This window comes from Myotis daubentonii, chromosome 1 (genome assembly GCF_963259705.1).
Source record: "Myotis daubentonii chromosome 1, mMyoDau2.1, whole genome shotgun sequence".
NCBI lineage: Eukaryota > Metazoa > Chordata > Mammalia > Chiroptera > Vespertilionidae > Myotis > Myotis daubentonii.
The window spans coordinates 193,909,554-194,053,732 of NC_081840.1; the positions used below are offsets into that span (position 1 = coordinate 193,909,554).

A 144,179-nucleotide genomic window follows, 5' to 3' on the forward strand; every position below is an offset into this window, starting at 1 on the left:
ACCACCTAAGTACAAGCACTTTGAACATGTTGGTGTACTTTCTAGTCCATCGCCTTAACCAGTCGGCCACGACTACACATTGTTGGTGTACTTTCTTCCAAGGTTTTTTCACAACAATTTATTAAGTAGTTGTAATTGTAGGGTATACACATTTCTATATTCTTTTATCTTTATTTAACACTGTATCAAACATTTCCCATGTTGCTACATGCTATTTAAAATTGTAATTTTTAAAATTTATTTTTATTTAAGTATAGTTGGTATACAGTTTTATATTGGTTACTAGGGGCCCGGTGCACGAAATTCGTGCACTGGGTGTGTGTGGGGGGGGAGTGTCCCTCAGCCCAGCCTGCCCCCTCTCACATACTGGGAGCCCTCAGGCGTAGACCCCCATCACCCTCCGATCGCCTGATCGGCCCCTTGCCCAGGCCTGACGCCTCCGCCAGAGGTGTCAGGCTTGGACAGGGGACCCCCATCTCCCCCCGATCACTGGCTCTGACCCCCGCCCCGGCCTGAGGCCTCTGGCCCAGGAATCATGCCTGGGCAGGGGACCCCCATCTCCCTCTGATCGCTTGCTCCACTCCCCGCCCAAGCCTGACGCCTCTGACCCAGGCTTCAGGCCTGGGCAAGGGGACCATCATATCCCCCCAATCCCCGGCTCCGCCCCCCACCCAGGCCTGATGCCTCGGCCAGAGGAGTTGACCCTCATCACCCTCTGATCACCAATCACCGGATCGGCCCCTTGACCAGGCCTGAGGCCTCTGGCAGAGGTGTCAGGCCTGGGTAGGGGACCCCCAGCTCCCCGCCTTGCAGGCTCCACCCCTGCCTAGGCCTAACGCCTCTGGCCTAGGCGTCCGGCCTGGGCAGCGGGGACTCGCAGCGGCAGCAGCCCCATGACCGTGGGCTCCGCTTTAGGCCCAGGCAAGGGACCCCTAGCTCCCGGGACTGCCAGCTTCAACCGTGCCCAGCTCCCATCGCTGGCTCCACCCCTACTTCCTGCTATCACTGGCCAGGGCGGAAAAGGCGCCTGATTCTCCGATCATGGCTGGGGGGCAGGGCAAAGGCGGCCCCAGGGCCGCCTTTGTCCTGCCCCCCAGCTCTTAGCTCCCCCCTGGGTTTCCGATCACTGTCAGTGGCAGGGGGCTTCTTCCTGCTTTCCCTTTCGCCTCCCTACATTGTGCCTACATATGCAAATTAACCGCCATCTTGTTGGCAGTTAACTGCCAATCTTAGTTGGCAGTTAATTTGCATATAGCCCTGATTAGCCAATGAAAAGGGTATCGTCGTACGCCAATTACCATTTTTCTCTTTTATTAGATAGGATATTAGTTTCAAGTATACAGTATAATGATTTAACTTTACACTTTACAGTGTGACCGCCCCGCAGATAATTCTAGTGATTATCTATCATCTTGCAAACATCACAATATTATTGGCTATACTTCCGTCCCCTTTTCACACAACCCCCCAACCTGGTTCTTTCTGGTAACCATCCCTTTGGTCTCTTTCTATGAGTCTGTATTTGTCTTGTTTGATTGTTCTGTTGGTTGGTTGATTTAGATTCCACATATTAGTGGAACCATATGAAATTATTTATGTTTCCTTTCCCATGCTTTATTTAATGAAGAAGAGGCCAAGATATTCAAAGACTATGGTGGACCATTCAAATAAGAACCTCAGATCCCTAGTGACTATGTGAAAGGTTTCTGAGCTTTTACTTATGTCTTTTGGACTACGATGTAAAAAATAAATGTTACTTGTCTTAAGCTAGAGATCTTATTGGGTGTAGATAAATTAGCCTGAAATATATAAAATAGCCTTTTACTTCTTTCTATATTAACTTCCACTACCTTAGTCCAAGACAGCACTACATCTTACCTCACCTACAACAAGCTTCCTAGTAGTTCCTCTTGCTTCTACACTTATCATTTAAAATTATTTCTTCTTAGCCAAAAATACTAATTTTCAAATGTAAGTTTTATTATATTTTACCTTTGATTAAAAATATAAAATGGTTTCTCATTTCACAGCGAATATAATCCAAATTCTTTTTAAAAAAATATATTTTATTGATTTTTTCACAGAGAGGAAAGGAGAGGGGTAGAGAGTTAGAAACATCGATGAGAAAGAAACATCCATCAGCTGCCTCCTGCACACCTCTTACTGGGGATGTGCCTGCAACCAAAGTACATGCCCTTGGCCAGAATCGAACCTGGGACCTTTCAGTCCGCAGGCCGACGCTCTATCCACTGAGCCAAACCAGTTAGGGCCAAATTCTTAAACCTTCCTTAAAGAAGCACTCATTAAACAAGAACCTTTCTGACAAGGGACTGTGGGCAAAGAAGTTCCCATAATTACAGGATTTTAAGATTCTAGCTCTTATAGTTTAAGAAAGAATGTAAAAAAATAAAATAAAAAAATAGTACGCCCTAACCGGTTTGGCTCAGAGGATAGAGCGTCAGCCTGTGGACTCAAGGGTCCCAGGTTTGATTGTGGTCAAGGGTATGTACCTTGGTTGTGGGCACATCCCCAGTAGGGGGTGTGCAGGAGGCAGCTGATCAATGTTTCTCTCTCATTGATGTTTCTAACTCTCTATTCCTCTCCCTTCCTCTCTGTAAAAAATCAATAAATTGTATTTTTTAAAAATTTTAAAAATAGTACTGTAATAGCAATGTAAAAAAAAGTAGCAATGTACACACACACACACCAAAATAGATTACAGTTCAATAAAAGCAAAGTTATACTTCTTTTTTTAAAAAAATATATTTTATTGAATTTTTACAGAGAGGAAGGGAGAGGGATAGAGAGTCAGAAACTTCGATGAGAGAGAAACATCGATCAGCTGCCTCCTGCAGTCCCCCACTGGGGATGTGCCCGCAACCAAGGTACTTGCCCTTGACCGGAATCGAACCCGGGACCCTTGATTCAGCATGATGATGCTCTATCCACTGAGCCAAACTGGTCAGGGGCAAAATTATACTTCTTTTAATCAATACTATTTAGCATTATAATAAATATATATATAATAAATATTGAACAAATACACAACACTAATAGCTAATATTTATTGTACAAAAAAGAAATCCTATTGATTTCCTACATGTACTGGGTCTTTTTATTTAATCATGAGTTATCTTAAGGCATTTATTTTTGTGATTGCATATATTTATTTCTTCATATACATATATTTTGCATATACACTAGATTGTGAGTGCTCAATGATAAGTTGCTCAATTCAGATTTACACATGCTTATATGTATGAATAATTTCAAAATAAACTGGAATTCCTTAACCTTAATATGAGAATAATATGTAACAAGTTAGAACAGATGGACAATAATGCATTAGCTCAACAGGACATTATTTATTGCCAGGCATTACAGGAATTGAGAAATGTGTGTTCATGCTGCAGTCATTGATATTTAAAGTGTGTTACTAAATGCAGGCAGAGTAGAGTGAAGAGAGGTTTATGTGACAACATTATGAAAAGTATTAGCAAATTTGGTGCTGGCAGAAATCAATTTGTCAGATTTCAGTTGCAGAGCAAATATTAGCTTCACTAAAAATTCCGCTATGAATCTTTAAAATGGCACCAACACATGGATTGCTATTTCAAATGAAAGTAATTTTTTCCTCCAAATCAGTGCCCCTAATGTATATTTCTCTCTCTTGGATCATTTGAAAGTTGTTCAATCTTTAATCTATAATTACTTGATTCAGTGAACATCCATTGGACTATGTATTACTAGTAAACATTAGGCAAAGTAATGTATAAAATAATTCTATACTTTTAAAAAGCTATAAAATTAATAAATTAATAAATAGTTTATAATGGGGGATGGGAAGAGGGGAGTAAGTGAAGTAGTTGAGTTGAGGGGGAGTGAGAGAGAGGGAGGGTGGGCGAGAGAGAGAAAAAAAGAGAAGGAGAAGAAGAAGGAGAAGAAGAAAAAGAAGAGAAGGAGAAGGAGAAGGAGAAGGAGAAGGAGAAGGAGAAGGAGAAGGAGAAGGAGAAGGAGGAGAAGAAGGAGAGAGAGTTACTAGAAAGAATATAAGGTGAAAACGTCCTCTATAGCATCATTTCTCAACCTCAGCACTGTTGATATTTTGGGCCAATAATTATTTGTTGAGGAAGCGGGGGTTGTCCTTGCAATGTAGGATGTTTAGTATCATCTCTCATATCTACCCACTAGGTGCCAATAGCACAAACAAAACTGTGTTAAGACATGGGCAGATGTGCCCTAGGGAAAGGGGAACAAAATCACCATCAGCTATCACCACTGTTCTAAAATTGAATGCTTAAAGAATCATCTGATCATTGCTAAAGAAATAATGAGGAAGGTACTTCTGGAAAGAGCAAACATAATTTCTGACCACCCATTTTTTAACCTAATCATAATTAAGACTGGATTTGGTATCTAGAATTGAAATAGTATGGAAAAGCAGGACTAAACATGAAGTATTATCTTATTGGCCATAATTGATGAACAATCAAATTATATGCTAGAAATTGATGATTTTTTAATATTTTAATATAAAAATTACTTAAACTCTCCCCTTTTTGTTTTGAACACTGGCCAATGTTTTATATATCGGTGGAATTATTTAGAGATAATTTAGAGTTTCAGATTCTGTAGGCTGATTCCAGCCACTTTTAGCAAAATCTTGCAAGAGAAATGAACTCATGCAATAGTCAGGAGATGGGAGAGAGAGAGAGAGAGAGAGAGAGAGAGAGAGAATGATCAGGCAGGTGGTTAGACTATGACTTTAACTTAATGTTTCTAGTGGTAGCCAGAGTTGGTACACTGTTAGACTGATATATCAGCAGCTTTCTTATCCCAACTTAATACTGGCATGAGGGTAGCACTGAAGTAGCAGTTCTCTCTCTCTCTCTCTCTCTCTCTCTTCTCTCTCTCTCTCTCTCTCTCTCTCTCTCTCTCTCTCTCTCTCTCTCTCTCTCTCTCTGTTAATTCTGGCATGAGGTTATTTTTCCCATTGCTTTTCAGAGAGAGAGAGGAACATTGGTGTGAGAGACACACATTGGCTGGTTGCCTCCATCACATACCCCCACTGGGGATGGGGATTGAACCCACAGTCCAGGTACGTGCCCTGGGAATTTAACCCATAACCCTTAGTGTGTGGGCCCATGCTCTAACCACTTAGCAACACCAGCCTTGGCAGAAGCAGTTTTCTCTTAAAGTGCTCTGTCAAATAATGAGAGTAGCTTAGTGGCAAAGATTAAAATGAATATATTGTATTACCTGCCCAATTCAAGTATCTTGTTTCACATAGTACAAAGAAATTTAGCATCAGTTTGAAGGAGAGAATATAAGTGGGGCACAGTGGTTAAAAAGTAAAATGTCAAAATCATCAGGCCTTAAAGTGATTAAATTAAACATTGTTGTTTACTTGCGCATGAACTGACAAGGAGTAAATTGACCATAACTCACTAAGTGTTTTTGAATGAGTAGTACTGACAAAGGAACCACAATCCTGACCTATAAAATCTGTAATTCTTTCATCTCTAAAGCAGTTTTCTAGGCCTTCACACTTATGCCAGCAGCAAGTGGGTTATCCTATCTAATAAAAGAGAAAAATGGTAATTGGCGTACGACGATACCCTTTTCATTGGCTAATCAGGGCTATATGCAAATTAACTGGCAACTATGATTGGCAGTTAACTGCCAACTAAGATTGGCAGTTAACTGCCAACAAGATGGCGGTTAATTTGCATATGTAGGCACAATGCAGGGAGGCAAAAGGGAAAGCAGGAAGAAGCCCCCTGCCACTGACAGTGATCAGAAACCCAGGGGGGAGCTAAGAGCTGGGGGGCAGGGCAAAGGCGGCCCTGGGGCCGCCTTTGCCCTGCCCCCCAGCCATGATCGGAGAATCAGGCGCCTTTTCCGCCCTGGCTAGTGATAGCAGGAAGTAGAGGTGGAGCCAGCGATGGGAGCTGGGCACGGTCGAAGCTGGCAGTCCCGGGAGCTAGGAGTCCCTTGCCTGGGCCTAAAGCGGAGCCCACGATCGTGGGGCCGCTGCAGCTGGGGGTCCCCTGCCCAGGCCTGACACCTCTGCCAGAGGCCTCAGGCCTGGTCAAGGGGCCGATCCGGTGATTGGTGATCGGAGGGTGATGAGGGTCAACTCCTCTGGCCGAGGCATCAGGCCTGGGTGGGGGGCGGAGCCGGGGATTGGGGGGATATGATGGTCCCCTTGCCCAGGCCTGAAGCCTGGGTCAGAGGCGTCAGGCTTGGGCGGGGGGTGGAGCAAGCGATCAGAGGGAGATGGGGGTCCCCTGCCCAGGCATGATTCCTGGTCCAGAGGCCTCAGGCCTGGGTGGGGTCAGAGCCAGTGATCAGGGGGAAATGGGGGTCCCCTGTCCAAGCCTGACACCTCTGGCGGAGGCGTCAGGCCTGGGCAAGGAGCCGATCAGGCGATTGGAGGGTGATGGGGGTCAACGCCTGAGGGCTCCCAGTATGTGAGAGGGGGCAGGCTGGGCTGAGGGACACTCCCCTCCCCACACACACACCCAGTGCACGAATTTCGTGCACCGGGCCCCTAGTAAAAGTATACAGAGCCTTGATGATGGGAAGTTTCCCAATGAAGTTCTCTGATGTGGCCAAGGAAGATGAGAGACAATTGACAAGTGAGTATCTCCCTGAGATAATAGCTAAATATGTCAGCCAAATTTTTTTCTAGAAAACATAATAATCACAATCATTTCACAGAGGACTACTTTGTTTTTTTATCTTCCCTTTTGCAAATGAGCTTTATTTGTTGTGATTCTGTTTTCTATTGCAGCATTCACTATTGAATGTGTTGGGAGCAGATAAATTGTTTTGCACTTTTTATGGGACACTAGAACATAAGGGAACATATCTAGGCCTAGTAGAGAGGACTAGGCAGCTTTCCAATGTCCCAGAATGTGATCCAGTGACAATTTCTAGGTGGGACACTGAGAATGAGGGAGGTATAGGAAGAGGTGTGCGTGCAGAGGTTGGAGCGACCGAGTGGCTATCTGACACACTGTGTTAGAGTTGTCCAATGTTACCTGGGCTCAGCCCTTCTTCAAATAAATATTAAATTCCCCAGAATCCTTGCTAGTTGGCAGAATAACACAATAAAAAAGATTAGGTCCCTAAGACTGTGGAGCTTTATATCAGTCCAGAGAGCCTATCTGGATGTTCATATAAAAGATTTTTATATAAAAGATGTTTACATAAAAGAAACATAAGGCTCTATCTTCTGAAACTACTCTTATTTTGGGCCTTATTTTCATTATTGTTTTTATGCTTATATTCTAATCTAATTAATATGTTAAATAATTACAAAAAGAGTTTAAAGTTCTTTACTAGTATGCATTAAACAACATATACTTGAAATTTAGAAGAAAGAAAATTTTTAAAATGTCAGAAAACATAAATCCAGAAATATTCTTCAAAAAATTTTAGACTACTTAGTTTTCCTGTCTTTTGAGACTGGAACTATATTCCAATATTTATGACAATCTACTCTACAATTATGATTTTATATTTTTATTGAATTTGCTTTATTGTTGAGACATAATGGAGTGTTTGTCTAACATTAGGAAACACTTAAAAACAAGGTCATAGAATTAAATGGAAAACTTGGTCAATGCAAGCATTCTTAATATCCACAGTACCAAGACAAACTCTTTTTTCCAAAAAAGTAACACTTTTCTTTGTATTCAACCCAAACAAATTTTTTTTCCTTGATGCTTATAAAGATAACCTAATATACATAAAAGTATTTTAAAATAACACCCTAATAAGCCAATTACCTTAATAGGAGATTTTCTTATATAGTAAATACTATAGATATAGGATTTAATTTTGATTAAACATACACAATTAAGTATAGTCAAAATTAAATAACAATAATTCTGTGGACTATAAGAAGTCTCAACCATGTTGGTGAACATTTTTCATATCATAGTCTTTATTCAATACTCAAGATCCTATAAACTGAATTTAATACTAGTATTGTGTTCTTCTGAAAAATCATATGCCATTAAGAATCCAGAAATAGAAAAGCATCAATTAGACCATCAAACCTCAGAGGGAAGGTAGGGGAGGGTGGGTGTATGGGAGAGAGATCAACTAAAGGACTTGTATGGATGCATATAAGCCTAACCAATGGACACAGACACCAGAGGGGTGAGGGCATGAGTGGGGTGTTGGGGGGAAATGTTGAGATAAGGACACATTTGTAATACCTTAATCAATAAAGAAAAAACAAACAAAAAGAATGAATAAAGAAGTAAACCCGGAGATGCCGTCATATCTTGCTATTTTTAATTCTCAACTTCTAAGAAAGGTATAACTGTAGATGTTGTAGAATTACAAAAATCAAAACTAGTATTCATTTTAAATATAGTTCGGAGTAAAAATATATACTGAATGTAAAAGAGATGAAGAACTTCTATTTTATTAATATAGATAAGAAAAAATGATGCAGATAAGAAATATCCCCATAAGCAAGTTCTTGTTGGCAAAGGATTGACACAACTATAATATAGTGTAGTTCATTTCTAGTTAACTTGGGGCACTTTGTTCTCCAGTCAGGCACTGTTTCATGTTTAGAAATCTTTGGATTTAAATGTGTGTGTTTTTTTTTCACTATTTACATGTCCTATCATTAAATATCAATTCAGTATTTTTTTCTGAGTAATAATGTATATTCTGAATTGCAATAAAAGTTTCCTTTAAAGCTATTGAAAAAAATATTATATAACGTGAATTTCTCATGGTGCTTTTCTTAAATCACTGAGCTAGAAAATCTGGTTTTGTGGCTCTTTAGCATAAAATCTCATGACAGGAAAAACTTTGTCTTGCTCACTGGGGTATCCAAAACAGCTAGAATCAATGCTGAAGGCTGTTTTAACTAGGTGATGTCTGAGAGCTACCGATCTAAAAAGTCAGAGGTGGAAAATAAGGGGAAGTGAATACTGATTTAAAAAATGGAGTTTACATGTTGCTGTTCTATTACGTTCTAACTCATTTACTTTGAATCTTCATGTTTAAATATTTGGCAAGAGGCTCTTTGGGCAGATTAAAGCTAAATGGTTAACGGTAACCTGTTTCTAAAAGATCACTTTCTAAGTCCCTGTAGGAAAGTAAAAACACGTACATACACACATACAAAAATATCAAATATTGAATGAGGGGAAACTTCCTAGTATTTTAAAAATCTATTAATGCAGTATAGGAGTACAGGGAAAAAAAGATAATTATATAAAATGTTTCTCTTCTGCAATCTTGTTTATATATGTTAGTATAGTTGTGTTAATTAAATAGTATTGTAAAATCTCATAAAATATAGTTTTTATTCATTTTTACCAGAGACAAATAGTGCGCTTGACAAATGTTGCTCCAAATCCTAATGATTTCATTCAAGAAGAGAGATACAATACAGGTAGCATGACAAAATGACTACCCTCGGGTGCCTTAAAAGACCTTGAAAATAATGTGAAACTAGTCTTTTTTTTTAATTAGAACTAATTCTTTTTTTAATTTCTTTATTGGTTAAGGTGTTACAAATGTGTCCTCCTTATCTTTTCTCCTTTTTTACTATGTACCTCAGCTCCCTCTGTAGCGGGTGGCTTTTTAGCTGAATGTTAGTGGGTGTCTACTTGACCTGTTCTTAGGCTAAGAAGTCTTCTGATGCATAGGAGACAATGCTGAGTTCAGTTAGCATATGGGATACTTGAAATAGATAAGGCAGAAGCCTTGGAGAACAGCAGATGGCATGGGCAGGCATTGTGCCAGCTCATAATTACAACCGGGTAGGCCTCGGGGAACAAGTGTGTGCACCTTAGAACTGGAACTAAATGGATCTATATTTTTCTCTCTTCTCTTCTTTCCCATTGATGTGATTGCAGATACGGCCATAAGAGAACAATAGTGTGTGTGTGTGTGTGTGTGTGTGTGTGTGTGTGTGTGTGTACATGTGTATGTGTTTTAAGCCTTGAGTTGGGTTTGGCCATTTATATGTAACAAAGGATCATTTTATGCCTATAGATTCTGAACTTGTGCTTGATGATATCTCTCCATATTCAGACATATGTTCCATTTTTCCTTGTTGACTACCATCTCTATGTTTGTGAGAGTGATACCCATGATGTTTATCATTTTTATAATTTTTCACACATGAACATTGATAAGCACCTCCAAGGAAGCACAGTTGGCCTCTGGTAGGACTCAGTGAGAGCAATGCAATCTCTATTCAGAGATCAGCTCAGGTTGCTGCTGACAGTCTGTAAATAGGTATGAAGGCAATTGGAAAACAATAGTTACACTTACACTTGTAGTGGAATCTACCTCCAGGGCCATATTATCCTATGAATTCCACAGCATAAAGGTGAGATAAATAGCAGCCTTAGGTGTTGTGAATATATTGAGCTTTCCCTTAATTTCCTAAGCAACAACAAGACATTTTTCAGAGATTGCAAGGAAGGAATGTTAGGAGACATTTTCTTTCTACCCATTGTGTATTTGAATTCTGTCTTTATCTCTTAATGATATTGTGGCAGATTATAGCAGGATTGGGTCCCAATTATCCAATGCTTCCCTGTATCCATACCTTTCTGAATCCCCTCCCACAATGAATCCTGGCGTGACCAGTGGAATAATACCATATATGATGTAAGTGGAGTCTTGAATATCAGCTTTTGCGTATTGAGGCTTGCCTTGTCCTGCTGCATTTGGGAACAGCGTAACAATCACCATGTGAAGAAGCCTGGGTAGTATGCTGGTGGATGAGAGACTGTACAGAGAAAGCCTAGTTTTCCTGACTAGATAAACAAAGTCATCTTAATTTGCATCTCTCAGATGATTAGTTACTTTGAGCATTGCCTCATATGTCTCTTGGCCTTCTGTATGTCCACTTTGGAGAAGAGTCTATTTAGGACCTTTGCCTATTTTTAAAATTAGATTATTTATCTTCCTTTTCTTAAGTTGTATGAGTTCCTTATATTCTTCCCAGTTGGTGTTTTGGATTCCTTAGGATATATTCCTAGAAGTGGGATCACTGGGCCAAATGGGAGTTCCATATTTAACTTTTTTGAAAATGTAAAACTGTGATGACTTTAGAGGCTTTTAAGGGGGAAGCAAGTCACAGGTTACTCTTGGCTGTTATCTAGTATGAAGGTGTGGAACACTGGGTTGCTGAGAAATTCCTAGAAAAATGGATTCTCCCCATAGCTCTAGACATTGCGCCTTAAGAATAAAGCCCAGCATAGTGCCAACTTGGAAGAAAAACAAATAAAAGTGCAATGTTTTCTGGTCAAATAGTTCTGGCTCTTTAGCTTTTCAGTTTTAGACATCAGAGATTAGGTTTTCTTTCTTTATGCCTCAGTTTTGTTCTTGTTTTTTTTTTTTAATTATAGTAAACATACAATGTTATAGCCATTGTACATTGGTTAGTAAATTATATTAGGCGTTTATATACCTTACAAAGTAATCATCATGATAAGTCTAGTACCTTTCTGGCACTGTATATAGTTATTACAATATTATTGATTATATTCCTTATGCTATTCTTTAAACCCATGTGACCAGTTTTATAATTGACAATTTGTAACTCTTCTTTTTAACTTCTTGACCCATCTTCCCAGCCCCCTTGCAATTGGCAACCATCAAGTTTGTTCTCTGAGTTTGTTTGTTCATGTATTTTGTTTTTAGATTCCACAGGAATAAAATCACATAGTATTTGTCTTTCATATTTCAGTCTGACTTATTTCACTTAGCATAATACCCTCTAGTGAAAGAGTGTTATGCTAAGTGAAATAAGGTCTAGCCCAGTGCCTTCCTCTTTAATATACAGATGTCAACTACAATGTTACAAGATTGTTTTGAGAATTAAATAAGATGGCCACACAGTGGCAAATAGTATACTCAGAAACCATATTGGATATTGAAGCTACATTAATAATAACAAATGCTCTAACCCTGACTTTGAGAGGCTTACAGTGTGCATTTCATGTACATATCTCAGCACTTGCATATGAAACACATTGGTTTATTGAGTTAACTCTTCCTCTTCCTAAGGAATTATATTTTTAAAAAGTAATTTTTATTTCCCTTTTATTTTTCCCTCTTTTCCAGCTCAAAATCAAGTAATTTCTCACCAATTTCAAGATATTATTTTCTTTCCTATTTTTTTGTTCCGTTTCTTCCAACTTTTACCTAATTCAGCAGTAAAATATGAGTGACCCTGAGCATAACTAATAAAGTGTGCATTAGCATGAGAAATAAATAAGAAGCAATCCTAAATCTAAATAAGTAATAAGAATATAAATATACAAATAATTCAGTTTAACTCATTTGATTACCTTTAAACATTTTTATATTATATTATATGTATTTGATTGAATGACATTTTAATAAACTTATTGATTATAAAATCTGGTTCATTAAAGTCTAAGTATTTGGCTGAATTATAAACCTGTTTCAACTCCTCAAGGATTAACAACATTAAAAAAGAAATGTGACAGATGGAAGAGATTAAATCTACAACAGCTGAATTACAAATGTTAGATGGAATATTTTAAAATATTCACACCACATGTGAAAACATAATGTCCTAAAGTTTTGTACATAATTAAATTTAATATATCCAAAATAAGAAAGTTCTTTGTAAACACAAAATAGGGTTCTTCATATGAATTGATCCTGCTTTTCCAGAAGAAAAAAAATAAAGAATGAAAGGTGTTATAAATAGCTACAAATAAAGTAACAAAGAAACTAGAAACATCCTACATAATTAATTCTCAAAGAACAAAGAGAATCTTTGAAGAAAAAGAAGTCCATGTAGTTTACTTTGTCAGGTACTTTTTTTTCCTCCTGTGAATATGGCTATTAGAATAATAAACATTTTTTGTATATTTGTTAAGTAATATATGATCTTAAAAGTACCAGGAGATGGAAACATGCATAAAACACACTACCTTAAATTCCAATTCTGATTAAGCTTACATGAACATTCAAGTGGATTTTGTTTCCATGACTTTATTGTTAGAAGAAGTAGTAAATCATCTTCCAGTTACCCATTCTTATTTTTAGATCTGTATTTACCATATCCGATATTTTCACCATTTCACCAAGCAAACTCAAATCTGCTTCCTTAAGTTTTAAAGTGCAATAGCAGTTTACACCAACACTGAAGCAATATTACCTGCCAATCATATTTTTCTATGGATTCCCAATGACTTCAGGGAGAAAGAAGCACAGTGCCACACATGCGGTACCACATACAACTCAATTTACAAGAATTTCCACAAATACATCACTTTTTATCTCTTCTGCCTCATTTCTTTCCACCTTCCCCATTACCATGTCACATACCATGCCCTAACCATATTGAGCCCTATGAAGTTCTTGCAGGCCTAGATAATTAAAATAATAAAATGTCCACCATTAAATTCATTTCAGAGTGTCCATATGGTGTCCAGTGTGTAAGAGTAACCTAAAAGCTTAGTTAATTTTTTTCTCACCCTAGAAGAATAATGAGCCTTAAAGAAGACTAGTGAAACTGACGTAGTAAAACAATAAAATTTTATCTGTACACTTAGAAATCTTCAAATCATATTATTTGTGCTTCAATAGAGTTCTAAATAATTACATATTGTCAAGTCAGATCTTACTTTGAAGTAAGTGGCATTTATATTATAAGTAAATTATTATGCTTTAAAGCTATTAAATGTAGCATAAATAACTACAAGGGAAATATGCATAATTTTATTGTGGACAAAGCCTAAACATATGAATATGCACTGAAATTAATTTTGTTATAGTATTTGATTTTATATTCTTAAGTAAGTCATGACATTTCAACATGACTATTACTTTAACATATAAAATTGAAAATATTTTTCTCAAAGAAATGAATTTCAAGATAAAATATGAAAAATTTAACAAACTACTTATTATATGATATAAATGTAAACCTCATTTTAAGTATTTATCCAATGTAGGCAAAATGTAGACAAATAAGCAAGTTACATGGAGTCACCAAATATTACCAAAAGTTATTATTAAGGGAGCATGCTCATATTAAATTCTGTAATAAAAGACTGGCACAGGATAATGTCAACCATCCCTTCAGCAACTAGCCTCAATAAGCAGAAATGACTCTTATTTGTGTTGGAATTTGGGTTAGTTTTCTGTTGTTAGTAAGTTCAACTTGCAAATGAACTTGATTTTTTAAAATGTTTTGTATATATCTAAATTAAATGTTTAGAGAATATTTCTGTTTCTCTGGTTTTGTACATGTTACTTGTTGTTTTTAGCTGTGGGGGACAAAAACAAAACAAAAACAAACCCACAACAGTAAAAGGGACCACAACCACTTCATCATGCACAGCTTCATTGAGACAGTTACATGTTTATTCTATGTAGTCATTAAACATTGTGACCTTTGATTTTGCTACAGAAATATGGGAACAAATCATATTGATCCACATAAACTGAAGTTGAACAGTGTCGGAAAGACGGTAAATATAGTGAAAACATGCTAATGACTAATAGTAACATGAAGTACACAAACCTTAACATATGAATGCTAAATATGAATATATTTATTTGTGGCTTCCTCACCTATATCTTTTACCATGAGGTTAAGCTTTGTTTGCAAACTATCCAATCAAAGTGGTAAATAAATGGGCTTTTCAGAAATGGCCAGCAAACACTTTTGTTTAGTAAAAAATACTACAGGTGCTAGAAATGACATCATTTGGTTCAATGTCATTTTGGTATACTGATGAGAAAAAAAAATAAAATCCTGGCCAGATCCACTGTCTGTGTGGAGTTTGCATGTACTCTTCATGTATGTGTGGGATTTCTCTGGGGATTAAGGTTTTCTCCTACATCCCAAAGATGTGCACATTATATGAATTGGTGTGCCTAAATTGTCACAGTCTGAGAGAGAGAGAGAGAGAGAGAGAGAGAGAGAGAGAGAGAGAGAGTGTGTGTGTGTGTGTGTGTGTGTGTGTGTGTGTGTGTGTATGTAAGGGCATCCTGTGAAGTGTGGGGTCCCACCTTGTGCCCTGAGCTGCCCAGATAGACGCCCACCATCTAGGACCCTGAACTGAAATAAGTGGGTTGGAAAAAATAATCTTACTTATTTTTATTTCTCTTTCTTAAGCATGTAAACCTTGCATTTATTTCAATGCTTAAAATTAGAAGTGTTTTGGGTCTTTATTTAGTAGTTTGGTGATGCTTTTGTGAGCAGAAATATGCTGTAGGAACATAACCCTTGTTTATATCCATTATCCTATTATAAAATTGGATTTTATTACATGTTGTTTCACTTAAAGCTGAAGTTTCCAAGAACTTACCCATTATGCTCAGTGAATATTTACTGTACCTCAGCACCCTCAACTCCTTAGCTTTATCAGTTCTCAGATTAGGGAGATAATGAGTCATATAATTGCATGGGGCGATTTTTCTGGAAATATTTATTTGGACATTTATTTTAAGATACTTCTTACTAATGCACTGTGTGCACAACTGTGAAAGTTTGATGACATTAACCTGGCAAGAAGTCCACCCTGGCCAGGCTTTAAGGTACATACTGAGCCTTGGTTAATAAGTATTCTGATCATCATTATTACATTTGAGGTAACCAAGGTTTAGTTACAACTTAATTAAATATCTCAAAAGTTAAAATGAGTAGGTAATAACCTGAACACTGAGTATAGTCTTATTCCAGACCAGTTGCTCATAAGTGCTACAGTATACTGGCCTTATTTGTATAATATAATGCATCTTAAAGATTAACCAATTAATGTGCCTCTTCTTTTAAGGTGCCACACCTTCTTAAGGCGTTTTTTAGATATATTTGATTAAAGAAAAATGGCAATTTTAAGTGGGGACCCACAGGAAGAAATTTTTGGATTAATGGTTATGGCTGAGGAAGATGGGAGTTGCACCACAACAACCATAACCGCAAAGCAACTTAGTTGATATATTTCAACAAGTGGAGAGAAGAATCTTAATTATTAGTCAGAAATGTTAGTTTTTAAAATTGAGTTACATTTATGTGGCAACTATAGAATAAGAGGGACCTTTAAAGACAGTAAATATGTTTTATTTAAATAACATTTTTTTCTAAAGACATCAAGGTCATTAAGATAATTTTATGAATTCTCAAAAACATCCTTATATATCTGGGAAACAATCACTGTACATTGGCTAAAATTAATCACAAGTACATGAAAATAAAGATGAACAGAAGAGGTCTACCGAGTTGTATACCAAAATCTCAATTAGTTTCAATGTGACACTTAAGGGAAGTATAAAAGCTAAAATAGCTTTTACAGAAGTGCACAATAATCTGTATTTCAGATTATTGTAATCGGTATTGCAATATTTAAGATATTGCAAATGTAGTTAGAAAAATAAATTGCATTTTTGAATTGAAGAATTTCACATTATTTTTGTACTAAATAAAATTTTAAAGTATGTACTACTCTTAAATATTAACAGACAGTATGTGGGGAGCAGCTATAGGGTTAAGCCTCGGACTGAGCTGTTGGTAAAGTCACAAACAAGTCCCAGCTTAGAGGGCACAGTCCTCTTAGTATAATTAGGCTTGACCTTATAAGGCTCCCTAGATCTTATCTGGGAAGCTAATGGACTGAGGGAGGTGCAGGAAGTGGCCAAAACAAGTGAAACTCACAAGAACAGTGTAACTATGGTAACCACTACCTTGTTTACCTCTGACTATAAAATAAAGGCTCAGCTTGCCTCTGATCTTTCTCTGTGGCCTCAGCCAGGCACAGGAAGATCCACGGAGACTAAAGAGAGCTATGCTGGTCATCTGGACACTGTCTCCGTGTCCTTTATTCTTTGCCGACTCCGTCCACACCTTTGGGAACCCCTGGACCGCTGGGGCTAGACCCCAGCAACAGTAAAAGAAAATAGCAGAAGCAAAGAGAAAACAAAGGATAATATTACCCGTTTGTTTCCTTTGGGGTTCAATAAGAGGGTTTGTTTTCAAAGCCCTCAATTAATTACATGAGGTTCACTCATATTATCCAAGTTAATCTTCATTATCTTAAAGTCCACTGATTGCACATGTTAACCACATCTACAAAATACCTTCCCTGCAATCAGTAGATTTGTGTTTGAAAATACAACTGAGTACGATATCAAAGTCAAATTGACAAATAAAACCTAGCCATCACACTTCCTTAAAGATATTTTAAGAATGTTACAGTGCTTTGATCAGTGAGTGTAAACTTATTATCTTCTATAATCGATGATTTTATAAAGTTATGAGTAGATAAATCCTTACACAGCAATATTGTTTTCTAAATAAAGGAAAATAAAATACTTAATTTAAAATAACCCATTTTCTATATATACTGGCTTAATATTTTATTTAATCATATAGTACTGTTAGTGTTTTGAATAAAATGTTAAATGCCAAAAATAAATACTAGTAAATAAATAAATAATTTTTAAAAATGGGGCAGAAAGACTTACACATTTTATACATCGAGTCCTCACATTTGCTTAATGAACACCTCTGGATTCTAGAAGCACTATGTGCAACAATAAGGTATTTTGATTTTATGCTTTTCTGAGTGATTCCAAATCCTGGTAGGCTCTAAATAGGAACCAGGGCAAGGATTATTTCTATTGTCCTTTGGCCCCATCAAGATTTTTTTAAAACATTTGTAACATTAAGTATTGGCAAAGCAACTTAGTCACATTATAACGTATGTGAGAACTCTGGAGTGACATGGAAATGCCACAGTGAGTGTCCAGGACTCAGTGTTAGGAAGGGCCCATTCAATAGTCACATCAACAGCTGCAATATTCTAACCAAACCATTTCTGCACCAAGATTTTGGCTGTTAATTTTATTCTCTGTTTCTTGTCCACTTGGACTCCTTAAGTTTATTTTACTTATGATTTCCAAAAATTCCTTTTTGAGAGTCCTGATCTGCTATTTTTAGAGCCTTTTATGGAAATGTAAATATTAATCTCCACTTCTTTCAAGGCTATTTGCAAAGACATACCTGCAAATGTTGTATTAGCACTCTCTAGGTGAGAAAAATGTACAAAGTCCTCACCTGCCCATAAAATGACAAGCGGGAAAGATCTCAAAGACAAAGAGTATATAAAGGAATTTTATAGTCCTGTGTGTAATGCTCTGTTCTCCAAGGAATCCATATTCTTTAAAAATCTTCCAGTCAGTGAGAAAGTGGGAAATGTTCTGTATACTTAATAGCTAAGACAGTCAATACACTTTTGGAACTACTATCAAAAAATAAAAAAGGTAATGATTGCTATTTGGCAGAAAGTAAAGCTGATGAATAATCCAATTTCAAAACCTCTCAGGCTAGTGGTAAATCTCCTGATCTAAATTAAATGGTATAAGCTCCACACTGCCACACGGATGAATATTATACCTCCTATTTCTTTTTAGAGTACGTTTCACTTAAATTTTTACAGGAAGGTATTATTAAAAACAATTTTTAATATGTAAATAATTTTACTGATTTATGGACTTCACATATTTTTAATAAAAATGCAAGATTCTCACTCTAAGTTACATTGCAAGTGATATTTCTTTTTCTAAATATGAATATTGATGTCTATATTTTTAAGAATAAGTAAACTGATAACATCTTAATGATAATCATTTGCAGCACAGGGTATTTCTTAGCAATCATGGTTGTGATAATAAAGAAATAATAATTTTAAAATAAACAGTTGAATAAAACTTTACTAGAGGAAATTCAAACGTACATTACTAACTTCTTATAAAGCACTTATAAATGCCTCATATGAAAAAGGAAATAAAATGAAAACTGGAGATATATAAGACAGTATTTCTACTCCCCCTTTGATATAAACATATGATGTTTATATATAAAATTTTTCAAAAAAAAGTTTTAATATTTTTGGTGATAATCCATTGTCTTAGTCAGGGTTCTCCAGACAAAAATGAACCAATAGATTTATTACTAGAAACTGGAAAAGCTGGTGATATTGTTATAGTCTGAGTCCAAAGGCCTGAGAACTAGGAGAACCAATGATGTAAGTCCAGTTTGGGGACAGGAGACCGATGTCCAGCTTAAGCAGTCAGGCAGAGAGAATGAATTCTCCCTTTCTCCACCTATTTTGTTATACTTAGATCCTCACAGATTGGATGATGCCCACCCACAATGGGAAACATATCCTGCTTTACTAAGTCTACCTGCTGGAAGCTATCCATTGTCAACACTATCATGAAAGTGCAACAGGGAACTTGGAAGGCTGATGGACCTTGAGCTTTAGCAAAGGCTAAAGCTATGCACTGATTGTTCTGTCGAGATAATGGTGGCTCAAGCAATTTCCTGACCTAATAGTCTCAAAGTAAATCTTTACTAATATTTGCTGACCTTTAAGATAGTCTGTCTGCTACCGGACTGCCTGCCTAACTAAGGGTAAGATGTGTATTCTAAAATTGAATAAAAGCTAACAGGGCCAGGGCTTCAGGGAGCCTCTCCACTAGAGAAAGGTTTTCTGCCTGGATCCCCATGCCTTTTAAATTCATATTTCTTATCTAGTGTTTTCATTTGTGTGTGGTCCCTTTTCCAGACCCTGCACCCTAGCCACAAATGGATGCGGCATTCACATCTACCAATCTCATCCAGAAACACCATCACAAACACACCCAGAAATAATGTTTACTAGTATCTAAATGCTGACACCTCACGACCCAGTCAAGTTGACATAAAATTAACCACTACAACCTCACCCCTTGTCAATTTAATGTCCATATGCATCCTCTTGAACAAAACTTAATTTCCAAATAAATACAATAAAAAGATCATAATTCTGCCTAAAATTATACAATTATTCTGTGTACAATAGAAAATCACTAACCTCTTCTATAGAAGAGGAAGTAAAGTCCTTGACTAATGTTACTTTTCTCCTTAATATGCCATAACTAAAAATTATGCTGTAAAATTGACATTATTTAAATACTATGATATGAAGCCAATACAACCAATGTTACAAGGAAAGAAAAACAAACAAATATATATTTGTAACGAAGTATTCACTTCTGTTACTGGTCATCTGAATGTAGTTGATATTTGTAATTACCTTCATTTTCCATCCATTCTGGATTCTCTTTGCACTCAGCAAGCACCTCAGCTGATTGTGGTTCTTTATTTGGCCATGTGACCCAAACATTTATTCCTGAAGGGTCTGGGTTATTAGTAGTCCTGTCTGGACTGGGTTGTTAAGTTTCCCATTGACCCTAATTAGAGAGTATGATAATACTAAGAGACACTCTAAGGTATCTCCTATATTCCAGACGTACTCATCCTTACCTCTATTTTGGGATAGTAGTCCAATTTTCCCTTGGTAGTCAGGATCAATCATTCCATGGCATATCTCTGAATATCCCATGGTTGAGAGATATGAAGAGCTCAAAGTGGCAGTCTTTATTTCCAGTTCAATGGAATCCCTATAAGCCTCCTAATGGATGCATTCTCTCTCTACAACTAAGACCATTGCATCAACAGAATGTAAAGTTGCCAAAACAGGAAGCAAAAATTTTGCTAGTGGGACATTTTGGGGTAATAGTGACTGGTACCTCTCTCTTTTCCACACCTTAATTTCTGAACTCATGAATCTTGGCTATTGGGGAGACAGTACCTTTTCTTGGATGCTGAGATAGTGTTTGCCAAGTTACTCCACAATTAATTTATTCCATTTTCCCCCGTCCATACCGACACTTAGGAAGGAAGTCACTCTGCACAGTTCACACAGCTGTACTCCCCCCTTCTCAAGGGGGGGAGAGCTGCATAAATTATTTGTAAATCTTCTGCATGGAATTTTTATCTTCTCTCCCATTTACTGATGTATTCAATAATCTATACCTATAGGTCCATTCTGCCACCCTTCCCACCCCACCCAGAGGCCCACTGGCACCCAAGAAGAATAGGTGCAGCAGCCAGGTTTCAAGCTTCCCTGCGGTGGGGGAGAGGACAGATGGTGCTGCTGGACTCCCGTTCTTCCCAAACCCCGGCTGACTGTGCAGAGCTCAGTGGAGGGGTGGGAGCCAGTCACAGAGGGACAGAGAGGGCCGGGTCAGAGAAGACATCATGGTGAGGGGCAGGCGAAGGACGAGGATGTGCACGCACGCATACTTGGAGGAGGCACGGGGCAGGCACAGGTTCTGGCAGCGCTGCAGCTTGTTCGGTTTCTGTCCCTCAGTAGTGGGTGGCACGCTGATGTTCACCTCGTGGTTACCAGGGGACTCATCAGGGCTGCGCGGTCTGCAATTTGCTTCCGTGACACGATGCGGTAGATCTCTATGAGAACGTTCTTGAAAGCTTCCCCTACATTGATGGAGTCCCAGGCTGAGATCTCCATGAAGGCCAGGTTCTTCTTCTCCGAGGAGGCTCAGAGATGTCATACGCCAGCAGTGCACCCCCTGCGCCTCGGTAGTAGGCGGAGGTGATGGCGGGGTAGCGTTCCTGGCCAGCGGCGTCCCAGACCTGCGCCTTGCTGGCCTTGCCGTCCACCTGGATGCTGCGGGCGGCAAACTCCACACCAGTGGTGCTCTTGCTCTGCAGGTTGAATTCTTTTCGGGTGAAGCCGGACGGCAGGTTGCTCTACCCCACACCTTGCGTCCCTGATGAGCACCACTTTGAATAGGTAGGTAGTCATACTCTTCGTCCGGGGTCCCCATTGTCCTGGCGCTCCGCAGGCCCCGCCCGAAGTTGCTAGGGTTTCATTGCGTTTAATGTACCGATCAGGTTGGGAAGAACTGTTATCTTCATAACATGGAGTTTTTATTCCATGAATCCATAGTTTTAGATTTTCTTAGATTTCTTGGATCAGAGTACTATATTTTTGTGAATTTATATATATATATATATATATATATATATATATATATATATATAATATTTTGTAATATTTATATTTAATTTTTTATTTTGTTGTACTATTGTAAATAGTACTATGTGTTTAATTTAAAATTTGAATTTTTAATTGCTGTTATGTAAAAAAAAAGTTAATTGATAATAGAAAAATATAACCCAGAATTATGGGCTGTTAGGAATTAAAGAAAAAAAATTGAAAGGTTGGATATTGATAGGTTACAGAATTATCATTTTGTTATATTTAAAAGCAGATGAGAATGTGCATGCTATTTTTAATAACATTTGGAAATATCACATCCCCCCAAAGGAAGAAGTGTATGATATATCTATAGAAAGCATAAGAAGAATAGAGATTTTCACTCATTCTAACATGGCATTGGAATAGCAGAATGCTTTCTCATGTGAATAAGAGTGTCCTGAAAATCAGGAAGAAAATGCTTGTCATAAGAGTAGCCTTTGCAGTAACGAGGAGGCCATGAGCTGATGCCAAAAAAAATGATAGACAAATGTTGAAAATCACCTCTGATTTGTCAGTGCATCAGCCCCTAGAAATTTTGTACAACCCCAGAGAAAATGAAGATAAGAAAATTGTGGATTGGAAGTCTTCATCTCTTTAGAATATGCATTAAATATGTTTCCTATTGCATTTTACTATTGTGTCTAGAAAAGACCCTGTTCTCACAAAACCCTTCAGCATAAATAATTTCAATGTTTCTTTGCTGTTCAGAACACAAGTATAATGAACTAATTTTAAACCACAATCTATCCCGAAGCAAAATTGAAACTATGGCAAGTTTCTCAAAAGTCAACCCACTTTCTAAGATGTTTGTTATTTTAACAAGTCAGTAAAAACAATATTAATGTGGTTTGCAAGTACACAAATGGATCTACAAATAGAAATTCTTACTGAAGTGCTATTTTAGGATGTTGGTAACAGCTAATGTCCTTGCACATTTAACACAGTCTGAGTCAGAAATATTTGTTATATTTATGCCACCAAGATACCTAGTATTTATTTTTATTCAAAACTATATACACTAAGAAAATTGTATTCAAAATAAAATATAAATTTCATTTTGCAAATGTCTTTTAATGTACCCTTGAGTATGTGAGCCACACTATATTGCCACATTTGTCAAGGCTCACAGAACACAAATTATTTAAATAAGCCATGGTTTCAAAATATGCAGCAAAGATAAATGAGTAATCTTACCACAGGCAACTACTTCATATTCTCTCACTATCTGACAGCTGGACCTCTTTAATATCCCAAACCATAACTGATTGGCTAATGCCACCTGTTCAGCACAAAATTCAAAAGTCATTCATTTGTGTAAAATAAACAAGCACATAAAGTAAGCATACTCTCTGCAGAAAATATAAAAATATTCTATAATGAGAAGTAGGGGCAGAAAATAAAAAAAAATGTACAAGAGGTGGAAGCAATGTAATTTTCTAAGCATCCACTATAGTATATTCACTGTAACATGAATCTGTTACAATGACTTACTTTTCTGAATAGACTGTAGTTTGAAAACTAAAGGTTTTTAAGATTAGTTAGATCTGCCACTTGCTAGGTGTGCTGATTTTGAAAAGGCATTTATCCTCTAAAATGTCTATTTCTACATCAGTAAAATAACATAATTTATGTTTCATGCAAATATGAAATAAGAAAATTAATGAACTGGGGTTAATTAAGTATGGGGTAATAGAATGCTTAATTAAATGTTAGCTGTTAAAAATAATCTATACTAATAAAAGGGTAATATGCTAATTAAATCAGATGGACCGGACGTCTTCCGGATGTCCTTCCAGAAAAAGCAATGGTGGCTGGGCCGAGGCAGAGGAGGTTAGAGGGGATCAGGCCGGCAGGGATGAGCAGTTAGGGGCTATCAGGCCAGCAGGGGAGAGCGGTTAAGAGTGATTAGGCAGGCAGAGGCGGTTAAAGGCTATCAGGTAGGCAGGAAGACATGGTAAGGGGAGATCAGACAGGCAAGCAGAGGGGCTAGGGCAATCAGACAGGCAGGCAGAGTGGTTAGGGGTCATCAGGCAGGCAGGCAGGTGAGCAGTTAGGAGCCAGCGGTCCCGGATTGCGAGAGGGATGTCTGACTGCTGGTTTAGGCAAGAGAGATCCTGGATTGGAGAGGGTGTAGGCTGGGCTGAGGGACTGCCCCTCATGCACAAATTTCATACACTTGGCCTCTAGTCTATAATAATAAAAGTGTAATAATCTAATGAAGACCTTCCAGACTTCATTCCAGGCATTTTTCTGAACAAAGCCGCAGCAGCAGGGGCCAAGGCAGAGGTGGTTAGGGGCGATGAGGCAGGCAGGAGAGCGGTTAGGGGTGATGAGGCAGGCAGGCAGAGTGGTTAGGAGCAATCAGGCAGGCAGGCAGGTTAGCGGTTAGGAGTCAGTGGTCCCAGATTGCAAGACGGATGTCGGTTTAGGCCTGATTCTGGATGCAGGATCGGGCCTAAACTGGCAGTCAGACATCCCCGAAGGGTCCCAGATTGTGAGAGGGTACAGGCCAGGCTGAGGTCCCCCCCCCCCTCCCGCACCAGTGCACAAATGTCTTTACCCGGCCTCTAGTAAGTTATAAAATGAATTACACTGAAGGCTTTGATATATAAAAGTAAAAATTGCTGGCCACACCACACACACGTATATTCATCATCATGCATATATATATGATTTTCCTTGAAAGAAAGAGCTTAATGATTCTTATTAACAAATAGTATCATTATAAATACTATTAGTATTAACATATTTTTTTCCAAATTGCTATATGGCAGTGCCATCCCATCCCAACTTAGTGGTATAAAGCAAGTGAGTATGCTGTTATTCTCTTGGACATTGTGACTCAGGAATTTGGGCAGGGTGCTCCTGGGGCAGCTCTCACTTGGAATGCCTCATACTGTTCACTTAGCTCTCATCTGGGGCTGCAATAATCTGAAAGATTGAGTAGGTTGGGCATTCGTAATGGCTTTCTCACATGGTTGGCTGATGCCACATTCTGCTGGCAGGAAATACAGCAGTGCTGCTGCCTGGAGCACTAATCCCTGGCTTTGCCAGCCTGGGAGAGTCCAGGCATGTGGATTTTCCCAGATTGAATGTCCAAAGCTACCTAGTAGTCCTGAAAGCCAGAAAGCATAATTTGATCATATATCTACAAGTATACCCAGATTCAAGGGGAAATGAAACAAATGGTCACTTCTTGATGAATAAATTTACTTTCAAGGTAAAATAATTGTGGGGGGAAAAATCATGTAGGACAAGAAATGAAGAGTGGCAAGTTCTGTCTTAGGAAAAATTATGTGCTCAGTTCCGTTCTCTGCAATGCTTGGGTCAGGTGGAAGATTCCTGATGAGGCCTGTTTACTTTGTCACCTTTGTCTGTGACTAGATGACTACATACAATTGAAAAGTCATGTTACTGATTTTATGAGACCATAGATTTTTAAGTTATAGAAAAAATGTCCAAAGAGTTTTATCAGTATTATTATATTAATAAAGAAAATATAAGAAGAATACTATTGAGAACATGTATGTGTAGAAACAACTTTCATTTTTTTAAAGAAAGTAAAAGATAAAAACAAAAAATAATGTTTAAAACAATTAAATAAAGTAACAAAAGGAACACTAAAGTAATAACATGGAACATGAAAATATTTTTAAATGCCTATACAAATTAATGTAAAATGGAAAATTAATAAATTGTTTAGTAAATTGTCTCTTTGATTGTATCTTCATATTTTTGAGACCTCATTAACTATTATGAGTATCTACCATAATTTTTCACATGAAAAAAATTCAAGGCATTCAGTTTTTATAAGGGTATTTTATTCTAAGAGATTTACAAACTATCAACATTGTTTTAAACTTCAACATGATCCTCCTACTTACTAAAGTAATGTCATGAATGATCATAAGAAAAATTTAGTACTCTCAGTGAAATCTCTCTTCTTTAAAAGGAAATTCAATAAACATAGCTTTATATATGTGCATATAATAATATATACATGAGCCTACAATGCTCAACCCTAAAATGTTATGTATAGGAGTAATTTTAATTTAGAAAATATATATGCACCCCTATGTTCATAGAAACACAATTTACAATAGCTAAGATCTGGAAACAGCCAAGTGCCCATTAGTAGATGAGTGGCTGAGATCATACTTACTCTACTTTCTGGATAGTATCGGACATATAAATGTGTTCTGAGCAAGGTATTCATTAATATTTGAATAAACATTAAAAAAAGGTAATTCACATTTCAGGTGGTAAAAATAAAAAAATAAAACATATGGTAGGTAGGTTTCTGCCCCTTGGTATACTGGTACACTCCTTATATAACCCCATCTTCTTGAGGTAAAATCCCCATGAATAAATGGCCTTAAATAGCAAAGGTGAACAAATTTTCAACCAGAGATTTGAGCTAATCATGTCTCTTTTCAATCACATGGGTGGGCTTGACATAATCAGTTGGACCCTTAAAGGGTAGATACTCATGATAGCATTGAAAAAACAAAGTGTCATAGTGTTAGAGGAGGAAGCCATGTGGTGAGAACATAAGGGTTCTCACCATAAGGGTTGCTAGCAATTGAGAAGGGGTCTTTAGCTGACAGCAAGAATATGGTGACTTCTTTCATACAGCCTCAAGGAAATGAATTCCTGCAAAATCCTGAATGAGCCTTAGAACAGAATATTTCTTAGTGAAGCTCCAGATGTAACAATTGCCTTGTAGACAACTTGATTTCCGCTTGGGAGACACTAAACTTTCCCCACACTTATGATCTACTAAAACTGAGATAATAAATGGATGTTATTTTTTTGCTGTAAATTTGGATAATTTTAAAAGCAGCAATCAGTAATTAATAAGTCATATGTCAAATATCTTGCAAATACATTCAGTTCATTATTAAACAATAATTCAAAAATAGTTCATCATTGTCATCCTTTTTAAATGAATCTGGTATGAAAGTCAGAAAAATCTGGTAATTTAATTTCTACATCTATTGTGTGGAAGCCGTAAGAATGGTTCCCACAGTATAATACTTCACAACTTTGTAAAAGATATAGATATTAGACATAGATATGGAAATTAAACATGTATCACAAGAAAGCTCACCAGGAGACTGCTCTGAAAATAATAAATGCTAGCTCTTGTTTGAGGAGTACACTTACTAGGATTGAATATCAATGAGACATAATTGCTAGTTGCTTTTATATTGCAGCTTAGCAAAATAAAACTGTCTAATTTTTGAAATGTTGAAAATGTCAATGTATGCAAATTTGAGGAAGGGCTGGAAATCATAGGGTGACAGAAGGGAATAAAGAAAGAAGATGAAATCCTAGATTTAAATTTTCCTGATATGAATATGAAATGTAAAATACACAAAAAAAGACTAGTAGTAATTCCTCAATTGTCAATGTCACCGTGTTTTATAAAATAATACATGAAGAGTCTAGGTTAAGAAAGTTGAGTGATCTCAAACTTTACAGCCTGTAAAGTAAGATTTTGAAGTTAATAAATGGGCTGTTGCCCTCAACATTGTTACAGTGCAACAAATATAAAGTAATTATCCAGAAAATTTTAGAAGTCTTTTGTTAACTTATTGCTAGTATGAATATTCTTAATGACATAGCAAGGTGTCTGCATTCTCAATATACAGGAATTCATAACTCATTAAGTATAGATATTATGTATCACTTCCCTTTTTTCTCTGCTCTAAAGATTGTTAAATCTATTTTAACAGCTACTATCCTCCAGGGATAATTAAAACATATTTGATTACAGTTTGGTAGAATAGATTTTTAAAATTGTGTTTTCTTTATATTTTAATGGGCAATACAGTCATAAAAAAATCAAAAGGAAATAAAATAGCATGCAGTGAAAAATAAGCATTCTACTTACCCACTCCCTCAGTGCTTCTCTTTTTCCAGATCCAGTGGAGGTTGCAAATCGTCCATCTCTTGTGTATTCTTACAAAAATATTATATGTGTATATAATCAAGTGTGTGTTTAAGTGTGTGTACATAAGTAATTTGTGTGTATGTGTATTTAAAGAAACTTCCCTTATAAAGTGCTAGTCCTACTTTCAAGAGGCAAATTCTTTTAACTCTTAAGATGCTGTTTCTAATTGCTAATTCTATTTATATAAATACTAGAGGCCTGGTGCACAAAAATTTTTGCACTTGGGGGCGTCCCTCAGCCTAGCCTGTGTCCTCTCACAGTCTGGGACCCCTCAGAGGATGACCACCTGCTGCCTTAGGCCCACTTCCCAGGGGATTGGCCCTAAGCTGGCAGTCAGACATCCCTCTGGCAGCCCAGAAGCCCTCAGGTGATGTCCACTTGCCAGCGGGGAGCAGGCCTAAGCTGCAGTCGGACATCCTTAGCTCTGCTGAGGAGGCAGGAGAGGCTCCCACCACCACTGCTGTACTGGCAGCCATCAGCCTGGCTTGTGGCTGAGCAGAGCTCCCCCGTGGGAGCACACTGACCACCAGGGGGCAGCTCCTGCATTGAGCATCTGCCCCCTGGTGGTCAGTGTATGTCATAGTGACCAGCCATTCCCAGTATTCTGCTGTTAGGGTCAATTTGCATATTACCCTTTTATTATATAGGATCATATTAACACTTTCACATATTGTATTAATTTAAGAGGATATCTATTAACTTTTTGAAATAGTAAATAAAAATGAGGTTGACTTTACCACCACTATTCTCCTTTTGACCTTAAAATTATATGTATTGTAATGTTAGAAAATCTTATTTTTATTTCAAGCATTGAAACCTAGTGATTAAGAGATAAAGGTCCTAAAGACAATTGGTAGATCAGGGAATTTTGTGACATTATAAACACATGAAATGTCACTCAATCAAACCAGAAATGAAAGAAATAAAGTTTCAATGAGATACAATGCTAATTATGTAATCTAGGAGAGCTCTTCGACATGAACATTTATACAACTAAGATGGAGAATAAGTTGAATATGACTATATCTGACAAAGTTTAAGATGCATATACTCAGCAATTTCATGTAATTTTTACATGATAATCTCACAATATGTATGAGGAAATATGAAAAATATGTTCATTGCAACAGTGAGTAAAAAGATCCACAGACCAAAAATATTTCCACTGATAAAAAAGAATGAACCAATAAATCATGGTATATTAGTACAAATGGAATACTATACTGCAATAAAAATAAATGCACTGACATTCCAACAATTACATTGATAAATGTCACAAATACATTCAAAGAAGGACTCCATCTGTTTAAAGTTCAAACTACAAAATATATCCTATATATTGTTGGGAATATCTATACCAATAATAGAGGAATATGCAGATTGGCTGGGACACCATCACATAACAGAGAGCTCTCAGCAACGCCTGTCCCGGGGGTCCAAAGGGCACAGTGAGGAAGGGAGAGCAGATAGGCAGTTAGGGTGATCATGCCAGAAGGGGAGAGCAGTTAGGGGATCAGGCCAAAGGGAAGAGCAGTTAGGGCCATCAGGCTGGCAGGGGAGCAGTTAGGGGCATCAGGCAGGCAGGCAGGTGAGTGGTTAGGAGCCAGTGGTTCCAGATTGTGAGAGGGATCCCAGATTGGAGAGGGTTCAGGTTGAGCTGAAGGCCCCACCTATGCTTGAATTTTGTGCACCGGGCCTCTAGTATACAGATATGGTTTCAAAATAAAGTGGTACTTTTTTACATGTTGGCATACCATACTTAATGTTCAGTGTTTTTGCCTGTTTCATTTAACACTGTTTTTAAGAAACCCACATCACAATTTAGAACAGTCTTACTTGTCTTAGCAGCTCTATTATTTTCCATTGTTTTGGTATAATATAATATCTTAATATACACATACTCTCTCCCTTTATCTCTTTTCCTTCCGAAACTTGACTCATATTAGCACTGCTGTCTCTAAAATTGCATATTCAGGATGGCAGAACTACATGATTAAATAAATCTTTGTCCTTGAATCAATGGTTAGAGGACCCACCTGAGAGCAGGAGAAACCATTTTAAATTTTCTAAGAAAATGCAATATATGGTGTCACTTGTAGAAAGTAAATTAGCCACTAATCTAACATATTTTTGTAATCACATGTGTATATACATACATACACACACATATAAACACATATACATATATACACATATATACATATATATGTAATAAAAGTATCAATTCATGCATAGAAATGATAAATATCCAATTCAAACTAGTGGTGACTTCTGAGTGTGAAGGAGTGTGGAGAGATAGAGGAATATAATCCTAAGTGCCAAGTAACGGGTGGACTTAATGAGCCTGTGTTACTCCTTATATTGCACAGGTATTTTAGTATATGTTTTTTTAAATATATTTTATTTATTTATTTTTTTTTACAGAGAAGAAGGGAGAGAGATGGAGAGTGAGGGAAACATTGATGAGAGAAAAGCATCGATCAGCTGCCTCCTGCAAACCCCCTCCTGGGGATGTGCCTGCAACCAAAGTACATGCCCTTGACTGGAATCAAACCTGGGACCCTTCAGTCCGCAGGCCAATGCTCCATCCACTGAACTAAACCGGCTACAGTTTTTATTTTATTTTTTTATTTATTTCTTTTAATATATTTTTTATTGATTAAGATATTACATATGTGTCCTTATCCCCACGTTACCCCCTATCCCCTCCACCCCCCGCTCATGCCCTCACCCCCCCCGTTGTCCATGTCCATTGGTTAGGCCTATATGCTTGCATATAAGTCCTTTGGTTGATCTTTCCCCCTTACCCCCACCCTCCCCTACCTTCCCTCCAAGGCCCAACAGTCCAATCAATGCCTCTCTGTCTCTGGATCAGTCCTTGTTCATCAGTTTATGTTGTTCATTATATTCCACAAATGAGTGAGATCATGTGGTATTTATCCGCTCTCTAGTTCCATCCATGCTGTGGCAAATGGTAAGAGTTCCTTTTTCTTCTTCCTCTTCTTAAAGAATACCTTTCAGCATTTCATATAATGCTGGTTTGGTGGTGATGAACTCCTTCAGCTCCCTCCCATCCGTGAAGCTCTTTATCTGACCTTCCATTCCGAATGATAGCTTTGCTGGATAAAGTAATCTTGGTTATAGGTTCTTGCTATTCATCACCCCGGACATTTCTTGCCACTCCCTTCTGGCCTGCAGGGCCTCTGCCTAGAAATCAGCTGACAGTCGTATGGGTACTCCCTTGTAGGTAACTGACTTTCTTTCTCTTGTTGCTTTTAAGATTCTCTCTTTGTCTTTTGCTCTTGGCATCTTAATTATGATGTGTCTTGGTGTGGTCCTCTTTGGGTTCCCCTTGTTTGGGGTTCTCTGTGCCTCGTGGACCTGCAAGTCTACCTCTTTAACCAGGTAGGGGAAGTTTTCTGTCATTATTTCTTCAAATAGATCTTCAATATCTTGCCCTCTCTCTTCCTCTGGCACCCCTATAATTCTGATGTTGGTACGCTTGAAGTTGTCCCAGAGGCTCCTTACACTATCTTCATATTTTTGGAATCTTTTTTCTTTTTTCTTTTTCGGTTGGGTATTTTTTGTTTCTTTGTATTTCAAATCTTTGACTTGATTCTTGGGATCCTCCTGTCTGCTGTTGGATCTCTGTATATTATTCTTTATTTCAGTCAGTGTATGCTCAATTTCTAGTTGGTCTTTTTTCATATCCTCCAGGGTCTTACTAAATTTATCGGCGGTTTCCATAAAATTCTTGAAAAACCTTATAAACGTGGCCTTGAACTCTATATCCAGTCGTTTGCTTTCCTCCATGTCTGTCATTTGTGACCTGTTTCTTTGTCTCCGCATTTTTTATGCTTCCGTGTTGGTAGAGTGGTTTTATGTGCTAGGTGTCCTGTAGGGCCCAGTGGCTCAGTCTCCCCAGTTACCTGAGGTGGACACTCTTGGTGCACCCCCTTGTGGGCGCTTTGTGCACAGTCTTGTTGTAGTTATGCCTTGATTGTTGTAGGATCACTGGGAGGAATTGACCTCCAGGCCAACTGGCAGTGAGAATCAGCTGTGTCTGCAGTGGGAGAACTTCTGTGCTGAAGACACCCTTCTGGGACAAGACTTGCTTCAGTGGGGCTTTGGTGCTCACTGAGTCTGCCCCCTGAATGTGTCTCTTATGGATCTGAGGAGTTGTAATCCAGATGGTCCCCCTCTGACAACTGGGTACACTGGCTCTTGGATCTAAGGAGGTGCTAATTTAGCCTCTGCCTGAGGTTACCCGGCAGGAGCTACGAAGAGAACTGCAGATTCCCCTTCCTTTTTTGGAGTTTGGAGGTGCCCTGATGAGGCCCAGCTGTGAAGCAATGCAAGCTGCTGTGGGGGCTAGGGCCTTCTCTTGGAAGTTGTGGGTCTGTCTGGCCCAGCTGCACTTTGTTAGGTAATTTTCAGGTTGCAAAGGGCCGGGGCATTCATATGCAAAAGCCTCTGCTGGGAATCAAAGGGCGGAGCAAGCAGCTATGAGGGATCCTCAGCCCTGCCCTAAGGGGCCTCAGGTCTCAGTGTCCCAATAATTGCTGCAAGCACCTCTGAGGGAAAGCCGCCCTCAAGTTCAGAGTTCTGCCTGCTGCCAGACAGTCCAGTTTCTCCCCATATGAGTCCTGGGTCCCCAGAGACTTCCCAGAACCAGAGTTCTCAGCAGTTGGGAGCTTGTGACTCCCTCCCGATTCAAAAAGACAGCCGCGTCCTCAGGTGCCAGCCCCTTTCCTCTGCACTTTACTTCCGAAGCTCCTCTGGCTCTCAGTGTGCTTTTCTTTCCTTCTAGTTGCAGAATTTCCACTCAGCCAGCCTTCCTGTAGTTCTGGATGATGTCCGTTTTGTCTTTTCGTTGTATTTTTGAAGTTGTTGTGGGAGGCAGCAATTTCCCGGTGTTCACCTATGCCGCCATCTTAGTTTCTCTCTTTATTCTATTTTTATATAATATTTTTATGTTTGATATATTTTGGAGTTTGAATTTAGTTCCTTATTCATTTATCTCATCACATTGGGGACATCTGAGTGAGTTAAAATAAAACAAAAATATTTGCTTACTCTGACACACTTTTCTGTGAAAGAGAGTCTAAGGGACTGCTTGGCAATAGCAATCAGGCAGCCCCTTTTGCCTGCCTCCTTTGGCTTTTATTGTAACAGCAGCTTGAACTAGAATTAACTATTAGATACTATTAGCAGGGTAAGCATCCTTGAGAAAGCACATGCTTCTACAAGGTCGTGTCTGAAGACTAAAGATAGAGATTCTAGTAAAACACCCCAGGACTGGGACTTGTTTGGAAAAGTCAAGGCAGGGGCTGCCATCTTCGGCAAGGTCCCTCTAGAGGCCCCCAACCTTTTGGAGAATCCTTTTTACAGACTTTCCAACCAAGTACCGTGCTTCCCCACAATTTGCATATTTTTAAGTACAGGGTAACTATCAAGTCACACTTAAAGAAGAAAGGAAATATGGAGAAAAGAATGGCAAGGCATAAAAGATAAAATGATAAAGGAGGAGATTTTCTTATATGCCTTAAAGTCTACATACTGATTTAATAAAATAAATGGGACTCAATAATTTACACAGCAACAACCATTTCCAGACTTTAATCTCATATTAATGAAAAAATATACTTTTTGCTTGGAAGCTCATTTGAATTAATTATATTATGTGCTCAGAAGCTGTGAAAACTAAGCAACACAGATTGAGAGTGATTTAAGAAGTAAGGTTAAGTGAATTGTTTAAGAAGCTTTTAATTCAAGAGAAGCAATTACTCCAATAAAAACAAACAACATTGGCTATTTTTCCACATAAGCTAACAGATTCTAACAACTGAAGGAGAGTGGAATTGATTCTTTCAATAATTTAATAAACTATAAAGTTTATTAATGTTTACTTTGCTGGCATCATTATTTGCCTGCCTTCCTTCTTAAAACTTTGCCCTCAAATTTCACACAAATAGTGAGGCTAAATTTCTTCAAATAATAAACCCAAATATACTAGTAATAGACTTTAAAACAAAGTGTAAAAGGAGAGCAAAACGATTTTTATCTATAATTTGTATGGGTAGTCCACCTTTGGTAGGCATAGCTCCAAATGAGTTTCACCTGTTTTTTAATTGATATACTTTGTGTTAATAATAGTTTTCCTCCAAGCAAAGTACATTTGAAGATATAAAGATATTTCCAAACACAATTATTATTAAAAGTGGCCCAGTGTATGAAATTTGAACACAGGGGGGGTTCCCTCAGCCTAGCCTGCACCCTCTCCAATCAGGGACCCCTTGAGGGATGTCCAACCACTGGTTTAGGCCCAATTCCACAGGGAATGGACCTAAACCGGCGGTCGGACATCCCTTTCACAATCTGGCACCGCTGGCTCCTAACCACTCACCTGCCTGCCTGCCTGATCACCCCTAACTGCCTCTGCCTGCCTGCCTGATCTCCCCCAACTGCCCTCTCCTGCTGGCCTAGTTGCCCCAACTGCCCAGCCCTGCTGGCCTGATCTCATCCCCAACTGCCCTACCCTGCCAGCCTGGTTGCCCCCAACTGCCCTCTCCTTCTGGCCTGATTGCCCCTACAACCTCTGCCTTGGCCCCCACCACCATGGCTTTGTCCGGAAGGAAGTCAGATGTCCGGAAGATGGCCAGTCAACCCGGTCTAATTATCATATTACCCTTTTAGAAGTATAGATAGATTATATAGGATAGGATTGCTTAAATCGGGGAGAAAAGCCTTTTTCAGCAGGAGGAGATGCTCTTGGCAGACAAAAACACATAACCCCTATATCTGGACTTATATCCAGCCATATGCACTATACTGCCAAACTGGTCATTAAAAAATTGAACCGCTTTCTTACACCTTACACCAAACAGCTGTTGCCCTTAAAACCCCTCCTCAACCCCCACCTTAGGTTCTGCCTTCACTGTTCACCCAGATTAGGTTCTGATTGGTTGGTTTCTAAGCCAGTCAGCATCAAAAGCTCTGCCTCCTAGGCAGCCATTGGCTCCTCGCAGTTCACCCAGATTTGGTTCTGATTGGTTGGTTTCTATGCCAGTCAGCGTCTCCAGGCCTATCAACAGGCCTGATCTGAGAAGTGGGGCTGATCAGCAGCCTCTATGGAGGTCCTAGAGAAAGAGAAGTGTGGCTGCTGGCCAGTCCCAAAGCAAAAGAGAGAGGCAAGTGCTGATCAACAGCTGCCTCGGAGGCTATGGCTCAGACCCTGCTCTTCTCTAGAGGTCTTTCTTCAGGCCTGATATGCAGCCCCCTCGGCAGTCACTGCTGGATCACCATGGCAGCCCAGTATTGACTTCTAGTCAGTTGAGCCTTTGCTCATTTTGGATGTTATGGACCCTGGGTGTTTATATATTAGGATGGTAAACAAGTAGTTTTTCTTTATCCTCATTCCATCCTTTTCAGCTGTTTTTGACTTCCCATTACATTCCCTATAGTAGGTGGTTACAAACATTTTCATGTCTCTTGTGGTAACCCCTCAGGGGAGGAATGTACCCTTCCCCCCACACACATATCTCAAATTTGGCTTGTTGTTACTGATAACACCATGAGGATATTAAAATCTCCTGCTAACATCCTGAGGCTTTCTGGGGAGAGCAGGGCAAGTATCAATCCAGTACAAGGTAGGCTTACACAAAACTTATTTTTTTTTAAAAAAAAAAAAGAAGCTTCATATTTGTTTCATTCCTTTGATCAAGATCCAGCGCTCATCAAAAGAAACCAAAAACTTGACAACCACTGAATTCTAAAGAATCATTGGGATATGTGAGAAAGTCTAATATAACTTTTAGAAAGATAGGAAATATAAAGAAAATTAAAGGAAAATACCACATTATCCCTGGCTAGTTTTTCTCAGTGATTAGAGTGTAGGCCTCCAGACTAAACGGTAGTGAGTTTGATTTCCACTCAAGGGCATGTACCTCTTTCCTCAGTTGCACGTTTCCCAGCTCATTTTAGAGCACCTGCTGGAGGCAACTAATCGATGTGTCTCTCTCATGGAGATGTGTTTCTCTCTCTCTTTCTTTCTCTTACTCTCTCTCTTCTCTCCCTTTAACTCTCTCTAGAAATCAGTGGACAAAATATCCTCAGGTGAGGACTAAAGCACACACACACACACACACACACACACACACACACACTAAAGAGCTGTACATTAAATTAAAATTTTCAATAAAGAAAATACAAGAAATATTTCATATTCTAGAAATGAAAATTTGTTTAATCAGCAATTATGTGGAGATTATGTATTTTGTAATTTATATTATGAAAGTTCTGAACTTATAAATAAAATTGAATAATCTTTAAATTCTTCAATCATTCTCTCTTTTATTAAAACTTGAGGTTCCTAACTTGCCAAGGACATTGTATTAACTCCTGAAATAAGTTTTATGGACAAAATCCTTGGGCTTTGAAAGTTTATGAACTAAAATGCTAGTACATTATGGTTGCAGAAGCAGAACACACATTTATTATAAAACTAGTATTAAATGTACTTTAGCCCTTCAATCACTCTAAAAGAGATACTTTAAATCTGCTTTCAAATAGAGAATGTGCATTGCAGAATGATGCAAAAATATGATGCCAAAGTGTTCCCCTCTACCCGTTCCTGGAAATGAGGGGTGCATCTGAGAGAAGAGCAACAGTACCATGTGGGAGTTTAGAACCAGACAGTTCTATGAGGGATAGTTTGACTCTTCAAAATTATGTGACCATAAGGATGTTAAAAGATCACACTACACTTCTCTATTTTAATCTGTGAATAGGGATGGTTTTATCTCACAATGATTATTCCAGGATAAGTCAGCAAACTTTAATATTAATAAGTGATACATACCTAGATCTTTATTTTTCCTTAGTTACAATTAAATAAATAGTAAATATTCCTGATTACAACACATTATAAGAAGCTTTTCATCCAAGGGAATTATGTTATTCTTTAATTTACAATTTTATTCACAGTCCTGACAAAGTTCCCTTATTAGTAAGATAAATTCCAAATCTGCTCTTTTTATAAATGCTAGTTTTCTCTGAGAGCAGTTTCCATTGGAGATTTGCATATGGTTACCTGTACTCATCACTGAAATTGCAGTTCTGAGGTAATCTCCACGGAGTTGGGAGACAAATCTAGTTGTCCTAGAATTTAACAAATGATGTCCTGATTTTCAGCAAGGTGTACAGACTATATATATATATATATATATATATATATATATATATATATATAGAGGGAGAGAGAGAGAGAGAGAGAGAGAGAGCACATCCTATATAATAAAAGGCCAGGGACCATAACCATAATGACCGGAAAGACCGCTTGACCAGTCATCATGAGGTGGGTGGTGGCGGGGTGGGACTGGGGACTGGTGAGCAGGTGGAATGGCTGGCTTCTTGGTCCCTTCCCCCAGCCCACAGGCTCTGATGGATCTGCGATGGTGAATGGGGGAACTGGGGTGGGTGGTGGCAGGACGTGGCTGGCTGTCAGGCTATTGGGATCCCCAGCTCACCCCTGGCTGCTCGGGGGCTCAGGCCAGTGGGAAAGCAGGCGCCGGCCACTTCACCTTCATGTGCGTGCACTCAGCCGGCGGCTGATGTAACGTGCATCTGCTCAGGGTCACTCATGCGGGCACCACCAATGCTGCTGCTGCTGCCACTGCTGGTGTCACTGCTGCTGCCGGGGCTTGCAGTGCTGACAGAAGCTGCGGGGTGCACCAGCGACCTACCCGCCCCAGCGGAGGAGGCGGAGTTCAGCCTGGGGACTGGCAATCGGGCAGAAGATTGCCCTGATTGCAGGCTAGGCTTAGGGGCCCTACCTGCACGATTCCGCACACTGGGCCTCTAGTCTATATATATGAAAGGCTAATATGCAAAGTGTCCCCTCAGGAGTTTGACCAGGAGAATGGGAGTTGGATCACTTGCTATGACGTGCGCTGACCACCAAGGGGCGTTATGGAACATGGTGGGTGACCAGTGGCAGTGGCAGGGCGCTGAGGGAGTTAGGGAAGGAGGAGGCAGGGAGGCAGGGAACCTGATCGGCCCTGATTGCAGGCCAGACCTAGGGACCCCACTTGTGCAAGAATTTCATGCACCGGGCCTCTAGTATATAATAAATACTACAAGTTTAAAGAGACTACCAAAAATGCTATTTTGTGGAAGACTTTATTCTTTATCATCTGGAAAATATTTCCTTTAGAGAGATATTAACAATTTGGTCACTGATAAAGAGTTGGAGGAAGAAAATACTTTATTTTGTCCATGTTAAAATGGAGGTAGGGCATCTATGCATGAGTGACTTCTAAAGAGATGGACATAAAAGACTGAAGCTGAGATGACAAAGATTTGACATGTGAAATTATGAATTCTGAAAGTCTAGGTATTTGATTTCGTTTCATCCTCTTTCATTGCATTTCCAATTTACACTACATCAAAACTGTAGACATTTTATTTTACACAAGCACAACCTCCCAAAATTGCCCTGAGATTAGAAAAAATCTCTGACAGTCATTTTACATGTTAAATAAATTGCATCTATTCTTACTTTGGATTGTTTGTTCTTCCACAAGTGGGGGATGGGCTGTACTGCCCAAAGTTCTGTCCTGCTTGGAGATTTTCCCTCCACTGTTACTTTTCAGAGCCATCTCTACAACTGCAATTTTTTTCTCCCAATTCTTTTTTTTAAATATATTTTATTGATTTTTTAAAGAGAGTAAGGGAGAGAGATAGAGAGTTAGAAACATCGATGAGAGAGAAACATCAATCAGCTGCCTCCTGCACATCTCCCAATGGGGATGTGCCCACAACCCAGGCACATGCCCTTGACCGGAATCGAACCTGGGACCTTTCACTCCACAGGCTGACGCTCTATCCACTGAGCCAAACCGGTTTCGGCTCTCCCCATTCTTAGTAAATCTACCTGCTTAAAAAGCTTACATGTCTCCTTTTCTATATGCTGGTCACCATAGACACCTATGTCATTATAGTTCTGAGCTGGCTGAGAGGCAGGTGCCAGGGCACCTATGGTTAAAATTGGATGGGACGCAAGGCCACCTTGCAGCTTACATTTTCCCCGCCAGCATTTTGTGTCATCTGGTACTTGGGCCAAAATTATATCCCTAACTGTGGCACATGCTGCCTCCAGTGCCCAAAGAACCCCCATAGACATTGTGATTATTTCTTAGTGGTGGAAGGAATCAGATGCAATCATTCACCTTTAGTATTTTTGGTAATGTCTATAAACCCAGGCCGTTGGACCCCTGAAACTTTATAATTATTTTCCACTTCTCCAAAGGCATTTGCATTACCAAGGCCACAATTGTATTGTCACTTTTTGGTTATCTAATGTGATTAACATGAAGATCCTGATATAATGCAACAAGGTGATGTTGCAGAAGGCTCTCATCCTTTGTGATGGGGAGCTACAGAGACTGAATCGCCCTTCAGCCTCCTCTGCTGGGGTGACGGGCCAGGCCATTTATGTCCACATCAACAAAGCATTAGACTTTTCTAGAAGAGGACATAAACTCAGGGGAAGGTGGCCTCTTCAACCAAAGGAGATTCCTTTCCAGGGACTCAGTGGAGAGATATCAATCACCAATATCTCTAGCAGCTGGGGAATTTAGTGTCTCCATCCTGGAGGAGTGGGATCTGGGTGCATCACCTACTAGACACTTAACAGTGTGTGTAATCCTCACTTTCTATTGTTGTAGGACTTTTAGGCAATTTCTATGGAAATTAAAGATTTATTGAGGCAGGAGATACACAGGGCTTCACTATATTTAATCCAACAGATGCACCATTCATATATTTTGAAAAGTGGTGAAGTTCGATGGTGAGTATATAAGAAATGGAAGGATAATTGGTCTTAAAGGATTTTGATAGCAAGTTAAGACATAACACAGAGGTCTGTGTTTAATTATATAATTTCCTGCACTGTTTTTATAGTAGTAATCTATAACATGGTTAATTGAGAAATATATATATATAGTATATGTTTACCTAATCATTAGCATCACAACATTTTACAGTTCTTTGCTTCCCCTTCTAAATGACATTATTCAACATTTTCATCACTCTCTTGAAAATACTTTCAACTATGTTCTAATTTCATCCACTTTTCTTTCCAGTCACATGCATAAATTCAACTAATTTTATTTTGCATGCCCTTGGGCAATTGAAGATTATCAATAAAAGCCAAACAATAAAAAACACTGGCTTTATTGACATTTTGTGATTTTTAAAACTCAATAGTCACTATCATTGCCATCACATTCTCCTACTTAGCTATTTTTTCCCTCTCAGGAATAAATATTGTTATTCAGATTTTTCTTCATCTCCCCCACCTGTTAAGAAAATAAAAGCCATGAGATGCAAAATCTCTAATATTTATGCCACTACATCTGTAACCTTTTGTACACATCTGTTTCTTCACTTTTCCTAAAGTATCAAGTGTCTATCTTTCTGTAACAGGGCATTTTGTAGATTTTTTCTTTCTATTCCTCCACCTCTCAGCTTCTCAAAGATAGGTACCCTTGTTTTACAAACCTTGAGTTTTATATATCATGCATCTCACCTTTCTTCTAGTACATATTTCATCTTAGAATAAAAATATGGAATGTTACACTCTTTACTAAAAGGTGGGGAGAAAGAGAGTAAGAAGAGTACAAAAATAATAGGAGGAGCAATGTCACTTCAATGTCACAGAAATACATATTTATTTGTGAAAGATTTCCCCATGCTTGTTTTCATTTCTTCACCTACTTTTCATATGCCAACCAGCCTGAGCTGGTTTCTGCCTCTAGGCCTCCACTGAAATCGCTCCTGCTAATTCAACAACCACTTCCACATTAGCAAACTGACACTTTTCTCTCCTTCAAAGTCTTGACAGCATTTGTCAGAATTGACTACACACTAGTTCTTGAAACAATCTCTTTCTTACCCAATAGCTAATGAAAAATTCATGCTTTATGCTATTTTTGCAGAAGCCTATATGGAAACATCAAGAGGCTGTTGATTCTAGTGTGAAGAATACTTGCTGATATTTAGAAGAAATCTGAGGAGCCATGAGATACAGCAATGTAAATTTATTTTTGGATTAAATTCAACCAAGCAGTTATGAAGCAAATGCTTTGTACTGGGTACCACATGTAGTTGTTAGGTGCGGAGAGATAACCAACCTCCTATGGCTGTGCTTAGAGAGTTTGCAGACTAAAAGTGTGTGTATTATCCTGGGTCCAGTCTGGAGACTGATCGTACACAATAATTTGGATAGGAGATATTTGCTATAAAAATTCCTAATCATAACAAAAGAGTGATAATACAAAACATAACTCCTTAGAGTAAGAGAGAGTGCCTAAGAAAGGGCCAACTTGAAAACAGATCCTCCTTCTCAAGGCTCCAGTTCATTGTAGAAGGTGGGGCAAAAGTCATTTGCATGGCATATAAGTTTTTGAGGTTACATCGTCAGAGCAAGTCCATGGTTGTCAGCCAAGCAGAAACACGCATCTGGGGTGCGTGAAGGCCAAGGCTGTTGGGCAGGAGTGCACTGGGAGCTGAGGAGTGCATCTGTTCACCAGCCGGGCAGTAAAAGTCTGGGGTATGTGGTGTCCATGTCTTTAGGGCCAGGACAACAATCTTGCAGATGACAGTTGGGCTGAGTCTGGGGGGAAAGTACTCAGAGGGATTTGGAACCCATTTAACAATAGGGCAGTGAGAGGTCCAGGACATGAAGTGACTGCGAGAGGACAATTGTCAGGTGATCACTGGACCAGGACAAGAGCAGAGAACGTGACAAATGATTACATAATCATGGCTGGTACAGTGTTATTGAACGTTTGTTTTTAATTTAAATTCTTTATTGTTTAAAGTATTACATGAGTTCCCTTCATCCCCCATTGACCTCTCCCGGCCGCTCCCACCTCCTAGCACATGCCCTCACCTCCCTGGTGTCTGTGTTCATTGGTTATGCTCATATGCCTGCATACAAGTCCTTTGGATGATCTCTTACCCCATCACCCTGCACCTTTCCTCATAGGTTTGACAGTCTGTTCTATGCTTCTATGTCTCTGGTTCTATTTTTGTTCATCTGGAATAAAAAAAAAAGACCCTGAATAGCTACAGAAATCTGGAGAAAGAACAAAGTTGAAGGTATCACAATACCAGATAGCAAGCTATATTACAAAACCACTGTCCTCAAAACTGCCTGGTACTGGCACAAGAACAGTCATATAGACCAATGGAACAGAACAAGAGAACCCAGAAATCGACCCAAGACATTATGTTCAATTAATATTTGACAAAGGAGGCAAGAGTATACAATGGAGGCAAGACAGTCTCTGCAATAAATGGTGTTGGGAAAATTGAACAGATACATCCAAAAAAAATGAAACTAGACCACCAACTTATACCATACATAAAAATAAACTCAAAATGGATAAAGGACTTAAATGTAAGATGGGAAACCATAAAAATCTTAGAAGAATCCATAGGTAGCAAAATAGCAGACATGTGGTAGCAATATCTTTACGGGTACAGCTCCTAGGACAATGGAAACTAAGGAGAAAATAAACAAATGGGAGTACATTGAAATAGAAAGCTTGAGCACAGCAAAAGAAACCATCAACAAAACAACAAGAAAGCCCACGGCATGGGAGAACATATTTGCCAATGTTTTCTCCACTAAGTGTTTAATCTCCCAAATTATAGGGAACACATACAACTTAACAAAAGGAAAATAAACAATCCAATCAAAAAATGGGCAAAGGACCTAAATAGACACTTTTTGAAAGAGGAAATACAGAAGGCCAAGAGACATATGAAAACATGCTCAAAGTCACTAATCATCTGGGAGATGCAAATCAAAACAATGAGGTATCATCTCACACCTGTCAGAATGGCTATTGTCAACAAATCAACAAACAAGTGCTGGAGAGGATGTGGAGAAAAAGGAACCCTCATGCACTGCTGGTGGGAATGCAGACTGGTGCAGTCATTGTGGAAAACAGTATGGAGTTTCCTCAAAAAATTAAAAATAGAACTTCCATTTGACCCAGTAATCCCACTTCTAGTAATTCATCCCAAGAAATCAGAAACAGCAATCAGAAAGGATATATGCACCCCTATATTCCTAGCAACACAATTTACAACAGCTAAGATTCGATAACAGCCTAAGTGCCCATCAGAAGATGAGTGGATTAAAAACCTATGGTACATCTACACAATGGAATATTATGCTGCTGTAAAAAGAAAAAAAAAAGGAATTCTTACCATTACAACATGGATGGACCTGGAGAGCATATGCTGAGCAAAATAAGCCAGTCAGAGAAAAACAAATATGATCTCACTCATTTGTGGAATATAATGGATGTTTTTACATATATGCTACTGAAAGCTGTGCAGCAGGATTGAGAATAAATAAAAAGCAGCACACAGCAGCCATAAAGGGATCCCCCTGTGTACTCTAAACAAAGTGTAATCTTCTCTAATCTAATCCTGATAACAATGGAGAAATGCTTACATGTCCACCATTGCAGAGCAGATAAGGAAGAAAGGATCCGATCCGTAACATTGTGACAATAACTGACACATACAGAAAAGAGTTAACTACATTGAACAGAGGCATTATGAGTAGCAGTTAATAAAACAGCCTTTATCCCAAATTTTATTTCATTTTCACTATTTTTTTAAAATTTGGCTATTTCATGTATGGCTTTCCCATCAGTAATATAACTGGAACCAAAAACGTAGTAGTGTTTTAAAAAACTAATATTTTCATGGTCTAGGGATTTCCATTGCTTGGTAAATAAGCATGACTGCTAAAAGGATAAACTTGATAGCTTACATTTTTAAATGCATTAAAGGGAATATTTTGCTCTATTGCCTTGTGTATTTGTGGAATTGCAGGTTTATCATGGTTTTCCTTCTGAATTTTGAATTCTGATTTGTATGTTTCTTTTTTGGCTCATGTTCTTCATCCACATAATCATGTGGATAAATTTATTTTATTTATTTATTTTTTATTTTTAAATATATTTTATTGATTTCAGAGAGGAAGGGAGAGTGAGAGAAAGATAGAGACATCAATAATGAGTGAAAATCTTTGATCAGATGCTTCCTGCAAGCCTCACACTGGGGATTGAGCCCACAACCTGGGCATAGCCCTGACCGGAAATCAAATCATGACCTGGTTCATAGGTCGACAGTCAACCACTGAACAATGCAGGCCGGGCTGAATTAATTTTGTAATTATTAAAGGTGCTATATTATCTAATTTTTAGAATTGTTAAGGAGACATGACAGTGCATGAAAAAGATCGGCTTGTAAATCTCTATATATGAAAACCTCATATGCAAAGTGTCCCCTTGGGAGTTCAACCAACCTGTAGTTCAATTGCTTGCTATGATGTGTGCTGACCACCAAGGGACAGTGGGTAATGAAGGAAGGCCCCAACTGGCAGCTGGCAGCTGGAGAAGTGGGGCCTCAGCCAGCGGCCAGCATCTGAGGAAGGGAGGCCCTGGCCGGCAGCAGGCAGCCGCTAGGGATCCTACCTGTGCACGAATTTCATGCACTGGGCCTCTAGTATTATAATGTTAGTTTATATTTTTCCCTCAGTACTTTGAATACATTTTTTTCTTTGCTGTCTGGTATTGATTATTGCTGTAGAGAATAAACAAGTCCTAGTTCATGACTTACTTTTTCTCTCTAGAAAACCTTACACTTTTTTGTTTATTCTTTAGGTTTAGAATATGTGTTAATTATTACATACATTTTCTTTCAGGAAAGAAATCACCCTAATTTCTGAATTTAATAGCCTTTATCTTATAACTACAAATTTAAACAGTTATATGTTAAGGTCCATGCACTTTGCTTTCTAGAATCTCTTCATTGTTTTTACTTATATTCAATAATTTCTTTAAGGGACAAATTTATTGGGTAAATAACATTTCCTGAGACCATGCAAAGATGGACTTATTTCTATTTGTTTACACTAAATTAAAAGACAATAAATTCTAATAAGTGCTATTTATAAAGGAAGCACTGATGCCCTGCCGGTTTCATTCACTGGGGAGAGCATTGATCCTCAGATGGAAGGGTCTAGGGTTCACTTCCCAGTCAAGGGCATGTACATGGGTTATAGGCTCCATCCTAGTCAGGTGCATTGGGAGGCAACCAGCAGACATATCTCTCTCACCTCTCTGTTCTTCCTTCTCTCTTTCCCTCTCCTCCCTCGCCTCCACTCTCTCTTTAAAAAAAAATCAATGGAAAAAATATCCTGGGTGAGGATTAAAAAAATAAAATAAATAAAAAGTAAGCATTGATAATAAATTCTTTATATACTATTGACTGTTAGTGTGGTGCAATGGCCATTTCAGTTGTGGTGAGGTAATACCATATCTGCAATAACTATAAAAATAGGTCCATGGGGGAGGTGGTAAAAGATCAACCGAAGGACTTGTATGCATGCATATAAGCATAACCAATGGACACAAGACACTGGGGGGCAGGGTTAGGGGAGGCCGGGGAAAGGTCAAGGGGGGGAAAAAAGGAGACATATGCAATACTCTTTGTAACACTTTAAGCAATAAAACAAAATTTTTTAAAAAAATAGGTCCATGTAGTATTTTTATTGGCCACATATTTTCATATTTTTCGTATGCCTGTCTCTTTTTCATTGTTAATTTTTATATCTTCTCTTCTACTGGAGGAATCAATTTCTTTAGCAACCTTGATATGGGTTGTCTTTAAAATGTACTTTGTCTAATTAAATGCAGCAGAAAAGACATTGTGTAAATTTCAGAACTTCTTTTTATACCTTTCTTTATCAAAGCTGTCCTTAAACTGCCAATCTGCTTTTGAAGTTCTGTTTTGTTTTCTATAATCCATTTTGTTCCTCCATTTTCAAATTTAACACCACATTCTATTAACTTGTCTTTGAACTAATTGACCCTTATTATCTCTATCTCCAATCTTCTATAATGCTCATTCAGTACATTTTTCACTTTAGTGTATTTTAATTGCCTTTCTTGAAGGCTCTTTTGGTTGCCCCATTACAATTACACTTTCAATTTCTCTGCAGAAGTTCTTTATCTGGTTACTCATTAAAATAATGCTTTCTTTATTTTGAAACATATTTGCCAGAATTTTTTTAAAAATTATACTATTTGTTTTAAAGCATTAGCTTGCTCTTACCAATCTATATGCCACCTAGAATGAGTTCCCAATAAATGTTTTCCTTTCTGCATATGGGTCCATTTTCTTGCTATATTCTTATGACTAATACATTTTAAATTTATTCCAAATATTATAAACAATGTATTCTTGAGGCTTTGAATTCTATTATCTTTCTTTGATGATTATAAATTATTACTGAAATAGGCAGTTTAATTACTGACTGATTACTTCAGTACTAGGGTATGTTTGGTGGTTTTTGCTTTCTAAGCAAAGATTTTTGGACAGCTGATAATGGAAATAATTAGGTTTAAAAAAAAGGAAGGAAAAGACAAAAATAGTGGGGCAAAAACATGAGGTCCCTATTCTCCCATGGATTTACCTTTATCCTCTTTGAGACTCCTGGAAGAAAATGACCTTATCGGCTGTTGTCACAGTAGCCTGGAAAGTTACTGCATAAATGGAAAATTGACTGTCATGTTGAGTTTTTCTACGTAGGTCTTGATTCCCATGTAGTAAGAACAAAATCAAGAATTCCCTTAGGATCCAAATAGTGCCAGAAAATGCTTTGTCTGAAAAAGAGTAGATGTTACATGGGTTTGGGGTGATAAAGGCTAAGATGTACAAGATCAGAAGATAGATGAAGGGCATGATCAAAAATTATTACCCTAGCAAAAGTAACACACAAGCTGAGGGCTTGATATTCAAGAATCATCGCAATGGCCCAAACACATCTAAGCCACCAAGGCAGTTAAAATATCTAGTTTTTAGTTTTTCTGACCTTGACAAAGTTTTGGTAACTTAGTCTTATAAAATAAGTTAATTAGATGATTTACCCAACATTTTTTGACTTTTGAATGTAAGTATTGTTTTAAAAAGATATTCTGCAGTTCCATCCATGCTGTTGCAAATGGTAAGAACTCCTTTTTTGCCCAGCATAGTATTCCATTGTGTAGATGTACCACAGTTCTTTAATTCACTCATCTGCTGATGGGCACTTAGGCTATTTCCAAATCTTAGCTATGGTAAGTTGGAACTGGAGAGCATTATGCTAAGTGAAATAAGCCAGTCAGAGAAAGTTAAATATCACATGATCTCACTCATTTGTGGAATATAATGAACAACATAAACTGATGAACAAAAACAGATCCAGAGACAGAGAAGCATCAATCAGACCATCAAACCTCAGAGGGAAGGTAAGGGAGGGTGAGGGTAAGGGGGAGAGATCAACCAAAGGACTTGTATGCATGCATATAAGCTTAACCAATGGACACAGACACCAGGGGGGTAAGGGTGTAAGTAGAGGGGTGGGGGGCAATTGGGGGACAAGGACACATATGTAATACCTTAATCAATAAAGAAAAAAAAAGATACTCTGTTCCTTCTTTAAGATTTTTTTAAAATGTATATTTATTGTTGAAAGTATTACAGATGTCTCCTTTTTTTCCTTCATTGACACCCGCCCTCTGTACCTGGCTCCATCCTCCACCCCAAGCCTTCACTGCCACTCTAAAACTTCTTATTCTAATCTCTTAATAACTATTAATCCTAAATTTTGGCCTGTATGTTTTGTTGGCAGTAATATTTGAACTTTGTTTATGGTGCTGTCTTATATTAAGATTTTTAAAATTTAATGTTTTCAAATTCACCAGTCATTAACTTTACATTTTATTGATACAATTTTTATTGGTACATTTGCCCTTAGGTAATAAATACATACTTCTATATCTTTTTATTATATTAATATTAGGATTTTTATATCTTTTAAACAATCTAAGGCTTTTTTAATGTATATGTATGTGAGACAGGTCTGGATTAATAAGAATAAACCATCTTAATATTCAAAGAGTTCACCATTTCTAATCCATAAATTATTCTGCAGTTACAATATTTTGCAAGGTAAGGCTACATAGTTTATTGTTTGATTCATTACTTCATTATAGCTACTTTTGCTACTGTAAATTTAATTAATATAATTAAAGTATATTGGCTCTTTTTTCTATATGTGATTAACTTGGGAGAAGACTTCTAAGCCAAACTTTAATTGGCAAGCTATTATGTAAAATATGGTTATGAAAGCATTTCACAAATTGCATCTACATTTAATACTGTTTCATTGACAAGACCCAGGTTAGATGAAATCCTCAGAGGCTTTTATAATATTGCCCTCATATATTTGTATTTTATAAAAAATAAATAAACACATAATGATTGAACAATTTTTCCATATATCTTAGTATTTGATCCAAGAAATGGTCAGAGAATGAATTATTAAAAAGTGATTTATTGGCATATATATTGACACATAGAATAAGTAATTTATCATAATGTTTAGACTTTAAACAATTGTAGGAGCTTATGGAGAAATCTACGTAAGAATGTTTCATCTGCAGCTAGTGTTGGACCAATGCCTCTATAGATCAGCCTAGCTGGCAATCAGAAAGGAAAGCCAAACCTGAAGTGGGAGAGAGCTATGACAAACTAGCTTATGTATTTGAAGATTACAAGAGCATAAACTGACTTTTTCCGGGAGTTGAGATAGAGTCTATTGTTCGCTTATTGATTTCACTGTTGGTCTAGTATTCTTGGTAGTCTACATTATTTTAAATTAAGAATCTCAAGTCTTTATTATCCAATAAGAAAAAAAAAACATAATATATTTAACTGTAGGTAATTCATATCTAGATTTGGTTATTTAATGATATTCTGCAACAGTAAACATAAAAATAATGCAAATTAAAATTAACATACATTTTATCTTAAGTCATATAATATTGGTTGTTTTGTAAATGGAATGTATTAGTTAAAATAAAAAAATGGATTGAAAAATTATTCAAAATAAGCAATAATGAAAACTGTCTTTTAATTTGCCTAATTTGATGGTAGCATTCAAACAAAGGAAAAGCATAATTGTGATTATTTTGCAAATAGCTGAAGGGAAAATATGACCCATTTCAGGAAACAAATTACTAGAAACAAAGCAAAAACACAGCATAACACACTTATCTTCTTAGCACTAATAATTTTTTCATCAATAATGCAATCCTTGATCTCACTATCTAATGGCTTTTTTCCTCCCTCTTTTAACTTTGGTGATAAAATAAGACAAAATTTTTGTACAAAACATTGTAAACTGGGAAATAATAAGATATGCTTACTAGATTATAATTAAGATGTGTTATAGAGCATATCATAGAATATTTGACTTTGATTAATTCCTTGTTGCATCATTACAGAAAGATTTATAAATTATATTTAAGCTAATATGTCTTGATTCATTTTCACTTTCAAGTGAAATACCTGGAATTTGATAAAGTTGCAGAAGATAGTTAACACTAGATTACTAGAGAGATATGAAATATGTGAACATATCCTGTTATTCAGGGAGTCACTACCAGAAGAAAATAACTGATATGAAGTTGAAGTAATGGCACAGAATATATGACAACAATGAACACCATACTTTAGGTTTAAAAATGTATATTTAATAAGAATAATTTGAAATACTACTGTAGACCATGTGTTTGAAAGACATAGTTCATAATTTTAAGAAAACTATGGTCTTCAAGAGACTAAAAAAGCAAACAAAATTATATTACCTACTAGAGGCCCTGTGCATGAAATTCATGCATGGGGGCGGGGAGGGCTGGTGGGGAGGTCCCTCAGCCTGGCCTGCACCCTCTCCAATCCGGGAGCTCTCATAGGATGTGCTACTGCCGACTTGGGCCCACTCCCAGTGGTTCTCTGCTCTCTGCGGGGCCTGCCTGCTCCACACCATGGGGTTGGGCAAGCAGGCCCTGCTGGGTGCTGCCTGCGGCCCCCCTTGCCTGCTGGGCTCACGTTGCCCGGGTGACGCCACCAGTGTCCTGCCCAGCCACTTTGTCACAGGGTGAGGGTTAATTTGCATATTACTCTTTTATTAGATAGGATTATTAAATTCTATGAAAGACTAATGGCAGTGTGCTTTGAATGTAAATATTGAAGGACTATAATCATGTTTTGTGTATATGTATAACATGGGCTTTAGAAGGTCCTGGGAGGAGGTGGCATCTAAACGGAGACAGGAAAAACCTATGCAATCATGTTAGCTCAAGCTGATTCATCCTTAAAACTTTCCATGCTTAATACTTTTCCTTGCTAGTTACTATTGCCTGAGGATGAAAACAACCACTTTAACATAGACTACAAGGTACCACAAATTCTGTCACCCACCTGCATCTCCAGCCAAATACATCTGGTTCTATATAGCTCTCCCTTCTCTAATTAAGGTCCACCAGTTTTCCATCCTGTCCTCTGTGCATATTATCTTTTTATAAATGTTCAGCTCTAGGGTTATAGGTTTTTACACTCGGCTCTATGTACCTGGAGTTAGGACCCAACAATAATATGTCCTGGCTCACATGTTACCAGACTTCCTCTTAGAGCAGACTAACAAGAAGTATCAAAATATTTCATATCATGTATGCTTGGTGTTCATTGTGCAGATTCTTGTCACCATTAAATACTTGAAATATACATTTATTTTTATCATATCCTCAGTTTTCTAAGTTACTGGATTTATTAAAGTTGCTCATAGCACTTCCTTGTTATTCTTTTAAAAACTCGACTCTTAAAGCACAAATTTATCTACACCAGGGAAAAGATAAAATTTGAAGGATGTTAGTGAATTTTAAATTAGTTTAATTAAGTAGTACTTCAAATTGCAGCTGTTGTTACAGATGTGATCCTCATTGGAATTAATCAGTATGGCTTTTGCTCTATTGCTTGAAGAGAAAAATTTTAAAATGGTGCTTTTACCTAGAAAACATGCTATTACACTCATGAAAATATCAATATTGATATCACATAAACATTAATACTCTTGCTCAGTGCCCCAATTTAATTACATCAACTTTGAGGAGTGCACAATCTCACCCTTCATTATGCTGGATAACTGTATTGATGAGACCCTTTTGATAAAACAGGATCATAGAAACAAAGTTAATGAAGAGCAGGAATTATTATGATCAATACCTATCTTTTTTAAAAATTTCAGGTGATCCATTAGGATATATGTGATGGAGCATTAAAATTGTAGAAAGAAGTACCATCCTGGTGGCTTATACCAAAGCAAAAATTGCACTGGACAAAGCTGAACTGGCAAGGAAGATTGTATTCAAGTCTTATTGCAATGAGAGAAAGAGGTCAGGCCTTAGCCTGATCTCAACTTTGATGAAACAAAAGACAGCAGAGGTTTTAAGAACTGAGAGGAGCTAGTTCTGAGGACATTAGGGGAGAGGTTGGCCAGTGGGATGTGTTGAGCACATTGAGTTATTCCCAAATTTGCAGAGATTCTTCTGTGATTAGGTCATCTGTGTGCCAGGAGCCGGTCCACCCTTGCTGTTTCAAAGGACCTGGCATATATGGCATACTGATCTTAATATGTTTGCTCACCCTCTTGGCACTATGTGTTTTAACCAAGGTCTCTGAGAAAGGTTGTTTCCCCAAGTAGGGATTTTCCCCTGAAGTTAGGGAGGGAATAAAACCTCTTAACTAAATGCCAGGCGGGTAATTAATCACTTTAACTACAAACACTCATGCTTAAACTACATAATCTTTACTCCCTGGAATGGAGATAAGAAACGCCCTAACCTTTGTAATAGAGATTGATAGGATTGAATCAACTGGTATAAATACAGATGTAACAAGACAGAGAGAGACAGAATTCAGAAGACAGAACCTAAGCGGAACCTGGAGATGGAGGAGCTTCGCTGGAGAGAACATGGCAAGGGATCCTGGACTGAACCTGACTGCAGAGGTTGGCAAGAGAGCCTGACTAGAACCTGGTGACTGAACCTGGCTGGAGAACCTAGCAAGAGAACATGGACCCAGAACCTCTCTGGAGATCCAGACCAGAACTTGGCTTGAGATCCTGGCTGGAGATCCTGGCTAGGCTACTGATCAACTGAATGTTGTCTCCGTGTCATTCCTTCTTCGCCGACTCTGTCCACACCGTTGGGGACCCCTGGACCTGGTGGGTTTGGACCCTGGCATCTGTGTTTGCAGATTGAACCTATCCTGCCATAAAAATTTCCAAGGGATAGGGCTCAGGTCCTTGAGAAAGATATTCCTGAATTATAAAACTGGCAAGACCTTTTAAGAATATTTAAATCTCAAAAGAGGCAGAGAAATAATTTACAGGGTTTTTTTTTTAAAGTAAATTTTCTAAGAAAAAGTGATGTCAAGACCTAGAGTCAGGAAAGAATCTGTCTAAAATGTAATTAAGCTGAGGAAAATGTTAAGGCACTCTTAGTCACTTAACTTTTATTTTGCAGGTAACAAAGTTGGCCATTTTGTTATTTGAACTGTTTCCCAGATGGCCTAATTATCTGAATGTCGGTTAACAGGAACCAAAACAAGATGACTACTCTAGCTTCTCTGACTTCATTGTCAATAGTTTTCCTCTGAAAAAGGAGATGCAATAATGTAGGAATGATCTGTAACAAATGGGGATAATACATTTATACCATGGTGATTGTTTGTTGAGAATCAGAACAATGGTCCATAAATTATTGAAACAAATTATCTTTAATTTGGAAAATAATTTCTCCTCCTCCACTCTTTTTTTTTCTATTTTTTTATTTTCAACTTTCTTTTTTGTTGTTTTAGAAAGATTTATTTTATTTTATTTTTTGTTTTGTTTTATTATTTAAAGTATTACAAAGAGTATTACATATGTCTCATTTTTTTCCCCGCCCTTGACATTCCCCCGGCCACCCCTACCCCCCCCCCCCCCCGGTGCCTTGTGTCCATTGGTTATGCTTATATGCATGCATACAAGTCCTTCGGTTGATCTCTTACCCCCGCACCCAACCCCCTCCCTGGGCTTCCCGCTGGAGTTTGACAGTCTGTTCAATGCTGCTCTGCCTCTGTATCTATTTTTGTTCATCAGTTTATAATGGTCTTTATTATCCAGAAATGAGTGAGATCATGTGGTATTTTTCCTTCATTGACTGGCTTATTTCACTTAGCATAATGCTCTCCAGGTCCATCCATGCTGTTGCAAATGGTAAGAATTCCTTCTTTTTTACCACAGCATAGTATTCCATTGTGTAGATGTTTTCTAATCCATTCATCTGCTGATGGGCACTTAGGCTGTTTCCAAATCTTCTCTATGGTAAATTGTGCTGCTATGAACATAGGGATGCATATATCCTTTCTGATTGGTGTTTCTGGTTTCTTGGGATATATTCCTAGAAGTGGGATCAATGGGTCAAATGGGAGTTCCATTTTTAGTTTTTCGAGGAAACGCCATACTGTTCTCTACAGTGGCTACACCAATCTGCATTCCCACCAGCAGTGCACGAGTGTTCCCTTTTCTCCACATCCTCTCCAGCACTTGTCGTTTGTTGACTTGTTGATGATAGCCATCCTGACAGGTGTGAGATGATACCTCATTGTTGTTTTGATTTGCATCTTTTGGATGATTAGTGACTTTGAGCATGTTTTCATATGTCTCTTGGCTTTCTGAATGTCCTCTTTTGAAAATGAAACTAGGCCACCAACTTACACCATACACAAAAATAAACTCAAAATGGATAAAGGACTTAAATGTAAGATGGAAAACCATAAAAATACTAGAGGAATCCACAGGCAGCAAAATCTCAGACATATGCCGAAGCAATTTCTTCACCAATACAGCTCCTAGGGCATTGGAAACTAAGGAGAAAATAAACAAATTGGACTACATCAAAATAAAAAGCTTCCGCACAGAAAAAACAAACAAACAAACAAACAAACAAAAATAAGAAAGCCCACTGAATGGGAGAACATATTTGCCAATGTTATCACCGATAAGGGTTTAATCTCCAACATTTATAGGGAACTCATACAACTTAACAAAAGGAAGATAAACAATCCAATCAAAAAATGGGCAAAGGACCTAAATAGACACATTTCAAAATAGAAAGATTTCTGACTTGTTGCTAGGCTCTAACAAAACTGAAAGACTTGCTATGGGACACAAGGACATTCTCCTATATGAGTGTTTCTCTGTGACCTGGATTTCTAACTAGCTATACAGAGTCTACTAATAAAATAGCATCTCATTACTAAAATAAAATGAGGTATTTGAAATAAGATCAAAATTGGCTCTGAAAGAATAATTAAGTTGCAGGAATGGTGTGTAAGCATGGATAGTATGCAAATTTCTTTCATGGACAGTCATTGCCTCTTCCACCTGTCTTTATATGTAAGAATTTCCCTTTCTAGTTTTATTGGAGGAAAATTAGGTACTGCTTGGTTGGCCTTGTAGTCTAATATGAAAGCAGCTGTAAAGGGCAGTACAAAAGTGAAACACAGTAGGTATGTTTCAAAGAGTCCAGTTTGTCTAAATTGAGTATCTATTCAGATTTATAGGCACTGGACAGGGAATATGAAAAAGTGTATTTGGCATATGGATGACAAAGAAGCTTTTAAAAAGTGATAATTTAAAATGACCTCAAAGCTCCTTCTAGAAACTGAATGTTTATTTCCCTCTAAACTTCATATGGTGAAACAATCTTCAAGTGATGGTATCTGGAGGTGTGGTTTTGGGGAGGTGATTAGGTCATCCCTACTCTAATGAAAGAGATTCGTGATTTATTTTAAAAACGCTCCAGAGAGCTCCCCTGACCCTTCCACCATGTGAAAGTAGCCATCTATGAACCAGGCAGTGGGACTTCACCAGAAACCAAACCTACCAGTGCTCTAGCCTCTTGAACTATAAGCAGTACATTTCTGTTGTTTATAAACTACCCAGTTTATGACATTCTGCTAGAGCAGCTTGGATGTTCTAAGACAGGTCCAGAATAAGTGAACATTCTGCTAGCGTAACTGTTAAAGAAGATCTTTACAGTCTGGAAATCAGAACAGCCCAATCATGGAATGCCAGTTGAACATTCTCCCTCGCCATTGGAATTTACAGACAGGAACATAAACAGTATCCACAGAGTCAGACTTAAAGATTATGATGGGATCAACAAAAATGGACTTCCCCTTATCAAGACCACTGAGGTAGTTAATATGTCAGCAAATACAATTACATTTGAGGCCCTAATACGGAAATCATCCAGCTGATTATTTCAAGTTATCTGTATTAGAACCAATGCATAATGGGGTTTATTCATTCTAGAAGCAGTACCCAAGGAAGCTGTTGAGAAGTTTCTATTACTCAATTCCCTGGAAGTACCTTAATTCCTTTCCATTTCCAAGCTTAATTTCGGACTCCCCAGCCAATGTGACATGTTCATAATATATTGTAATCCTCACCCAAGGACATGCCCATTAATTTTAGACAGAGGGGAAGAGGTCAGGGGATAGAAAGAGAAACATCAAGGTTATCAGTCGCTTCAACTACAAGACTTAGAAAAATGAAGCAAAGAGAAAGCCCATGAAACTTACTACCCTGCAATCCCCAAGGTCCTGATTGCCCTAGCTGTCTTCCTTCTTCTCTGTACTCCTCAGAATCTTCTTCTTTGTTTTATATATAATGTCCAGGACTTTTCATTGTACTCAGTGGGAGGAAGAGGGAAAAGCACATCTACTTTATCTTCCCAGAAGCTTAAGTTAACAATAGTGTTTTAATGTGTGACAAAATTGTAGCCTACATTTCAGAGAGTAACCAATGAAAGAAAGGAGGAGCACATGATCAATATGAAGGAGGCTAAAAATGGGAAACCGTACAACAGAATTGGGATAGCCTGTTAGGTTTCTGATTTAAGTGATTAATCCTTTAAAATAAACCTGGGCTTTTAAAATGTTTGTTTCTCTTGGTTATATGATTTTATAATTGGTAATTTCAGTTTAGAAAAATTAAGTCTTGAGATATTAAAATTTCAATGTGTTTCAAATTCAAATATAATTATCTTACCTTATTGTTAGTTAATGAGGTAATTATTTACTTTGCATTCTTAAGAATGACTTATAACAGATGAGTGTATTTTTTAGACTAATAACAAGTAAGGCTTATACTAGTAGAATGCTACAAATATGATCTCACCACCAAAATATTATAAACCCTCAAATACTTATGAGATTTTCATAATATTGGCATGTTTTCTCAGATATTAGGGGCAAATGTCTCAAGAAAAAAGTTAAGAAAATCATAGATAATTCCTGAGTGGAAATACAAATTTTTCCTTCCCCTTTTGATATCATTAAGTGCTGGTATTGTTTATATTTTGTCATATACCTAGAACAGAGTTCAATTGAAAAGTAATTGAAAAAATAATAGTGTATCCATAAACTATTTGTGAAGTCATTCTCTTTGACTTGTAACATCATATAACCGGCATCAATGCTGCCAACAGTTTTCATAAATACAATGAGATTTCCTATGAAACTGAGATTTAGGTTGATATTTTTCCTCATTTTACACCTTCCAGAGATATGAAAGCAACACCTACATAGATGTGCAGAGTATTAGTAATATATGGTACAACAGGGTACCATGGATGCAAGACAGGACTTCTCTAAGAACTCTTCTCAAAAAGAGCTGAGGGGTTCATAAACAAACCAAAATTAAAACAAGCTATTTTACGCTTCATTGACAAATTCACAAGCACTTTATTTCATTTTTTTAAATATATTTTATTGATTTTTTACAGAGAGGAAAGGAGAGGGATAGAGAGTTAGAAACATCAATGAGAGAGAAACATTGATCAGCTGCCTCCTGCACACCCCCAACTGAGGATGTGCCCGCAACCAAGGTACATGCCCTTGACTGGAATCGAACCTGGGACCTTGCAGTCCACAGGCCGACGCTCTATCCACTGAGCCAAACCAGTCAGGGCACTTTATTTCTTAAGAGTAAATCTGATATAGATGTACAGTAATAACTAGCACTGACATAATATTTAATACTAGAGGCTCAATGCACAAAATTCGTGCAAGGGGCTTGGCCCTCGCAGTCCCAGCTGCCTTAGACCTTGCAGCCCCCGCTTTGTCCAGAAGGTCATCCAGATGGTTGTTCTGCTGTTCAGTCTAGTTAGCATATTAGCTCTTTATTATATAAGACTAGGGGCCCGGTGCACAAAATTCGTGCACTGGGTGTGTGTGTGGGGGGAGTGTCCCTCAGCCCAGCCTGCCCCCTCTCACATACTGGGAGCCCTCAGGCGTTGACCCCCATCACCCTCCAATCGCAGGATCGGCCCCTTGCCCAGGCCTGACGCCTCTGGCCTAGGCGTCCGGCCCGGGCAGCGGGGACCTGCAGCTGCAGCGGCCCCGCCATCGTGGGCTTCGCTTTAGGCCCAGGCAAGGGACCCCTAGCTCCTGGGACTGCCAGCTTCGACCATGCCCACCTCCCATCGCTGGCTTCCTGCTATCACTGGCCAGGGCGGAAAAGGCACCTGATTCTCCGATCATGGCTGGGCCGCCTTTGCCCTGCCCCCCAGCTCTTAGCTCCCCGCTGGGTTTCCAATCACTGTCAGTGGCAGGGGGCTTCTTCCTGCTTTCCCTTTCACCTCCCTGCATTGTGCCTACGTATGCAAATTAACCGCCATCTTGTTGGCAGTTAACTGCCAATCTTAGTTGGCAGTTAATTTGCATATAGCCCTGATTAGCCAATGAAAAGGGTAGCTTGTACGCCAATTACCATTTTTCTCTTTTATTAGTGTTGATTATATGATGTTTCATTCTAAATTCCAACATATTGAGAATATTGAGAATATTATGTTGATTTGAACAAATTGTATTTATAAAAATTTAAATATAAAATATATACTTAAAATTAATTTATAAAATATTATATGTAAATCCATTTACCTTGTAAATAATTAAAAGTTATCTATCAGATTGGTAAATCAAGCCACTCAATGTATAATCAGTTTTCTCAGACCACACAAAGTAACCAAGAATTCTTTAGGAAATTGAGTGTTCTAACACTTGTTCTACAGTGTTATTTTGTTTTTATAATGAAGGTAAATAAAAATAAAATGGGCATTCAAGATGAGTGGCTTGTGGTTTTAATAACTTTATTAAAGTCTTAATATCAACCTTACTAAAAGAAATACTTTTAAAATCCTAAAGACAAAATAACTATAAATTTCAGAAGCATAATTTTAGACACCTAGTGAAATATAGTACCGAAGCTTCTGAATCGAGCATACAAACAATTCATATAATAAACTTTACAAAGCAGAACTAAATTCTGTCAGATTCAAATGTTATTTAATTAGCAACAGATGTTTCCATGCTCTATGCAACAAGAACAATAATTTATATGCTGTATTTTGGGGCTATGAATTAATAGCTAGCAGAGCAAGCTTTATAAATTCTGAAATAGTATAATATCCAGCAAACACAAAATAACCTACTTTTAATATAACACCATTTATAAGAATTTCTTTCAAATTATCACTTTATTACTTACAAGGTGTAATTTAAATTATATAGACTGCTACTATCCAACTGGCTTTTATTCAACAGAATCTGAGTACTGTTAATGCAGGCACAAAGTAAAAATAGATAAGCAGAGTAATAAAAGCATATTAAATGCAGTTCAACATTTTGATCTTTTACTTGTTCAAAATTTGAAACTTAAAAGCTCAGCAGAACCATTTAAGAATAACTTTGTTCTAAAAGTAGAACACCTATGTAGAAAATATTCATTTCTATAAGATACCAAAGTCTACTTAGCTCATGCTAAAAATGAATTGATCCCTATCAAGATAACTTGTAGGTTCTTAACACTGCTACTTTTGTGGCCCTGGATAACCAGGCACAATATCAGCACAAGATGGAGACAGATAAAAAAAACAAGCAGCATACAAACCAAATCCAAAAGCTTTCATTTTCCTTTTATATTGCTTTATGTGCTCTTTTATTTATAAAAATTTTCTGCAAAATTAAATCTCTCTCTAAATGTGCACAACAATAAGATATTCAAAATAATTGTACTGGGTATCAATTTATAATCACTCAAGCTACTATAAGAATATAGCAATTTGTATAATTTTAAAAAGCCTAGTTATTTTTGTATGTATGCAAATAACAGCATTCTGTTTCTTCTTACTTTTAGCATAAATTCATTTTCTTCCAAAATATCCTAGCTGTGCCAATAAAAATATTTTAAATTATAAAAATGGAGTATATCCAGCTTGCAACAAGGCAAAATCTATTTATCCTATAATCATTTCACTTTTTTTATTTTTTAACTTTTCACAATTTAAATTTCATGACATTATGGTGCTTCATGTTTATTATCAAAAATAAACTTACAAGAGCATACTTTCTTTTCATTTGTATTGGCCTTTCTTTATTGCTGTCAGGCAATTTGTCTTCATTTTTTAATCAGTCACTGAATACATTCTTATTACTTTCCTTTTGAAAGTCAGTTATCTTTAAACTATTTGAATAATAAGATAAATAAGTTATATTTATCCACACAGTCACTAGTAACTCGATTAAACACTAATCCAGTTGTTGCTGTAAAATATCTTTTATAATACACATGGTTGATGTTTTCACATGTGGTTAACATCTGCCATCAGATGACTTTAAATAAAGTTGATTTCCTACATAGTTTGGCCAGCCTCATCTAATCAGTTGAAAGTTCTCAAGAGCAAAACTTAGGTTTCCCTGAGGAAAAAACAACAACAAAACAAACAAACAAAACCCACACTATTCTGGGACAAGGCTGGGAAGTGAGAGGTAGAGTGTGCCCTAATTACAATTTGAGACGGGCCCTTTGTAAGATGTCTCTGCAAAGTTTACCGTGGAGTATTGATTTTGGCTGGGATACAAGAATAGCAATTTTTCTGAAAAGGTAGGGTCTGAGGGTTTTCTGGGAACAAGGCAAGGAGGCTCTACAGAAATCATCAGTCTGAGGGGTTAAGGTCCTGCTAAGAGATCAGTGTCAGAAATGCAGAGATTCTGCTAGGGGACCAGTATGTGAAGGCACAAGCTGCTGGGGTAACCACGGTGTGAGAGGAAGGGGTTCCCTTGTGGATAGAGGGTCTGCAGGGACCAGAGTTGGAGGATGGGTTAGGACTCCACTAAGAACGAATGTGATAGGAGACCTAGTGGAAGAGCAAAATGTGTTAAAAGACAGGGCTCCTTTTAATTGGGGAGAGCAGAAAACATTTTCCCACAGAGAATCTGAAAACAAACAAAAACAAACAAAAAAGCATCAAGATTGCAAAGTAGAATCTGCAGCTTAGGTTACAATAGGTATTATGGTCAAGAGCCTGAGCCTGAGCTCAGATTCAGGACCACTTCATGACATTGTGGAAGATTCTTCAAAATTACTTAAAATTTATGCAAAGTGGGGGTGATAATAGTACTTACATCTATATTGTGTTATCTAGAACATTTACAATAAATTGATTAGCACAATGCCCCAGTATTTTTTAAGTATTTTAAAAATGTTAGTTGCTGTTATTGAAGAAAGGAGTTTCTATAATTTAGGTTGAATTCAGCTATAGTTTATTTAGTCTGCAAATTACTACTCTAAGCCAAAATTTTCATTGTGCATTTAAAAGTTACAGTAGAGGCCCAGTGTACGAATTTGTGGAACAGTGGGGTCCCTCGACCTGGCCTATGGGATCAGGCCGAAACTGGCTCACTGACATCCCCTGAGGGATCCTGGATTGTGAAAGGGCACAGGCCAGGCAGAGGGACCACACCAGTGCATGATCATGGCCAGGGAGGGACAAGGGAGGTTGGCCAGCATGTCCGGCCCATCTCTTTCAGTCCTGATCGGCCTGACCCAGCAGCAGTGTCTGCCCCCTGGTGGTCTGTGAATGTCATAGCAAGCAGTTGAGTGGCTTTAGCATAAGCACACTAGTGGCACGGTGCATGAAATTTATGTTCCTCAGCCGGGCCTGCACCCTCTCCAATCCAGGACTCCTCCGGGGATGCCCTACTGCCAGTTTAGGCCCGGCAGTCGGACATCCCTCTTGCAATCCAGGACCACTGGCTCCTAACTGCTCACCTGCCTGCCTGCCCGGTCGCCCCTAACCACTCTGCCTGCCAGCCTGCTCGCCCCCAACTGCTCCTCCCCTTTGGCCTTCTCGCCCCCAACTACACTCCCTGCTGGCCTAATGGCCCCCAACTGTCCTCCCCGGCCAGCCTGATGTCCCCCAACTGTCCTCCCCAGCCAGTCTCCTGGAAGATCTGGTCTAATTAGCATATTACCCTTTTATTAATATAGATTACACTTTGATTGGTTGAACAGATGACTGGACAACAGGACACTTAGCATATTAGGCTTTTATTATATAGGATACTAGAGGCCCGGCACATGAATTTCATGCAATCAGGGCCGTCTTCCTGGCTGCTGGCACCCAGCCCTGCCCCCTGCCACAACCCACCCGGGGTTCCCAGTTTGCCATCAGGTATTTGGAGCCTGACAACCAGGGAGGAGAGACTAAGAAGTTGGCCAGTTCTGCTCGCTCATTGACCCACCCCTTCCATGTGTCACCCTCTGTGTGCGGGGTGACTGGCAGGGTGGGGGCCTTGGCCTGGTGCTGCCTGCACCCACTCTCAGGTCTCCATTCACCATCAGGCGATCAGAGCCTGCTGGCCAGTGGGAGGGACCAAGAGGTCGGCCGTTCTGCCCACTCACCAGTCCCCCCCTGCTGCCTCCCACCCCAGTTCCCCTTTCACCATCAGGCTACGGGAGCCTGATGGCTGGGGAGAGGGACCGAGAGATCAGCCATTCCTGCCCGCTAGCCAGTCCCACCCCTGCCATCCGCCACCACACACTTCGGTTCAACATTTGCCATCAGGCTATGGGAGCCTGCTGGCTGGAGAAAGAGACCAAGAGGTGGTCAGTGCATCTCATAGTGACTGGTCAAGGAGTCGTTCTGATCGACCTGCTGTTATGGTCACTGGGCTTTTATTATATAGGATTACCTACTTCCTAAAGAGAATATGAAGCAAGGCACAATATAAAATGTAAGATAGCATGATTTATGATTAAAGAAAGATAAATTTGTGGACAAATAATTATATTGAGAACAAGAATATGGTTAACACAATTAACAATTGAATTTTGTTCTGTTTCCAGGGAAAAACCATAATGATATATCATTCTCATTATCTAAGAAGAAAATAATACTCATTTATAAAGACAAAAATTCTATACTGTTAAAGGAACCTAATACCTAGAATAATGATTCTCAACTTGAGTAATATACAAATGCTTTTTAAAGAAAAAAAATATTTTGAAACTGGCAAATACTTTTGAAAATTCTATTTTAGGAAATACTGAAGTAAGAAAGTCAACACAACACAATTAATGTAATTTATGCCACTGAACTATACACTTAAATATGGTTAAAATGGTAAATTATTATCTGTAGAAATACATGTAGTATAGTTTATCACATTTAAAATAATAAAAATAAAAAGCCTGCAGCATTAGTTTCTCCTGGTTGCCTGTCCTACAGATTTCAAATTTGCCAGACCTCAAAATTGTGAAAGTAAATTTCTTTTTAAAAATTTCATTATGTATAAATATTTTACTGGTTCTGTGTTTCTGAAGAAACTTGGGTGATACAGGATTACATAAAATTTTAGATTTATAGTCTCATATGTACTTTATACAAATATTTAGTTAAATATGTGAAAAATATAAACGTCATCACTTACTTATGTTTCCTAGATCTAAATATACCTTTTATGAAAATGGGTCTGTGAATTTAATTGAAAGTGCAGCAATGAATTGAGTGTGACGTATTTAGATTTCAAATCCTACACAATATTTTTTAAGTGTTAGGTCATCATGAGCTCCAGAGTATGTATTTTATCTTTGAATGTCATCAAGGAGAATATGTTTTCCTTTATGATACATTAGAGGCAGACCTATTTCAATATGTGGTGCACTGAGTTTAATAATGATCTAGGTCGCATAGGGTCAGAGTATCTGGCACAGAAAGGACTATATCTTCTCAAGAGGGTGATCTACCTAGTTCAAATGTGACCACGCATAATTCTACTTTAGACAGTCAGTAATATACTTTGGTTTATAGGTGATTTTTTTAAAAAAGTATTCATTTTAGAGAAAGGAAGGGAGAGAGAGATAGAAACATCAATGATAAGAGACAATTATTGGTTGGCTGCCCCTACTGGGCATGGAGTCCACAACCCAGGCATGTGCCATGACGTGGAATCAAATCCTGACCTCCTACTTCATAGGTCAAAATTCAACCATTGAAACACACCATAGGGCTATAGGTAATTATGACTGTTCTAGCTGGTAAAATGTTTTCCATGTAGGGCACTGCTATAGGGTTAAGCCTTGGACTGACCTGTTGGCAAAGCCAGCTTAGAGGGCACAGCCCTCTTAGCATAATTAGGCTTGACCTTATTATGCTCCCTAGATCTTATCTGGGTAGTTAATGGGCTGAGGGAGATGGAGCAAGTGCTGCCAAAACAAGTGAAACTCACAAGAACATTGTAACTATGGTGACCACTACCTTGTTTACCTCTCGCTATAAAATAAAGGCTCAGGTTGCCTCTGGATCTCTCTCTGTGGCCTCCCCAGGCACAGGAAGATCCACCTAGGTCCTAGACCCAGCTTATTCTCTTTGTCATTTCTTCATCCCTTCACCGCCCTCACTCAGGCTTGTGAACCCTTGGCTGAGCTGGTTCGGCACATTTTCATATATATTTTATAAAATTTTATGTTTGTACTCTCCACAATGTATCTAAAATAATGCCTTGTCTCATTTACTTATATATATATAAAATAAATCCTTCTATTCTTTTTAATCTACTAGAATTCTGTTTACCACAGTATGTTGAAAAACCAAAAAGGAAAATCAAGAAAAAGCCATTAGCTCAAGCCTTTGTTTAAAATATTGCCATATGAGAATAAGCCAGGGCATATTTTTAAGCTAAGAATCATAAATTATGTAGAAGAGAAAGCTGCATTAAAACCTAACTGTTTATTACTCAATGTAATATAGAAAGCAATCTAAGTCAAATACATTCCAAATCCTCTGAAGAAAATGTAAGCACATAATTACCAAAATAACCTTGCTATTTGTTGACCTCACTGATAAAGCTATGCCTTACTAGGCATTCTAAGAACATTGTTTTTTTAAAAAATATATCTTTGTATTGATTTTAGAGAGAGAGGAAAGGAGAGGAAGGAGAGACATATAGATGTGAGAAACATTGATTGTTGCCTCCTGCATACCCTACTGGTGATTGAGCCCACAAACCAGGCATGTGTCCTGACCAGGAATTTGACCAGTGACCTTTTGGTGCATGGGATGACACTCAACTAACTGAGTCACAACAGCCAGGGTATTAAGAACATTCTTTAAACAAGAGAGAGTATTGCCTATCCTTTACTGTATACATGTTTGAGATCATTAACACCTTGGGTAGTAGGTATAGGTATTTAAAGAGTTTATGTGTGTATAAAGAAATCTACTATCAAAAGGTCTCTGTTAAATATGTCATTTTAAAAGAACTTATTATAGCAAAAGAAGGTGAATATTTGATGTTTTGAGTAATAAGACAATTCATTTACATATAAACAATGTAATATCAAATCAAATATGATTTAAGAATTATTAAAATCTAATATTTGTATCTAATATTCACAAGCCGAGAAAGTAGATTAAATGGCAATAAGTAGTCAACAAATTCATGGCATGTATTTATAATAGTGTTGATTTTTGGGGGTTCTAATTAACATAGAAAGCTATCAAACTTGGGCAATTGTCATACTTGACGTGCAAATCATTTCTATAAATAAAAGAAAATGAAGTTGACAATTTTAACATTCAGGCCACATGCTACTTCCTGGAATAACAATGACCAACATTTATATAGCAATTTTTAGTCTGAATATCATCTATCCATACACAATCACATTCAATTCTCACCCATGAGAGGCAATTTTAGCACAGCTTTATGGATGAGGCAACTCATGTGGCTATAGAAATAATGGATTCCCTGGAACCTAAAAGCATGGTAGGCATTTTACATACATAATCTCATTTAAGCCTTTCAACATTCATACAATTAGGTATTGTAGTGCACATTTTATAAATGAGAAAAATACAAAGTCAAATAATTTGCCAAGTGTTATTTATCTGCACAATCATGGAGTGAATGTGCAAACCGGGTTCTGATGACTTAACTTCATGTTTGTTTTCAGTCACTCTGAGGAAATGAAGCAAGACAACTGCATTCACTCCAGGACTATACTGTGTATATGCAATAGATTAATGCTAGGAAAATGGCCCCTGGTCTAATAAAATGTTCATAAATTCTTATCAATTTTAGGTCTAGTGGAAGAATTATAGGAGCTGCTCAGTGAACTGATGCCCTAATTCAACACAGAGGAGCCAAAAACTATCGTTCGAATTGGAAAGTTTCTGGCAAGACTGGGACTAGCATGAGATAGGTTCCCAGGAGTTGAAGATGTAATAAATGGGGAGAAAAATAATTCCCACTCGGCTTATTGTGATTCACTACATGTCAGATGATAAATGCCCACTTCCAAAATAACTATTTAATTATTTATTTACATCTAATGAATGAATAAAAGAATAGATGAAGTAATGAATTGACAAACAATGAATAAATAATAAAAATAAATAAATAGGATAGAATAGGGAACATGAGGTTACCCGCTTTGATATGTTTTCAAATGTAGATAATTGTTTCATTTGAATGTGACTCATAATTCATTTTGCATTTTAGAGAGAAATTGTATTTATGGTCTGGTCTTTGAATATGATCACTTTAGGGAGAAAAAGTGTGGTAGCACTTTAAAAATATTACTGGGTTAAATTTTGTAAAATTTCACAAAAGGAACACTGGGTGACATGGAAATTAAATCTTCTCAAGGACTTGGAGCTCAAAAACAACTTGGATAATGCTTCAAGTAATGATATTCAGGGGGGAAAAGTTTCTAATAAAGGAAGTGACCTACTGCATCCCTATGCTTCTGCAGGCTACTGATTATCTTGCCATTGTATGCATCATCTCTTTGTCATTTATCATTGTAGGTTGGCTAGAGAACATTTTCCAGCAAACTAACAACTCTAGGTATTTAGTTATAAACTCTTCTATTTACAAAAATCCTCTCTCATATGCAAAAGGCACTGCCATTTATCCATGGTATGCATTTGAAAAATGACCCTGTGTGATAGGTTTACTTTGTGATGAAAATAAATAGATAAATGAATGAAATAACAAACAATAATTAATGGATTGCCTGAATCTCAATCATGATGTAAAACTTTTCTGTAACTTACTGTAAAATAAGGATAAAATTAATGTGAATAGAACAATCATAATTTATTACTGATGATGGTTTTTGTTTACAATTCCTTGAAAACTAATGAACAATAAATTGCACCTATTATCACAACACTAAAAATACTTTTACATAGCAATACTTCAAGGTGACTGATTTTTCATAAACGTAAATGTGAGATTTTAAATTTCCGTTCCTTATTTTTATCAGTATGAGGAAGTTTTGACTTTAAGTTAAAATTTCTGATTTTGAATAGATTTTTGTTAGGAGCAACATCTTAGTTATTAGTTTTTTTGTACTACCATATAAGCCTTAAAGTGACTATGATATAAACTCTATTTTTATGGCAGGAATTATATTAAAAAAAAAACCCACACTTTTACAATCTCTCAATATTTTCACAACTCTGCCTGACTCATGTCTGATCTCATATAAGGAGTGTCACTAGTGGCATATACTGAGGTTTTTTGTTGTTAATCCTCACCTGAGGATTATTTATTTATTTATTTATTTATTTATTTATTTATTTATTTATTTATTTTTAGAGAGAGTGGAAGAGAGAGGGATAAAAAGAGGGAGAGAAACATTGGTGTGAGACACATAATTGGTTGCCTCCCACAGGTGCCCCAACTGGCCAGGGGATGGAGCCTGCAACCAAGGTATGTGCCCTTGATGGGAATCGAACTGCAACCCTTCATTAAACTTCATAAGGTTAAACAGTTTCCAGACATTTAACTGTTTAAATGGGATGTCCCATGAACATTATATAAGATGTTCACAGACAGTTGTACATCTGTGTCTTGTTCTATTTGTGAAATTTTTGTTTGATTTCTGATTGAAAAACAGAAATCATCCATGTTTCTTGTGTAGTTGCATCATGTTCATTTTTTAAATGTATATTATTCCAGTATATCATATGGCAAAATCCATCCATTCATAAACTGTAGATGGATATTTGGGTGCTTTACAATTTTGTTGTTAACAATAATGCTACCATGAACTTTCTTTTTCACGTATTTTGTTAATATATGAACACATTTCAATTTAGCATATACAAAGGCAAATTCCTGGGCCATGTGTGCATATGGCCAATTTCTGTAGTTATTGCCAAACAGTTTCCCCAAAAATTGATCCAATGAACTGTCTCAAAAGTGCTCTGGGAAAGTACCAATTTCTGAAAATCCTTAATAATATTTATCACTGCTTATTTGTTTTCCTTTTAACCATTCTGATGATTACATAGTAATGTCTCAGTTTGGTTTAACTTGCATGAAGTGATTGAATATCTTATTTTTGAAGTATTTGTTCACATGTTTTGCTCATTTGTTTAGTATGTTATTTTTTTTAATCCTTACCTGAGCGTAAGTTATTTTATGATTTTAGAGAAAAAGGAAGGAAGTGGGAGAGAGAAAGAGAGAAACATTGATGTAAGAGAAACATCCATCGGTTGCCCCCATATGAACCCTGATCTGGGATCCAACCCAAAACCTGGCTGTGTGCCCTGACCCAGAATCAAAACTTTAGATCTATGGAACAATGCTCAACCTAATTAGCCACACTGGCCAGGGCTAGTGTATTATCCTATATAATAAAGAGGTGATATGCAAATTGACCATCATGCCCTTGCACAAGATGGCTGCCTCTATGTGGTCAAAAGATGGCCACCACAGAATGGCCAGCAGGGGAGGGCAGTTAGGGGTGACTAGGCTTGCAGGGGAGGGCAGTTAGGGGCAACTAGACCAGCAGGGTAGGGCAGTTGGGGGTGACTGGGTTGCCAGGGGAAGGAAGTTGGGAGTAACCGGGCTGGCAGTGGAGCAGTTAGGTATCAATCAGGCTGGCAGGGAGTGGTTAGGGGGTGATCAGGCTAGCAGGCAGAAGCAGTTAGGGGCAATCAGGCAGGCAGGCGAGTGGTTGGGAGCCAGCTGTCCCAGATTGGGCCTAAATCTGCAGTCGGACATCCCCTGAGGGGTCCCAAATTGGAGAGGGTGCAGGCTGGGCTGAGGGACACCCTCCCCCAGTGCATGAATTTTGTATATCCGGCCTCTAGTCTATAATAATAAAAGGGTAATATGATAATGAGACCAGATGTCAATCCAGATGAAGCCGGGCCAGAGGGAAGTCAGGTCCCATGTGCCTGAAGGTGGCCAGAGGGAAGCCAGCCCAGGTCCTGGGTGCCAGAGGGAAGCCGGTGCTGACAGCCAGGGGAGGAAGGCCTACTCTTGCAAATATTTTGTGCATTGGGCCTCTAGTTTTCTTAAAAATTTGTAGAAGTTCTTAGCATTTAAATATTTTTTCAAATACTGATATTGCAAATAAAATTCACTCTGACTTATTTTTTCATTTATTTAAAGAAATATTTTGATAAGTAGCAATTCATTATATTAATTTTGTCCTAGTTGTTATTTCTTTATATGGCATTTATTGGATTCTTCTAAAAGAATATATAGCTACCCTGAGGATTCAAGATTCATTTTCTATGTTTACTTGTAGAAATAATTTTTATTATCTGTATTTTGATATTTAATCAAAAATTATTTTATGCATCAAGAAAGCATATTCACATATGTTTTATATGTATTTATATACCATGGAGTATTGAAAATAAAATTCAATGAATAATTTAATAATAATTGGGAAAAATGCAATTTCCCTCTACACTGAGGTTTCACATTTGTTATATATTCAGTGGTCGTTAATGGATGGATCTGTTATTGTCTTATTGTCATTTGGTATCTTTCATATAACAGTTTTTCAACTCATTGGTAAATAGCACATTGTATTCATTATAGTACCATTACAACACTAGAGGCCCGATGCATGAAATTTGTGCTAGGGGCTCGGCCCTCGCAGGCCAGGCTACCTGCCACGGCTGGACTTCGCAGCTCCCCGAGGCTGCCTGCCTTGGCCAGCCCTCATAGCCCCAGCAGCCTGCCTTGGCCCTCGCAGCCTCAGCTTCATCCAGAAGGAAGTCTGAACATCGCTCAGTCTAATTAGCATATTATGTTTTTATTATTATAGACTAGAGGCTCGGTGCACAAAATTTGTGCACTCAGGGAGGGGTCCCTCAGCCTGGCCATGTGCCCTCTCGCAGTCTGGGACCCCTCGGGGGATGACCACCAGCTGGCCTAGGCCCGCTCCCCAGGGGATTGGGCCTAAGCTGGCAGTCAGATATCCCTGTGGCAGCCTGGGAGCCCTCGGGGGATGTCAGCTGGGAGCAGGCCTGAGCTGCAGTCGGACATCCTTAGCACTTCTGAGGAGGCGGGAGAGGCTCCCACCACCACCGCTGTACTGGCAGCCATCAGCCTGGCTTGTGGCTGAGCAGAGCTCCCCCTGTGGGAGCGCACTGACCACCAGGGGCCAGCTCCTGCATTGAGCGTCTGCCCCCTGGTGGTCAGTGTGTGTCATAGTGACCAGTCATTCCCAGTCCTTCTGCTGTTGGGGTTAATTTGCATATTACCCTTTTATTATATAGGATAGAGGCCTGGTGCATGGGTGGGGGCCAGCTGGTTTGCCCTGAAGGGTGTCCCGGATCAGGGTGGGGTCCCGCTTGGGTGCCTGGCCAGCCTGGGTGAGGGGCTGAGGGCCGTTTTCAGGCTGTCCACACCTCCTTCAGGGTGGGGGGTCATGCTGGGGTGCCTGGCCAGTTTGGGTGAGTGGCTGATGGCTGTTTGCAGGCTGGCCACGGCCCCCAGCCACCCAAGCTCCCAGTGGAGGCTGGCTGGAAGCAGGTATCTGGGATTTATTCATCTTCTATAATTGAAACTTTGTTGCCTTGAGCGGAGGCCAAAGCCAGCCGGGGCAGGTGAGAAGCTTGGCTTCCTCCATCGCCGGGGCAACCAAGCCTCCTGCTTGCTCCAGCTCTGTGGCTGCCTGCTGCCATCTTGGTTGGGTTAATTTGCATATTGTCACTTTGATTGGCTGGTGGGCGTGACTTGGGTGTAGTGGAGGTGTGGTTAATTTGCATGTTTCTCTTTTATTAGATTCGATAACTCTATTAATGTAGCTCAAATTTTACATACACTTGAGGGTAGGATTGCTGGCTTTCTAGTTGTTGCTATTCTAAGTGTTTTCATTATGATAGATTACTTGTACATAGTGCCTTTTTAATATAGCCTGTAGTCATTTTTAAGTGTGTGTTTTTTCTCTTTTTTTTTTCATTCTATTTTTTTTGCCTAATCCTTTTGGTTTAAGTGACAGATGCTGTATATATAAATTTGTAGAAATTCTAAGTGACAGATTCTGTATTTAGAAAGGGTTCACTCTGTAATTTGTTAAGCAGATATAATAGAAGTTATCACATTAAACTAGTCAGAAATAGAGATGTGTATTTGGATTATAGTTTGGGTAATGCCTGCTCTAATTCCAGTTTGCATACCTTTCTCTTGTGTCTAGGATTACACATTTCAAATGGAAATCTGATTTTTTGGAGCCCTTTCTTCAGCTAGCTTCCACTCTCTATTGTCTGTCTTCTAACTCCCGAAAGTTGTCTGATAAAACATTTAGTCTATTTTTACAGGCATTTGTCTGAGGTCTGATTCTAACCCTTATATTATCAGAATTTGGTAGCTTTCTGTATGAGAAATGACTGTGGAATTTATAATTATCAGTAATCAATTTCTTTACTCTGCACAAACTACCTAAAGTACAGTTGGTTTTACTATCTTTCAGTAACAGCCCTGTACCAGGCAAAACAAACAAACAAAAAACCACAACCATATAGTTTTAACCTCTTGCATATTCCCAGATTTGATAGATGTTCACGGGAAAATGGCCAGGACTTGTAGAAAATAGTTAGAAATTTAGCCTACTTTCTATAATTCTGCACTATGCAAAGTCTTGACCCTTCTGGTTCTCACTGTTTCCATAGATGTCATATGGAAGAGGGTTTTAATATTTTATCCAACTTCCTTATTGTTCTCAACAATAGTATTGAAATGTCACAAGCTATATTCTATCACAATTTTTATTGCTCACAGATGTTCTGAAGATTGCATTTGAACTGTGAATACACAATGCATTCTTATTTTGGCATTATTTAAGGGTGTTTTTTACAGCATTACCTTTGGCACAGATTTGTGCGTGTTTTTTTTGTTGTTGTTGTTTGTTTTCATTTTCACCAGTGACATGATTGAGAATGGATTTCATGTAGCCAGCATTATCTTATTGGACTCAATTGATTTATAGTTTTATAGTAAAGACTGTGAACCTACTCAGTCAAGGCTCAATGAGAATTATCTGAAATATTTTTAAAAGGATAATCCACATATATTAGTCTAAAAGAGAAACATGTATAGTTTTAATGATATTATGTTTCTGAGATTCATTAATAGATAATGCTAGAGTCAATATTTTGAGAGAAGATAGTTGAAAATACTAATTCAGTAAAACTTTACACATTTAGAATCTTTGAGAAATGAAACACATTTAATAATTAATAAAAATCTGACTTCACAATATTTATTAGTCAGATATTCTTTTGCATATGTTGGAGTAATAAGGTATACCTAGCTAGTCAAAATACTTATCATCCCCATACCAATTTTCTATAAAACATAGTGAAATATATATAAGCAGGACTTCTCTTTCTAAATATTTATTCATATGTATTTCCAATAATGCTGTAATAGAAATTATTATTTTCTTGATCCTAGAATTTAATCCAATACATAGCATTTTTGAATGATAAAAGTAGAATTTTATTTGCTAGAACTGAGATAAAGCTTGGAGCAATTCCCCAACTCAAAGTTTATGGAGACTTCAGCTGGCCAAAATAATAAATATTCTGAAAAAATATAATATCCCTGAGCCTTAAAACTTTCTTGCTTGTTTCTTAGAGTTTGAACACTCTGTTACAGGCAAGTTTTTTATTAAACCTTCAGATTCAATCTGGCCAAAGCTTCTGATCCTTCCTTGAGTTCCTTTTGAAACTGTTTTTGCTCAATGTGACTTTGCTTCAGGTATAGGAGTGATGTTTCTGTGTCATACAGAGCGATTTTTATACTTTTTTCTTAGTAAGACTGACAAGTTACCAGGAATATTATGGCAACCAAACAAAAATAACACTGTTTACCTTAGAGACCTTTTTCTTTGATCATTTTGAATGACACACCCAAATTTATTTCTGTTCTACATCTGAGAATGTGCTCCTTTGATCTAGGGACTTTATTTTTTTATTATTTTATTTTCAAGACACTCCATCTGTTCATTTTCAATGCCACTAACATAAATACACAATGAAGTTTAGAGAGTTCCCACTTACTTACAGAAGGGTATTTTTGACTTAAAAAAACTTTATATCTTAAATATTGTTATAATATATCCCATTTTGATATTTTTAAAAATCTGAATGTTTTCATTTTTATACTTGATGTTCTGTAATTTGAAACATATTGTTTATTGAATCATAATTTTATTGAGATTTAATTATTTAAACTATTATTCAAAACGTTACATAATAGCCTTCAAGTTGCTATCTATTATGAGTAATAGAATTAATTTTGGCCGAGACCAGTTTGGCTCAGTGGATAGAGCGTCGGCCTGCGGACTGAAAGGACCCAGGTTCGATTCCGGTCAAGGGCATGTACCTGGGTTGCGGGCACATCCCCAGTAGGGGATGTGCGGGGGGCGGCTGATCAATGTTTCTCTCTCGTCGATGTTTCTGACTATCTCTCTCCCTTCCTCTCTGTAAAAAATCAATAAAATATATTTTTAAAAAAAGAATTAATTTTGTATGTAATAATTAAGAAACTTGAAGTCTAATTTTGGTGTGGTTTCAATAAAAACATTGTTCAGTCTCATAGACAGTACAGTTTATGTTAAAGTAGTATATGTATTCCTAAAACATTGATTTTTTAAAAATATATTACTTCAACTCTGTATAATTTTATATAGAAATGTGCCACTAATTCAAAATTTATAGTTTGTCCAAAAGGGTGCTAGATAAATATACATAAGTGCTCTCTACTTTTTAATGCTATATTCTAGGAAGGTTTAGATTTTTTCACCTATAAATATACCTATTAGAAAAGAAGATAATACATGTGTGTAAATACCTATTATGTAGCTACATGAATAGTATTATTGTAAGAGAGTATAAGTGTGAGTTTGCTTTGCAAACATTAATTGAACATACATGATGCTTCTGACATTCTGTTATGCACTTCCACTTGAATTTTATTAAAATATCAGTTACCGTGACTAAGCAACACACTCAATGAGGAGAAAAGTAAGTTAACCCATGAATGTACCATACTCTCATTACTATGCAATAGTAACTTAGAGATGTACACTTGGCACAATGGACCATAAATAAGAACCAAATAATTAATAATAATATCAATAATGTTTGTTTTTTAATCACTAGGTGGCTTGCCATAGAATAAAAATACTTGAGCTAATTATCTGATGGATGTTCTTATCACCTATATTATGAAATATTTTTTAATTTCAAGAATGTAAGAGAAAAGAAACAGAACTTTTATAGTTGTGGGTGAAGGAAGGAATTGAGAAAAGCTCTCTATAGAAATCGTAACATAAAGAGATCATTTATACAGTAGAATTTTTTTCTTCTTCCGTAAAGGTGCTGGAGTAGTGAAATACTATTTTTATGTACTTTCTAATCTTCAACTATCATCACAACCTACTTGAGAGCACATTTCATGGCATTTAAAATATACCCACTGAGTTTTTCTGTCAAGATTTGAAATTCAGCACCATGAATTATAACCTATGTAATGCTAATGAATTAACAGTTTAATTTTAATTCTTATTTTCATCATCTAGGAAATCCTAATGTAGACATTTGATCCTACATTGAATATCTGTGAGAATTAAATGAAGTTAAATAATAATTATATAATAAAGAGCCTGAATATATAGTTAGCACTCACTAACGGATATCTGTCATTATGATATTCTTACATTTCAGCAATTAAATATGTGGGCTTCCTAAGATATAAATCTGGTTATTTTAAGAAAAGACATAATAGAAAGAAATAACCAAAATGTGGTGTTCACAGTTCTCTATGATGAGGAAAGTAGTTGGACATAGTTATCTGTATATTATCCCCATCTAAGAGATTAATGTTATTATTAATTGCTATGTAAAAGCAAGAATGATGAAGACAATTTTAAAGAGACTTTGAAGAGAACATCTCTACTTTCAATAAAATATATAGAAATTTAAACCAAAAATAATATTTTTAGATGTGTAAAGTAGCCAAGTACTAGTAACTTCAGTGATCTACTACTAGTATGTTTGATTTAAAACAAAATAAAACTTCTACTGCCTCCAACCATATACCTAACACAAAGAGAATACCTTAAATACTGAGGTATGAGGTATATAGGAGAGAAAATCACCACTGTATCATTTATACATTTCTTTAATATTTTCTCTAATGTTTATAAGTTTAACTACAATGCTAAGTTGACAAAAGGTGGATGTATGAGTGTCCATTTAGACCCAGCGTCAATGAATTATAATATATATTTATACCTATAATCCAAACACCCAAGTGTTTGCTATTTTGCTTATTTGTCTGTTGCTGTTCAGCATATCCCAAATATTGGAATGATTGTGTCTGTTTCTAATTTAATTTGTAAATTCATTGACTTATAAGGCCTGAACCAAAATTAAATGGACTTGGATTTATTAAACAATATCTTCTGTACATATGTGCAAAAAGAGCAGACAACTCATGTATTTCCTGTATTTTTCTTATTTTACAAAATTATTTGACATATGGTCTTCACATTTAATAAAACTTGTATTTAGATTTTATAAAACTGAGTGTCCTCATAAAAAATATAAATTTTGCTTTGCATTTAATATATTCTATTTTTTTGTTCAAAGGATAGAGTGATGTTTCATTTCATAATACAAATACAATTTTAACACTGAGAAAACTTGATAAAACTATTGCTTTAAATCTAGATTTAATTTAAATATCTATGTATGTAGAAAGAGGCTGTAGATAATGTATACCACACAGGTAGTGCTATTGGGGAAACTAATATGTATTCATTGTCAGTGTTAATAAATTAGAATGCATGCAGATATTATAAATATACACATATCAATATATGTAATTATACTTGGCTTGTTAAGATATTTTTTACCCATCTAGTAATTTAAAATTTAGAACTAGGAGGTCAGGTTTGACTCCTGGTCAGGGCACATGCCCATGTTTCAGGATCAATCTCCAGTAGGGGGCATGTGAGAGGCAGCCAATCAATTATTATGTCTCATCATTGATGTTTCTATCTCTCTCTCTCTTCCTTCCTCTCTGAAATAAAATATATCTTATATGATAAAGAGATAATATGCAAATGGACCATAACACCCTCACACAAGATGGCTGCCCCCATGTGGTCAAAAGATGGCCACCACAAGATGGCCAGCAGGGGAGGGCAGTTGTGGGTGATCAGGCCATCAGGGGAGGGCAGTTAGGGTGACCAGGCCAGCAGGGGAGGGCAACTGGGGGGGGACCAGGCCTGCAGGGAAGGGCAGTTGGGGGCAACTGAGCCTGCAGGTGGGGGAGGGCAGTTGGGGGGGACCAAGACAGTAGGGGAGGGCAGTTGGGGGAGCCTGAGCCTAAAGGGGATGGAGGGAAGTTAGGGGCGGCCAGGCCAGCAGGGGAGGGCAGTTGGGGGGGCCAAGCCTGCAGGGGAGGGCATTTGGGGGTTATCGGGCCAGTAAGGGAGGGCAGTTGTGGGTGATCGGGCCAGCAGGGGCGCAGTTAAGCGTCGATCAGGCTTGCCGGGTAGTGGTTAGTGGATGATCAGGCTGGCAGGCGGAAACGGTTAGGGGCGATCACGCAGGCAGGCAGGCAAATGGTTGGGAGCCAGCAGTCCTGGATTGTGAGAGGGATGTCCGACTACAGGTTTAGTCGGACCTCCCCTGAGGGGTCCTAGATTGGAGAGGGTGCAGGCTGGGCTGAGGGACAATACCAACCAGTGCACAAATTTTGTGCACTGGGCCTCTAATCCTATCTAATAAAAGAGAAACATGGTAATTAGTGTACGACCGCTACCCTTCCCATTGGCTAATCAGGGCGATATGCAAATTAACTGCCAGCCAAGATGGCGGCCGGCAGCCAGGCAGCTTAAACTGAACATGAGTCTTGCTTGCTTCAGTGACGGAGGACTCCAATGTTCCCCGCCTGCCTTGCTGGCCTCTGAGCTTGCAGTTTAAGAAACATTGTAACAAATATAGAAGCTAAACAAAACCCCAAAAACCAGCTTTCAGCCAGCCGGGATCTCGGAGCTGGAGTTATACATCGTTTCGATTATAGAACCCAAACAAACCAGATACCTGTTTTCAGCAGCTGAAGCCTCAGAGCTGGAGCCAGAGCTAAAGATGGCCCAGAATAAAAAGAAAAAAGAAAAAAAGGAGCAGTTGGGAGCTTCAGTCCCAGCCTGAAAACAGACCTCATCCCCTCAGCCAGGCTGGCCAGGCACGCCAGTGGGGACCCCCACCCTGAAGGGTGTGTGACCAGCTGCAAACAGCCATCATCCCCTCACCCAGGCTGGCCAGGCACCCCAGTGGGGACCCCCATTCTGATCCAGGACACCCTTCAGGGCAAACCAACCAGCCCCCCACCCATGCACCAGGCCTCTATCCTATATAGTAAAAGGGTAATATGTCTCCCAGCACGGGGATCAGCGGAGCCGTGAGGCCTCCCGGCACTGGGATCAGCATGACAGGGGCCAGTGCCCAAACCCCCTGATCGCCCTGCGGCTCTGTGTGTGACAGGGGGCGGGGACACAACCTCCCTCTCGGCCCTGCTCTGTTCCTGACAGGGGAAGGTGCCCCAACCCCTGCTTGGCCCTGCTCTGTGCCTGATAGAGGGGAGCTCCACAACCCCCTGATTGCCCTGCGGCTCTGTGTGTGACAGGGAGCGGGACCACAACCTCCCTATCGGCCCTGCTCTGTTCCTGACAGGGGAAGGCGCCCCAATCCCCAATCGGCCCTGCTCTGTGCCTGATGGGGAGAGCTCCTCAAACCCCTTGATCGCCCTGCAGCTCTGTGTGTAACAGGGTGCGGCGCCCCAACCCCCCCACCCCACGGGCCCTGCTCTGTGTGTGATGGGGTAGAGCCATAACCTCCCCATCGGCCCTGCCCTGAGTGTGCGAGTGGCACCACCCCAACCCCCTGATTGGCCCTGCTCTGTGGGTGATAGAGGGCGGTGCCCCAACCCCCTGATCTGCCCTGCTCTGTGTGTGACAGGGGGAGGTGCCCCAACTCCCCTATCAGCCCTACTCTGTGAGTGACAGGGTTAGCTCCCCAACCCCCTGATCGAACCTGCTCTGTGCATGACCTGGGGGAGCACCCCAACCCCCTGGTTGGCCCTGCTCTGTGCATGACAAGGGGTGGCGCTGCAACCTCCCCATCGACCCTGCCTTGAGTGTAACAGGTGGCGGTGCCCCAACCCCCCAACCGGCCCTACCCTGAGCGTGACTGAGGGTGGCATCGCAACCTCCCAATCCGCCCTGCTCTGTGCATGACAGGGGGCAGCGCCCCAATTCCCCAATCAGCCCTGCTCTGAGCCTGACCAGGGGCTGCACCTAGGGATTAGGCCTGCCCTCTGCCACCTGGGAGCAGGCGTAAGCCAGCAGGTCGTTATCTCCTGAGGGGTCCCAGACTGTGAGAGGGCACAGGCCGGGCTGAGGGATCCCTCTCCCCCACGAGTGCACAAATTTTTGTGTACCGGGCCTCTAGTATATATATATATATAAAGTCAATTTAATGTAAACAAATTGTGTAGGACTATTCTAGTGCAGATAGTTTCCCCCACCATCTCCAAAAGTGAATAAAACATCTACTTAATGAAAAGTAAACTGAAGAATTGGTTCATATGCAACAAAAATTTATGTCTTCACTACGGGACCAGTGCACGAATTGAGGCACCTTGAAAGGAACTGTGGGCTATGAGGCCGTGGTAGGCACAGGGGCGGGTCTCAGCCCATCCGCCCTGTCCCCGCCCAGCCCCTCCCACTGCAGCCCACCCTACCCCGGTCCCCTGTTTACTTGCAACCTTGCTACCACTGCCGCCGCTCCCATGTGCTGACAGCACATGACCGGCTTCCACCCGCTGAAGGTGCGGAGCAATTGGGGCCGGCGCCAGCAGTGGGTACAAACTGAGCTGGCTCTGACAGTGGGTGAGAGTGGCAGCTGCTGCCCTAACTGCCCCTTAGGAGCAGGGGGAGGTGGAGAAGGCCTCAGGGAGATCAGAGCCAGCCGAGGCTGCTCACCTCCTCTGATGGCACCAAGCAATCGAGACCTGCGCTGTGCACCGGCAGCAGGTTCAAGTGGCAGCTCCAGTGCTGGCTGCAGGTTCGAGTGGGGCCAGTGCTGGCAGTGGGTGTGAGCAGCAGATCCAGCACCAGCAGTGGGTATGATCAGGGCCATCGCCGGCAGCAGGTGCAAGAGGCAGCTGCCAGCCCCAATCTCCTCTCAGGAGAAGCCCTGAAGGGTGATCAGGGCTGGCAGCCACGGCTCACACCCACTGACGGTGCTGAGTGATCGGGGCTGGCGCCGGAAGTCAGCAGTGGGTGCAAGTGGTGGCTCTAGCGCTGGCAGTGGTTGTGAGTGCTGGGTGGGACCGTGGTTTGCAGGAGCAAAGAATTTCCAGTAACCACCAGAGGCTTGCCCCGATGACAATGACCAGCAGCCTGCCTTGGTCTGGCACCCCCGCTCACCTGCTCCACCATCCCATCATGGCTGACACCCACCATGTTCTGCACATGCCCCCGGGTGGTCAATGCACGTCATAGCTACTGGTTGTTCAGTTGTTCCGGTTGTACCGCCATTTGGTCTATTTGCATATTAGCCTTTTATTATATAGGATTACAAATATTTGAGTTGGATGTCTAACTTAATATTAAAAAAATGACAATAGCATTGCAAACACTATAGTGATAGTGTTCAGCCTTTTTAAATAAGGCAAAATATGCACACTTAAAGGATCAGCACTACACAGTTTCAAACAAGAGTAAGGACACGTCATAATCCCTTAACAGGTCTGATATTTAATAAAAAAAACAAACAAGTTTAACCTTGTCATTGCACAAGCAGAAGTGAAAGGATGTAGTAATGTTTTTCATTTTATTTATTTTTACTAGAGACTCGATGCATAAAATTTATGCATGCTGGAGGGGCGGGGGTGGTTCCCTCAGCCCGGCCTGCACCCTCTTGCAATCTGGGACCCCTCAGGGAATGTCCGACTGCCAGTTTAGGCCCTACCCCCCAGGAATCCCTACAGGATCGGGACTAAACCAGCAGTCAGACATCCCTCTCACAATCCGGGACCGCTGGCTCCTAGCTGCTCCCTTGCCTGCCTGCCTGATCACCCCTAACCACTCTGCCTGCCTCCCTGCTTGACGGCGCCTAACTGCTCTGCCTGCCTGCCTGATCACCCTTAACCACTCTGACTGCCTGCCTAATCACCTCTAACCCCTCTGCCTGCCTGCCCAATTGCCCCTAACCACTCGCCTGCCTGCCTGATTGCCCTTAACCACTCACCTGCTTGCCTGATAGCTCCTAACCACTCTGCCTGCTTCCATTCCTGATCACCGCTAACCACATGCCTGCCGGCCTAATTGCTCCTAACCACCTCTGCCTTGGCCCCTGCCCACTGCAGCTTCGTTGGGAAGGTAGTCTGGAAGGGCATCTGGAATGATGTCTGGAAGGTTGTTCAGCTGTCCCATCTAATTAGCATATTATGCTTTTATTATTATACATTTTTTTACTAGAGGCCAGGTGCATGGGATTCGTGTGGCCTATGGGGACCAGCCTGCTTTGGGAGCACCACTCATTCTGGTCAGCTGAGTGGCTTTAAACCCACCACTGAGTGGTTACTCCCACTGTGGGAGCGCCGCTCATCCTGGTCAGCCAAGTATCTGTGGACCCGCCCTCTGCGTGGCTGCTCCTGCTGTGGGAGCAGCCGCTCATCTCAGTTAGCCAAGCAGCACTCCCACTGTGGGAGCGCTCTGACCACCAGCTGCGGATCTTGCATTGAGCATCTTCCCCCTGGTGGTCAGTGTGGGTCATAGCAACTGGTCGAGCAGTTGTTCTAGTCATTCTGCCATTCGGTCACTGGGCTTTTATTATATAGGATTAATATTCTGTGTGATATTGGTTACTAAAATTATAAAGGTTTTAGGTGTACGATTCTATGATAAATCATCTGTATATTATATTGTGTAGTTTTTTGAACAGGACAAGAAAGGAACAAATACAGCAACTAACTGAAAGTTGTCTTTTGCTGTCATTGAAAAAAATGGAGTATATAACAGATTCACAATAATTTTTAAAGTTGTTTTTAGTGATTTGCTCAACATCTATATTTTGTTCTATGTTGATATGTTTACATTAACTTCTGGTAACTTGAAGTAAGTTTATGTTATACTATGGGTTTGGGCCTTTCAATCATTTTCTCCTCATAAAATCTCAGATTTAGCCGAAACCGGTTTGGCTCAGTGGATAGAGCGTCGGCCTGCGGACTGAAAGGTCCCAGGTTCGATTCCAGTCAAGGGCATGTACCTGGGTTGTGGGCACATCCCCAGTAGGAGATGTGCAGGAGGCAGCTGATCGATGTTTCTCTCTCATCAATGTTTCTAACTCTCTATCTCTCTCCCTTCCTCTCTGTAAAAAATCAATAAAATATATATTTAAAAAAAAAAACCCTCAGATTTAATGAAATACCCTTGAGAATTTAAAGGATGGATATCTAAAACAAATAGATATATATGATACTTTCAACCATGATCCTATTTCTGTAATTTATAAGGAGCCAAAAGTCCCTCTTGTCCATAAAGTATTTTAGGATGAGCTCATGTGTCAAAGGAGGAAGAAAAAAAAATAAGTGAAATTACATTTTGAATTACAGAACCAGACAACAAATATGGATACTTACAAAGGACATGAATCCAGTCTTTCTGAAGAGAAAACCATATCACAAGCATCTCAAAACAGTAAATAGGATTTGTAGACATTAGTAAGTTTGAAGATGTGATCGATAGCAGTGACCTCTATGCCATCTATCACCTGCATTTTTTGGAGACATGACTGGGGCCGAAGGAGTCTTATCAAAACCTGCAATGCTATGCACTTATAAACACTGAGGAAAAACATGGAATGTGTCTTGAAATACAATGATGTCATAGATAAGAAACTGGAAAATTTGAGTTATATACATTATTTTCATCATAATGTAAAAGATCATCTCTATGAAAAATAAGCAACATAAGATTTAAGTAACAGATATATAGAAAATATATTTATTTTCTGGCTATGCTCCTAGTGTTTGATTATAAGCTCTTGTCCATGAAATGGGGAAGGGGAGGATGAAAAACTACTTTACTAGTTATTTTCCACAAAAAGTTTTACATACATTAGAAGATTAGACCAGTTAACATATACATTTATTTCTAACACAAAATCCTGTGATTGTTAATGTATATAGTACAAATGTCAATATACTTGTACATATTAAATATAAAAATTATAAACACTGGGAACATAATGATATGTCTCATTTATTTTAGGAGTAATCTTAAGTATACAATAGAACTTTGCAAAAACAAAAAAAAATCCTTATAATAAAAGCCTAATATGCCGAGTGTCCAGTTGTCCTTCAACCAATCAAAGCATAATATGTTAATGATATGCTAAGGCTGCTCAACCACTCACTATGATGTGCACTGACCACCAAGGGGAAGACAGTTAGCTGGTCAGTCGCTATGACATGTACTGACCACCAGGGTGCAGATGCTCAATACAGGAGCTGGCCCCTGGTGGTCAGTGCACTCACATAGGGGGCCCGCCACTCAGCCAGAAGCCAGGCGGCACTTAAGGATGTCTGACTGACGGCTCCTGGACTGTGAGAGGGCGCAGGCCAGGCTGAAGGAACCCCACCCCCCCGAGTGCATGAATTTTGTGCACCAGGCCTCTGGTCATCTATAAAATCACCAGCCACATAAGTAACATAATCATTCCATTTTATTTATTTTATAGTAATATTAATTGAATTATATAAAATTATTGACAATTATGTAAAAATAATTGTCTGCATAAAATTATATATAATGACTTTATATTAATATACTTAAGAATTGTATGTTATTAAGTATAATTTATAGTGGCTATATACTATTCCATGTGGGAAATAAAATATAATACAATTTTATTTAATATTTCTATAAATATATAAAATACTGTTATAAATATCTCTATACATTTAATTTTTAACAATTTCTTCTAAAGGAATAATTATTAGAACAAAATTTTTACATATGTCTACCACTGTTGATATATTATTTCCTTTCTTTAGAATATTACTTTTATTCTACAACATTTTCTGAAGGCTTTTTGTTAAGTCAGATTACTTGACTTTATATACTGATATTTTACTTATTTAATAGTTTTCAAAACAGTAGATAATTTTTATTTCTACTATGTTCCCCACAATATTGTAAATCAGGCTTATACAAGGCCAGATAGTAAATAATTTGGATTGTAAGGACTCAGCTCTGCCACTGTAATGAAAAAGTAGTCATGAATACTTAAATAAGTAGATGTGCCTGTGTTCCAATAAAACTTTATTTACAGAACCAATGCTGGGTTGTATTTAGTTTGTAAATATAGTTTGCTTACCTCTGTACTAAATAATTAAGGTATTGATATATATTCCATGTGTAAAAATATTGAATATTTTAATTTAAATTACAAAATAATTTGACTAGAATGAAAGTCTCACTCTGAATTTTTTTTACATATATAATATTTTCTAGAGATCAGAAAAATCCTGAATATGCATGATTCCATCTACTCTGCTTAGTACCACATGCCCATTAACAGTAATTATACTTTGTATTTGTAACAGCTAATAATGAATTAGACTGCCCTTTAGTGTTTTATTTTCTTTTAGAAATGAAATATTTTTTCCAATGATTCTCTCTAAAGCACATTCCAAAGTCTCAATTAAGAGGAAACATTTTGTTTCTGTCTTTTCTTTTCAAGAGAGACTTCTTTTCTTGTTTAAATATTTTTGATATCTCTTTTTATTGAAATTTTTATTTTAGATAATTAGTACTTAGAATATGAACTATACTTTAGAAAATAATTATACATTTTCAAATATTTATTTAGTGAAGGCATAAACAGTAATATAAATTTATAGAAAATGTTATTCTTGTTTAGTATTTATTATTATTTTTCCAAATAATTTTTAAAGGGACTCTATTTTTCACAACTTTCTTAGAATAGTCTATGATTTAGAAATAATGGAAAAATTTTCAGAAAAATCTTCAAATCTATAATTTTCTTTAAAAGCTTATGACAATGTTAGGAGCTATGTTTAGTAATAGACATTAGGGATAATTACTTTTACAGTTAAAATGCAGATTCCTAAGATTATATTTTGAGAAAAAAAGGTCAAATGTAATTGTTAATTTTATGATTAAAATACTTAATACTAGAGGGCCCTCTCCCAGTCTGGGACCCCTCGGGGAATGATCACTTGCTGGCTTAGGCCCACTTCCTGGGGGATTGGACCTAAGCTGGCAGTCAGACAATCCTTCTGGCAGCCTGGGAGCCTTTGGGGGATGTCCACTTGCCAGCAGGGAGCAGGCCTATCTGCAGTTGGACATCCTTAGCGCTGCTGAGGAGGCAGGAGAGGCTCCCACCACCACCGCTGTACTGGCAGCCATCAGCCTGGCTTGTGGCTAAGCAGAGCTCCACCATGTGGGAGCTCAATGACCACCAGAGGGCACCTCCTGCATTGAGCACCTGCCCCCTGGTGGTCAGTGTGTGTCATAGTGACCAGTGATTCCCAGTTGCTCTGCTGTTAGGGTCAATATGTATATTACCCTTTTATTATATAGGATAGAGGCCTGGTGTATGGGTGGGGGCCGGCTGGTTTGCCCTGAAGGGTGTCCCAGTTCAGGGTGGGGGTCCCGCTGGGGTGCCTGGCCAGCCCGGGTGAGGGGCTGATGGCTGTTTGCAGGCTGGCCACAGCCCCTTCAGGGTGGGGGTCCCCACTGGGGTGCCTGGCCAGCCTGGTGAGGAGCTGATGGCTGTTTGCAGGCTGGTCACAGCCCCCAGCCACCCAAACTCCCAGTGGAGGCTGGCTGGAAGCAGGTATCTGAGATTTATTTAGCTTCTATAATTGAAATGTTGTTGCCTTTAGCAGAGGCCACAGCCAGTCAGAGCAGGCAGGAAGCTTGGCTTCCTCCATCACCAGGGCCACCAAGCCTCCTGCTTACTCTAGCTCTGTGGCTGTCGGCTGCCATCTTGGTTGGGTTATTTTGCCTATAGTGGCTCTGATTGGCTGGTGGACGTGGCTTGGGCATAGTGAAGGTATGGTCAATTAGCATCTGTGTCTTTTATTAGTGTAGATTGGTCAAATTTTTTTACTGCCAGTGACATTTAGATACCATATTTTGATACGTAAAATATTTATCAACTAGGGGCCCGGTGCACGAAATTCGTGCACTGGGTGTGTGTGGGGGGGGAGTGTCCCTCAGCCCAGCCTGCCCCCTCTCACATACTGGGAGCCCTCAGGCATTGACCTCCATCACCCTCCAATCGCAGGATCGGCCCCTTGCCCAGGCCTGACGCCTCTGGCCTAGGTGTCCGGCTCGGGCAGCAGGGACCCACAGCTGCAGCGGCCCCGCGATCGTGGGCTTCGCTTTAGGCCCAGGCAAGGGACCCCTAGCTCCCGGGACTGCCAGCTTCGACCATGCCCAGCTCCCATCGCTGGCTCCACCCCTACTTCCTGCTATCACTGGCCAGGGGGGAAAAGGCGCCTGATTCTCCGATCATGGCTGGGGGGCAGGGCAAAGGCGGCCCCAGGGCCGCCTTTGCCCTGCCCCCCCAGCTCTTAGCTCCCCCCTGGGTTTCCGATCACTGTCAGTGGCAGGGGGCTTCTTCCTGCTTTCCCTTTCGCCTCCCTGCATTGTGCCTACATAGGTAAATTAACCGCCATCTTGTTGGCAGTTAACTGCCAATCTTAGTTGGCAGTTAATTTGCATATAGCCCTGATTAGCCAATGAAAAGGGTAGCTCGTACGCCAATTACCATTTTTCTCTTTTATTAGTGTTGATACTATCTATGGTTTCGTTTCGTTTGGAAAACAAATCCCCAAGTGGATTATATCATTTTGCAAGTGGTAAATACAATATTGAAGTTGATTTCCCCAGTTACTTCTCCAAAGAAAAGCATAGCCAAGACTTGCATCAGTCTGAAGTTTCTGCTTTGTAGACAGTTTATCTTGCTGCACTAAGGTAAAATAAACTGATTTCATTTATTATGTTCAAAAGATTCGTTTTCTTATGAGATGATAATATTTTGTGATAGCCTCATATTTAGGCCGAGAAACTGGACATTTTAGGCAGTCACAACCCACAAATCTCTAACTTTCACTGCAAAAGTAACAATTAGTATTCATTTTATAGCATTAGCCTCATTCTGTAAAAACTTAAATCAGTGGTTCTCAACCTGTGGGTCACAACCTCTTTGGGGGTCGAACGACCCATTCACAGGGGTCACCTAAGGTCATCAGAAAACACATATATAAATACATATTGTTTTGTGATTAATCACTATGCTTTAATTATGTTCAATTTGTAACAATGAAATCGAAGGTCACCACAACATGAGGAACTGTATTAAAGGGTCGCGGCATTAGGAAGGTTGAGAACCAGTGACTTAAATGCTCCTGGAATAGTTAATGCTATTTATCCTAGGGAACATAAGGTTCCTAGTTTTTGTACTACTTTTGGATGAATCTTTTATGTGTCTGCTTTTTAATGGTAACTTGCACAACACCTTTTGTGGAAATAGACAGATGGACTTGTGCTGAAAATTTGGACACCTGTCACAAACACAAATGTTAGCTTGACAAAAACTTGGGTGGATTTTAGAACTAAAGATTTTGCAAACTAGTAATTCTTGTTTGACTTCTCTCTGTTAAAACATCCTTGAAAACTTGCCAAGACAAACACAAATAAAATTTTTAAAGCAATAGAAAAGAGTCTGAGTTATGCTACAATATGGGAATAATTGCCATATTATATTGAACAGTGTTACTAGAACAGAAAAAGCAATAAAGAGAATAGGTACCTATTATTCATTCAGTATCAGAAATCAGAAAAAAAGTAATTATAAAGTTAAGAAAAATAAGATACACTGCATTGCATTTCTTTTACCGTAGGTTGGAAATACAAAGCTGCCATTTATTTGGATCCAATCCATTAAAAAGAAGAAGAAAAGTAAAAAGAGAGGGAGGAGGAGAAGGAGAATGGATTTCAGATTTACCAGAATAATTTCTAATCTCAACTTTTCTTTTGGGGCATCTATTACAAAAATACTAATGCTAATCTCTATCATGTCAGTGACTAGAAGAAAATGTATGGTGTGGATTATAACAATAAATGGAGACTAAAAGATTCTAGAAGCTGTAAACCTCATATAGTTCTGCTGCCTTTACTTGGTCCATACAGAGTAATTCCAAGAGCTTCTCAAAATCTGAGAAACAAGTCATGGAGCAGGAGACACCCACATCGTCCAAGTTTATAACTACACTAAATTAACCCTGGCTATATTCCCATTGTGGGCTGCATACTGAAGTAGGGAGATACAGTTTTAGATAAGAAAAGAGAATTCTCTCAGAGAGGGACATGGTCAGATGGAGATGAAGGGCTGTCCATGAAGCTGGAGAGATTTATATTCTGTAATAAATAAGTAAGAAGGAGGAAAGGAAAGTTGCTGGAAGCTAATTCCAGCAGGGCATAATAAAATGCAAGAAGTCCTCAAAAGGTTTGTGGGCTTCTATATTCAGCAGGGCTGGATACATATTATTGCCTGCTGGGATGGCTGAAGGCATTTCCCCAAACCTAAACATCTGCATATATTATTGCCTGCTACTGGAACAGCCAAAGGCAGTTTCCCCCAAACTGACAATGCCTACTGTATACCAAACCTTACCTTTTGATATGTATATTTGCTTTGCTTTAGGGCAGTTTGTGTTAATAAAAATCTAGGGGTGGAGGGTTACTGAATCTAGGTCTCCTCTGGCTCCCCAAAATGCCTTCCAAATTTATATTTCATGTCTAGTCACTTTATTAATTTACATGCAGCCCCTTCTCCAGATTCCTGAACCCTTCTAGATGCTGAGAATGACCCTGGCAGAAAGTAAGCCAGAGACCCTTTTTTCTAGTCAATAAAACCTTTTTAAAATAGAAAAGAATACTAGTTTCAGGACTTTTAAACAAAGGTTTTCTCTTAATTTTCTTACTATAAGAAATCAAATAAAGTAATAGAAAGTTCTGTTTTTTATTGTCAGTAAAATAATAGCCTATGATATCCCTGTAAATAAGAATTCATTATAATGTAAAACAGATTGAAAAGACAAAAAAAATTCCTGAGAAGAAATGCAAAAAAACAATAATAAGTAAAATCCAACAGAATCTAAATTTTAGTAGCAGGTTTGAATTCTATATTAAAAGTCAAAGACAGCAAACTTGAGAATAGAAAAAATGTAATCCATATTTCAAAAATAAAATAAAAGACATTTTTGACATTTAATAGAAAATGACATAGTACTCAAAATTATGAGTGATGATAATTGATATGTGCACACAAAATAGGAATCTAATTCTCAAGTAGGAGGCATCTATATATATAAAAAGCCAGCTACCAGCATGCCATAATGACCAGTTGCTATGACACCCACTGTGGCCAGCGAACCTGCCTGATCAGGGGGTGGGGCCAGCCGGACAACCTCCCGCGGCACCTCCCCCCAGTCAGCCCTGCCCCTGATTGCCCCCCACACCAATAGGGGGCAAGGTAGGCTGGCCAATCTCCTGCAGCCCCTCCCGCTCCCCAGCTGCACCCCAGGTCAGCCCCCCCTCCCTGATCAGGGTCACAGCTGGCCAGCCAACTGACTGTAGCCCTGCACCCTGGCGGGCCCCACCACTGATGGGCCCCCATCACCTCGATTAGCCCGCAGCCTCTCCCCCAAGTCAGCTCTGCCCATGATCGACCCCCCACTCCAATCAGGGTCAGAGCTGGCTGGCCAACCACCCATGGCCCCTCCCCTAGGCCACTGGCCCCGATCAGACCCCCCACCCCATTCAGGAGTGGGGCTGGCTGGCTCACTGCCCACAGCCCCTCCCAACAGCTGGCCCCATCCCCAATCTGTCCCTACCAACCCAATTGGCCCACAGCCCCTCCTCCCAGCCAGCTCCACATCTGGTCGACCCCCCCACACCAATCAGGGGTAGGGCTGGCCAGCCAACCTCCCATGGTCCCACCCAGCTGCTGACCCCCAATTGCCCCCCCACCCCAATTGGGGATGGGACCTGCCGGCCAATTGCCTTCAGCCCCTCCTCCCAGCTGGCCCAGCCCTGATCTGGCCCCAATCGGGGCAGCCTGCCGGCCAACCCCCTCCCATTCTTCCTCCCGGCAGGCCCAGCCTCTATTTGCCCCAATTGGGGCCGGGCCAGCCAGACCCCACCCATGCATGAATTTGTGCACTGGGCCTCCAGTTAATCTATAATGACCTTGAACAAATAGTGGAAAAGTCATTATCAAAAATTTTCTTGGAGAAAAATAAATACTTGAGCTGTAAAGGCAGGCACAATGCAAAGGAAAATTATTTAAAATTCAAATGACAAAAAAGTCATAATTTCATTATCTAAATTACTCTCATACATTTGTCTTAAAGCAATCACTGAAATCCCTCCATAACAAAAATATCAAAGCAAGAGAATAACTTATAAAATTTATAGTTTTGAAATATTATAGAACATAATAGTTCAGAAAGATTATAGCATCAATAAAGTAAAAAACAAAACAAAACAAGGTTATTTGTCAAGTAAGTGCAAAGTAAACCAAAATTGAAATAGGACTTTTATCAGTAATATTGTAGACCAAGCATGTCAAACTCATGGCCTGTGGGCTGCATGTGTCCCATGAATATTTTTTGTGGCCCAGCCAATATAATGGTATCTAAGAAATAGTTTAATAAAAATTTTGTAACTTAATTTTTACAATATCCTGTTATACATAATCATTAATAACAAACTACAATGTTCACTAATGACTGATTACCATAATCGTGCTGCATTCATTTCCCTTCTGCTCCTTATGCGCAGGTGCACCATTTCTCTCCATTTATACTAGCAGCGAATATTTTAGCTGCCAATTGCTACGTCATTAGTCTTGGACTAATTTGTTTGGTGTGTGCAATAGGAAATATTTCACCTTCAGAGAACAAGAAAAATAGATTTATTTGTGTTACGCTTATTAATTTGTGCAGTTATTCAGTGTCTGGTAAGTTATTCAGTGTCTTAATGTTCAAGAAAAATTAATTTTTATTAAAATTTTCTATTATTTTATGTAAACATATACTCATTTATTTCAGCCCTTTGTATCCAGCATGTCTCTATCAAAATAAACCTATGTTTCCATGAAAATTGAAGCATTTGTTTTTTTGTGGCCCACTGAACATAAACCTTGATTATTTGGCCCGTGTCAGCCTTTGAGTTTGACATGCTTGTTGTAGACCATACAACAGCAGGATGCCTTTCACCTGTATAAAAAGTATGGTCACTGGTGCATGCAGTGTCCTGGACTGTGAGAGGGATGTCCACCTGCCGGTTTAGGCCCAGCATCCCCTGAGGGTTCCTGGATTGCAAGAGGACGCAGGCTTGGCTGAGGGACTCTCCCTAACCCCCCCCCCCCACACACACACACACTCCCTGCACAATTTTCATGCACCAGGCCTCTGATATATCCATATTAAAGAGAGAGTTTTGTAGGCCAAAGTGCCACTTGAAAAAAGCTGTGCCTTCTGACCAAAGACCACATGACACAGCAACTAGGGTAATCCTGCAGGGAAAGAACAGGGGGGATAAATCAGGTTTTACTATTTTTTTCAGCATGTTTCTATAAGCCTATTTATAGCGTAACCCATAGGTTTATGTGCTTTAATTTCAGCAGGATAGAAAGCTTTGCAAGAGATTCAGCCCGGCTAGTGCTCTCACACTGGGCAAATGACACTGCAGATCCCATGGTAGACTAAGTGCCTCTGACAAATAGGAATGCATTAGGAAGGTCTCTGTAGGTGAAATATAAGGTATAACCTAAGGATTAGATTATATAAGCCATCTGATGTAGAGATTTGTTTTATTTGTTTGTTGGTTGAAATACGTATCTGTATTAACATTTGTGCCTTGCAGGGACTGAGTATTTTAGCATGGACCCTCCATATTGCCACACAACCTAACTGTCCATCTTGAATTCTAAATGTCTGAGCCATCAAGCCATACATTTTCAGGTATTAGCAGCACTCTATTGTCAAGTTAAAATTGGAAATAAGAGAGTCTACAGGGCCGCAGGTATTGGAGGTATAACTAAATTTACAAAAAAACTATCCCATGGTTGATGGAACATCAACCCATATTGTTTTATGAAGCTTGGCTATGATTGCTTGACTGAAGAAAAAAATAAAGTCAGATCTAGTTTACAGATGGTGCTAATAAGCCTTCTGGCGCAAAGGTGGACAAATGCAAGAAAATCCTCCCAGTAGTATAACATTAAACTACATGTTTGGTTGTTGACTTTATTTGGAGAGAAGGATGAGCAGAAGTATAAACCTACATTAACTCATGAACTGTGGCTAATAGTTTGATGAAGGGTCAAGGACTTTGAAGGAGAAAATTGGAAATTTGATAATAAGATCTGGGAAGAACTATGTGAATAGACTCCCCACCCCACCACCCATTTGGCTTTGTCCACATACAGTACTATATTTATTCCTTTTATTTCCCTAATATAGGTAGTCGTCAGTTTTTCTGACTAAACTGAGACTGACACACCATGCATGCTTAATGTACTAGAGACATAGTCACGCATTAAAATTCTCATGCATAGCTAAATTTATTATTGAAAATTTTTGTGTCACACATTCATAAATTACAAAATCAATGACTGTACTTACATATTTTCCACAGAAAATAATGTAAGTCACCATTTAAATTAAAGTTTTTGCTCTTGGATCCCCAGTTCCACATGTGCTTCTTTCTGTAGCCCCCTCCACTGAAATGAGGGGAAACTGGGAGTGGCTGAGTACCTAGAAACAGCTTAATGATACAGATATTTTAATTTGAGAGCAATCTTTAATAATGATTCTTTTCTTCTGTGTTAAGGCTCAAATTTTGGTATGCATGGATATGTATGGCTTAATGGGCAAGAATGGGCAAATGTGTGGGGCTTTAGGTTTTGACAGTTTTTATTCCTAGAAATTTTATGTCAGGAAACAGTCCACTTAAAGAGATTCCAGTCCTTCAAAGTGAAGGCAAGGCAGTGGAAACAATAGCAACACATACTGCTGAGGAATAGCTATAAAATGAGAGCAAGATGAGTTGGATAATTTAGCATGTCTAGAAAGTGTGCAAAATGGATCTTAACTAGTGGCTCAGTGAGGACATTATCTGATACAGCTTCTCTCCTACTAGAGTCATGATCTTCCCACATATAAATCCTCTGAGTTCTTCCAAATCTGCCACTATAGCATTGATACAAGTTAATAAAGTTCATTTACTTGAAACATATTAGATTGCTTTCTTTTAACATGAAAATCCAATAAAACATATTTTGCAAAAATGTTAGGAAGCATCCAGGCAAGAGTAAAAGTAGGAATTCTTGCATATTTCAGTGGAGAACCTTTCATCTGCCTGACTCCTAGATTTGCCTACCAAATCTGGGAATAGCTCAGAGGTAATTCAGCAGCCTGGGAGACCAATCTAGCCAGAATGAATTCTAAACGTACTAAATCTATAGACTGTCCTTCAGATCTGTATTTACGGTTCCCTTTGAAACCAATTGTTTTTAAATGGGTAAGCATAAGTCTATTTTTATGGAAGTTTTGGCTGACTTTAACCAATTTATTGTTAGACCAACGTAAGTCATTAACCAAGTTGTAACAGGTATATAAAAATATAGTAAAATAAAGATTCATGGAGATTAGAGATGACTTAAGAAATTTCCATATTTTTCATGTTATCAATGCATGAACAATCTGCAGAATTTGATTTTATCCAGGAAAATCAACAATCATAAATCAATAATGAGCTTCCAGCCAAGCTTATGTGGCTCAGTGACTGAGCACTGACTCATGCACCAAGAGGTCGTTGATTTGATTCAGGTCAGGGCACATGCCCAGGTTGTGGGCTGGATTCTCCATCTGTGTGCAGGAGACAGCTGATCAATATATATCTGGTGTTGATGTTTCTCTCTCATCAATGTTTCCATCTTTTTCTCTCCTTCTCCCTTCCTCTCTCTCTCTAAAATCTCTCTCTCTCTCTAAAATCAATATAAACATTAAAAAATAGATAAAATATAATGAGCTTCCAAGAATAGAATTATTTGAAACATTTCCACTATCACAATCTGATATTTATTTTCATGCAACCCCCTTAAAAATTCACTAGAGAATTCAAATGTGTGAAACATTCATCCACCTTAGGCAAACTCAACTTCTAAACTGAAATAACTTGAAAGTTCTATATCTTCTAGCACAATTCTGAGAAAACTTCAAAATGATCATTTGTGTGCTGGTGAAACACATTGCTATGAATGCTAGCCAGGATTATGAATAAGTAACAGAAGGGCATGGTCTTTCTGAGTGCTACTTGTTTCCTGAAGAAGTGATGTTAGAGAAAGTCCACAACTCAAAAAGTCTTCAGTTCAGGACTTTATTATTTATTGCTTATTTTTACAGATCCTATTAGTAACCAGTGTATTTCTGCTCCATGCAATTTAGTTGGAAAATGGATGGTGTATCCATTATGTATAATATTTATGTCAATAACAGTCAATTTCTAACTCCCAACTTCATTAGCCTGGGTTGCCCTCTTTCACTTTTGCCTATTCTTAACAAAGTAGTGTGATTATGCTGTTAAATAAAATACTAGAAGCCCGGTGCACAAAAATTTGTGCACTCGGGGGGGAGGGGGGGATCCCTCAGCCCAGCCTGTGCCCTCTCACAGTCTGGGACCCCTCGGGAGATAACAACCTGTTGGCTTAGGACTGCTCCCAGGTGGCAGAGGGCAGGCCTAATCCCTAGGTGCAGTCCCTGGTTAGGCTCAGAGCAGGACCGATTGGGGAGTTGGGGCGTCACCCCCTGTCATGCACAGAGCAGGGCCGATCAGGGGGTTGGGGCGCCTTCCCCTGTCAGGAACAAAGCAGGGCCGATAGGGAGGTTGTGGCCCCGCCCCCTGTCACACACAGAGCCGCAGGGCAATCAGGGGGTTTGGGTGCTTCCCCCTGTCACGCTGACCCCAGTGCCTGGAGGCCTCGTGGCTCTGCTGATCCCGGTGCTGGGAGGCATATTACCCTTTTACTATATAGAATAGAGGCCTGGTGCATGGGTGGGGGCTGGCTGGTTTGTCCTGAAGGGTGTCCTGGATCAGGGTGGGGGTCCCCACTGGGGTGCCTGGCTAACCTGGATAAGGGGATGATGGCTGTTTGCAGCTGGTCACACCCCCTTCAGGGTGGGGGTCCCCACTGGGGTGCCTGGCCAGCCTGGATGAGGGGATGATGGCTGTTTGCATCTGGGCACACACCCTTCAGGGTGGGGGTCCCCACTGGGGTGCCTGGCCAGTCTGGGTGAGGGGCTGAGGGCTATTTTCAGGCTGGCGGGTGACTGAAGCTCCCAACTGCTTCTTTTTTTCTTTTTTTCTTTTTTTTTTAATTCTGGGCCAGCTATAGCTCTGGCTCCAGCTCTGAGGCCTCTGCTGCTGAAAGAAGGTATCTGGTCTGTTTCTTTTCTATAATCGAAACTCTGTATCAACTCCAGCTCTGAGATCCCAGCTTGCTGAAAGCTGGTTTCTGGGGTTTTGTTTAGCTTCTATATTTATTACAATGTTTCTTAAACTGCAGGCTCAGAGGCCAGCAAGGCAGGCGGGGAACATTGGAGTCCTCCGTCACTGAAGCAAGCAAGCCTCATGTTAGTTTCAAGCTGCCTGGCTGCCGGCCGCCATCTTGGCTGGCAGTTAATTTGCATATCTCGCTGATTAGCCAATGGGAAGGGTAGCGGTCATACTCCAATTACCATGTTTCTCTTTTATTAGATAGGATCAGTTGGATTATCTCTGACTTAAAAGGTTTTCCATCTAATTCAGGTCATTATCTGGATATCAAATAAGGACTCAAATTTAACATATTTAAAACTAAACTCTTTTATCTCAGCTCCCTTCACACCCCCCCCCCGCCACACACATACTGATTTGAAATATTATATTTCCACCGTTTCAGCTGTTTGTTATTATTAGCAATTAATGTACACTTGTCATTTAATCTAAAACCTTGCAGTATTTTTTAGTGTTTTTTTTTCTTTACTACACATTTCCCATTCAATTTGTCAGCAAATTTGGTGGACACTAGCTTCCAAATATATTCATAATTTGCTACCATTATTGGCACTTCATAAATCTGGTCCAAGTTGCCATCATCTCTCACCTGCATTGTGTTAATGGCCTCCTAACCGGTCTTCTTACTTCAGCATTGCTCGCCTTCATTCTAGCCACAACACGACTTTAGAGATTCTGTCAAAATGTATGTTACTCTTTTTCACTAAACCCAGAAAAACTTCACATTTCACTTATAGAAAAGCCAAACTCCATGCAAGTTCCAATGCAATCTTACCCATCTGACCCCACCACCTTGTTTCCTATTTGACCTCATTTCTTGATACTTGACCCACACTCTTGAGACATTCTCTCCTCTTTGCTGTTCCTTAGACATACCAGATACTCCACTTCCCTCAGGCTTTTTCCTTCTTAAAATATTTCCTTTACAATTTGTTTCCTTCATTTAATCTTTACTCAAAATTTACTTTTGTGTGTGTGAAAACCTCTCTCCTCCATATTTAATATGAAATACAACCTCTCTCCTCCATATTTAATATGAAATACTTCCTACCCTGGGATTCTTTATGAAACTTATCAAACTTTCCATATCAGTTCTCTACAGGGCACTTACTACCTAACATTGCACATATTTTACTTTTTCTGTGTTATTATCTCTCCCAATAGAATATAAGCAACATGAGAAGATAATATCTATTTCTTTTGTTAATGTTATCTCCTTAGGGAGTAAAAGGGTGTCTTGCACACAATTGTGTTTAATAAATATCAATCAATGAATAAATGAATAAAGTACTTTTAAAAAATCATTGACTCAATGCAATTAAAATGTATTTCCTCTTTGACAATGATATGTATAAGAGCTATTGATATAGATACCATACTACCACACCAGAACCATTATCAGTATTTATAGAATTGATGTTGATTTTTTGTTTGTTTTTTAATTATTTTAATAAACGCTTACCATTAAGCAGTGCATCATCTTCAAAGCATTTCAGCAGCATAGGCCATATGAAAAAGCCTAGAGAGGCTCTGGTGTAATTTACATATTCTTTCACTCAAAATTATCTGGGGTTTTAAAATCATTAAAAATATTCCTGCTTGTCCTCTTGGGAAGACTGGCAATTACACTATTTTTTAACTATAAAAATAGCAGTAAATTCATATTCAAATTAGTTTACACATATTTGCATAAAAGAGACTTTCAAATAAATGCCATGACCAGCCATTGAAATGTTTACATTTAATTTAGGCCTTCATCATTAGATAGAATAAAAGGCTGCTAATTATAAATGCACAAATTTTAAGAAAGAAAACTGTGTTACATCTAAACACAAGTTTGGATATTTTTAGAAGATAGAATACTTCCACTTGGATGCAACAGAAAAAAGCTTTCTGTAGAGCAAAGATACAAGTCATAGACCTTGGGAGTTATGGTAATAATTTTGTTATTTAAAACCAAAAATAGGAGTTTAATGTATCCTAAAACAAACTTAGCTCTGAATTGCTTAAGCTCTTATTAGCTGATAGAGCTTCTTGAGGAGAATCACACTGCCTATAGAAAGACAGCTTAAAACAGAGCAAAAAATAACCCATTTTGTTGAATTCATTGAAATTTTATTTTGTAAACAATGTCTTGAAGCAGGCATTGGGACTACTTGAATGTTGCCTCTGGGAGACACCTACTGCCTACCACTGTTGAAAAAATGTCCTCATCAGCTTTATAGATGCCATGTTCTATTCATTTGTGTTGGAATAAATCATGCATTTTTCTTTTACGTGTGAATTTTTTTCTTTATTGATTAAGGTATTACATGTGTCCTTATCTCCCCATTGCCCCCCTCACACCACTCATGCCGTCACCCCCTTGTTGTCTGTGTCCATTGGTTAGGCTTATATGCATGCATACAAGTCCTTTGATTGATCTCCCCTACTTACTCCACCCTCCCCTACCTTTCCTCTGAGGTTTGACCGTCTGAAAGATGCTTCTCTGTCTCTGGATCTGTTTTTGTTCATCAGTTTATGTTCATTATATTGCACAAATGAGTGAGATCATGTGATATTTATCTTTCTCTGACTGGCTTATTTCACTTAGCATAATGCTCTCCAGGTCCATCCATGCTGTTGCAAATGGTAAGAATTCCTTCTTTTCTACCACAGCATAGTATTCCATTGTGTAGATGTACCACAGTTTTCTACTCCATTCATCTGCTGATGGGCACTTAGGCTGTTTCCAAATCTTAGCTATGGTGAATTGTGCTGCTATGAACATAAGGGTGCATATATCCTTTCTAGTTGGTGTTTCTAGTTTCTTGGGATATATTCCCAGAAGTGGGATCACTGGGTCAAATGGAAGTTCCATTTTTAGTTTTTTTGAGGAAACTCCATACTGTTCTCCACAGTGGCTGCACCAGTCTGCATTCCCACCAGCAGTTCACGAGGGTTCCTTTTTCTCCACATCCTTGCCAGCACTTGTCATTTGTTGCTTCTTATCTTATAATGAGACAGAAATTACCAGATTTGAATGTGAGCTGTTCTTAATAATGTATGCTGGCTCTCATAAACTAAGAGCAAAAGCTTATCTAAATCTTGGTTGAAACCAGGAATTTGGAAAATATCAGTAAGTGGGAAAATACAGTTGCATTGTCTCCTGTCACCTCCAATTTGCAGATTGACATCTCTGCTTTTTTATTCATATGATATTATAATTGTTATTATTATTATTATTATTATTATTATTATTATTATATAATGCTAGCCATAGAATAGTGAGTGGGAACCATGGATCACAATTCTGAATTTCAGAGAGAAAGAATATAATTGCTTCACTTGAATAATAATGTGTCCAATATGTCCCAATTGGCTTAGGGCAGAGAAGAAAAGTTTATAAAATTTGCACATGCATGTCAGGAGCTTATCTCTATAGATCTGAGGACATATCTCATAGAATGGAAATTTGATAAATAAGGTTGAAGTGCCGTATCACTATTATGAAATTATAAACCTTTTTTTTAGTATTTTGATATTAAAATGCTATAATTCAAAAAAGGATACATTAGAAATAAAACTTGACATGTTGAATTTTGTATGCTCTTCTATTCTGTATGTAGCATAAACTAGAATTTTTTGTATTTCTAGGCCTATGAATTGTGAATTTTAAAACACTGGCATCAATAGATCCAACTTCAATAGAAAATCAGCCAGACAAAAATGCAAAACATCTTCATAGACAAGAGTGGGGATTATGTGCTCTAGTGGTCTACTTTGGAAACTTAGCTCCAATTTCATTAGTTGTGCTCCCATGGACATGTTACAAAACTTTGATGTTGTTTTTCCCCTCAGATATTTTCTCTGTAAAACGCATAAAAAACTAGTTCCTAAGTGCATAGTTTCTTTTTGGAAAATTAACTCATGAAATGCAGCACCTTAGTGGGTTTCTGTAATGTAAATAGCTTATATGTACTTGGTAAATAAGAGATGATGTTTATATAAAATTTATTTTTGTTCATCCAGATAAAAGCAGATATACTCAAAGTGATACATAACAGGAAACAACAGATAATAACACAATACAGTGTTGTACATGATGCCCAATTACCTCATGCTTTTCTTTATTGTTTAGTTTGACACAGCATTCACTTCTGGATATTCTTATTTCACAGTCCCACAAGATTTGGACATGTCTCACATCTCCATAACTAAACAACCATGGTACTTCCTAATACCCTTATTTTAAATCCCTCCCTTTTTTACTTATTGCAATGTAAAGTACTACATTTTGCTGCTTATTAGGAATGCAATCTTTCTTTTATATGAACTATTATAATCCTTAGGGTTAGAATTGTCATTGAATCTCTGATTACAAAACTACACATGATTAGATTTCTCTGCTTTTCACCTTATATTTACTGCATGATTTTGAAGAATCTGAGGTTTTGTTGCAAGTCACAAATCACATTACAGAGAGATAGAGCCTGGAACTTAGAGAACACTCAAGTAATATTAGTTACTGTTACTATTTCTGTGCTCTTTTTTCAAAGGCTAGTCATAAATCAAAAGGAGGAACAAACAAAATACTGATCTAGTCAATAAAGATGAGCCAATGGCTCCTTAAGGTAAAGGCCTTTGTATGTGTTGTGAGTGCAAAGATACATGGGACATTATCTCTGTCTGCAGGAATCTCACAAATATAATCAGATACCATCCTATTAAATGACTTTTTTAGAAATGAAAATAAACTTTACAGGACAAAATGATGTGGATGCATGAATTCTAATAAGAAGGGAGACCAGGAGATGCACTTTGAGGAGCAGGGAATATGTGCCAGACCAGCAGAGGGTCTGCATTTGAAGGCTGAGAAGACAAGGATGTGTTGCCATATGAAACATAGGAAGCCCAGTTAAAATATTCATTTCTGATAAACAACAAATAGATTTTAGCATAAATATGTCATATTCAATATTTGGGACATATTTACACAAAGAAAATATATCTGCTATTTATTACAAATTCACATCAGCTTGGGGTTCTGGGATATTACTTGCTGACTATGGCAACCTTAGAGGACATTCAGAAAGAGGAAATATATTTTCGGGGGAAATGAATTTTAAAACCAAATAGGGAGTTTAGATGATCTAAAGAAGTTTAATGTAAGCGACAGAAGAAATTTCTTATATGTAGTAATTAAATAACTCATTATTGTGCTAATTGACTCTTAATGATTCCCAAATAAAAAAAAATCCAGTAATTTATTTTTAGCATATTTCCAATACATTTAGAAAACAGAGCAGTGAAAAATTCCACAAGAAAACAGAAAAGTTATGAAGCATTCAGTGCTATTTTCTTTCTGCAGTGGTTTATATAATCTCCAAATAAGCCTCAAGGTCTGAAGTCTGAAGAATGTGCCACAGTGAATGTCATTCATGCAATGCATCCACAGGGTGTTGTTCCTACTCACAGTCCTTATTTGCCCCATATGACTTGAAGTGACGTGTCAACTTGGCTAGGCTTTCATGCCCAGTTGTTTGCTCAAACAATAGTCTAAATGTTGCCAGGAAGATATTTTGTGGACATGAGTCACATTCATAATCAGATGATTTTAGTAAAGATTATCCTCACAGAGTAAAAGGAATTCTTCCCCAAGGCCGTGACATAGAAATCCAGCCTTAGCTTCCAATCTGCTAGCCTGCCCTACATATTTCAGATTCAGGACTACGAGTAGTCAAGTATAAGATGATGTTCTATGCTAACGTACAGCATAGGAAGTGAGATTATAACAAAGTCAAGAATTACATGGTATTAATTGGAATACATTGTATTCTGCTATAAATGATTTGCTTGGTGAATGTGTTTATGTTTACTTAGATTTAAATGTTTTAATTCATTTTTTAAATCAGGGCCCAAAATATTTATCCCTATAATAATGCCTATTATTATTTAACGTGTTGATTTTTCTGTGTGTTCATGTGTGTGTCTAATTTATATATGACATCTTATGCTAAACACTTTCAACATATTTCTTAAGCGAATGTCATCAAGTCCAATTTCTATATTTTTTTCTACATTATGGAAAGTTTTAATTATATTGAAAAGTTACTGAAAGGATTTTAGAGATAAGAGAGGCAGTTTTAGGGAATGGGGATCTATAGGGGAGGAATGCATACATGATGGGCAGAGACAGCTCCAAGCCACCAGACTGTTTATTTTATATACACAGAAGACTAAGGAACATTATAAGATGAGGAGGGCACTGGGTGAGCTTTTAATCTTTAAAACTGATCCTATGCAGGGAAAGCACAAAGAGAGCAGCATTTTAAAGAAATTATCCAAGCAACAATAAGCCTGCTGTCATTAGTAAAAAGTGTGAAACAGTTAAAAAAAATTATAAGACATAAAACAGGCACTTATATTGTTTACATCTATTTTTATATATTTAATGTATATTTGATATAAATAATTGCATAAGTATATGGCTTCCTTTAATATTTTAATTAAATATTTAAAAAGCCAAAATATATCAAGATGTACATGTTTTAACTTATTATCTTGTTACTACACCTAACATTTATTCTCATAAAATAATTCATTATATAAATACTAGAAGCCCAGTGCACAAATTTGTGCATGGGTGGGGTCAGGCTGGCCCTGACTGGCAGGGGCGGAGAAGACACAAGAGGTTGGCTGGCTGGCCCTAAGCCCAATTGGGATGGGGGGGAGGGCTATTGGGGGTGAGGCTGGCTGGGGGGAGGAGCCACAGGTGGTTGGCAGGATGGCCCTGCCCCCTGGTCAAATTCCAGTCAAACTCCCAGTTGTGGGGACAATTTGCATATTACCCTTTTATTACACGGGATATATTTGAAAAAAAGAGATAAATATTTACAACAATGTCTATAAAAAGAAAAAGAAAAAGGTAATAAAAAGAAAATGAAAGAATAAAAAAGATGAAAGAAATGAAAGGAGGAAAGAAGAAAGGAACAGAAGAGGAAGAAACAATCAAAGAATTAGCCCCAAATGACCAATGTAGAGAAACTAGAGGCTTGGTGTATGAAATTTGTGCAAGGGAGGGGGGTGTTCATCCAATCCGGGACCCCCCAGGGGATGTCCAACTGCTGGCAGTCACACATCCCTCTCACAATCCAGGACCTCTGACTCCTAACTGCTCACCTGCCTGCCTACCTGATTGCCCCTACCCCTCTGCCTGCCAGCCTGATTGCCCCTAATTGCCCTCTCCTGCCAGCCTGATCACTCCTAACTGCTCTCCTCTGCCAGCCTGATCACCTCTAACCGCCTCTGCCTCAGCCCCCACCACTGTGGCTTTTTCTGGAAGGAAGGCAGAACAACCGGAAGATGTCCAGTCAACCCAGTCTAATTAGCATATTACCCTTTTATTAGTATAGATGTTTGTGTGTACTCAGCAGATTTGTTAGTTCAAATAATATGAAGTCATTAAGATGAATCTTTTGAAATTCATGAACAGACAGAAAATAAATTCAAGTTAAAGTAGAAGATTTCTAATGGACATATAGATTAGACAGTCTATCTTTGGGAGTGATAAGAGTACCTGTACTCTTATGGTATATTGAAATATGGTATTTTGAAAATTATGTTATAGTAGGTGGTGATATTTTGGGTATCTAAAATAAATTTTATTTTGCTACATTTTAATATGGGGAAAAGTAATAATGGCAATAATATGAAAAGAATTGATGAGAATAGTTTCACCATAGGGAAAAATTATTAAAGGAATAAATACAGTTTGCATTAGAAGATAGAATACTTCCACTTGGATGCAACAGAAAAAAGCTTTCTGTAGAGCAAAGTTACAAGTCATAGACCTTGGGAGTTATGATAATAATTTTGTTATTTAAAACCAAAAATAGGAGTTTAATGTATACTAAAACAAGCAACTGGTTCGGTGGATTAGGTGCTGAATTCTTAAATGAAAATTCTCTTAAAATTTTATATATTTGCATCAACATATTATACTACATTAAAATGCAATGTATTTAAGTTTTAAAGTCATTTTTATATTACAATGAAATTCACATTTTATCAACGTAAAAGAGAAAAAGTAAAAATTGAAGTTTTCCAACAATACATCTAGATACTATATCCCAGAGGCAACAGAGTATTTTGATATTCCTATAGTTAAATATATATGTCTAGATATATAAATTTTAAAATATGAATAAAGGAGATGCAATGATTATCTAAAGAACATATGTGCACATCAGGTGAACATGGACAATAATGTGGGGAGGGCTAGGTAGGTAGAGGTAAGGGTGGAGGATGGCAAAGGGGGAGGGAAGGGAGCCATCTGCAATAAAGTCAACATTAAACATTTTTTAAAGCACATGAAAACACTATTTTACTAAAAAATAAAACTAAATAAAATATGAATGTTATATACATATTTCATATATTAAAGGGTATTATATACTGGCATTAATATCTAGTTTTCTATGACTTTTTATAAAAAACTAGACCTAAGCATATAGTTCAATGAATTTTCACAAAGTGAACAGCTATGAAATTAGCAACCAGATAAAGAAAGAGATATCATTAGCACACAAGTAGCCTTCTCATCATGTCCTTAAAGTTACAACTACCACCTCCTCCGACACAACCAATATTTCAACTTCTTACAGTATATATTAACTTTGTCTTGTATTTACATAAATGGACTTATACGAAGTACACATTTGTATCTGGCTGCCTTGAGTCACCTTTATGTTTGTGATATACATGCATACTGTGGCATGTAGTTATAGATCATTCATTCTGATTAATTTACAATATTTCAGCAAGTGACTATATAGCAATTTATGTACCCTATGGTGCTGATATGAACATTCATATACCTGTCATTAGAGAATATATATATAACTGTTCTGTAGGCTCTGTACCCAGGAATGGAAATTCTGATTAATAGGTTTTGCATATGTTAAGCTTCAATAAGTAATGCAAAACATTGTCCCTAAATGAATGTTTTACTACTTTACTATCTTCATTTGTATATGAGAGAATATGAGAGATTTAGGAGCAGCACATTTTTGCTTTGTACATGTTTTGTCTTTTTTAAATTCTGGGCTTTCTAGTGGGTGTGTGGTGGTGCATAAGAAATATGTACATACTTTAACAGCTGATAGGTCAATTTTGAAAAATGAAATGCATTTTAATAAACACTGTCTTTATAATTATCCAAAGTCTGTATATATATTTTTGGGATATACATATCCCAAAAGAGAGAGGCGGGGCCTGATCAGCAGCTGCTGCAGAGGCTGTGGATCAGGCCTGGAGATAGGCCTGGAGGAGAGACAGCTGTCAGTGGGGCATTCTGGATTTCCCTGAAGAGCCAATGTCTGCCTAGGAGGTGGAGCTTTTGATGCTGACTGGAAAGGAAACTGACTAATCAGAACCTAATCTGGGTGAACTGCGAAGGCAGAACCTAAGGTGGGGCCTGAGGAGGGGTTTTAAGGGCAACAGCTGTCTGGTGTAAGGTTTAAGAAAGCGGTAATATGCTAATTAGACTGGGTCTACTGTCCATCTTCCAGATGTCCAATTTCCTTTTGAACAAATCCATGGTGGTGAGGGCCAAGGCAGAGGCAGTTAGGGGTGATCAGGCTGACACGGGAAGGCAGTTGGGGGCAAGATCAGGCTGGAAGGGGGTTAGGAGTAATAAGGCCTGCAGGGGAGGGCAGTTGGGGGTGACCAGGCTGGCAGGAGAGAGTAGTAGGGGTGATCAGGCAGGCAGGGGAGAGCAGTTAGGGGTCATCAAGCTGGCAGGGGAGAGAAGTTGGGGGTGATCAGGCCAGCAGGGAAGAAGTTAGGGGTGATCAGGAAGGCAAGCAGAGGTGGTTAGAGGCAATCAAGCAGGCAGGCAGAGGCAGTTAGGGGCAATCAGGCAGGCAGGCAGAGAAGTTAGGGGTGATCAGGCAGGCAGGCAAAGGGGTTAGGGGCAATCAGGCAGGCAGGAAGGTGAGCAGTTAGGTGCCAGCAGTCCCAGACTGAGAGAGGGATGTCCCACTGCCAGTTTAGGCCTGGTACCTGTGGGATCGGGCCTAAACTGGCAGTGGGACATCCCCCAAGGGGTCCCTGATTGGAGAGGGTGCAAGCTGGGCTGAGGGAACCCGCCCCCCCCCCCCCACATGCACATATTTCATGCACCGGGGCGGGGCTCTAGTCTATAAATATAGAAGGTTATGTGACTGTCCAACTATCTGACCTGTAGCTATGACATGCACCAGGGGGCAGACACTCAGTGCAGTAGCTGCCGAGTTTCAGTGACTTGGCAGCTATGATTCTCAGGTAACACACCCAGAACCAAAGTGGAGGGAGCCCAATTCCGGAGTGCATCACCTGAGAATCACCCTCTCGCAATTGGGGGGATGTCAGAGAGCCGGTTTCAGCCCAATCCACACAGGCCAGGCCGAGGGACCCCACCTGTGCATGAATCTGTGCGCCAGGCCTCTAGTATCTATCTATCTATCTATCTATCTATCTATCTATCTATCTATCTATCTATCTATCTATCTATCATCATCTATTTAACCCTAATATACAAATAGACCAAATGGTGGAACAACCAAACAACTAAGCAACTGAACAACTGGTTGCTATGACATGTACTGACCACCAGGGGGTGAGCACAGAACATGGTGGCTGTCAGCAGCAGGCAGCAGAGTGTGGAACATGGTGGTCATTGGCCACAGCAGATTGGTGGAACAGGTGAACGGGGTTGCCAGACCAAGGCAGGGCACTGGTCACTGTCATTGAAGCGAGCCTCTGGTGGTTACTGAAAATTATTTGCTCCCGCACGCTGTGGTCTCGCCCAGTGCTCGCACCTGCTGCCAGCGCTGGCCCCGCTCGCATCTGCTGTCAGCGCTGTCAGTGGGTGCAAGTGGTGACTGCCGGACCCGATCTCCCCTCAGGGCTTCTCCACCTCCCCCTGCTCTTGAGGCATTATGGTATCAGCAGCCATCTCTCACACCTGCTGCCAGCGCCAGAGTTACTGCTCGCACCGCTGCGAGAGCTGGCACCACTCGCACCTGTAGCCAGCACCAGAGTTATCGCTTGCTCATACCCACTGCCAGCACCCGGCACTGGTCCCGATCACTTGGCACCGTCAGTGGTTGTGAGCAGTGGCTGCAGGCCCCTATCGCTCCTTAGGGCTTCTCCCCCTCTCCCTGCTCCTGAGGGGAGATCGGGCAACAGCCTCCACTTGCACCCACTGACGGCGCCAGCCCCACTCACATCCGCTGCTGGTGTTGGCCCCAATCGCTTTGTGCCATCCGCATGTGGGAGCCGCAGTGGCAGGAGCAGAGCTGCTGGCAGACAGGCATCGGGGCTGAAGCAGGAGGGGCCAGGAGAGGGCGCAGACAATGCGCTGAGACCCACCCCTGTGCCCACCGCAGCCTCATGGCCCACAGTTCCTTTCAAGGTGCATGAATCCGTGCACTGGGGCCCTAGTATATATATGATAGAAAGCCTAATACATATAAGATGTTATTTTTTAGAGAAGTTTTATGTTCACAGCAAACTTGAGAGGAAGGTATAGAGATTTTCCAAATGCCCCCTACCCCAACTCATGCATGGCTACCCCCTAATCAGTATCTCCTACCAGAGTGGTACATTTGTTATAATAAATGAACCTACATTGACACATCATTATCACTCAAGTCCATATTTTACATTAGGTTTGTTCTTGCTCTTGTACATTCTATGAGTTTGGAAAAATGTATAATGATACATATCCACAGTTTTAGTATCATACAGAAAACCTTCAGTACCCTAAATTCCTTTGTGCTCTGCCTGTCATTCCCCTTTATAACCAGGATATCACTGATCTTTTTGTTGACTCTACTAGTGACCTGGTGCACAGATTCGTGAATCAGTGGGGTCCCTCAGCCTGACCTGCACCCTCTCGCAATCCGGGAACTCTTGGGGGATTTTGGATAGCTGGTTTTGGCCTGATCCCCACAGGCCCAATTCAGACAGGAGGGAGCCCAATCCTATGTGTTGAGCATCTGTCCCCTAGTGGTCAGTGCGAGTCATAGCAACTGGTCGACTGGTTGTTTAGTTGTTCGGTCACTTAGGCTTTTATATATATAGATAGCTTTGTCTTTTCTGGAAAGTCATATCATTGGACTCATACACTATGTAGCCTTTTCAAATTGGCTACTTTCACATAGTAATATGCATTGAAATTTCTTTTATATATTTCATTGCTTGATAGCTCCATTTTTTGGATGTACCATAGTTTGTTTACTCATTCACTTACTGGAGAACATCTTAGTTGCTTCAAAGTTTTAACAATTTTTCGATAAAGTTAACATATAAATATCCATGTTCAGGTTTTTGTCTATAAATAAGATTTCAACTGATGTGGGTAAATGCCAAGGAGTGTGATTGCTGGATTGTATAAAAATATGCTTAATGCTGTAAGAAACCACCAAACTGTGTTTTGAATTGGCAATACCATTTTTCATTTCCACCAGCAATGTGTGAGTAATCCTTTTGCTCCACGTCCTCGCCAGCATATGGTGTTTTCAGTGTTCTGGATTTTGACATTTGTGATAGTTTTGTGGTAATTTTTCATTGTTATTTTAATTTGCATTTTGCTAATGACATATGATGTGAGTCATCTTCATCTGATTAGTGGCCATCTGTATATCTTCTTTGATAAGGTGTCTGTTAATGTCTTTAGCCCATATTTTAATCGAGTTGTAGGCTTCCTCATTATAGAATTTTAAGTTCTAATAGGTTTAGAGAAGTTAAGACTAGAGGAAAGGCTTCTTTGATAAAATGAAAGAAATTTAACACTAGCTGCCACAAGACTTGAAAAGAAAACTAAGCAGAAGTTGTGCTGTTAATGACCTAGAAAATAAGTTTTAGAAATTAATTTTTTTACTGTAAAATAAATGGAAAGGCATTGAATGGTTTTAAATTGGGAGTGACATGATCACATTTGCATTTTGGGAAGAATTACTTTGAAGTTAGACTGAAATTACATGGTTTTACAATTAGAACAATTAGCCTAAAGTAAAACCATTATGAAGTTTATTATAATTCAGTTGAAAGTATATTTTTACCTTCAAATCTTTTCCCTTAAAATATTGAAACTACTGTATATAGTTTTCTAGCATACAAATATCATCGTAAATAAAATTTCAAATCCTTACTGTGGTCTGCAAGGCTATACATGATCTGTCACCCTCATTCCAGTCATTATTTGAGTTCTTACTGTTTTTTCTTTGCTTTCCTCAGTTCCAGGCACCTGGGCTTCCTTTTCTTGCTTGAAACAAATGATGCACATTACACTTTATGATCTGCGTTTGCTAAAAACTCTACCTGCTTTTCTATTCTACCCAATTTCCACTTGTCTAGCTTCTTCATTCTTTTACTTTTGCACAAATCTCATATTTAAACAAAATCTTCTCTAAGTGTCATTGTTAAAAAAAAAATCTCAATCACCCACAATGCCCATGTTCCTCTCTACTTCATTTTTCTATGTTATTGTCAAATTATATCTGTATTCTTTAAATATAGCACTTCCAAGATACTCATAATTATTTAACACAATTGTCCTTTCTTCAATAATCTTATCTTGAGCTCCATAATTATATACCTCAAATTGTGCATGTCAATAAAAATTTCTAATTAAATCCTAAATATCCTCTAAATTTCTCTGTTGCATAACTTCCAATTTTATTTAAGCCAGTACTTGCCCCACAAACTTCATTTTGTTAAATTAACCTTCTACTATTTGTTAAAATACTACACTTATTAAAAACAGAAATATATATTTATATTTGGTGATGCAAAAAGATATCCAAAGTAAATTGTTAAGTCAATAATTTAGTTATCAGAGTTAATATATATTTATAAACTTGATTTTTATAAACAAAATAATAAATGCAAGTATGCTTTTATAAAATGTTAAAAAATACTTTTCATAGTTTATCCTCTGGGAAACTGGTGCATATGAGAAAAGAACTTTTAGTTGTAGTTTTCATACCTGTAATTGGTTTGCTTTTCTACTATGCACATAGAATAATTTTACAACATGATAAAGTATTAAAAAAATAAGTAAATAGAAAAGATTTTTCATCTGAAATTTAATGTGAGGAGAGACATTTGACACTGCAGGTTTTTGGAGCTTCATGTTCACAAGGTGGCTTTCCCATTATCAACATTTCTCCACCAGAAGAGAAAGCATATTACATTGTTGCCATTCAGTATAAGGTATATCCCAAATCCCAATATATTCCTTCATTTTACATGGATCTTTATTATACAAAGTTTTATAAAAATAGAATAATCTTTAGTATAAAAAATAGAATAATCTTTACTATAAAAAAGTGTCCAACCTTGCAAAATATATGGAATTACAAATGCTAAAGCTTCAGTATGTTACCTAGAAATTGAAATGATAAACACAGCACCATTTACTCTCCCACAGGACAAGATTAATTTCAATAGTGCTTCTGCTTTAAACACCATCAGTATGTGCAAGATTAATCATGTTTCAGTGAGATGTAGTATTGCAATGTTTGATACATATTAATGTCCTCACAGTTGTGGTTATTTATCTTCATATTTAAAAGTTGATGCACTCTGAACATTGGTAATATGCAAAGTCATTGCTCTACGTATAAAATCTCCAATGATGCACAATGGAGCCATTATTTAATATGGGAACTGCATCTTAGACTTATATTATCCTGTACTTATGTAACATCTTTAAATGCTTTACAAAAAATGAGGATTGTTAAATATCTAACTTTATAATATCTGATAAATGACAAACTCAAGAAAAGCAGAGGTACTAATGAGACTGAAAAATATCACTGTTTCATTGCTGAAGAAGCTGTTAATATATTGAATTTGCAAATGTCACCTACTGATGGACATTTGGGTTGCTTCCAAATCTTTCTAAATTTGTCTTTAAAACATAAAATATAAATACTTTTGGCAATCTAACCACATTTAGATAAAAGTAAAATTTTACTTCAATTCTTCCACCATTTTTTTCTCTTCAATTACCATCTAATAATGAAATCTCCACACATATTTATTCCCAAGTCAGACCACACTTCTGAACTTCAAATTTATATAACTACTACATAATTGAATTATCCATTGAATGTCTTATAAATGCCTCAAACAAATGTACCCAAAAGAGTGAGAACTTGTAACCTACCTTCTATTATCATTGTTCTTCTGTTAGTCCCAGTGGAAATCAGCATCATTATTACACAATATTTTTCTCAGACTATAAATTTTAAGGTTCATTCCAGATGACTCTTTTACATCAAATTTTAATTATAGAAATTAACAGTTAGTCTTCCTCGTAAATTCCCCTAGAATCACCTACTTTTTAAAATTACTATTAACATCAAGTTTACATCTTCCTTCGTTTGTGTGAAAGAAATATTCTCCTACCATTTGACCTATATCAATGCTTACTTATCTTTATCATTGCATTGAGAGTCCTCTTTCAGAAACGCAAAACTTGTCTTTCAACTTTGCTTAAATCTTACAGGGATTCAATGTTTGTTTTAGAAGATATTCCAAAATCATTAAAATATTCTATAGGATTTTTAAATTGCCAGGACTTTGCTTAACTTTACAGCCATACCTACCACTTCCTTTTTATTATTGGCATCCATATTGTCATTCTTTCAGTTCTTAATCTTCATCTCTAAAAATAAGTTAAAAATCTCCCAAAGCCCTGGCAACCACCATTTTAATTTCTGTGTCTATACTTCAGTATCATTTCTGAAAAGAGTCTCTACAAAAATCTTACTCAGAAAGAAAATCTACTTTGTACACACAAACTATAACACAGAAGTTTTTGTCATTCTTGCTGTCCAGGTTTTCAATTCTACCTACAAACCCTTGCAAAGTAAGACACATTTATTTCTGACTAGATCCATTGTTATCACTTTTCACAATTTAAAAAGGTATATATTAACTCATTAACTTTTTCCTTCCCAACATATGTTTCATATTTTATAAGTTTCCTTAAAGGAACTTCATAAAGACATGCACAAATCAAAAGAACACAGCTCAATTACCTGCACACACCCACATAGCCATGACCTAAATCAAGAACTGCATCCTCTGAGTATCCTGCTCATCACCACTTATTCCAAAAGGGTATCCACTATGCTGACTTTAACACAATGATTGATTTTTGCTTATCTTTTGAACTGTGTATCAAAGAAAGCATATGACTTTTATGAATCTAATCTCCATTTTTCCATACTATATTTTGAGTTTCATCCATCATGTTACATGTATATGTAACTTGTTCATGCTCATTGTCATATAAAGGTTCACTGTATGAATATACTACATGTGTCTGTCCATTCAACTGTGGATAAAACTTGCATTATTTCCTGTTTGTGCTTCCTACAATGAGTTGCTATTCATATTTTTTGTTCATATATCATGGAAAATATCCATAAGAGATCTCTTGAATTGTAACAAGAAATGCAATTACTTCTTATGTAATATACATAAATTAAGCTCGAAAGATGCTGTTAAGAAATTTACCACATTAGTTTAAAAATTACACTTTCACCAAAAATGCATGAGCATTTTTTTGCTCCATATCTGACCAACACTTGTCTGTTTTAAAAAATGTAGTCATTCTCAAGGTGTGTTAAAGTATTGTATTTTGAATAAAATTAGCCTTTTCATAATGACTGATTTAGTTGAATGCTGTTTCATACTTATTGGATTATAGATAAACTTTTCCGAGATGCCTTTTTTCTTATTTAGTCATTTGCCTTCTGCTTTTTGTCTTTTTGATATGAATTTTTCTTGGGCCTACATATTGCAATATATTCACCCACTCTGTGTTTGGTCCTTTCATTGTCTTAATAGTGCATTATCATAAACAGAGTTTATTAACTTCAGTGTAACAGGTCTATTATTCCCAACTTCTGTCTTTTTCAAAAAATGTTTAGCTAACAAAATCTTGTGATGCTTTGCCTTTCATATTAGGTCTACCGTATAGTGGGTTTGTTAATGCTGACATTCAATATGTTCCTATGGGTATTCAATTATTCAGAACCAGTTTTTTCAGAAAGATTATCTTTTTAATTTCAGATTTTATGTCACCTTCATACTTAGAAATCATATGTCTGAAAGAAAAGCAAATCTGTAGAAATATTACGAGGAAATGTTAGGTAGAGACAATTTAAAATCCAGTTTGTGAGTACATTTTGACCCAATTTATATAAAAATGTGAACTATCCTACTCTTCACAAAAAGTGATCATTTTGCCACATAGAGTTATACCATAGTATTGATTTATTGTTAGTGTATATATTACAATTACCTTGGTTACTACATGTTTCTCAGTGTAGCATAATTTATCTATCTTCTTTGAAGTATAAGTTGTAACATTTTTATTGGAGTGAGTGTGTTTCAGATAAAAATAGAGTGTAGTTTTGCTTTTGGCATGACCCTGTCATTTGAGAAAACATTACATTTTAATGACATATAATTTAAAATGCCTCTAGGTGTGAGTTGAAAATATTTTTTAAAGTAATTACTTACCAGAGGTTGTCAGAGCACTTGTAGAGTATCAACCTTCTTCGGGGCAGATATTTGAGACTACTTGAATTGAATTAACACTTCTATCATTAATGTTTGATGGGAGACCATAGTGAAAAAGATGGATGCTTATATAATTGACATCCTTAACATTTAGAGCTGAATAGTTAAATGCCAGGAACATAATTCTGAGTAAAATGTCAGGACCTAACTTAATAATATTTAATGAGGTAGTATGAAAGGAATGAATAGAAGTTATTTTCTATTATTAAAATAAGCTTAATTATCCCCATATATCACTACAAACTTTTTATTCATATTATTATTTCTAAGAATAATGTGTCTCTAATACTCAGCTTCCACCAGTCCAGAGATATCAACCATCCTTCTGATTTGCATGATTGTAAAATACTTCATTCAAAACGTAGACAGCAATTGTACTTGGTCAGCTAAATATTTTACTTTATTACAATTGGTACAGTATCTAATCTTGCTATATTTTGGTATTTTTTTATTCTTGGTCAACAGATCAATTCTTTTCTCATTAAATGATATACCAAATAAAGTTAACTTATATTTGTAGAACTAGTAGGTATATACAAAAATAAAAACATATAATGCTAAAATAATATCCTTTAAAAGTTATTAAGAAAATTAAGCATTAATTAGCATGGTTGACAAATAACTGAATGATAGGTAACTATAGTACATACCAGTGTGGTTGCTTAATTTTTACTAATAATTCCTTGAAAATGAAGGACAAGTGTTTCAAATATAAGTGACTTCATCTTTAATTAATAATAAAATGGTGTTTTGAAGAGTATACATTAAAGAAAAAAACAAACAGGTTTTGGAGGGTATTTTAGATGATACTTTTTTAAAAATTGTTACTCACTATATATCCTGAGCTACAAGAAACTTGGGGCAGATTATAGTTCATCTGGTCATTTTGTTGAGTCTCAAATCTGCCATTATAATCTTTATCTCTATAAGAATAAAATAGGCTACAGGTGGTAGTCAAGCTTACATTTAACCATGCCCATCAATGTAAAGGAAGTTCTTGATGAGGATTCCTAGTTTAGGTAATGAATTATGTTCTCACTTTAGACTATACAGGAAAGACTTGTCAAGATTACCCATGGAATTTGAGACTATAGTGACAAATATCTTTGAGGCAGTCCAAGATATCAGCTTGCATTGAGTAGTTCTAAATAGTCATCTTTTCTACTTCTATCAAGGTTTACAAAAAAGTTAAGAAATCTTCTGAGAGTCAGTGTTTCCTTTAATAGTATTAGTATAGTATTTTTACAGTAATGCCTATCTAATTTAACACCAGAGAAACTTCCAGTGACTGCAGAGGTCAAAACCATTGGCGGGATAGTTATTTTTTCACTCACAAGAGTATGTAGCAGATTTTCCAAAAGGCTGCAGAATGAGTGATATTGCCACAAACTGAAGGCAAAAAGACATATAAAGTCACTTGCCTTCATTAAGCAATTATTAAGGACATTTGCTGAAATATAAAACAGTCATTATTTTAACCTTCTTTTGCTTTAGAAGAAATGATTGTTTTACTAAAGTATGTTATTTATGCAATGGGTCCATTATTGTTATTTAGTGAGTTAATATTTTTCTGATTTAGTTACTAATATAAATGTTAATACATCTACCATATGAATAAAAATACTTTGAACACTCAATACTAAGATTGTGAAGAGCTCCTAAGAGCAAATAATTTGAGAACAACTATTTTATAGCATCATTAATGATTGCATTGTTATTATTATAATTGTTATTGGTATTTCAAGTATCTTCTCCCTACCTCTGCAATATTGGAGAGCTAGTATTTTTTCTTAGGATGTTCAAATACTTCCTTACTATAGGAAGTATGATAACTAGGGTTTCCAACTCCTTTACATTTCTAGAAAAATCCTACACTGCAAATGGTCCCTATAATTCATGGAATATTCTATATTTTTAGCCCAATTAGTTGTATCACTTAATTACACAAGAAAACTACTCATGTATAGTACTTTACCAAAACATTTCCCAGTGTCAACAAAATGGCAATCAGGATATTATTTTTCCCTTTTCTGTAAGCACATTTTGGGCAAAGGAAATGCTATCTCATTGCATATGCAAAACATAGTACATTTTCTGGAAAGAGTACCTGCTCAAGTATTTGATGAGTTAATAAATGGCACTTTTGGCAGAAATATATGCACATTTGACTATTAGTTTTCAGTTATCCTGAATTTGTTAACCTCACGTAGGTCATATTTACACTATTGCACTATTCTTCTTTTTTTTTTTTTTTTACATCATCTTGTTTTATGTGTGTTTCTATTTAAAGACATCTTAGTTAATATATATTACTTATTTATTAACATTGAATTCATGGCCTACAGTGCTAGAGCTCATTCCTTAAGGAAGCTTATCTAACAGATGCATTATTTCCATAAGGCGTAGCCCAGATGAGTGTCGGGGTCCAGCTCCAGCAGGTCCAGGGGTTCCCAAAGGTGTGGATGGAGTCGGTGAAGAAGGAATGACACAGAGGCAGCATTCAGTTGACCAGCATGGTTGGGTTCTCTCGCCTGGTTCTATCCAGGATCTCCAGGCAGGTTCTGTCTGCACTATTCTTTTAAAAGACATGTCTGTATCTGTCATTTCCCTTACCACTTCAATGTATTAATCACCTATACAAAAAATAATTTTCAAAATTTAAATGAGTATTTCAAATCATTAAAATAATTTTGTTACCTTATTACTTTCTAAAGGAAGTAAAAATTTCTTTGTAGGGCATTCAAAGTATTTTATTATCTGGTTAAATTTAACCCTCATAATATACAGTTTTGTTTATAATCCTTTTTATTCTAGTAATTCTATAACATTTAATTTGAACTGACTTTAACCATCCTTGTTGGGTCTAAATGTACATGTGTTGGATGAATCTATATATATAAAAGCCTAAGCAACCAGCCTGCAGGGATCAGGCCCAAACTGGCTCTCTGACATCCCCCAAGGGGTCCCAGTTTGCAAGAGGGTGCAGGCCAGGCCAAGGGACCTCACTGGTGCACAAATCCGTGCACTGGGCCTCTAGTTTTATAATAATATGGCTTAATCAAATGTTGTTATATACTTCTTTGTTATATACTATTTTGTTTTATCTTCTCTGTGTAGTGCATTTTACCTGGGTTTTGAATTTACAATGAAATAAATCAAGAATGAGAAAGTTAAATCATATTTTAGTTTCTTATTACTGCTAATCTTTCAGTGAATATAAAGTCCTTAACATATAACTTCTATATGTACATAACTTCTGTATTGGTCCTTTCATTTGTTATTTATATAATACTAGAGGCATGGTGCATGGATTTGTGCAGCCGTGGGGTCCCTTGGCCTGGCCTGTGGGGATTGAGCCAAAAACGATCTCTGGGTCCAGGGTGCGGGTGAGGCAGATTAGGGGCCACCAGTGCCCCAGCCAACCTAACCCATGGCCAATTCCGTGAGGATTCAGGCTCCCTCCTCTACTGGTCAGAGTGTCTGCCCCCTGGTGGTCATTGTGCATCACAGCTACCAGGCAAATGGTCGAATAGTCAGATGATCTCTTAGGCTTTTATATAGAGAGTTATTAATTTTGTTAATTAGGAGAATAACTAAATAATTTATTATCCCATCCATATATTTTCATTAAATTTCTAATGATTTTGTATCCCAAATGGTTTCTGACCTTTTTAAGAACATTGAAAGCAGGTACAATGCAATCCCTTTTTTATTAGACTACCTAGCCAGAGAGAGGTGAAATTGATTATAGTTGCACTAATTTTATTCGATGACAATTTAAATGTCTGAACTTTATTATACCATGCCAAAAAATAGTATTCACTTTGAAATTTAAACTTAAATTCTATGAAGTCAGATTTGTTGTTTTATTAATTCATTGCCTTTGTTTTCTTAGCAACCATCTTTAATTGGGAATATTGGGAAGATGTTTTATAAAATGTTTGACTGACTCCTGCTGCTATGTTTTATGGAATTTAGGTTCTTATGATTTGCATAGCATCAATAAGTGTGATTTAAAATATCACAATGATATAGTCAGCATATTATAACTTTTCTTAGGAAAGCATACCAAATAAGAATATTTAATTTTATACACACAGCATGTTTTTCCTCTTTGCCTAGTTCCTCCCTAATCCATTTTAAAACATGTGACTTGTGAGTATGGTAAGCTTTTAAAAATATATATATATATACATATATAATATATATATATATATTATGTATATATATATATAATATATGTATATATATATGTTTTCTATTTCCTGGTATTTATATCCAAGATTTAGCATATTTTTGATTATAACTTAGAATATATCATTTACTTCCAGAATTAATCTTCTTAGACAATAATGTTTAATATTCATCATGCTAAGATTCAGCTCATTTATTATTTCATTATCATTACTTATTTTCTAATTAAAAATTACATTTTTTACAATAGTTCTATTTACTATTTCAACTTCTATTTGAATAAAATAATTGTTACAAACTTATTGTCATAACAATTAATTCCCTGTATGTTTTACTTACAACTTTGAGAACAAAGTATATGTAATATACAAATAATATTTTCTTTGATCTCTATACATGTTATGAAAATGCTAAAATTAAATTAGTATAGGGATCTTTTAAATAATTTATTTACCTGGAATATCTATTTGATATTCTTAAAATTTTGGAAGTATCAAAACCTTACAATTTTTAAAAACTATTTAATTTATAGAATGTTACAATGAGAATCATACATAGTGTTCTTTCATTACTGAGGACAACTTCAACACTTACACTTTATCCTTGATGGCCAATCATCTGTCCGCTCCCCCTTCCCCAAAACACAGACACACACCCCTACCTACACATCCAAGTTTTTATTATATGGCTTGGAGATTTTTTCTTTGTTATTTTTATACTTCTAATTTTATTAATTATAAATTAATAATTAATTTACAAAGTAAAATGGAAAACAATTTATTAATTTATAATTAATAAATAGAAAATAAAGAACAAAACAAAGAATAATTTTTAAAAAGGCGTGCACAGAGGAACAACCATATAATGACACCGCAAGAAGGCAACTGTCCACCAGCCAAGGAAAGTGACTCAAGAGAAACCAAATAGCCTGACATCTTAGTTTTGGACTTCTAGGTTCCAGAATTCTAAAGACCCAGAGGCAGGTTCCAATTCCACAAGCAGGATCAACTGAAAAGCAAAATTCAGAAATGTCAGATAACCTCCAAGAGCTGCTGCCTATCTCTGAGAGATCTGCCGTCATAGAAAGAGGGAGAAATAAACAAGTTCACTGTTGATTTCAAAATCCTGAGTGATATACTAGTATAGAAAGTTATGAAAGAGAATATAGAGAACAGTATCCAGGCTTGGAAAACAATATTTTGGGAGAAGAACCCAATGAGTTTACTAACAGTTTAGGGATAAAGGTTATCTTGAAACTGTGTCCAACAGGGAAAGAAACAGTAGAGTTTCTTAGCAAAGTTCTCAACTGTATGAGGACTAGCCAAGATTATTCATTAAATTTATCACCTTTACTGACTCAACTCTGGATTAAATAGAGACCACCATTCCACAGGACATTTGGTGGAATTTGGGTGGATCCCACACCTCAAGTTATCCTATATAATAAAAGGCCAGCCACCACAAGCGTAATGACCAGAACAACCAGAGATCAGAGCCACCATGGCCTTTCGCCAGGCTGGCGCTGCCCCCAAGCAAGCAGTTAGGGGCAATCAGGCAGGCAGGCTAGAGGTTAGGGGGGTCAGGTAGGCAGATCAGCAGTTAGAGGTTATCAGGTCGGTAGGCAAGTGGTTAGGGGTGATCAGATATGCAGACAAGTGGTGAGGGGCAATCAGGTAGGCAGATGGCCCCTCACCAGGCTGGCCCCACCCCCAAACAAGGGGTCAGGGGTGATCAGGTAGGCAGGCAGAGTGGTTAAGGGTGATCAGGTAGGCAGACGACACCTCACAAGACTGGCCATGCCCCTCAGCAAAGAAAGAGGGAGGCCCAGGCCACTGGCAGTGACTCTGAGGCAGGTGAGCAGCTGGCCAGCAATTGCCTCCCAGAGGGAGGCCCAGACTAACCAAGCCATCATACCCTACACCTGTTGCCTGCAGAGGTGGGGGGGGGGGCAGCACTGCACAGATGGCAAGCAGTGGACCAGCTGCCTGCAGCCTGGGGAAAGAAAACCCCGATAGGCCCTGATCTCAGGCCAGGCCTAGGGACCCTGCCTGAGGGGGTCCCAGATTGTGAGAGGGTGCAGGCCAAGCTGAGGGACCCCCCCAAGTGCACAAATTTTTGTGCACTGGCTTCTAGTTAGTATACAACTATAAGGTTCTGCTGACACTGAATCCAACCAAGGCATCTTCTGATGTGGACTTCAGTCAGTCACCATCATAATTGGTGTCCATGAGATACAGAAAAGGTTGCCCCTGAAGGGAGTCATTAACAACCTTTTGAGTCACATGACCTAAAAACCCTCAGTTGAAAGGACTTTTCTACTGGGGCCTTTCCTGTATGGGAGCCAATATCCATGCATTTCAATTTTCCATCTCTAAAAGAAACAGCAATGAAACACGGACCCAACTAACTGAAAACACTAGTTCTGAGGTAGAATTTGCCCACCAGCTTCCAGGGATCATTAGTACAATTGAACAGGAGACTATCAAAGTCTCATTTTCACGTGTGTGTGGAGATAGCATATTCCAGGCAGCCAGGGCTCTTTACCGGAGCCTTTGCATTGTCCAAGGTCTTGTTGACATTCCCATCTTTTCAGAAGACACCTCTTTTGAGTGGGACGCTCATGCTGCTCATGCCATACCCAGAGATACAGTGGGGAAATGCTATATGTAGAATACTTGGAAGGAAATCCAGAAACAGGGCTTGACTTGCCAAAGCTGGTGTACCATGTGCAAAATGATGGTGCCACTGTAGATATTCCTGAGGCTCCTCATCCAAAATCTTGTATCTGTTGGTACATACCCTATATTATAAAAGGCTAATATGCAAATCAACCGAACAGCAGAAGTATCAGTCGCTGCAATGCACACTGACCACCACGGGTCAGACGCTTAATGCAGGAGCTCTCCCCTGGTGGTCAGTGCGTTCCCACAGGGGAAGCAACACTCCTCCAGAAGCTGGACACATGGCTGGTGAGCGTAGCAGTGGTGGCAGGAGCCTCTCCCACCTCCACGGCAGCACTAAGGATGTCCAACTGCCGGCTTCAGTTGGAAATCCCCCAAGGGCTCCTGGACTGTGACAGGGCATAGGCCATCAGTTGGAAATCCCCCAAGGGCTCCTGGACTGTGACAGGGCATAGGCCAAGCTGAGAGACTCCACACCCCCACCCTGAGTGCATGAATTTCATGCACTGGGCCTCTAGTCTATATATAAAAGGCTAAATGAATAACCAGAAGTCCAACAGATGGGCCGGTACATATGATGTGCACTGACAATTTAAAAATAAACGTTGACTCGTGCATGTGTGATACATACAAAGCACTTGCTGGTGCCAATCACATGTGTGTGTTTTGATCTGACATTGTTGATTGTGAATTTGGTTGTTTTTGTTGACATTCTCAAGCTGAAAGAGAGCAGCATCCTCTACAGAATATGTCTGAAGACCAATATGTCTGAATGGCAATTCATAAATTAAAATTGAAAGTGGGTGCCATCATCAGGCTACTGAGAAATCTTAACAGTAAATAGGGTCTTTGTAATGGTACTAGATTTATTATCAAAATATTACAACCTAACATAATCGGAGCTGAAGTATTAACAGGATCTGCAAAAGGAGAGGTTGTTCTGATTCCAAGAATTGATTTGTCCCCATCTGACACTGGCTTCCCATTTAAATAATTTGAAGACAGTTTCCTGTGATGCCCCCATTTGCAATGACTATTAATAAATCATAAGGACAAACTCTAGACAGAGTAGGAATATTCCTACCTGAACCCATATTCAGACATGGTCAGTTATATGTTCTTTCTCTTGAGTTCAAAGAGTGTGTGATGTTAAAGTTAAAATTGTAAATACTTCATCACAAGGGAAATTAGTCAAGCACTCTGAAAGTGTTTTTATTCTTAATGTGGTATACAGGGAGTATTAGAATAAGTTTAATCAATTTATCAGTCATTGTTTTTATCAATGTTGTTTTAATATACATGTTTTTGTTGTTTTTATATTATGTCTTTGTTGTTATATCATGTTGTTATTGTTAATTTATTAATCAATTTATATATTACTTTAATATATATTTTACTAATGTTCTTTCATCTTTGACACTTCTATTATAGAGAAAGGGTGGACAGCGATATTAAAATATTTCATATAATTAATTTCCTTCAATGTGCACTAGTAGCATAATAACCTCTCTCCTCAGGTACTCATAAACCTAACTGTGAAATGATTTCCCACATCTCTATATTTGAAGATAGCTTTGTGCTATTGATTCAGGTCAACATTCACCTTCCTCTTTTGATGATATTAATTTTAATAGTTGAAGGCTGTACAGCAATTAAATAGATGTGTGGAAATCCTCTTTTTTAAATTGAGATATTATTGACATATAACATTATGTTGGTTTTGGGTGTACAACATAATGATTTAGTATTTGTATATATTAGGAAATGATCACCACAATAAGTCTATTTAACACCTGTCACCATAAATAGTTATTATTATTTTGCTTAGGATGAGAACTTGCAAGATCTACTCTCTTAGCAACTTCCAAATGTAAAATACAGTATCATTACATATAGTCACCAGGCTCTACATCACATCCCCAGGATTTATTTATTTCATAATTGGAATTTTGTAAGTTTTTACCCCTTCAACCATTTGTGGAGGTTCAACATTGTGTGAAACCTTAACGGTGGGGAAAAAAATAAATCAAGTTTGCTTTCTTCAAATTGTTTACATGCCACAAAGTTATATTAAATTGCCCATTCAAAATGCAGTTTGAACACAAAATTCAGAAGCAGTTATCACTATGAAATGCTCTACAGGGGCTATTCAGACAAACAGATAAGGAGGTCTGTCATCCATGCACAGGTGACATGTACTTGGTCATTTAGCATTTGGTCACAACACAGGGTGAGATCTCCCTGGCCAGTGGATCCATCCAAGGCCCCCACTTTAAAACACACTAAGTTCAACTGCTTCTCGGCAAAGTCTCCCTGGGGTTAGCAATGGTTGGAGGGGAGGGGCACTCTTGCTCAGACTGGAAACTCTCCAGGGCATGTCATATGCCCCACCCACTCCCATATAAACACAAACAGAAGCCCACACACATAGGCACACCTTCAAAAGCCCCTTCACATAGAGGCCCTGGTGAGCACAAGCAAAAATGATTTGGTATAATTGTTAATTATTTTAGCTAGATCTTCTGGGTAACCTTTTGCAGCTTCTACATCTGCATTTGCTGCTTCACCTTGCACAGTTATGTTATAGGGACGGCTTCTTTCCTTAAACCTCATGAATCAACCTTTCCTTCTGCAGCCATTGAAGGGAGGTCCAGGGGTCCTCAAACTACGGCCCGCGGGCCACATACAAATACAAATATTGTATTTGTTCCCGTTTTGTTTTTTTTTACTTCAAAATAAGATATGTGCAGTGTGCATAGGAATTTGTTCATAGTTTTTTTTTTTAAACTATATTCTGGCCCTCTAAAGGTCTGAGGGGCAGTGAACTGGCCCCCTGTTTAAAAAGTTTGAGGACCTCTGGTTAGACCCTTGCTCTGAATTAAACCATGACTTTAGCGAAATGTTGTGGTTGGTTTGATCTTCTATCATTGGTGTGCTCACTAGAGTTAGGATTTTAATATCCTTCAATAACTTTTTCTTTGTATCCACGACTTGGCTAACTCTATGGTGTAAGGGGCCTAGCGTTGGGCATGATTCAGCTCTCCACATGCCTTCCTCGTGAAGCTTAAGCATTTATCGCTTTTGATTTAAATTGAGAGTCATGTAACCTTCCATTCACTTGAACACTTAGAGGCTATTATAGGGTTAATAATTGGCCTAATTTCAATATTATGGTACCCCAGAAGATAAGGAGGCCATAGGAGAGGGAAAGAGAAGGGGGAACAGAGAGTTGGTTGAGCATTCAGAACATGCACTACATTCATCAATTAAGTTCACCCTCCTATTTGGTCATGGTTTGTGGTACCCCAAATCAATGACAATAATAACATCAAAGATCACTGATCACAGATAACCATAAGAAATATAATAATAATGAAAAATTGGAATAGTGTGAGAACTACCAAAATGTGACAAGAGACATGAAATAAGCAAGTGTGTTGGAAAAATGGTGCCAGTAGACTTGCTGAATGCAAGGTTGCCACAAACCTTCAATTTGGGAAAAATGCTATATCTGTGAAGAACATAGCAAAGTGCAATAAAATGAGGTATGCCTTATTGCAAAATGTGACCTTTAGCCCAGCCATGTAGCTCAATGGTTGAGCATCAGCCTAGGAACCAAGAGGTCACAGTTCAATTCCAGGTCAGGGCACATGCCTAGGTTGTGGGCTCAATCCCAAGTAGGGAGCATGCAGGAGGCAGCCGATCAATGATTCTCTCTCAGCACTGATGTTTCTATCTCTCTCCCTCTCTCTTCCTCTTTGAAATTAATAAAAATATATTTTATTGACATTGAAATAGTTCTTATCTTCTTCTGAAAATCATTTCTGTTGCTGGTTAAATCAAGATGCGTTCTCTTTATTAAGGAGCTTCTCATAATTTCAAGAAAATGTAACTTTGATACATAAATTTGTTACTATTACTATATCAATGTTTTATTTTAAAGTATGGTCAATCAATTATATTATTATCACACAGAGTGATAGCAAATATCTGTCAACATAAGTTCTAATTAGGAACCTTGTAGTAAAGTATTTAATATGAGTTACTCCACCTGATAGATACATTTCAAGGTTCTTTGCCCAATGAACATGTTTTACTTATTTACCACATAGCCCGTTGTAGTGAGTGGGGGAAAGGAAAAGATGGCTCTGCTCCAGGCTATTATTCAAGGAACAGGTGTCAATTATACTTCAATCTACCATTGTCAGCACATGACTTCAAGGTTACCCTGATATCATCTATCTGAAAAAAGTGAGTAAGCTGGACAGGAGCGTGGAGAATTCTATAGACATTTTAGGGCATAGAATTGGTAAACATGATTTATATGTACATGCAAATATCCAGAATTGTCAAGTAGTCCTGACAGTCCTGAAGAGTAGGCAAGGTACTTTTTCTGTATGGCCAGGGGAAAAAGGAAATGAAATGTTGAATGCACAACATCATCTCTGTCAGACTACCAAATAAGATTGACATTTGGGAAGAATTTTAAACACCAAGATAGAATATTATTTTATGGGATAAAACACTGTATTTAACCATAAATTATTTTAATGTGAAGTGCATCAGGTTAGCAAGGGACACCATCATTTTTCTCCCCAAAATAAGATTTTATTTCATACTGTAACACTTTGTTAACATTTCTCTTTCCTGTTCTGGTTTTGAAGTACAGGAATAATTTTGATTTTTAAAATCTTGAGTAAAGAAGGATCAGTTATAATTAATATTTGCAAAAGACAAAGATAGTTTAATTTTAATTTGATACTAATTAATATACCATAAATTATTTTATTCAATAAGGCTTTGTAATTTTAATTTAATTTATTTCTGAAAAGATTCCAGATTGACATAGTAGCAAGAGTGAAATATCATCTCTCAATTGAGACTTCAAAGTGATGAAAATGAGTAGCAGAATTGTAAGTTAATGAATCTTGGGCTGTTATTTCATAATCATATTCAGAGAATGTGAGACTCTGAGTATGATTATGAAATTTCATACTTTAATGACTTCATTAGGTTAAGGAATAGCTTTGATATCAAATTAACATTTTATATGCACTATGCAAATGATAATTTTATTAGGATACTTACACATATTAGAATATTTGCATTTTAAGATTGTTTTTAGTTTCCTTGTGGGAATACCACATGTTCAATAAATAGACCTGTTTGTTTCCTCTGTCTTGCTCCCTCATTCTCGGTCACTCTTGCTCTTGATTTCTCTCTGTCTCTCTCTCTTTCTGAGAAAGCAGCTGGTCTTTCTCCCTATAATGCTTCCTTTTTCTCACACTAACAGTTGCTGATCAACACATTTAATGATGCATTTGACTTTATTTTCACAGCACAATGATTATGTGATGACTTCGGATAGTGTCAACATCAGTTAAAAAATGAAAATAAATGGATCTGTTCTGTTAATTATTTAGAATGCTTGACAGCTCTGATCAAACATTCTGTGTAAGCCTTTTCTAAGATGAAGAGTTTAGCAGAATTTCTTTACCAAAAACAGTTTGGGGACACTGCTGGAACAAAGTTGTCATGGGATAGTTGATGTAAGATTCTCAGGAACTTTAATCCTCCATCATGTATTTTATTTCTATAAAAATTAAGTAGTTTTTCCTCACAGAAAAATATGTGTATGCATATATTTCATATTCTAGAAACTAAATAAGGTATTTCAAGGGTATGTAATTACAAATACGTATGCCTTAATTATATAAAACTAGATTAAAATGTACTTAAGGAATTAATGTACACCTATATTCATTTAGCTAAAAAGAGGCATTGGCACATGATGAAATACACAGATCTTGTAACATAGAAATCCACACTTCAAACCTATACGATCATGTTGACCAATGTCACCCCAATAAATTTAATAAAATAAATGGCATTTGGAAGAAGTAAAAGGAGAATATAGGTAAAAAAGAATTGTATGAATAGGGAATAGACAAAAATGTTGAGATTTTCAGATGAGCTTATTTTTATATTCACATTAGTTTGTGTTGTTTAGTTATGTGTCAATTTCATGTCCTAAGCCTTTTGGATCGACCTGAGAAAAAGTTATAATGGAAACTATCACTGATATCCTCATGAATCATAAATGCTACTACCATTTTCTGAAATATGTTGTTTTTGTGTTGGATCAGGCAAGGATCTACCAGAAAAATTGAAATTAGTTTCAGTTACCTCAGTAATAAAGAATTTAACACAGGGCAGTGGAGACTTTTGCAATAACTGGTAGGCTGAAGAGCACAGTACTGAAACAGTGTTAAATCAGGAAATCCAGAAGCACGGTCTCTCCCAGACTGTAACAGAGAATTGATCTGGATGTTTGCCCAGAAGCAATGACAAACTGCACTTCACCAACTTCCCATGCAGTTGTCTCCAGCTCTCATCTAAGGATCCTTTCAACTTCTATTCTGTCTTTCAAATCTTCCGCAAATACCTCTCACTGGCAAAATCACAGTTGCAACTGCTCACAAAACAATTCAGAGACTGTGATTTTCTAGCTTCTCTCATGCTTTTTAGAAAAATGGTATAAAAAGGGGAATTCAAAACTTCCCAAGATAATATGATAGAGTACACTCCTTTATTTATATCAATAAACTCCTTCCTACCTGTATCTAACTTCTGAACCACAACATGCATGCATGCATCTAGGAAGTTTTAACTAACTTTTGTGTACAAATGGACACATGATCACACTTTCTCCAACAAGAAACTCAAATCTTCAGTGATTATTCTAAATATCTATATTTTTTTTCTTACCTTTAGACCATCCTCTATAACAGTGCTTCTCAAGCTTTAGAGGTATAAAAATAAACTGGGGTATTCCTAAAATGTGCATTCCCACTCAATAGTTCTAGGTAGGCCTGAGATAAGCTATTCTATCCAACTTCTAGGCATCTCATGTTGCAGGTATGTGGCCCAAACTTGCATTAATAAGACGTTATCCTTTTCTCAGAAATGTCTTTCTAAAGCGCACGTGCGCGTGCGCGCACACACACACACACACACACACACACACACACACACACCATATCTCTTCTTTAAGTTCTTCATTGTGTTCCTATTAGTTACAAGATAAAATTTATACACATTTTCTTCACCCTTTTCTTAATGGAATTTCTCATAATGCCAGTTATATGCTCTTTCTTACATCTTTCGTTTTTAATTAACAAAAACAGACTTATTGCTCCAGAGGGAGCTTATGTGCCTATAAATGTCATAATACACCAGGCAGAGCTAGGCCTCTACCTAATAAGTTTGTACCACATTTGTTTGTACTACTCATCATCCTATATAATAAAGAGGTAATATGCAAATTAACCCTCACAAGATGGCTGCTTACAACCAGCCTGGCAGGGAGGTTAGTGAGGGACGACCAAAAGAATGAAAAGCAGGCTGTGTGGGGTGACCAGGCCAGCGGGGGGCCATGAGGGGCAACCAGGCTGGTGGGGGGGGGCAGTTGGGACAACCAGGCCGGCAGAGAGGGGCAGTTTGGGGCAACTAGGCCAGCGGGGGGGGGGGGAAGTAAGGTGTGACCAGGCCGGCAGGGGGTCAGTTAGGTCCGATCAAGCCAGCATGCAGAGGCAGTGAGGGGCGATCAGGCTGGCTGTGGGGGGCCTAGCAGTCGGACATTCCCCGAAGGGTCCCGGATTGGAGACGGTGCATGCTGGGCTGAGGGGACTCCCACCCTGTGCATGAATTTCGTGCACTGGGCCTCTAGTTAGATTATAAGTTCTAGCAGAAGAGCAACTTTATTTAACTGTTCTAATGGAATCTAGCATATGGTCCTGGTCTACAATTACTATGCAGATATATTTATATCTTTTAAGTTATGTTATATTTGCATTTTAAATTATTATTTTACATGTAATCAAGTGTCTATTGAATGTCAGACACTGAGCATATTACTGGGGATCCAATGATGATCAAAGATCCCTTCCCCCTGGAAACTCACAGTTCAGAGGAAGAAATAACCATAGGCAAATAATCACACAAATAATGATATCATTACACATTCTAACAATTATTGCAAAAAAGAGAAAAAAAGTATAATATAGGCATATGGCAAAAAGAAATAGTCAATGGGGAAGCCCCAGTTAAGCCTTCTCTGAAGAAGTATTAGTATGGAATCCTTAAGTATAAGTAGGAGTTAGTGAGCAGAAAAAAGAGTAGGGGGATTGGAGGAATGTTCTAGACTGAGAAAACAGTAAGAATCAAGATTCCAGTTAGGAGAGTGCTTGGCATATTTCAATGACTCAGCAGCAGCTGTGTGCCTTGAGCATACAAAGGAGGGAAGTGTTATAACAAATGAGGCTGAAATGGTTAGTGATGGCAGACGGCCAAAGAGTGCCAGCTTCTTCCCTCCATATTAAAGAGTTTGGATTTCACTTCTGTTTTTGAATGGGAAGCTAATGAAAGATTTTTTTGCAGTGCATTGACATGAGATTCTTTATTTTTTTTGAATTTTGGTCTGCCAATAATATGGGTGCTGGTATAGCAGAAAGAATGTGGCATACTTATTGGAATTTCTATTGTGTTGCTAATTGTTTCATATGTGGGTAACAAGTTTGTCAGTGTGTGTGTGTGTGTGTGTGTGTGTGTGTGTGAGAGAGAGAGAGAGAGAGAGAGAGAGAGAGAGAGAGAGAAATGATAGTTTTATTTATGACACATCATATTAATTACAGGAAAATAAGGCCTAGCCAATCTATTTTTCAAATTGCATTGCAATAATCATCCTTCAAATGAACTTCTTTAATTAAAAAAATAGTCATTTGCAGAATATAATTTTAAGCAATATTTATGATATATATTCTAAATATATTGACTTTCTTTTTTAAAACTTTGTGTATATAATTAAATGCTTTGAAACATGTTTGCAATCCATTTAAACTAAATGTTTAAAGAAATTAAGATTGCTAGAACCTTCATTCTCACTTTCTTATAACTGTTTCACAAACATAGACATACTAAAATTTGTTTTGTTGTATTATTCTATGTAGTAGTAAAAGTTTTAAAATCCTTTTAGTAATTTTTTTTAACTTTTTAAAATATTTGTATTGATTTCAGAGAGGAAGTGAGAGGGAGAGAGATAGAAACATCAATGATGAGAGAGAATCATTTATTGGCTACCTCCTGCATGCCCCACACTGGGGATCGAGCCTGCAACCCAGGCATATGCCCTGACTGGGAGTTGAACCTCCTTGTTCATAGGTTGACACTCAATAACTAAGCCATGCCAGCTGGACCCATTTAGTCATTTTTTAAAAAAATATATTTCTTTATTGATTTCAGAGAGGAAGGGAGAGGGAGAGATAGAAACATCAGTGATGAAAGAATCATTAGTTGGCTGCCTCCTGCACATCCCCCACTAGGGATCGAGCCCACAACTCAGGCATGTGCCCTTGGCTGGAAACAAACCTGGGACCCTTCAGTCTGCAGGCCGATGCTCTATCCACTGAGCCAAACAGGCTAGGGCTCTTTCAGTCATATTTAAATCTAGGGCTAGTGGGTATTAGTAATAGGGAATAATATGCATGGATTTCTAATTCAACATGAACAATTAATACATGCTGGTATTTCCTCTTCCTCCTGAATTTTACTTTAAAAGACAAAGAAAATGAAAGAGGCAATAGGTGATGAGAGATATTAGCATAGTTTTTTTACATTAGAAGGAAGAATAAGCAACTGACTTTGAAGAGTAGAAATAGATGAAACCTAAATGTCAGCCACAATTGATACCTTATGAACCAAGACAATTCATCCTGACAAAGTCCAGACAGGATCAGAAATGAGAGGGTTTAAGTATTTCAGAAGGCCAGGTGAGGTATGGAACAAAGATGAGTGAATCTACACAGAATACATTAAAAGTGAAACTTTACCTCTGGACTGTATCCAGAACAATCTGGTGACTCCCACAATTTTGGAAACTTGTGTCTGGATTTGAAGACACTGAGAATGAGGAAAGACTCCCCAAATCTACCAAACTAAAGACCAAAAAAAGAGTAGAATATTCAGTTTATGGATCCCTTAGATTTTTCATTAAACATATAAGTAATGTATTAATTTATAGAATTATTTTGCATTCCAGAATTTTCTTTTAGACCATTTATTCTTTCTTTTGCTTTGACGCTTAATAAAAGAGACAGTTTAACAACAGTATGGTAGCAAATAGTGCTCCAGATTTTATTTAATCATTATAATATATTCATAGTAAAGAGAGAAGAGAAAAGAGAGAGATGCCTCTCATGTTATATTTAAAATATTTTAGGAGGTAGAAATTTGGTTTGTTTACAATTATCCAAAAACCAAGTTACAATATTTTATTCAGCTATTTCCTTTGCTCTAAAGGGATCCTTCATAAAGTGGCTTTAAAAATAATATGTTAAGACAGCAAAACTCCCAAAGCAACAGGGTCTGTTCTGCTTAAAAGAAACTTCATTCTGTGGAATGACAGAGCATAAGCACACACCCCCAGAACAACAGAAGTCAAAAGCTAGACGCACCAGGTCCCTATTCTCATCCGTCCCAAAGCAGATGCTGCCAACAGTCATTCAGGTAAACATAAAACACAGTTGACAAAAAAAATAATATTAAAGCTAATTTGAATAATAAATATACATACTTATGCACAAAGTATATTTCACTTTCACTTAAGTTTGAGGTGACAGAAAAATTTTAGGGAGAAATCCCTGGTGTCATTTTTACATGCAAATATTCAAGAAGCAGCATGGATATTTCTTTCTATACTTGCATTTCCACAGGGCCTATTTTTCCCCCTTTTCTCTACTAAAATCCTTAATTTTAACTTATATATCCATAGTCTGACCCCAGGTGTGTAATTTAAGATAACTTTGTGTAATAAAATAAGTGCTAATAATAAATATTTGCATTGGGGATGGTATAGGTTACTATGTTGGAATATGTAATAACTAGAGGCTCCGTTCACAAGATTTGCGCACTCGAGGGGAGGAGGTCCTTCAGCCAGGCCTGTGCCCTCTTGCAGTCTGGGAGCCGTTGGGGGATGTCCGACTGATGGCTTAGGCCCACCAGGGTGAGCAGGCCTAAGCTGTCAGTCAGACATCCTTAGCGCTGCCGAAAAGGTGGGAGAGGCTCCTGCCACTGCGCGGCACTTGCCATCTGTGAGCCCGGCTACTGGCTGAGTGGTGCTCCCCCTGTGGGAACGCACTGACCACCAGGGGTCAGCTCCTGCATTGAGCATCTGCCCCCTGTTGGTCAGCGCAAGTCATAGTGACCGGTTGTTCTGCCATTCAGTCTATTTGCATATTAACCTTTTATTATATAGGATAAGTTAGAGCATATTTAACTACTGCGAATACATAATTTAGTCTCAAATACCAATCAATCAGTTTAATTACACTTGTTCCTAACTTTTTATTAGCAACATGTAGTTAAAGTTCTGGTGAGAATTGTGTCCTAAGATTTTTCTTTTTGTAAACTAAAATTTGGAGTCGTTCAAGCTCTGGTTTCACAACTTATTTGCTGTGGTTACTTGGGTAGGTTACTTAACTATTCTGTGCCTCAATTTCCTTCTCCACATAATGGGGTTAAGCTCTGTGAGCAGAGTGCTTAAAGCATATGGCAAATGATAAGTAAATAGGGATACCTGTTATGGATGTTGCTGTTGCATATATATAAGAAAGAGAAAAAAAAAATTTCTACTAAGCTCATTTATCTCCAGTTACATTGCCATAGAATTAAAATGCATTTGAAGTCAACTTTCATTCTTTCAGGAATATATAAAGGTGTCTAGTGCCTTTGATGAAAAAAAATAGAAGCTAAAATAGGCTAATGCTGAGGCTAGGATAATTTTAATTCTTAGAATGAAGAGAATACCTTTGTTCTGGGCAAATAATATTCTATATAGCAGATTCTTCTCTTTTAGATACATTATTTTTATAGTACATTTCTATTTATTTTTAAATTATGTATATATTTAAAATTATATTTTTATAATGTCGTTAAATATCATAAATTACTTTATTAAATGTTGAATACTAAAGATGAGAAATTTAAATCTTATAATAAAAGTTAAAATTAACATCCATATACCAATTATAAAGATATATACATCGATATTTAAGAATAAGCTACCACACTTTTAAAACCCACTATGTGTCCTTACTAGATATATATCAATGTATTAAATATACTATATAACAGTCCTTCACTATTTACAGATCTCTCACATGTATGCAAATACTAATGATCAATTTTATAATTTTTAATCAGAAATGGAATTACATTTTCTACATAGTTCTGCAACTTGATTTTTTGTTCTACATTATGTATGCAAAATTTATACATATTGTGATATGTCATTCAGTTCCACGTATTTTATTTTCATTACTAATATAATGTGATTTAGTATACTACCATATGCATATTATTGATCCTTATTTAAAATAACTCTGATCTATTTTTAGTCTACCAAACATTGCTCATTCAATAATTTGTGTATATGTCTTCTAGACACATGTACAAGAGTATATTATACCCATTACATATTTACAAAGAAGTGTTTTTCAATCTGTGAGTTGTCATACTTCAGAGGGTCATAGAGGTAATTTAGAGAACTAGCCCTATATTTGTGAATAAACAAGGTGAATTAGAAAGGAACAGAAAGAATTAAATTGAACACAGTTTTATTGATCATCTCAAATTGTTGGGGCAAATATTTTTTTTGTTAAACTTTTGTTTATACACATATAAATATTGTGAAAAATATTTTATTATCCTTTTGTTTATATATGCATGAACACAAATGCTGATATGTATGTATTTATAATGTTGCAATATTAAATACATTTCTAACTGTAACTCACTATTAAATATTGAAAAAAGCAGCCCTGGCTCATGTCCAGAAGTGTATTGCTGAATACTATAAAATACATATTTATTTATTTATTTATTTATTTATTTATTTATTTATTTATATTTTTAAATTAAATATTTTTTTAAATTATAGTTTACATTTAATATTATTTTATTTTAGTTTTAGGTACATAGCATAGTGATAGATAACTATATACTTTACAAAGTGTTCTCCCTGGTATTTCCAGTACCCACCTGGCACTATACATAGTTATTACAATACTAGAGGCCTGGAGCACAAAATGCGTGCACGGAAGGGGGGTCCCCTCAGGCCAGCCTGCACCCTCTCCAATCCGGGACCCATTGGGGTATGTCTGACTGCCCCCAAGGGGTCCCCAGGATCGGGCCTAAACTGGCAGTCGGACATTCCTCTCACAATCCTGGACCACAGGCTCCTAATCATTCACCTGCCTGCCTGCCTGGTCACCCCTAACTTACCCCCCACCAGCCTGATTGCCCCTCACTGCCTCTGCGTGCTGTCCTGATCACCCCCAACTCCACCCCCAGCCAGCCTGGTGACCCCTAACTGCCCCTCCCACCAGCCTGGTTGCCTCTTATTGCACCCCCTGCCAGCCTCATCACCCCCAGCTCCCCCCTCTGCCAGCCTGGTCACCCCTAACTGCCCCCTTCTGCTGGCCTGATCACCCCCAACTGCCCCTCCTGCTGTCCTGGTCACCCCTCTTGACTGCCCCGTCAGCCTGGTCACCCCACACAGCCTGCTTCTTCAGTTGTTTGGTTGTCCCTCACTAACCCCCCTGCCAGCCTGGTTGTAGGCAACCATCTTGAGAGGGCATGAGGGTTAATTTGCATATTACCTCTTTATTATATAGGATTATTTACTATATTTCTTATGCTGTAGTTTTAAATTTACTAGAAAAGACCACCTCACCAACTAAAATATTGGCATAAATTATTTACATCATAAAGCATTTATACCAAGTAAAGTTCCGGTGGCTTCAAATGATTAGTAATGATTGATACTGTTTAAGTGTTAAAATTTGTATCAAATAAATAAAAAAATCTTATCCACTATATTTTACTTATTTTTAATGATGATAGGCATCTTTTTTCTTTTTAAATATGTTTTTATATTGATTTCTTTTCTTTTTTTCTTTTTTAGGGAGAGAGAGAGAGAGAGAGAGAGAGAGAGAGAGAGAGAGGAATGGAGAGGGGTAGAGAGATGGAGACATCGATGAAAGAGAAACATCAATTGGCTGCCTCCTGCATGCCCACTACTGGGTATCAAGCCCAGACCAGGAGTCGAACCAGTGACCTCTTAATTCATGGTTCGATGCTCAAACATGAAAGATACAACTGCTGGCTGTAAGTATCTTTTCATATGACTATTGGATATTTAAGCTTCCTCTTGAATGAATAAACTATGTAAGATTTTTATTTTTTAATTAAATTGTTTAGCTTTTAAAAATTTTTTTATACATTCTAATTATATGATGGAAATATCACTGTTTTAGTGTTATGTCCATTATTTCTATTGTAATTGTCTACTCACTTTCTTTATGCTGTACCTATGAATAGAATATCTTTGGTTTTAAATAGATTATTTTTAAACTTTCTGCTTGAGAGTGAATTTACAACTGAACTATAAAATTTGTATCACATATATTTTAAAAATGTTATCTACTCTACCTTCATCTCTGGAGATGCCTGAATGTCCAAGTTTTAACTCTTGGCCATGATAAGGACAGAGACATTTATGCTGCGCTGTGTAAAGTCCAAGCCTCCCTGATGACTTCTCATCTTCCCAGGGCTAGTTTGTTTTGTTGTGTTTTTAAAAACTTGTAGTGTAACATGTAATTAACTTTGATTTGTGTGCATAGCAAAAACCTTGATCTTCTCAGCTATTTCTGGGCCACCAGAGCTTCTTCTTCATTTCAATCATTTAAAGATTCATCAATTGGTCCCAGGCACTTTTTTTTTTCTATTTAAGAGTCATAGTTTACTGAATATCATTTATCTTTCTTTGAGGATTAGGAATCTTTCAGTGTCAGATGATGTTTGTGAACCGTAATCCTAATGCTCCTGAGCACGTGCTCCATATGCTCTCTGGTGAACTGGGAGTTAAGTGGGCTGGCTTTGATGAACAAAACCATCTCCACCAGTAACTAGCTGGGTGGACTGGGACAAGTGGTTACCAGTCTGAGTTTATGAGCCTCAATGTCATCATCTATCAAATGGAACTAATAATAGCTACATTGCTAAGACCAGAGATGATGACTATAGAGCCCTCAATATAATGTCATCTGCCACAAAGGAAGCACTAAACAAATATCTTCTTTTTCTCATGTTATATATAGTAAGGTGAAATTATATTTTTATATATATACGTGTGTGTGTATATATATTTTTTTTCCCAAGGACATACCCTAGAATTACTGGCTGCTTATAGTAAACATTATAGTGCCTCCCAGGCCCCTTCCCTGGGCTGGTCGTCCCCCAGATAATGATGGATTGCAGTTGTGTTCCTCACTAGGCATTGCCCTTGGACACCAGGAACTGCAGGACTCATTTTTTAATGATGGTTGTTAGCTGCCATAACGGCTTCGGGAGCCTGACTTAAATAAGTGATCAGAGGAACGTAGAAAGCCACAGGGAAATTAATTCTGCATTGAATTTTTTTGAAGTCAAGATTCAGTGTATGATTATAGGTGGTTCAACTTGGAGACAAAAAGATCTGTGTGTGAATAAGAATCCTGAGAATTTGATCCTAGATGTCTTTTGGATCCCACTGCTTTCCTGTATTCTCTTTCTTTTTGCTTTAAAATAAGTTAAATATTATATGAGGATGTGAACTTAGGTGAAGATGCTCTGCACAACTCTGAGACCTTTCAAAGATCCAGTTTTATGGAATCTTTGCAGTTGGCAGTGAGAATTGGATATTTGAAACCATCCCTGACAATATAATCCCATATAATTAAAGGCAAATATGTAAATCGAATGAACAGTGGAATGACTGGTCATTATGATGCACACTGACCATCAGGCAGCCGATGCTCAACACAGGAGCTGCCCCCTGGTGGTCAGTGTGCTCTCACAAGGAGGGCGCCACTCAGCCAGAAGCCAGACTCATGGCTGGTGAGAGCAGCAGAGATGGCGGGAGCCTCTCCAGCCTCCTCAGCAGCGCTAAGGATGTCCAACTGATGTTTTAGGCCCACTCCCTGTGGAGAGCGGGCCTAAGCCATCAGTCAGACATCCCCTAGGGCTCCTGGTCTGCAATAGGGCACAGGTCTGGCTGAGGGACGCCCCTGTCCCCCAAGTGCATGAATTTTGTGCATTGGGCCTCTAGTTTAAATAATAACGGCTAAGACACGGTTTGGGAAAAATAAAGCTGAAGGAAAATCATTGTAGTTTCCAGGTTGACTTCCTCAACATGGATGGGTTTGGACTGCACAAGTACAACATCCAGGGAGAAAATTATGAAACTTGAAGTTCTTGGATCCAGGACTGGATGGATGGCTAAATGTTTCTAAAATAAAATTTTCAGAGGTAAATCAGACAACAATGTGGTCTTTATTTTAAGTAAAATTCTGGTAAAACTGAAGGAAACACAGAAGCAGCTGAAATTACACAATTATGACCCGTATTTCCTGTATGATATTAATATTTCCACCCTCTCTTATACCCAGTGATGATTGGTGCTCTGAGGAAAGTAACTCTAATTACTTGGGTTCCATATGTGCTTTATTGTTGAGGGGAAAAAATGATATGTGGGAAACTGTTAAGGATTTTAAGTCTCTGAATGAAGCTAAGTGACAGGAAAATTTTCAGAGTTATGAAAAAAAATTTTTTAAAGTGAAATGAGAGCCCTGACTGGTTTGGCTCAGTGGATAGGGCATCGGCCTGGGACTGAAGGGTCCCAGGTTTGATTCCAGTCAAGGGCATGTACTGTGGTTGCGGGCATATCCCCAGTAGGGAGTGTGCGGGAGGCAGCTGATCAATGTTTCTCTCTTATCGATGTTTCGGACTCTCTATCCTTCTCCCTTCCTCTCTGTAAAAAACAATAAAATATATATTATTTAAAAAGTGCAATGAGAAAAAATTTTATGACAAATTTTGAGGTAATTAAATTGTATGGGCGTCTTCAGTGGCTCCATTAAAAATGACATAAAAATGAAATAGAAGGAGTAGTTACTAAAATTTTAACAAGTGATCATATGAGACTATGAGGTCATTCAGCTCTACCAACTACTCAAGTTGTAAAATTACTGACAAATTCATTTATTTTACCTTGGCCCTGAAAAAAATATAAAACTCTGATGATTATAGGAAACTGGAGTCTATAATATTTTCAGAGTCAATGCCAAGTAAAACAGGAGAGAATTAGGATTCCAAGAGACAAGAAGGCCAGAGTTGTTTGGCACAATCCCCTGTAGGGAACCCAAAGTCTTTTGCGTTGGGATGGATGCCCTGGGACTAGTGAAGAAAATTTAGAATACTCAAATGTACTCAGGTGATCAATTTAATTAATGTGTGATACTGGGGGGAATATAAATATTCTGGTTTAATAAATAAGCTGTTAGATACAAATATACTAGTATCACAAAAATGTTCTGTTTAAAAGTCCAGCATGGATACCAATTGTATCAAACCATCAGCTCTGTTCCTAATGAGATGTCATGTTCCTCTAAAAAGCTGATGAATTTTGGAAGTAAACTATAGATCACAATGGATAGAGATGATTTGGTGACACAGATTCTTGCTTCTAATATCTCCAGTGTCTGCAAAGGGCATCTATGAGAAGCTCTTTGCCACCCTGAACGAAAGAATATTTTGGATGAGTACAATTCATATGCTATTGTCCTAAAGAATTCAACATTTTAGAGTACAAAATATATACTCAATGTGTAATTACGGATGGAGCAAACATTCTAAGGCAACAAAACATTCGGCAGATTAACTTGGCCTGAAATAGCCTCCCTAGAAGAGCCCTAAGAGAAATTGACGCCAGTCTAGGAGTCATTAGGAAAGCTGGATTTGCTTTCACCAAAGAGAGACATACTGAGGAAAAAGTCTTATTGGCATTTATTGGCTGCTTAAAAGGGAATTGATTTCAGGAGAAAGGAAAAGGAGAGGAGAAGGAGTCAAGTTGCCTAGACAAATTTTGCTTTTTTGAAAAATAGATAAAATAACCTCAAAGGATAGTTAAACAGCGCCATAAGAATAAAGATGAGAAAGGAGCATGAACACTGAAGCAAGAGTGGCTATTAAGTATGCTCCTTGAGATGAAATCAGAGGTACCTCAGGAACAGTGTTATGAATCTTGGCAACAGGAGTGAAAGCAATGACGTTTGGGAGATTTAAGTTCCCCCTGTTCTATGAAAATTCCTAAATGGAGATGTAACTTGCATAGGTGTTCTCCAGCTGCCGAGGCCCCACATACAGGGAAACACCAGATGTATTAATGGAACAGTTGGAATTGGGAACCTACTCACCTTAACCAAGAATTTACTTGTGAGTATGCGTGTACGTGTTGGGGATAGGAGGAAGAGATTAACTATAGAAAAGGCTCACTATGAAACCAGGTCAATACAGCCTTTTAGTATGAAATGGCTCATATGGCTACGTCCATAATAGACTTGGAATCCAGAAGTAATGGAAATTGAACTCTTGATTTAAACCACAACCCATGACAACATTTGATAATACAGGCAATGACTATTTTTTTTAAGAAAGCCTAAAAAATACTATTATAAGTCTAAATATATTATACCTTACTTTGGAATCCTTTTGATTTAATAATATAACTGCTATGTAGTGTAATACTAACGTAAATGGCAAGAATAATCTGACATACTTACCTACACTTCATTTGATGATACAAAAATAATTAGCATTTAACAGTTGTTCTATTGCTTTTTTATGTTCTATAAATTTTGCAAAAGATGCATAGGAAGAAATACTCATAGGGTTCATAATTAAAAAAGTGTTAATGTGTTATGGGTTTGACTTTGTAAGATAGAGTTCATTTACAGCTGAACTGGTAAACTCCATTCTTTTTGCTAAGTATGCCAGGGTGTATGTTTTTGACTCTTGGCTAAGATAAAGACAATGGAATTTATGACATGCTATCGGTCTAGCTTAGTTTGTGTTCCATGTTGCAGTCCATTAGTCCATTGTGCGTGGGGTCTGCATACCCGTGAGCCATGCGCCTATGGAGGGGACACAGAAGAGTGCAAGAGAGTCACAAGAGCTACAAGAGCCAAGAGAGAGAATTCCTTAGTTTAGGGAATTATATATTCCCAAATTTTCACAGGCTGTATGACCACGCTTATAATGTCTGGCCTTCCTCAGTGCCTTCTTACTCTTATTAACTAGCTAATTAAAATGGTATCAATAGTATTCAAAAGGCATAACAAATTAGACAGCCTGAGTAGACTCCATAACCAAATATCTAGTGCAGTGATGGCGAACCTATGACACGTGTGTCAGAGGTGACACGCAAACTCATTTTTTTTGGTTGATTTTTCTTTGTTAAATGGCATTTAAATATATAAAATAAATATCTATAATATAAATCTTTGTTTTACTATGGTTGCAAATATCAAAAAATTTCTATATGTGACACGGCACCAGAGTTAAGTTAGGGTTTTTCAAAATGCTGACACGCTGAGCTCAAAGGTTTGTCATCACTGATCTAGTGGAATCACCTGCCTTGAGCCCTCCCAAACTTAAGATTCATCACAAAGGTAGGGGTTTACATTGGAGATAAAATTTATCCATGTGCCTGTAAGGCCTGTGAGAGCTTACTCCTAGAAGACCCCTAGACCCCAGTGTTGCTTGTACTGTTTATCTTTGAAGTACTATATATTTGCCTTTAAATAAAATTTTTATAAGAATATGCTCTGTGGATTCTTGTGAGTACTTTCAATATCTAAACTTGTAAAATATTTTCAGTTCTTGTCTTATTCAAAATAGTAGCCTCAAGCATTCACCTTGTTTAATAGCAAAACAAAGATATTACAGTGGCCAGTAGAAGGATTAATGAGTCCTTTCTGGAAATATGCAGTTGCAATGGGTTTCAATCTTCCTAAGCCTCTCCCCTGCTCCCAAAACACTTTGGTAAGGCCATAACCAGATCAGTCAAAAATTATTAGGCTACTAGAGGCCCAGTGCACAAAATCACACACAGGTGGGGTCTGGCTGGCCTGCCCCAATCGGGGCTGATCAGGCTGGACCAGCCAGGGGCATATTCTGTGTGAATTATGCATATTAAATATCATTCTAAACTAAAATTCTAAACTATTCACCAAATACTCACTTCCAATGGGGGTGGGGAGGGGCAATTAGGGGTGAGGCCGGCTAAGGGGAGGGGCCTCGGATGGTTGGCCAGCCCCCTGGTCGAACTCCCAGTCAAACTCCTGATAGAATTCCCTGTCAAGGGGACAATTTGCATATTAGCCTTTTATTATACAGGATGTGTCTAAACTGTCTTGGGACAATGACAACCAGGGACAGATTCAAGGTCTAAGATAACTACAGAGGGTAACTGTGGTAATGACACACTAAACTATCCACATCTTAAACTCCATGTATATGTGGCAGAAGGGAATTTTAAGATGTGATTGCATTAAAGGTCTTGAGATGGAAAGATTATCCTGGCTTATCTAGGTGGGCACAATGTAACCACAAGAGTCCTTATAAGAGAAAGTCAAGAGAGTCAAAGTCAGAAAAAGATGTAGCTATTAAACCAGCACTGGGAGTAATGTACTTTGAAGATGAAGGAAGGGATAGTGAGTCAAGGAATTGGGCAATCTTTAGAAACTAGAAAAGGCAAGGAAATAGATTCTGCCTGGAAGTCTCCAAAATGAATGAATTCACTTTGATTTTGATCTCATCAGATTCACTTTACAAGTCTTACCGCCATAACTATAAGATAATAAATTCACATACTGTTAAGCCACTAAGATTGTATAAATTTGCTATAGTAGCAATAGGAAACTAATAGAGTTAACAATGTGGCCCATCTTTAAATTATATGCCAGTGATTTATTTTTTTCTCTTTCTGAGATTGCCAGAAAAAGACTGGCCCACAATTTAAAATCATACCATATTTGCAAAGTGAATCACTTCCCTCACATATTCACCATTATTAAATAGAGCAGAATCATTAAAGAAACAAACAAAAAACAAACAAACAAAGTGTTTTAACAAATGGAAGATACTATACAGGGAGTAGCTGAAGTAAGACCAAATCTGAAGGTTTTTGAGATTCCTATCACCAGTCTCTTGTTATGCTGAGGAAGACATGATGACAGGAGGGATGAGCTTTGGTTGACCATGTAGCTTTGATACCACCAAGAAAAAAATTTAATAATTGCATTCCTTTTCTGTTAAAGGAAATTGTGGCACACAAGAGGAGTTACTTCCTTGGAGGAGTGTCATTCTACCCGAGAATTTTTCTTCGAGTATTCCTTTTTCTTATAATTTGACAATGTGCTTTTACTAGCCTAGACACAGAGGTGTCCTTATCTTTGGTTTAGCAAACTGCTTGATCTTCAGAGCTATTAATTTGATATATTGGGGTTTTTTTATGACTTAAAGTATCTTCTAAGAACTCAGCAAACTCTTGTAATTCAGGAGTAGGGGACAGTCTGCCATTTTATTTTATTTCTAACAGAAAATTTAAGATTATCAACAAAGAGCATAGATAGTTTTTGTGATATCTTAACCTTACTTTGAACAGTGTATTCTCAGAATATGGTATTTAATTAGATTCTGAAATATATGCTCCTTTTTTCCAATTTACCAGACTAAATATTTGATCCCTCAGTTTTGAGTAAAAGACCTCAGATATAGCCACTAATGTGACTTGGCTTACTCTTGTACTCTTTTTATATCGATCCATGCTCAAATTTTGAACCATATATTTGATAGCATTTTGACAACCAGTCCTTCCTGCTTTTCCTAACCAAGTTATCACATGTTCAGTATTCACAGAGAGAGAAACTAGTTGATAGAATCAGGAAATCCTAAATACTTCAGTGAACTTTTTGTCTTTTCTTACCTCAGTGACATGATGCAAATATGATCTCCAGCAACATTGCTAAAGAAAGAAGTAGGGTTTGGTCATCACTTCACACTACTAATAACATATTATGATAATGTTTAATTAAAGGAAAGGCCAATGCATGAAAGAGAAAAGGGTCTGCTAAAAGTGCAAGAGACCGAGAAATGGTCAAGAAAAGGGGATAAAGACGTTGAAGAATGGGGAAGCAGGATGTTAATCAGAATTTGGCTAAGAATAGAGTGATGAGAGATTAACTTTAGATGTTAGGTATTCCACATTTTCATTCGTTTTCTGTATATCTTTAGGAGAAATAAACTTTCCTGTCTTGCTGTGGTCTCTTCATGCCAATCTAAAAATGCCAATGACTACTGAATACGTAAAACCTTTTAAAGCTTGTATTCTAATGCACTTAGATGGGTTATATTATATATTCTATTGAAGTTCTAAATTTTCCTTGGTATTATCTGTTAACCTTAAACCGACAGCTAGATATTTCTCATCAAAATGAGTTTATGTGGGAACAACAAAAAATTATAATTTGGGATATGCAGTCTAATGGTGAACAACGTGATGGTTCAGAGAAAGAAAGGGCAGACACATTTTCTTATGGACTTAGGTAATGGAATTGCTGTAAATGAATAGTCCATCTGAGGAAACTGAAAGTTTGAAGAATAGTGACTTTTCATTGGCTATGTTAGGAAATCTCTCTTTGTCTGAGCTGTTACTGGGCAAGGAATCTTTTCTTCCTCCTGCTGAGGTAATAAAATAATAACAATTATTATTGATGAAACATGGTACCTTTCTTCCTGTTGGGATCAGTAGTGTGCATAGAGTGGCACATGCATTCTCTCCTCTAGCCTTTTGACACCATTTTAAAAAAGGTTTCATTTTATTAATTTGCAGAAATCTTGCAAAAACTTCAATTACTTAGTGCTATTGTCACCATAATCTTGAGGATTATTGAAGATTGAGAACTGCCAATCTATACTAATAAAAGAGTAATATGCTAATTAGACCAGGAGACCTTCCAGAGACCTCCCAGACATCCTTCCAGACAAAGCCAGGGGCTTTGCTGGCCTGAAAACTGCCCCCAAATGGCCCCCAGCCCCTCACCCAGTCGTGCCATGCCCCCCAGTGGGTACCCTCACCCTGATGGGGGCATGACCAGCCTGCAAACGGCTCTCAGCCACTCACCCAGGCTAGCCACACCCCCCTAGCGGAGACTCTCACCCTGATGGAGACCTGGCTGACCTACAAATGACCATTAGCCCCTCACTCAGGTTGGCCCAGCCCCCAGCAGAGACCCCCCCCCCCCCACTGCATGGGGGTGTGGCTGGCCTGCAAACCACCCCAGGCTCCTTGCCCAGGCTGGCCCTGCCCTGATCTGGGACCCCCTTCAGGTAAGACAAGCCAGCACTCACCTGTGCACCAGGCTTCTATCTATACTAATAAAAGGGTAATATGCTAATTAGACCAGACATCTTGTGGATGACTATCCGCACGTCCTTCCTGACAAAGCTGGGCCCAGACAAAGCTGCCTGCTGGTGGACCTGGACACCAGTGCCTGCGGCTAGCGGTGGCCTCGGAGATGGAGGAGCCACCTGCCCCACAGTCCTGGATGCCAGCGCCTACAATTGGCTGTAGTCTGGGAGACAGAGAAGCCTCCAGCCCATGGTCCTGGGCCACAGCCAGCCGGAGAAGTTGCCTGCCCCTCAGTCCCGTGCACCAGCATCTGCAGCCCATGTGAAGCCACCTGCCCACTGTCCCCAGTGGCTGAAGCTTGCCTGGGTAAAGCCGGCCCAAGTCCCAGGTGCCTGTGGCTGGCCAGAGGGAGGGAAACCTGGTTCCCAGGTGGGGGGCTGAGGCAGAGGTGGTTATGGACGATCAAGCCAGCAGGTGAGCAGTTAGGGGCAATCAGGCAGGCAGGCAGGTGAGCGGTTAGGAGCCAGCAGTCCCGGATTGTGAATGGGATGTCTGACGGCCGGTTTAGGCCTGATCCCACAGTCGGACATCCCCCGAGGGGTCTCAGATTGGAGAGGGTGCAGACTGGGCTAAGGGACACCTCCCACCCCTGTGCACGAATTTCATGCACTGGACCACTAATATTCAAATAAGAAGAACAAACAGAACACAAATAATAAGGCACTGAGATTCTTTTCTTTAAAGATTTTTTTAATTTAAATTCTTCATTGTTTAAAGTATTACATATATCTCCTTTTTCCCCCATTGACCACTCCCTGGCCACTCCCACCCCTCAGCACATGTCTTCATCCCCCTGCTGTCTTTGTTCATTGCCGATATCCTTTCTGATTGGTGTTTCTGATTTCTTGGGATATATTCCTAGAAGTGGGATTACTGAGTCAAATGGGAGTTCCATTTTTAAGTTTTTGAGGAAACTCTATACTGTTTTCCACAGTGGCTGCACCAGTCTGCATTCCCACCAGCAGTGCAGGAGGATTCCTTTTTCTCCACATCCTTGCCAGCACTTGTTGTTTGTTGATTTGTTGATGATAGCCATTGTGACAGGTGTGAGATGGTACCTCATTGTTGTTTTGATTTGCATCTCTCTGATGATTAGTGACTTTGAGTACGTTTTCATATGTCTCTTGTACTTCTGGTATGTCCTCTTTCGAAAAGTGTCTATTCAGATCTTTTGCCCATTTTTGATTGGATTATCTTTCTTTTGTGCCGGGAGCCCGTCAGGTCTCCTCTCTGAGAAAGGTTGTTTCCCCAGGTAGGGATTTTCCCCTGAAGTTAGGGAGGGAATAAAACCCCTCAACTAAGTGCCAGGCGGGTAATTAATCACTTTAACTACGAACAATCATGCTTGAGCTACATAATCTTTACTCCCTGGAATGGAGATAAGAAACGCCCTAACCTTTGTAATAGAGATTGATAGGAATGAATCAACTGGTATAAATACAGATGTAACAAGACAGAAAGAGACAGAACTAAGAAGGGAGAACCTACAGACAGAACCTACACAGAACCTACAGACAGAAGAACTTCGCTGGAGAGAACATGGCAAAAGATCCTGGACTGAACCTGACTACAGAAATTGGCAAGAGAACCTGACTAGAACCTGGTGACTGAACCTGGCTGGAGATCCAGAGCAGAACCTCTCTGGAGATCCAGACCAGAACTTGGCTGGAGATCCTGGCTGGACATCCTGGCTAGGCTGCTGATCAACTGAACACTGTCTCCGTGTCCTTCCTTCTTCGCTGACTCCATCCACACCTTTGGGGACCCCTCGACCCGCTGGGGTTGGACCCCAGCACTTTTGTTAAGTTTATGAGTTCCCTATAAGTTTTGAAGATTAAACCCTTATGGGATATAACATTGACAAGACAGTGTCTTCAATAAATGTTGTTGGGAAAATTGGTCAGATACATACAAAAAAAAATGAAACTAGACAACTAACTTACATTATACACAAAAATAAACTCAAAATGGGTAAGGGACTTAAATATAAGTTGGGAAACCATAAAAATCTTAGAAAAAT

The 144,179-nt window shown here is 38.3% G+C and overlaps 2 pseudogenes; one reads left to right on the forward strand and one right to left on the reverse strand.

Annotated features, from left to right (window-relative positions):
* Positions 1 to 21,063: 21,063 nt before the first annotated feature.
* On the reverse strand, positions 21,064 to 21,714 carry LOC132240534 (ras-related protein Rab-11B-like; annotated as a pseudogene).
* A 13,744-nt stretch (positions 21,715 to 35,458) lies between these two features.
* LOC132240580 (inositol polyphosphate 1-phosphatase-like) lies at positions 35,459 to 118,890 on the forward strand (annotated as a pseudogene).
* The last annotated feature ends 25,289 nt before the right edge of the window (positions 118,891 to 144,179 follow it).